This window comes from Ictalurus punctatus, chromosome 27 (assembly GCF_001660625.3).
Source record: "Ictalurus punctatus breed USDA103 chromosome 27, Coco_2.0, whole genome shotgun sequence".
Lineage (NCBI taxonomy): Eukaryota > Metazoa > Chordata > Actinopteri > Siluriformes > Ictaluridae > Ictalurus > Ictalurus punctatus.
In genome coordinates, this window is record NC_030442.2 from 1,788,103 (window position 1) to 1,926,585 (window position 138,483).

At 43.0% G+C, this 138,483-nt stretch overlaps 14 protein-coding genes across 19 annotated transcripts; 3 read left to right on the forward strand and 11 right to left on the reverse strand.

Annotated features, from left to right (window-relative positions):
• The first annotated feature begins 904 nt into the window (after window positions 1-904).
• On the forward strand, window positions 905-17,326 carry rrbp1b (ribosome binding protein 1b). 4 transcript variants are annotated; one of them, XM_053676504.1, is made up of 28 exons: window positions 905-1,031; window positions 6,087-7,796; window positions 8,133-8,281; window positions 8,679-8,801; window positions 9,536-9,688; window positions 9,814-9,932; window positions 10,253-10,406; window positions 10,600-10,738; window positions 10,823-10,977; window positions 11,062-11,099; window positions 11,202-11,274; window positions 11,463-11,579; window positions 11,709-11,825; window positions 11,919-11,953; window positions 12,060-12,147; window positions 12,312-12,413; window positions 12,578-12,670; window positions 12,779-12,868; window positions 12,996-13,088; window positions 13,192-13,263; window positions 13,386-13,478; window positions 13,617-13,700; window positions 13,945-14,010; window positions 15,044-15,127; window positions 15,231-15,311; window positions 15,405-15,560; window positions 16,684-16,705; window positions 16,781-17,326. In XM_053676504.1, coding segments are annotated over exons 2-28 (4,173 nt in total). In that variant the 5' UTR covers window positions 905-1,031; window positions 6,087-6,121; the 3' UTR covers window positions 16,783-17,326. The 4 variants fall into 4 exon arrangements, with proteins under 4 accessions (XP_053532479.1, XP_053532480.1, XP_053532478.1 ...); XM_053676505.1 differs by lacking the exon at window positions 16,684-16,705 and having other exon boundaries at window positions 15,405-15,615; XM_053676503.1 differs by lacking the exon at window positions 16,684-16,705.
• A 1,205-nt stretch (window positions 17,327-18,531) lies between these two features.
• aars2 (alanyl-tRNA synthetase 2, mitochondrial (putative)) lies at window positions 18,532-26,769 on the forward strand. The gene is made up of 22 exons (XM_017458859.3): window positions 18,532-18,816; window positions 19,637-19,825; window positions 19,967-20,112; window positions 20,434-20,625; window positions 20,746-20,890; window positions 21,101-21,246; window positions 21,420-21,528; window positions 21,613-21,651; window positions 21,802-21,916; window positions 22,001-22,128; window positions 22,233-22,377; window positions 22,472-22,641; window positions 22,844-22,957; window positions 23,123-23,263; window positions 23,405-23,542; window positions 23,659-23,762; window positions 24,131-24,239; window positions 24,727-24,852; window positions 25,007-25,117; window positions 25,267-25,350; window positions 25,561-25,674; window positions 25,920-26,769. The coding sequence occupies exons 1-22, from the start codon at window positions 18,574-18,576 to the stop codon at window positions 26,088-26,090; spliced, it is 2,979 nt and encodes a 992-aa protein (XP_017314348.1). The 5' UTR covers window positions 18,532-18,573; the 3' UTR covers window positions 26,091-26,769.
• Window positions 26,770-27,747: 978 nt separating this feature from the next.
• Window positions 27,748-36,373, forward strand: LOC128629260 (B-cell receptor CD22). Of its 2 annotated transcripts, XM_053676508.1 has the most exons (10): window positions 27,748-28,824; window positions 28,945-29,280; window positions 30,985-31,332; window positions 31,419-31,637; window positions 31,742-32,011; window positions 34,214-34,304; window positions 34,400-34,454; window positions 34,533-34,750; window positions 34,874-34,994; window positions 35,393-36,373. In XM_053676508.1, the coding sequence occupies exons 1-9, from the start codon at window positions 28,779-28,781 to the stop codon at window positions 34,950-34,952; spliced, it is 1,662 nt and encodes a 553-aa protein (XP_053532483.1). In that variant the 5' UTR covers window positions 27,748-28,778; the 3' UTR covers window positions 34,953-34,994; window positions 35,393-36,373. The 2 variants fall into 2 exon arrangements, with proteins under 2 accessions (XP_053532483.1, XP_053532482.1); XM_053676507.1 differs by lacking the exon at window positions 35,393-36,373 and having other exon boundaries at window positions 34,874-35,348.
• A 1,110-nt stretch (window positions 36,374-37,483) lies between these two features.
• LOC108261827 (sialoadhesin-like) lies at window positions 37,484-47,597 on the reverse strand. The gene is made up of 10 exons (XM_053676447.1): window positions 47,346-47,597; window positions 43,169-43,522; window positions 42,874-43,089; window positions 42,278-42,610; window positions 41,937-42,185; window positions 40,011-40,346; window positions 39,291-39,918; window positions 39,145-39,199; window positions 38,849-39,066; window positions 37,484-38,725 (listed from the first exon to the last, which is right to left on the reverse strand). The coding sequence occupies exons 1-7, from the start codon at window positions 47,431-47,433 to the stop codon at window positions 39,569-39,571; spliced, it is 1,926 nt and encodes a 641-aa protein (XP_053532422.1). The 5' UTR covers window positions 47,434-47,597; the 3' UTR covers window positions 37,484-38,725; window positions 38,849-39,066; window positions 39,145-39,199; window positions 39,291-39,568.
• A 3,579-nt stretch (window positions 47,598-51,176) lies between these two features.
• LOC128629261 (uncharacterized) lies at window positions 51,177-55,620 on the reverse strand. The gene is made up of 7 exons (XM_053676509.1): window positions 55,291-55,620; window positions 54,950-55,198; window positions 54,369-54,486; window positions 54,205-54,241; window positions 54,014-54,091; window positions 53,818-53,895; window positions 51,177-52,752 (listed from the first exon to the last, which is right to left on the reverse strand). The coding sequence occupies exons 1-7, from the start codon at window positions 55,394-55,396 to the stop codon at window positions 52,702-52,704; spliced, it is 717 nt and encodes a 238-aa protein (XP_053532484.1). The 5' UTR covers window positions 55,397-55,620; the 3' UTR covers window positions 51,177-52,701.
• Window positions 55,621-57,126: 1,506 nt separating this feature from the next.
• Window positions 57,127-59,419, reverse strand: LOC108262194 (sialoadhesin-like). Its single transcript, XM_053676448.1, has 4 exons — window positions 58,705-59,419; window positions 58,410-58,625; window positions 57,557-57,892; window positions 57,127-57,464 (listed from the first exon to the last, which is right to left on the reverse strand). Exons 1-4 carry the CDS (start codon window positions 59,102-59,104, stop codon window positions 57,127-57,129), a joined length of 1,290 nt encoding a protein of 429 aa, XP_053532423.1. The 5' UTR covers window positions 59,105-59,419.
• Window positions 59,420-76,559: 17,140 nt separating this feature from the next.
• Window positions 76,560-77,341, reverse strand: LOC128629245 (sialoadhesin-like). Its single transcript, XM_053676449.1, has 2 exons — window positions 77,002-77,341; window positions 76,560-76,909 (listed from the first exon to the last, which is right to left on the reverse strand). The coding sequence occupies exons 1-2, from the start codon at window positions 77,102-77,104 to the stop codon at window positions 76,560-76,562; spliced, it is 453 nt and encodes a 150-aa protein (XP_053532424.1). The 5' UTR covers window positions 77,105-77,341.
• Window positions 77,342-78,832: 1,491 nt separating this feature from the next.
• On the reverse strand, window positions 78,833-79,605 carry LOC128629246 (sialoadhesin-like). The gene is made up of 2 exons (XM_053676450.1): window positions 79,263-79,605; window positions 78,833-79,170 (listed from the first exon to the last, which is right to left on the reverse strand). The coding sequence occupies exons 1-2, from the start codon at window positions 79,366-79,368 to the stop codon at window positions 78,833-78,835; spliced, it is 444 nt and encodes a 147-aa protein (XP_053532425.1). The 5' UTR covers window positions 79,369-79,605.
• A 1,492-nt stretch (window positions 79,606-81,097) lies between these two features.
• Window positions 81,098-86,987, reverse strand: LOC128629247 (sialoadhesin). The gene is made up of 5 exons (XM_053676451.1): window positions 86,846-86,987; window positions 82,673-83,026; window positions 82,381-82,593; window positions 81,528-81,863; window positions 81,098-81,435 (listed from the first exon to the last, which is right to left on the reverse strand). Exons 1-5 carry the CDS (start codon window positions 86,931-86,933, stop codon window positions 81,098-81,100), a joined length of 1,329 nt encoding a protein of 442 aa, XP_053532426.1. The 5' UTR covers window positions 86,934-86,987.
• Window positions 86,988-91,686: 4,699 nt separating this feature from the next.
• Window positions 91,687-93,831, reverse strand: LOC108259173 (uncharacterized). The gene is made up of 5 exons (XM_053676510.1): window positions 93,748-93,831; window positions 93,603-93,657; window positions 93,382-93,459; window positions 93,196-93,273; window positions 91,687-92,186 (listed from the first exon to the last, which is right to left on the reverse strand). Exons 1-5 carry the CDS (start codon window positions 93,804-93,806, stop codon window positions 92,136-92,138), a joined length of 321 nt encoding a protein of 106 aa, XP_053532485.1. The 5' UTR covers window positions 93,807-93,831; the 3' UTR covers window positions 91,687-92,135.
• Window positions 93,832-95,914: 2,083 nt separating this feature from the next.
• LOC128629262 (sialoadhesin) lies at window positions 95,915-97,083 on the reverse strand. Its single transcript, XM_053676511.1, has 2 exons — window positions 96,725-97,083; window positions 95,915-96,632 (listed from the first exon to the last, which is right to left on the reverse strand). The coding sequence occupies exons 1-2, from the start codon at window positions 96,828-96,830 to the stop codon at window positions 96,295-96,297; spliced, it is 444 nt and encodes a 147-aa protein (XP_053532486.1). The 5' UTR covers window positions 96,831-97,083; the 3' UTR covers window positions 95,915-96,294.
• A 246-nt stretch (window positions 97,084-97,329) lies between these two features.
• Window positions 97,330-102,082, reverse strand: LOC128629263 (uncharacterized). The gene is made up of 3 exons (XM_053676513.1): window positions 102,003-102,082; window positions 97,870-98,223; window positions 97,330-97,790 (listed from the first exon to the last, which is right to left on the reverse strand). Exons 1-3 carry the CDS (start codon window positions 102,055-102,057, stop codon window positions 97,549-97,551), a joined length of 651 nt encoding a protein of 216 aa, XP_053532488.1. The 5' UTR covers window positions 102,058-102,082; the 3' UTR covers window positions 97,330-97,548.
• Window positions 102,083-105,741: 3,659 nt separating this feature from the next.
• On the reverse strand, window positions 105,742-117,671 carry LOC128629264 (sialoadhesin). The gene is made up of 10 exons (XM_053676514.1): window positions 117,595-117,671; window positions 110,736-111,089; window positions 110,444-110,656; window positions 109,591-109,926; window positions 109,232-109,498; window positions 108,886-108,970; window positions 108,741-108,795; window positions 108,520-108,597; window positions 108,340-108,417; window positions 105,742-107,296 (listed from the first exon to the last, which is right to left on the reverse strand). The coding sequence occupies exons 1-10, from the start codon at window positions 117,647-117,649 to the stop codon at window positions 107,246-107,248; spliced, it is 1,572 nt and encodes a 523-aa protein (XP_053532489.1). The 5' UTR covers window positions 117,650-117,671; the 3' UTR covers window positions 105,742-107,245.
• Window positions 117,672-125,686: 8,015 nt separating this feature from the next.
• LOC128628725 (sialoadhesin-like) lies at window positions 125,687-136,081 on the reverse strand. Of its 2 annotated transcripts, none has more exons than XM_053676515.1 (10): window positions 135,962-136,081; window positions 135,715-135,785; window positions 128,812-129,165; window positions 128,517-128,732; window positions 127,909-128,241; window positions 127,550-127,816; window positions 127,182-127,272; window positions 127,036-127,090; window positions 126,740-126,957; window positions 125,687-126,616 (listed from the first exon to the last, which is right to left on the reverse strand). In XM_053676515.1, the coding sequence occupies exons 2-10, from the start codon at window positions 135,767-135,769 to the stop codon at window positions 126,538-126,540; spliced, it is 1,668 nt and encodes a 555-aa protein (XP_053532490.1). In that variant the 5' UTR covers window positions 135,770-135,785; window positions 135,962-136,081; the 3' UTR covers window positions 125,687-126,537. The 2 variants fall into 2 exon arrangements, with proteins under 2 accessions (XP_053532490.1, XP_053532491.1); XM_053676516.1 differs by having other exon boundaries at window positions 127,568-127,816; window positions 135,962-136,080.
• Window positions 136,082-138,483: the final 2,402 nt, after the last annotated feature.

Genomic DNA, 138,483 nt, shown 5'->3' on the forward strand with positions numbered 1-138,483 from the left:
CGTGCTTGTCTGACATTCAGGAAGCAAACAAACCTTGCGGCACGGATGTATGGACGTACGTTGGTGTGGGTGGCCTCAAGAAAGGGTGGGACACTGCGTCCATAAAGCATTGAAATGACAGCAAGCTGCCCTCGTGACCTATGTGAACTTTGAACCCCAAAGTTTTGACGACAAACAGCAGGTTAGCTATCAGAATCCAACCTAGCTCAAGGTGCAAACGAGAGGTGTAATAATCCCATGAGGAAAACTGCTTCAGCTAGAAATACCTTTGCATGTTCTCCATCATGCCCCCCCCCCACCCCCCCCCCCCCCCACCGGAAGGATGGGAATCCATCATAGTTAGTCCCTACATAGATAGGAATATCTACCTTGTGCAGACATTTAGCTGGTGCACGTGCTTTGTATTATGTTTAGCTTTTATTAAACATATTCTATTTACTGAGGTTAAGATTTAGGTATTAATTAGCTGCTTTAGTAATTATGTCAGTGGAAAGTGTGTGTAGGTTGGGGGGGGGGGGGGTTTCTAGAGGAAGGCGGGGATGAAGGGGACATCGACCCTGACCCCTAAAAGTGATGACGAGTCCTTAGTGCTCGCGCTCCTTTCCCAGGCTGCCCCTCGAAAATGAATCACGCGCAGATCAAACTCAGAAACTTCCAGAGGAAAAAAACTATTAAGAGTCATAAAATTAAATCCAAACTCTTTTTTTCTTTTTCTTTTTCACATTTTCGCGTTAACACTTTCCCCAGACATTCCATCACCATTCATTGAGCTGCTGTAAGGACAACCCCCTCTTTTTTTCCCCCTCTCTCTCTCTCTCTTTCTCCCCCTTTTTCGCCTCAACGCTCTTGCGGACTTGCCCGAACGTGATTCGTCGATCGCACCTTGATTGACGCCGTTTTCAGCCAATCAGCTCTCGAGAAGCCTCTCCGTTGTCCAGCCCACACCTCGGGCGCGTTGCCAACTCACAGAAAGTGCCACGACTCCAGACTCAGCGGCTGTTCCGAGTCAGTGAAAAAACGTCGGACGTCGGGTAAGCTTCACGTCCCCCTTTTTTTTCATTTAAATCCTGTTTTTATTACGTAAAAAAAGTAGCCTGTTTAAAGTTATGAGCGGTGAAAAGTCAAGCTTAACTTGTGTTTTGTTGGAAATGTATCGACACTCTGTACCGCTCTTTTGGGAATCTGTCTCCTGACTCTTTTTCTTCTTCTTCTTCTTCTTCTTCTTCTCTCGCTAACTTTACCTCAACTTTCCCTACTTCTTCTCAGGTTTACTGAATTAAATAACTCGTGTATGGGAAAGTTTGTCACTTTTTGGTACTTTCTGGACTGTTGTAATGTTTTACTCTGTACTCTGAAAGCGTGGAAAAACAGCAAAGTTGCTCCAAATGCTTAGATTTCTTCTTCTTTAAGTTACTTTTGTTTTGTTTGTTTGTTTGTTTGTTTGTTTGTTTGGGGGTAATGAATTGCAGTTAAAATGCTTATCCCAGGCCTTTAGGTTTCCACGGGTTGTTTCAGAAGTTCCTCACATCCATTTGTACACGTTTCACTATCTAGAAGTGGAAACTGTGCCCCCTTTCATCAGCAGGTAATTAGGCTGCAGATCTGGAAAGGAGTCAAAAGGCAAAGGATGTTAGTTGATACACAACTAACAGTTATGTTTGTTTATTTATTTTGATTTTATTTCATTTTAAAGTGCACCTATTACGGTTTTGAAACGTGCTTAATTTTGTTTTAAAGGTCTCAGACGATAGATTTAGATGCATCCGAGGTCAAAAAACACTTTAACATGCTCATCATTTTAAATTGCAGCATTACCTTTTTTTTCTTTTTCTTCTCCTCCCCTCAGTTTCACAAATGATTAGTTCTATAGGATTCATTCTAAACTCCTCCTTTCAGAGAGCATACTCAGCTCTGATTGGTCAGATGCCCCAGTCTGTTGTGATGGGTCCAATGCTGTCTGCGAGCAGCCGATGAAGACCAGAGGCGGGGCTTTTGTTACAAACCTACGTGGATTAGTACAGGAAGTGCGACGGTTCAGCTGTTCAGAAACGTTTCCTTCTTTTGCGAGTCCGTAACTCTGTTGTCGTGATTTAAAAAAAAAAAAAAAAAACTTTGCAGACTTTTTACATTCACAAACAGCTACGTATATAATGATATGAAAGGTAATATTTTAAAAACCGTAATTGGTGCACTTTAATATATATATTTTTTTTGATTATTGTTTTTTTCAGTCTTTCACAGGTAAGGTTTTTTTAAAATAGCAATATTTCACCAATCTCTAACACAACACACGATGATGATGATCATGATGATCCATCCATTTGTACGTCTATCCATCCATCCCTCATTGCCAGCACAGTAGTGACCTTTCCACTTCAGTAACCAGGGATGACACACTTATAGTACATCTTTTTCTCAGCATGCTCTCATCATCATCATCATCATCATCATCGTTATTATAGATTCTGTCTAGTTCTCGCTAAGTGACCGGGCGTTCGAAGTGAAATAGGATTCAATACCTAAAAAAAAAAAAAAACTAATTTGATTTAAAGAAAGTCCAGGAAGCTCAAGAAGCTCTTGATAAATGAAGTCCTGTTATATAGTCCTTGTAATTTCTCTTACTGTAGAAGAGGCCGGGGGGGGTAGTTGAGGAGCGATGTTGTGCTACACAGTGGTTTAACTGCCAGAGCTCAAGCAGTAGGACGTTTGCGATTGGAGATTAGAGAGCTTTAGTGTCGTTCTATACTGTCCGTAAACAAGAAATATTGTTGTCCGTGGCCTTGGTGAAAAAGTTGAAACGCTGGAGAGGTGCGTACACGTTTATGTAGAACAGTATACGCCACACATCGTGAAAAGAGAGGCACAATCGACGTTGCGTGGCAGGCGTGTCGTCGGACGAGTCGATGATGTTCAATTTAAAATGGCTGTTGTTGATTCCTTGTTTAGAACCGGGGCGGGACGGTGCGCCACAACCCGACTTGGTGTTTTATTCCTCGTGTACCACCACAATGTGGCATTTACATTAAAAAAAAAAAAAAAAACACACAAAAACATTTACAGAACACCGCATCATTACCTCTTATCCGTTTCACGTTGCAGAACGACTGCGGGACAAGTTCACTCCAGTTCTCACTTACGTTATAGCAGCTATAAACAGTTCCTTCACCAGCCTCACTCCTACTCACTCTCTCTCTCTCTCTCTCTCTCTCTCTCTCTCTCTCTCTCTCTCTCTCTCTCTCTCTCTCTCTCTCTCTCTCTCTCTCTCTCTCCCCTCTGTCCTGACAGTGTAAGGATTTTCAGTAGCTCCTATTCTAATGGCTCACGTTGCCATTTCTGAATAAATTCTTATTGTCATTTAATATGAACGCTGATCAGACCGGAGGGATTGTGTTATTTATCTATTCATTTATTTATTTTCCCCGTTTCTTTCCGTTTGTTGTATAAAACTGAAATAAAACACTTATCAATGCACCGTCTGTAACACCGCTCCGACCTGCACTGAGGCAGTAAGTAAACGAATACGGGTCTTGAGACCGTGAAGTACGACTGGCCGAGATCTCTCCTCACTCCTAAGAGGACATCGATACCGTCCCGCTTTTTCGAATGAAATCACGTCAACAGTTCGATGCGGTCGGTGCTGCGTTTCAACAGGTCGGTACTAATCTGACGTTCTGGCTTTCTGCCTACGGGCGAATGGAATTGCGCGTGCTTCTGTGAGTCGGACAGGAACGTGGCCCAAGCGGCAGGTGCACGGATGAAAAGGCAAGTTTCACGCCCTTGACTTGTGGAGAATGAAATCCTTCTTAGTTTCCTGATAAGGTAAGTTTGTCACGCCTCTGCCTTTCGCCTGATTAGATGGCCAAACTGTTTATCGAGAGTTTAGTTCATGCTCTTGCAGCGTAGTGATCCCTGAAGCTCGAACACTGCATTTGCTCGATAAAGGATCAGTGTTCAAAACGTTAAAGATGCGCGCACACGCTGTTCGACGTCCCGCGTTTTTACTCGCCACTTCAGGGGCGCTATTATATTTGTATTTCTATCTTGAGTGATAAGACTGTAGCTTTTGATTTCAGATTTCATGCTTGATTGGTGGCCCAATGTGTGCCCAGAGAACATCCCCCACACCGTTACACCACCACCAGCTTGAAGTGTTAAGACTCGAGAGGTCGGGGCCGTTGAGGCCAAATCGTGACCCTTCCATCAGCAGAACTTCCTGTGCTCACCGCAGCCTCAGATTCTATATACTGTATATTGGGTGAACCTCGCAGTGCAGCCAGTTGGACATAACTCGACTATTTTAGGGGGCTGAAATGAGACAGTTGTCATCGACTTCTGCCTCGCCAGACGCTGTTTAGATTGTGCAGGGAGACATGAGCCAATGTTCTCCACACTGTGCCAGCAACTAATCCGTGCACTTACCGTCTCTGAAAATAGGAGCGCGTACACAAATCGCCTCGGATTGAACCGCTTTTCCTCGCGAACCCGTCGGACTCGAGGAAACAAGGTTTCGTTCCAGAATCGAAGATCTTTCCAGTTGAGATTTGCCACGCATTCCAGTAAACCTGAAGCCCGAAACAGACGAATAAGAGTAATTCGCCTTTGATGCGTCTGCTATTGGAACGCAGCCATGCACCAGTGTGTCCAGGTTAACCTAATCCCAAAACAACCTTTTTAAAGCCGTTTTTATTGACTTAAGTTCCGTAACCACCCTGTCAGAAGCGTTCAACAAAACAGCCTGTTGGAAGCGTTTTGAGGCCAAATCCCAACATGGCAGAAATGAATGGGTGATAAAGAAAGCAAGTTGTAATCACACACTCGGGCCTTTAGGCTGTATTCCTAGTCGAGGAAAGATAAACTTTTCAAAATCAACCCCCAGTCCTCCTAATTTGGCATTCGTCAATGAATGGCAGCAGATTTTGTTGGAGGTAGATTTGTGTGTGTGAGATAATGATGGTGATCATGCTAATGCTCTTGGATTAAAGCCTGTTGAAGGTCTGCAATATTATCTCTGTTGTTAGATCTTTGCTTTTCTTTCAGGGAGTTCTCACTCAAGTGTCCACTCAGCATTTTGAAGGCATTTCTGTGTGTGTGTGTGTGTGTGTGTGTGTGTGAGTGTGAGAGAGAGAGAGAGAGAGAGAGAGAGAGAGAGAATATGTTTACGCAGTCCCTGTGGGTTCCCACTCATGCCTGAAGATGTAGGAATTCCAGCTTGTGCAAGCTTACCATCTTCATCGAATCGTTAATAAAGGGTTGTGTGTGTGTGTGTGTGTGTGTGTGTGTGTGTGTGTGTGTGTGTGTGTGTGTGTGGGGGGGGGGGGTGTCAGTATTGTTATAGCTACTGCTACTCCACACCATTTGCACAGGCGCCGGAGAGCCGTTTGGTGTGGAGCGGCACGCTCTTTGGACAGTGTTGCGTAACCTTTTCTCCAGCGGTCGAGACTTGGGAAGTTGCCGTGTTTAGATGAAAAGGCCTTTGAGACCGATAGGGTGTAAAGGAATGAGGCTAGACTGTCTAGATCTCCAGAACTCTTTACCTGAGTAGATAGCGGCGTAGGATTCCTGACCTTATAAGGACACGGTAAGTAAAGATAAGTAAGTAAGATGTTCACACGGCTGTGATAAATACAGGTGGGCAGAATGAAGTTCTCGCTCGCACTACACCTGGAAAAAGCAAAAGAGTTTCCACGTAGAAGCTGTTTTTATTTATTTGTTTGTTTGTTTGTTTGTGCATGGTGTGAATAGTGGGTTGTGACTGAACAAACAAAAATGCATAATAGACAGCACAACATTTTAAACAGGATGGCACGAAGGCTTCGTCCTGTCCATTTAAAAACATATAAATAATTTATTTTAAATGTCCAGACAAACAATGTTATGGAAAATACCTCCGTCCACACGAAAACATAAAAAGGATTTGTCTGTCATAAAGGTATTTGCTGTTTTATGTAGTCTTCCTTCATCACTTTGTTAGTAAAGCGTATACGCAAGTGTGTTTTGTTTTTTTTTTTTCTCAAAAAGCCATCTCTAATGTTCTTCGCCTCTAAAACTCAGACAGACTTCATAGACGGTGTTCCTCTATGTTTCAGAAACGGGATCTTCGGTGGAACAGGACTGAGCAAAGATGGATGTGTACGACCCTCAGACCCTCGGCATCATGGTGTTTGGCGGCTTCATGGTGGTTTCTGCTATCGGAATCGCCCTGGTCTCCACTCTTTCCATGAAGGAGACTTCTTATGAGGAAGCCCTGGCTAAGCAGCGCCGTGAACTGGCCATGGCTCAGCCCCAACGTGTGGACAAGAAGAAGAAGGCAGCGGAGAAGAAAAGCAAAGCCAAAAAGAAGGAGGAGAAGCCGAACGGGAAGCTTCCCGAACAGGAGGCACAGAACGACTCGGGCCATGAACCGGCTTCAGAAACTAGCGAACCAGAACCTGAATCTGAGCCTGAGGTCGCTGCTGCACCTGCGACTGTACCTGTACCTGTTGCTCCAGTGATCCCAGAGCCCAAAGCTGAGGTTGAGGTGGCAGTGACGAAGCCTGCTGTAGCAGCAGCCCCACCTGCACTTTCCCCAAAGGATAAGAAGAAGAGGAAGGTTGCGAAGGTGGAGCCAGCCCCTGCTAAACCTGTCGAAGTTGCCTCAGAGACCGTCACCAAAGCGCCGGCCCCTAAGAATGCCAAGGACTCCGCCTCTAAGGACTCAGCTGCCAAGAGTACAAAGGAACCTGTTGCTAAGGGTGCCAAAGAACATGGTGCTAAGGAAGCAACTCCTAAGGGGACCAAGGAACCTGTTGCTAAAGAAGCGGCTCCTAAAGGGACCAAGGAACCTGTTGCTAAAGAAGCGGCTCCTAAGGGGACCAAGGAACCTGTTGCTAAAGAAGCGGCTCCTAAGGGGACCAAGGAACCTGTTGCTAAAGAAGCGGCTCCTAAGGGGACCAAGGAACCTGTTGCTAAGCAAGTGGCTCCTAAGGTCACCAAGGAACCTGTTGCTAAAGAAGCGGCTCCTAAGGTCACCAAGGAACCTGTTGCTAAGGAAGCAGCTCCTAAGGGGACCAAGGAACCTGTTGCTAAAGAAGCGGCTCCTAAGGGGACCAAGGAACCTGTTGCTAAAGAAGCGGCTCCTAAGGGGACCAAGGAACCTGTTGCTAAAGAAGCGGCTCCTAAGGGGACCAAGGAACCTGTTGCTAAGCAAGCGGCTCCTAAGGGGACCAAGGAACCTGTTGCTAAGCAAGCGGCTCCTAAGGTCACCAAGGAACCTGTTGCTAAAGAAGCGGCTCCTAAGGTCACCAAGGAACCTGTTGCTAAGGAAGCAGCTCCTAAGGGAACCAAAGAACCTGTTGCTAAAGAAGCCGCTCCCAAGGGGACCAAAGAACCAGCTGCAAAGGTGGCAAAGGAAGCCATCACTAAAGAACAAGCCACAAAGGTTGCTAAGGAACCAAGTTCCAAGGGTACTCAAGAACCTGTCACCAAACAGCAAGTTGGAAAAGTTTCTAAAGAACCTGCTGCTAAGGAATCGGCCACTAAAGCCGCCAAGGAGCCTGTTCCTAAAGAATCAGCTGCTAAGGCAGTCAAGGAACCTGTCGGTAAGGAATCGGCTCCAAAGACTTCCAAAGAATCAGGAGCCAAGTCTGCAAAAGAATCAAATGTTAAAATGGCTAAGGAACCAGCTCCCAAGGGCGCCAAGCAGCCAGCTGTTGCTGTTGTGGCCGAGGTTGCCCCGGTGACGATTATTCCAGCAAAAGCTGAGCCACCCAAACCTGAAGCCTCTTCCAAGAAGAAGTCAAAAAAGAAGGCGGAGGCAGGTAGGTGCTGCAGATTAGAACTCGGAGCATACACGAATGAGATTAACAATGGATGAAGACCTGTAGGTACCGGTTTTGTTTGCGTAACACACCTATACTTTTGTTATTCAGTTGTAGCCTCAGCGATCGAGGTATGCTTTTTAAATTAGTCCTCCAGAGGCCACACACTATTTATTTATTTATTTATTTATTTACTTATTTATTTATTTATTTATTTATTTATTTAAGAAAAAAATTCCCAGGAACTTGGGCTGACTGCCAGAAGAATAAATGATTTTGGTTTTACTTGGAAAGGAACAACCATGTTCTCTCCATGTCTGTTCCATTTACCTGCAGCTGCTGCTGTGGATGTTGCAGATGTGCCCCTGCTGTTGCCGTTTAATACTCTGGTCTCCACCCTGAGCAGCTCCAGTTTCAGCGACTCGGAGACGCAGAAGCTTTTGGAGATCGTCAGCGACAAGGCGGGAGCCGACACATGGCAGCTGGTACAACCCCATTTCCTCTTCTGCACCCGTGTGTGTGTGTGTGTGTGTGTGTGTGTGTGTGTGTGTGTGTGTGTGTGTGTGTGTGTTTCCTCATTCCTCCGTCAGTGCCCCCTTACCCCCTGTTCCCTGCACTATCTACGTTTAGCTGGGATTTCACCTAAGATACATGTAGGCTGAGATTCTCCAAATTATATGCAGATTTAGGTAGTACGCTACAAAGCAACAAATCCAAACTATTGGCTTGAACGATTCCTCAGACCAATCCCGTGAAAGAAATACTGGACAGGTCACGCCCACAAGTGGGATTATTTTGCAGTGTAGCAGTTTACCTACAGTTCAGTTTCCTTTTGTCCCCTTCTACTTGTTTATCTTTGTTGCTCTCTCTCTCTGTCTCCAGGCATCTCAGAAAGGTGACCCCTTGGCAGCTCTGAAGAAGCAGCTGGAGGAGAAAGACAAGCTCCTGTCTGCTGAGCAGGAGAACGCCGCTGCGTCCAAGACGCGCATACGCGAGCTCACTAAGGTTTCAGTTCTTCCCTGTCTAAATCCCGATCAGTAATCTGCATTAAAAGCATATGCATGTCGAGTGAAAATCTTCTTCGGTGGGATGGGGGCAGGGATGCGAGTACTCGTACGTGCCAATACGGAGCATTTTAATTTGGTAGGACGAGCACCGAGTCCGTAGTTGAGATTGTAAATTCGTGTAAATCATGATTGACGCACGTAACACGATAACTGACTCGGTGTAAACCCCGCCTCGAGTCATGAATCAGGGCTTTAAATAAACTTAAAAAAGCAAACATTTTGTGACAGTCCTAAAAGCATTTGTAATCACCCGGAAGCAATAACTCTGCTTTGTTATGAGACGCTGTGAAGGAATCAGTCACACCCTGAGAGCACAGCCCTTCAGGCTCTTGTCAATCATGTGCGTATAATATAATAGAAGGTACACTGGCAGGAATGTAAATATAATAATAGCACACTGACGCACAATTCTCATTCTCTCTGCGCTTAACTGCATTGTTAGATGATGAGTTCTGTGTGTGTTCAGTTTTTCAGATGGAAATGGTCTACTTTTGCTGCAGCTGATGCTTGCTATATACAATGTGTGTGTATGTGTGTGTGTATATATGTATGTATGTATGTATATGTATGTGTGTGTGTGTGTGTGTGTGTGTGTGTGTGTGTGTGTGTGTGTGTGTACCGTTTCACGTTTGCGCTGGGATTCGATCGGTTTGTCCGTCCTGTGCCCCGCAGGAGTTAAACAGCGAGAAGAGCAAGATGGCTTCGGTGGAAACTCGGCTGAGCTCGGAGCTGAGCGCTCGCGAGCAGGAGATCGGCGCGCTGCACGCCCGCATGAAGGCTTCCTACGACGAACACACGCAGCAGACCCAGAAGCTCAACAGCAAGGTCAGGGTTTGTCCTATACAGCTTCTGTGGTTCTTTTAATGCGCGTAAGCCGTGAAACCGGAGCGGCGCGGCGTTGCGTTTATCCTCACCGTTTCGTTAACGATAGCGTTGCGTGCCTGTTCTAGATCCAGAGCCTGCAGGATCAGCTGGAGAACGGTCCCGCCGCCCAGCTGGCCCGCCTGCAGCAAGAAAACACCATCCTGAGAGATGCTCTGAACCAAGCCTCCAGCCTCACAGAGAGCATGTACATATACACTCACACACACGCACACACTCACTGTCTTTATGTATATGAAATGTACACTTAGCTCACTAATTTAAGAGCTATATTCGATAATTGTTTACGGAAGCGTATGAAGTCTTGGCGAATAATTGCAGCAGGATAAAGAATGAAAAACGGTAGACTTTGGGCAACTTGCCAGCTTTAGAAGTCTAGTGGTTTCTACGTTCTGGTCAGTTTAAACTGCGCTCGATCTTTGAGCTCTACTCAACATGAACTTCTCTTTAGAGTGTATGATAAGTGCTGTGTCTTGTAACTGTCCTCATTCTCTTAAACACACACAGGCAAAACGCTGAGCTGGTAAAGCTGCGCCAGGATGTTGTGCGTCTGGGCCGAGAGCTGAGCGAGCGCACAGACGCCCAACACGCCGAGGATGAGCGTCGGAAAGCGCTGGAATCCAAAATGGCCGCCACCGAGGAGCAGCTGGCGCAGGTCAAGGTACGTGAACGACCTCTGCCCTTTCAAGGAAGCTTGTCTTCTGTAATCTCCTTATGATTGTTAGTATTAGGGGGGTGGGGGGAGTGTTTACTCCAAGACCCCTGATTTGGGAACCTGTACTTGCCTAAGCTGCCTAATGGACGGGCTCCGCTGCGACCCGAATAAAAACGGGAACGTTTGCGTGCGTTCGCAGGCGGGGCGCGCGGAGGCCGAGCAGGCTCTGCAGCAGACGTTGGAGAAGGTCAAGACGGAGTTGCGTCAAGCGCAGAACGACGGCGCTACCCTGCAGGCTCAGCTGCAGCAAGCGCAACAGGAAGGCAGCCTGCTCAGCGGTCAGTGAATCTCCACTCTCTATTCGAGACATTTTTACCAGTGCATAATTTGTAATTCATGAATTATATTGCGTGCGTGTTCAGAGCTGCAGGAGCGTGTGCGTGGTACAGAGGCGGAGCTCAAGGACAGGTGTGCAGAGCTGGAGGCTGTGAAAGCTCAGCTCGTTCAGGTAGAGCAGGACGCACAGGAACAAGTCCTTGTGGAAGTACAGGCCCCACTGCAGTCTGCTGCACCGCAGGTATTTCACTCGGAGGGATTCATTAAAGCCGTAGATTTGCCGTAGGAAAAAGATTAAAGGTTACATAAACATGTTTGTGTGCAGGCGGAGAATTCTGAGGAACTGCAGCAGCTGAAGAACAGGTAAGTTTTAGTAGTATTGTACTGGTTCCCCCCCCCCCCCCCCCCCCCCCATAATAATTTTTTTTATTATATATTTTTTAATATTCTCTCTTTCTTTCTCAGTATAAAGGAGAAGGAGGATTTGGTCACGTCTCTAAAAGAACAACTTGAGAAGATGAAAACAAGTGCAGAGGAGGTATTGGACTAGTATAAGATGCGCGATTTCAGCGTCTTTGACGCTCACTTGGATTTACCAGAAAATACGTGTCACTGAGTGTTATGTTCTTATCAAGACGTCGTTGTTTTGTTTCTCTCGTTACTGCTGGGTCTGGGATTGGGATCTACTACGTGTATCATACGTGTGTGTGTGTGTGTTTGTTTCAGAAGGAGAGCTCGGTGCATCAGCTACAGGACAGTCTCGCACAGCGAGAGAGCAATGTCTCGGCGCTGGAGGAGGAGCTGAAGCAGATGAGGGAACAGACGGAGCAGCAGAAATCTACGGTAAGCTTTCCATCCTTGTTAGACACGCCCTTGTTGTTGTTGTTGTTATTATTTTTTTTTTTAATGATTTGAACAAGTAGGTTTTTTTTTTTTTTTTTTTTAATGAGTTCATTATTAACCCGAATTCAGACCGAGAGCTTGGTGCTGCAGCTGCAGGACAGCCTCGCGGCACGAGAGAACAACGTCTCGGCTCTGGAGGAGGAGCTGAAGCAGTTGAGAGAGGAGATGAAGCAGCAGGAGGAGGCGGTAAGAACGCTCGCTCCGTAACGTTTACGCTTGAGATCTCAAAAGCGCTCGAAAGTCTCCTCCGGCTCACACTGTCCTTGTCTTCGTTCGCAGGCCGAGATCGCAGAGGCCGAGCAGCCGTTTGAGAAGTGAGACTCTAGGACGCACATCCTGTTTGCGCAACCGCAGTAAAGAGAATTTATTTTATTTTATTTTAATTGCAGGGGGAATTAAAAAAAAAATCATGTTTTTCAGCTTGGAGAAAGACGCTCGCCTGATTACTCTGGAGGAGGAGCTCCAGCAGCTGAGGGGGCAGGTGGAGCAGACGAAGGCCGAGAGCAAGGTTAGCGTATGTGTGAGAGAGAACGTAAGAATCGAAGTTATCACATTATGCAAGGGGGGGGAAAAAAAACCATTCCTTTACATAATCATAGTGCATTTGGATTTGTTTGTTTTTTTTTCTTCTTCTTCTTCTTTTATTAACGTAATATTCGTGCGAACGTGTAGGAGCTTCAGGAGAAGAACGAACGGCAGCTCGACGTTCTCCGGTCGGAGACCAAGAACGCTCTCCAAACACTCTTTCCTCACATCGCCGTTGAAACCGAACAGGTAAAGGGACTGTCCCGTCCCAAATCGCTGTCGTCGTCATGGCAGCAGTGTAATCAGAAAAGGGTTGGGACGTCAGGAATTCTCAAGCGCAACATTAAAAGTTGAGGTACTAAATATCGTGTGTGTGTGTGTGTGTGTGTGTGTGTGTGTGTGTGTGTGTGTAGAGTAACTGGTTGGAGGCGTTCACACTCGAAGCACAGGAGACGCTCAGACACAGCCTACAGGAAGAGTCTGAAGAAAAAGACGCAGCACTGACAGTAAATAAACACACACACACAGCTCCTCCTGTACAATAGTACAGTTCCTGGCCTTGTTCACATTGTGTGTGTGTGTGTGTGTGTGTGTGTGTGTGTGTTGTCATACAGGACGCTCTACAGAAGTTAAAGGAAGCAGAGGAGAGTCAGAGTGCACTACATGTCCAATGTGAGCAGTACAGAGCCACCCTCAGTGAAACGGTACGACACACACACACACGCACACTTGCCTAATCATTTCCTGTCTGTGTAACGCCTAGTTACTCACTGGCTCTGGTAATGACACAGTGTATCCATTTTGTGTGTGTGTGTGCGCGCGTGTGTGTAGGAGGGCATACTGCAGGATTTGCAGAACAGTGTGCAGGACGGAGAGGCCACATGGAAGTCCAGGATCTCTGCGGTCGAGGAAGAGCGGCAGGCGGTAAACACACACATGCACCACGCACACAAACATTTTGGGGGGGGTATTTGTTTGAGGTCAAGACCATTCTTGTTGTTTAAATTCGTGTGTGTGTGTTTCCCAGGCCCTGGTTCAGTTGAAGGAGCTGGAGGAGACCGTGGAGGCACTGAGGTCCGAGAACCAAAGCACAGAACAGGTGGAGCTCAGTCATTTCCACAACACACATGTTTGTTGGTTTAGAGGTGAGGTAAAGAATCCAAGCAAAGAGACAAGAAACGAGTCAGCCTCCCTCTGTGTTTTTTTTCTTTTTCTTCGTAGCTAAAAGGGCAGGTGATGCTGCTCGAAGCACAGCTGGAGAAACAGCTGGAGTCAGTCAGCTTCAGCCAGAGCTGTGCTGAGGAGGTGGAGAAGGTGATGCTCGACATTCGCACTCACTCCACCCCGAAGTGTCGCAGATTAAAGAATCACCGTTTATGATTTGTTTGTGTTTAACGGGTATCCTTTTTTTTTTTTTTTTTTTTTTTTTTTTTTTTTTTTGCTCTCTTCCAGCTAAAGACATTGTTAACAGCCACTCGGAGTCAGCTAGAGGCGGCCCAATCAGACGCTCAGAAACAGCGCACCGAGCTCTCAGCGGTAAGGCTCGCACATACATTTATTATTATTATTATTATTATTATTATTTATTTGTATTCATTTTTTTTACTTACTTAATTTATTTTTTACATGAAACTATCGACCTGCTGTAAGAAAAAACTGACACACTCATCTCGCTATAGCAACCAAGCTCCCAAATACATGAGAAGAGAGCTGTGTGGGTGGGTGTGGTCAGGGACGGAGGGCGGGGCTTTGTGTTTGAGTGATTTGCTGTGCATTACAGGTCAGACAGCAACTGCAGGCAGTGACCGAGCACACGCAGAGCAACGAGGACACGCAGCCCAGCCAGGTCAGGCTGGGGGAATGTACTGTTGCAGCTCAGCTCTGTCTGTCTGTGTGTGTGTGTGTGTGTGTGTGTGTGTGTGTGTGTGTGTGTGTGTGTGTGTGTGTGTGTGTGTGTTGTGACTGAGAGAACATAGACCGTGGCTTTTGCTAATGCCTAGTTACCTTTTTTAACCGTGAGTCTGTTTCCGTGGCGTATCTTCCAGAGGTCGACCGATTCAGCGGATTTTACCCGCCGATAACCGATTAATCAACCGATTCGTTTTTAAAAATCGATACTGAATGAAAAACACAACGCTCAAAGTCAAACATTGCAGAACTTTATTACAAAAATAAACATGACTGACTGTAGCATGAAAATGTACTTATTTATTTAATGAAATGAATATATACATTCAAACTGAACCGAAAAATAACACTCCAAGTAACAAGTGAAAAAAGAGACATCCAAAATTAATTAAAACAAAATTTTTTAAAGTAATTTTTATTTCACCTCTAGAGGCCGCTGTCGTTACTCAGAACGCCTCTAGAGGCGAAATTAAAAACTACCGCTGACAATTTTTTTTTTTTTTTTTCTTCAACCAACCCTGTTGGAGTGGATTTTGGCCAATAACCGATAGCAAAACCGATCAATCGGTCGACCTCTAGTATCGTCTGTCTTTGGTCAGGGTTGTGCTAAACGGGGCTTATGCTGGAAGAGAGTACGCATGTGCCGATTATCAGCTACACCGTCACCTTCAGCACGCGATATCCTTACGAACAGTCGATCCACAAACTCTTTTATACCGTAGCTTTTACATTTTGGTCAGAAGGAGTTTTAAAACTAAATTCTATAACAGCTCAGATTGGAGTTCCAGCTGCAAGGCACATCACATCGGCACATGTCTAACCCGAGCGCATGCTGCGTTGGATTTTGAAAGCTGCTGCACGGTGTGTTCGCTAACCTCTTCGCCGAGATTCCTGCGACTGCTGCATCGCTCCTTCCCCCTTTGACCGTTACGTAAAGTTCTTTTCCTCTGACCTTTGACCTCTCGCGGCAGGCTCGGGCACAGCTGGAGCAGGCAGAAGTCCGACTGCAGACAGAGGCCAGCGTGCGCAAGCAGGCGGAGCACAACTACGGCCAGGTAACAGTCGATTATCAGTCAGCAAACGGTACTTGTATATTGTATTACAGGCACAATATTTTCTACTAAAGTGTGTGTGTGTATACGTGTGTTTATCTTGTAGGCGCAGAAGTGTGTGATCGACCTGGAGGCTCAGGTGGAGGAGCTGAAGACTACAGGAGAAGGAGCCACCACTGAGCTCAAGGTTTTTCCCTCACACATTTTAAGCACCACATCATCATCATCTTCCCCCAGCAGCAGACTGACCCTGCATGCGTGTGTGTGTTTGTTTAAATAGGAGAGGTTGGAGAAGGAGGTGAAGCTGACGCAGGAGCTCGCAGAGACCTCGGCGACACTCGAGCAGAAACTGAGCGCCGCTCAGGAGGACCTGACCAAAGAGAAAGAGGTGGTGAAAAGCCTGCAGGAGCAGCTACAGGAAAAAGTGCAGCAGCAGGTGCTGTTCTCTTCCCAGTGACCTCTGAGTCTGTTTAGGCTGCCAGTTCATTTTGGTAACTAATCAGCTGTCAATCACACACGTCTGATTTCACATCTCGATTCGCCTTTGCTCTGCTGGTGCTACGGCTACTTTTTTATATTTATTTATTTATTTATTTATTTATTTACTTACTTACTTACTTACTTACTTACCTATCTATCTATCTATCTATCTATCTATCTATTTATTTATTTATTTTATTTATTTTTTCAAATTAATTTTCAACAGTTTAGTGTCTTCAGCTAAACTGAGCTCAGGAATGGAGCGGGTGCATTTCATATCCAGGATGTTAGTTTTTCCATTTGTAGTCGGTTCATTCGTTATCATTTCCACGGACCTCCTTTAACACACATTTATTTATGATTAGGCTCGTTATCCACGCATGTACACAATGATCATTGATGATTGGAGCCACTGAGCGTCCTACCGACGGCTGGTCCGAGTCGAGGATTTTGACACCATTTACGCTAAATACAGTCAAAGATATATCTTTTAGTGTTGGATGTTGAGTTTGCTCTTTTTAATTTCGTTCTTTTAAAAAAAGAATGAACGTCGTACTTCGAGTACAAATCCGACGAAATCCTCTGAATCGGTTTCACCTTCAAAACTCGGGCCACGCCTCCTACCGACGTGCGTCCGAGACGCCGCCTCGCCCCGAAGCCGAGCATGCGATAATCCTTGATGGATGTCGTACAGCTTGAGGGATCAGACTGACGAACGACCAAACAAAAAAAAAAGGTGCAGCCCCTGTTCGCAAGTTGTGATAGAACAGGATCATCATACTCAACGTCACACACACACGCACACACGATTTTCCAGTTTGTCCCACTTTGTGAAGTTGATCAGCCTGTCCGCAGCTTCAGCTGCTCCACTCTGTGTACACCTCCAGAAACCCCACCCAAGTTGCACCACCCGAGTCTTTTGACTTTTAACCCTTAACCCAGTCACACTGCCATCCCTTATTATTTTTTTTTAAACCAGCATATAGAGCGCGCACACAAAAGATGGGCGTTCACATGCAGGGACTTCGAGTTCAAACAGATTAACACATTGTACTTTTTTTTTTTTCTCTCGCCCACAGGCGTCTAGACCACCATTGTTGTGTAAGGATGTTCACATGTAATATGATGTACATAAGGTGTAAAAATGAATAATTTCATGTTTCCGTGTGTCTCCAGGAAGGAGAAGAGCTGAAGGAAGGAACCTCTGTGTGACGTCTCGGCAGGAAGGAGGAGAAGCCGAACCACCCCAAAAAACAAAACCCACAAAAAGCCTTAATTTTTTTTTCTTTGTTCTTGTCTCTGTAATCGTTTGTATACTGTATTAAGAGGAGCACAAAGGGAGGATGGGAGTGACACCGGGGTCCAAACACAAGTTTAATGACTGATTTATATTTTTAGTGGAATTCTTCTTTACATGTGGTCTATTATTATTATTATTATTATTATTATTATTATTATTATTATTTTTATTAGAGTTTTTTTTTTCCGACAACGTCCAAGACTCTTCACATTCCTCCGACTGTCAGTGTTACGAAGAAAGGGCAAAGTGCATGTGCGTCAGACGCACGCTCCTGTGCAATCACTTACAAAAGACTGTCCTTCACGTGGAAGTGAAGAGAAGGAACATTTCACCTTACAGCGATGCAATACAGCCCCTTACACTACTTGTAGTCGGCTGCTGACCAAATGTGATTTAAAATTAAATAAACATTTAAGAGATTATTTGGTTATAATGCTTTTTTTCCCTCCTTTGTGTTTATCGAGATGAGACTTTCTTTTTTCTTGTTTGCCCAAGTCGGATTATTCCATAAAGGTTTTCAGATGATCTACAAACACTTATATTTCTGAGAGAGGTGGGGGGTGATGGGTAATGTTGCTTTGACTATAAGTGCACCTTTCCCCAAGCGCTGTTGAATTCTTGATTCTGATTGGTCAGAAGGTGCTGATTTTAACTTTCTACAACAGCAGCTCTGACTGTAGGTCAGACTCTAGACCACATCACAGGTTTATATTAATGCGCTTAGTCTATTCACTGCAGTTGATCTGGCAAAGTTTACTGTAAGGAAATGTTTATGTAACAACCAAGGATGGAGTCTCCAGTGTCTGCGCTTGTGTAAAAAGCATTTAAAAAAAAATTAAAAAAAAAAAAAAAAAAAAGGGTTTCTTTTTAAATATAAGGATTTTTTATTCACTCCCCCTCTCCTTACCTTCCACTTGTTTATCATGGACTGTGCAGTTCCCATTAAAATGTGGGATGTTGTTTACATGCTCCTGATTTTACTTCGATAAATCTCCAGATTGTATTTATAAACAAAATGATATATTGCTAAGGTCTCCAAGTTTGTTTATTATATCCGTATTGAGGGGTATAGGTTATTTAGTTCCACATACCGACCACTCTTATGGAGGCCTTAGAGTGCATACGCTTGAATTTTATTAAATTTTTTCTTCCTCTATTAAATCTAATTTTATTTTATGTTGCTTTTATTTTATATTTGCTGTGATTGTCCGTCATGTATATTTCCTAGCCACGCTAATTAATTAAACTTTTGATGATTTACTGCTTTTTAATTTGAGTAAATTGTGTACAATATTTATATATTTAATTAGCATGTTAAGAAAGGTAACAATAGTAATGCGTTATATTAATAATTATAAGTATATATTTGTTTTTACATTTTTGTCATGTCATTTGAACGTAATGTGCCTTTATTCAAACTTTTATCTTAAAACATCTAACCGGAAATCCGTGCTTTTACGTTGCGGACGCTTCGCACACATTCAATACCCACCAACGCCCCACCTTTTTTTAAATACCGCTTACTGTTCTAGGATTGGCTGATTTTGTGGACGTGGAAACCCCGCCAATCAGCGAGCTCGCAGTATCAAATAGTAGCCAATCGTAGCGCACAGGCGGGATTTATTCGAATACGGATCCGACTGGACACCGCGCCATATCAACAAGCAAGATGGCGGCGCGCATTGGCGTTTTGCGGGTAAACTTCGCCAGTTTGAAGATTTCGTGGGCGAGTGTGAGAAGATGTTCGGCGCTGTCGCAGTCTCCGGTTCGCGAGGAATTCACGGCCAAACGCGTGCGACGGAATTTTGTGGATTTTTTCACGCAGGACCATGGACACAGGTTTGTTCCGTCGTCACCGGTCCGGCCCAGAGGAGACCCGAGTCTGCTGTTCGTTAACGCGGGGATGAATCAGGTCAGTCAGTGTGCATGTATAAAATCTACAACTTTAATGTACAGTGTTGAGGTATGCGAGCCAACAACAATAAACAACAACAACCTCACAACCACCTCCTGGAGTTCATCTGTTACGGCAGAGAGGCTGAAGCACTGATACTTTATTAATAATACATCTGATTTACAGGAATACACTCATATCCAAGAAAATATTGGCACCCTGGTGATAATTATTACTAACACATCCCATGAGTGAGCTTTAGCTCTATGCCCAAACCCCCCCCCCCCCCCCAAAAAAAAATAAAAAAAAATAATAAAAAAAAATAAATAAAATAGTATTGGCACCCTCCTCCTAATGTCTAACAAATGTAGAGACTAACCCAGGTGTGTGTGGGGTTCCTTGAGGCCCCTTTTTAACTTTGTTTGTCACAGTGTGGGCCTCTTGGAGAAACTTCATGCATAAAATTAAATCACAGAGACTGAGGTGTTTATTGTGAAACAGCAAATCGGTGTCCTTCAGTCGTTTCTGTGTTGATGTTTGTCTTGTTGTAATATCCATTTATGGCAACGCTGTAACCTCCTGGCAGAAGAGAACAGAGCTTGATGCTGGGTTTGGGGAGGGGTTTGGGTTTGGCGACCTCATACTTCTTCCTGGAGGAAACAGGAAACGTGTATATTCCAAGGCAAACGAATCCCAAATTATTTACATGCGCCAGTGATTGCAGGGGAAAAAGATGGTAAATAATACATAGACAAAACATTAACTCGTGGAGATGATGTCCGAGTCTGATCCCATGTCTGTGATTGTGTTGTGATTTATTTTTATTTCCCCCCTGCAGTTTAAGCCCGTGTTGCTGGGCTGTGCTGACCCGCGCAGCGAGATGGCCTCGTACCGCCGTGTAGCGAACAGTCAGAAGTGCGTCCGCGCTGGCGGAAAACACAACGACCTGGAGGACGTGGGCAGAGACGTGTACCATCACACCTTCTTCGAGATGCTGGGCAACTGGTCGTTCGGAGACTACTTCAAGGTGCTTCGACTTTCCTATCGAACGTTTTCCGGTCGCTTTCCGACGAACGGTCAGAGCCGCCGCTCCGGAAAACGGTCGCGATCAGATCCTGTAGCGCAGTCTTCGAGTGTTTGTAGAAGCACTGTGTTCTGTTGTGTTTAGGTCGAAGCGTGCACGATGGCCTGGCGCTTGTTAACAGGAGTGTACGGGATCCCGGCCGAGCGTCTCTACGTGTCCTATTTCTCCGGCGACGCGGCGAGCGCCCTGCCTGCGGACAAAGAGACGCGAGAGATCTGGCTTAGCCTCGGGTACGTCCGCCGATGAAGACCAGTGCGTCGTGTTTTCTTTTGGGGTCAAAACGGTGGTTTGTGATTGACAGCAGATGATGATGGTGGTACAAGGGTATAAAAATATACCACGATGAAGACGTGTGAAGAGGTAAGTCTGCAGAATTGCATTGAAAGGCTGTTGAGTCCTGGCTTGAACAACAGGAAAGTCTTTATGATTACAGCAGTAGCTCTAAAGTCCACTGAAGCAAGGGTGACGTGGAGAAACTTGTGTTTTAGCAAGTGCAATGATCATTTTTTTGCCTCATAACATTCGCCAGGTTTTTTTTTTCCTCCTCCCAGCGTGCACCCGGATCGCGTTCTTCCGTTCGGAATGAAGGACAATTTCTGGGAGATGGGCGAGACGGGGCCATGTGGCCCGTGCACCGAGATCCACTACGACCACGTAGGCGATCGGAACGCCGCCGCGCTCGTCAACATGGACAGTCCGGACGTTGTGGAGATCTGGAATTTGGTGTTCATGCAGTACAACAGGCAAACGCATACCATATACTACTAATCTAACTGCGCAAGAAAGGGAGGGGGCGGGGGGCAAGTAGTAGCAGGTTGCGTTGATGCGTTGTTGGTAACGTCATTAACTTTGTGTGTTTGTAGGGAGGGTGACGGAAGCCTGCGTCCTCTCCCACAGTGCAGCGTGGACACTGGAATGGGATTGGAGAGACTCGTCACTGTGCTACAAGGGAAACGCTCCAACTACGACACAGACCTGTTCACACCGCTACTGTCTGCCATCCATGAGGTCTCTCTCTCTCTCTCTCACACACACACACACACACATATAGTCACACACCTGTCATGTTCCCTGGTCAGGCCCATGTACATTTAGAAACGAAACAGGAAAACAGCTTTTTATGATCTTTTTGAAAAGAGGAATAAAAGTGTTTATCTGCAGCCGGAGTGTCGCTCCGTCTCGCATGTCAGAACTGACGGTTTGTACCCGTGTGTGCAGTGCAGCAAAGCCGCCGCCTACTCGGGAAGGACGGGCGGGGACGACAAAGGGCGAGTGGACATGGCGTACCGCGTGGTCGCCGATCACATTCGCACGCTGTGCGTGTGCATCGCAGACGGGGTGTATCCCGGGATGAGCGGCGCAGAGTAAGAACACACACACACACGCACCGTTCTGAACACCACACCAGATAGAATTATTCAAACACGAGTATACACATCATAGGGGTTGAACTGAAAATAGAAAGAACAATACGCGATCTCTCGTATTTCTCATGCTCATTTTCTCAGCGTCTCCGTGTTGCGTTGCATGTTTGCAGGCTGGTTTTACGACGCATTCTGCGCCGAGCAGTGCGTTTCTCCACGGAAGTCTTGCAGGCTCCAGAGGGTGCGCTGGCGAGCCTGGTGCCCACTGTGGCCCACATCCTGGTGAGTCCCGATCATTCAACATAGAAAACGAATCGACCGGTCGGATTTGAGAATTCAACAGCACCGTCTCCTCTGACTTCGCAGGGTGACGCGTATCCCGAGCTGCACGCGGAAACTGACAGGGTGAGCGTGCGAGAGAATATCCAGAGATGTGTATAAAGCTTCGCGCTGCTCCTCGGTGTAACTGGTTTGCGTAGAGAACAAGAACGTGAACGTGCGCTGTACCGAACGCACGTCTAAATGGTTCTCCTCTTTCCACCTGTCTGTCGTTAGATCATGGAAATCGTTAACGTCAACGAGGCGCAGTTTCTGTCCTCCCTGAAGCAGGGCCGGAGAGTGATCGACAGGACGCTGAATAAGATGGACGGAAGCGCTGTCGAGTTTCCAGGTCTCACACGTTTAGATTCCAGGTAACACACCAAAGCCTTGATCGTGTCTTGAAACCTAAATCTCGCCTCGTTTTGTTCCCCAGCTTCTGTGGCCTGGTCTCTGCACAGGAACCTGGGTTTCCCGCTCGACCTCGTCGACCTCATGCTGGAGGAGCGCGGCATGACCGTGGACAAACGTGGAGTGGAGCGGCTCGCAGCCGAACGTGAAAAGGTTCGTGATTTCAGGACGGTTTAAAGTTACAGCTTTACCTCTGACCGTTACAAAGCGCTGACACTGGTGACTCCTTCTTAAAAAATAGTCTTGATGTGCTGTAGTTACAGAGTCAGTCTGAAGGGGGTGCTGGAGAACGAGGACTCCATTCGGACTTGCAGGGCCTCGCAGAGCTGCAGAGCAGAGGGATTCCTCACACGGACGACTCTCCGAAATACAGCTACGTCCTGCAGCACGACGGCACTTACGGTACTTACAGAGAGTTCGTTTTAGATTTCCGATGTCCCCGTTCCCTTTTTTTTTTCCAGACTTTTGCATAATTTGCGTTTAATCCGTATCTCAGCGTTCGATCCGTGTAGAGCCTCGGTGTTGGCGCTGTATACTGATCAGGGTTTGGTGTCCGAGGTCACCGAGGGTCAGCGGTGTTCGGTGCTGTTCGACCGAACCTGCTTCTACGCCGAGCAGGGCGGCCAGTCACATGACACGGGCTACTTCACCAAGGACGGCCTTCAGGTATCGCTCACGACTGCGTTTACGTTTGTTAGCGACTTACCAGTGTAGCGGAAACCTATCCAATTGTATAACAAAATATACAGAGGTCCCGAAATTACGATTTTCGCCCTCTTGCTATGCCGATACAGGACACACCTCAGACCTATGTACAACCTACACTGTATAAATTAAACTGTGTGTGCGTGTGTGTGTTTCTTTTCAGGACGTGCTGTTCCCTGTGGAGTGTGTACGCGTGGCTGGAGGCTATGTGGTGCATGAGGTCACCGCAGCTGACACTCTGAGAACCGGAGACCAGTTAGAGCTTCATGTGGATGAGGTACTGCGCATATGTTCACACATACACAGAAACATGCTCACACACATCCGCTGAACGTCTGAGGTAAAATATCGAAAAAGCATCATGATTAATTCGAAACGATAAAGCGATCAGATTTCTGTGTGTGTGTGTGTGTGTGTGTGTGTGTTTGCTGCTGGTGTGTAGGCCCAGCGTCTATCCTGCATGGTGAAGCACACGGCCACTCACGTGCTCAACTTTGCCCTGCGAGAGTTTCTGGGTTCCGAGGTCGTCCAGAGAGGCTCGCACGTCACTACAGACCGACTGCGCTTCGACTTCAGCTCCAAGGTGCCACCACCGGTTCTGCTACAGCGTTAGACTCGCAGTTTGCATCTTTTTACACTCCCTGCTTTTTACATTGCCTTGCACGAGTCCCCCCCCAAAACGGTATATTTTTTAGCTCCAGTAAAACCCTGTGTGTGTGCGCAGGCCTCTCTGAGTGTATCACAGCTGCAGGACGTGGAGCAGATGATCCAGACCATCATCCGACAGAACGACGTGGTCCACACACAGGAAGTGCCTTTAGCTCGAGCCAATCAGATCGCAGGACTGAGAACTGTAGACGAGGTCCTTTTCTGAGTTCTGGGTTCTATTTATTTATTTATTTTACAATAAAAGGGTTTGCGAAAAGTTTTTGAACCCCTGATACAGACCGCATGAGATATACTTGTCTGTGTGTTCAGGTGTATCCTGACCCGGTCCGCGTCGTGTCCGTGGGCGTCCCGGTATCCGAGCTGCTCAGTGGCGATACGCACAAACGCACCTCTGTCGAGCTCTGCTGTGGCACGTAAGACTATCGGCGATGCTCTACAAACTCAATTGCATCGTTATTCGCGAATACAGGCCTAAAAATAGCATTTTATTGTCTTAAAGTAGTAGAGAGAGTAATGTAATGAACACACAGGAGTGAAAGTGAAGCTAACGGTGTAGCTTCATCATTTAGCTTAATTTTTTTTTTTTTTTCTTTCAATGAAACCGAAAGCTTCTTGAGCTGCTAAAGTTGTCGATGTAACTTTTTAAATAACATTTACGAAACGAGTAAAATGGAATACTGGGGTGTTTTTTTTTTAGGGTTTTTGTGTTGATGGACTCACTTCTGTGGCATAGTATGTAAATTAAATACTGAATTTTTTTTTTTTGGTGTTTATTTATCAGGCATCTGCTGCGGACCGGAGGAATCCAGGACCTCGTGATCGTGTCTGAGCGACAGATGGTGAAGGGAATCAGTCGCATCATAGCTGTGACTGGAGACGGCGCCAAAAACGTAAGAGACTAAATGAAATCCGTTATTTTTTAAAAAACAGACCGGATTTGGCACAACCATGAGGAGGCTGAGGCCTCATTAGGCAGCGAGAAGCAACGTTCGACATCCTACTACCACCACCATGCTTCATCAAGCGTCACCGTGTGGATGCTGTTCTCAGGGTGTCGCGTTTCAGTACAAGGTTGTACAACTGCAGAATGTGGAAGGGGGGTGAATACTTACGCAAGGCACTATACAGCACTGGATCAATTATAGACAGAGAGGTGGTCATTTTTTTAGCTAAGTTTTAGTCTTGGTATTTTGATTAAAAACAATCTAAAATTTGTAAACAGGCAAAGCCTTGAAATACTCTCGGTGCATTATGGGTAGCAGTGAAATGCCCCACCATGCATACACTCAAAAATAAACACATGAAACTAATAATTCTTGTTCTGTGTCGGGGGAAATCAATTATTTGCTTTTGTTTTATTTTTTTATACCTATTAAGGCTCGGGAGGCGGGGCAAGCACTGCTGGAGGAGGTGGACTCTCTGACCACTCGCATCACAGCTGGCCACGCCCCCTCACTGCCAGCTGCGCTGAGGCTCTCTAAAGAGGTCGGCCTCCTGACGGATGTACGTATGCACGCCACACCCTTTTTTCTGTATGATGCTCCTGCTGTTTTTCCATCCATTCCTTCTGATGTTTAGATTCTTCGTGTGTGTGTGTGTGTGTGTGTGTGTGTGTGTGTGTGTGTGTGTGTGTGTGTGTGTGTGTGTGTGTGTTCAGGCTGCAGAGAGCACTCCTATCCCACAGTGGCAGAGAAAAGAGATCCAGACTCGGTTAAAGGCTTTACAGAGGAGCACCAACACCACCATCCGCAAGTTGGAGCTCAAAGAGGTCCCCCCCCCCCCTCTCTCTCACACATTCACTGCCTGTCTCTCCACCACTCTCTCTGTCTCTCTGTCTCTTTCACTGACTTACAGACATATGCACTAAGAATGAAATATCGTGTGTGTGTGTGTGTGTGTGTGTGTGTTACTCCACAGGCTGTTGCTAAAGCACAGGAATTATTGAACAGACACTCTGGTAAAGCCGTCCTGGTGGACACGCTGGACACCGACTCCATATCTGTAAGAACTTCTTATATTCAATATTTCACATATAAATTCATACACTTTATATAAATTCAGATATTTCACAGCACGACCTGTGTGTGTGTGTGTGTGTGTGTGTGTATAATATATATAAACATTAGGCATGCTAGATGGCTGGCTTCAACGTAGCACACAGGCGCGATGTGTAAGATCGTGAATGAACCATGTTCTGAACAAATTGCGCAGGTGGTGATGAAGACTGTAAACCAGCTGAGCGAGCGCACGCCGCACACCCTGGTCATGCTCCTGTCTCACCTTCAGCCATCAGGGAGAGTGCTCTGCGCGTGTCAGGTGCCTAAGGTAAAACTCTCTCTCTCTCTCACACACACACACACACACACACACACACACACACACACACACACACACACACACACACACACACACACACACACACAGAGTTGGCATATAATTTAAAAAAAAAAAATTGGTTAAATGCTACCCTGCTACAGTAAATAGTATGTCAAATAGGTCTCGTACAATGTTACAATCAGATTTTGTGTGTGTGTGTGTGTGTGTGTGTGTGTGTGTGTGTGTGTGTGCAGGGTGAGACTGCTATCTCAGCAAGTGAATGGGCTCTGGCTGTTTGCAGCCGCCTCGGCGGGAACGCAGGCGGCTCGGCGACTGTCGCCAAGGGGGTCGGCATAGCAACGGACTCTACCAGCCTCCTGGACACGCTGCGCTGGGCGGAAGAGTTTGCACACGGCAAACGTTAACACGTTTTTACACTTTGTAAATCGCATACTGTATTTGGAGTGAGTTACTTACAGAATGAAAGACTTGTGGGGGGGCGTGCTGTTTATAGTGGACGGGAAAATAAAACGGATCGGTGGGGTGTTATGATGTGAAGCAGAGTTACTGTTAACGCCCCGAAGTGGGTTATTTCCTTACACTCGAACAGCACATCCTGAAGTCTTTTATTCCTCTTATACCACAGCAGTGTGATAGAAACTGCTATTTATTTTATTTATAAAAGAATGACACTTAAAAAAAAAAAAATCAGTTTATAGTTACGTTTAATGTTGCGCAGCACCCATGAAACAAGCTAGTGCCTGTTATCGCTGATGTTCTAGCAGGTCGTTCTCTCACCTGCAAAAAATCTTAGTGTTACAAAGCGCTGACACTGGAGACTCCTTCCATAAATGCTTAAGTAGACGTAATGCGGCACGTCCGTTTGTCTCTATAGAAATGGTGACGTGTTCGAATGAGCGTGTTGATATATAAACCTGTAATTCAACAGTGCTGTGGTATAAGCTGTATTGACATAGATCATAGAAAGCATGTACTGATTGACCTTATGCCTTTGTTATAAAAGGCCTGCACTCTCTTTTCTCAGGGGGTTTTACCGGGTATAGCATATCTTATGGGTATCTATTAAATTATTTTCCTAATCTCCTGGAGTGTTTTTATTTTATTTATTTATTTATTTATTTATTTTAATTCCATTTTTAACAATATGTAAATATACAGTGATGCTTGAATCCTTTAAAATAGGACAAAGGAGATTTCTGAGGACCTCCAGAAAAAGAGTTGTCGATGCTAATCAGGCTGGAAAAGATTACAGAACCATCTCTAAAGAGTTTGGATTCCACCAGTCCACCGTCAGACAGATTGTGTAGAAATGGAAGAAATTCAAGACCATTGTTATTCTCCTGGAATGATCGACCAACAAAGATCACGCGGAGAATAAGATTCACAAACTGGGTTCACAAACTTTTAAGCACCACTGTACGTGAGTAGCCAATCATTGGACATGTGCAGTATGTCTCGTATCATGTAAAGGGGTGAAGTGTGTGGTAAGAAGTGTCTCAGCCCTTCTGTAGCGTGCGCACATTGAAGTAAGTTCAGAGAAAGATCAGTTAAGGTGACGAGATGGATTTTACAGCACAAAAGGAGATGGAAGACGATGTAGAGTAAGAGACGATACGTCTTCCTGTGTAAAGACATGAAAAGGAAGAGAGTATGATAAAAGGTCAAGCTAACACTTTGCTGTGCTTAGTGATTCGGTTCGAAAAATGTATCCTGATCTCTGATCCGTCAGTCGCCGTCCAGTCTTTATTTATTTATTTTTTAAATCTAGCGTGTGAAGAAATATTGAGCCAACTATTCTGTTCTCTTTGTCTGCATTTCCGTGTGCTTTCTGGAAGCTTCCTACTATACAGTCCGCGCTGGTTAAAGCATTACATCGATCGAATGGGCTCAGTTTAGCATCCAGTGAATTAATCAAAGCAGAAAAAAACCTCTAGAACACTCCAATTCCTGCTACACAGTGTAGCACTATAGCTCTGTGTGTGTGTGTGTGTGTGTGTGTGTGTGTGTGAGAGAGAGAGAGAGAGAGAGAGAGAGAGAGAGAGAGAGAATATGAATAAACCACTGCACTTGGAACTTGAGGACGAGAACCCCTGACCTGGGCCGGATTATCCAATAGGCTTTATGGGCATGGGTCCAGGGGCCCAAGTGAGGGGAAGAAATGTATTATTATTATTTTTATTATTATGTATTTATTTATTTATTTTGCCAAAATTGGAGGGCAATGTCTGATGCTTACAAAAGAATAAAAATGACACGCTACTTAACGTCTACAGTGGCACAGACTGTTCCGGCATGGACAGACATTGTGCCCAGACGTTGTGCCTCACCACAAGGCATGTTTGCTAACATTAACTGGCTATATTTAGCTTGTCTTATTTGCTAATCATCTAACAGTTTTAAATGGGTAATAAGGGAAAACGTGACTAATTTAATTTGACCAGTTAAAAACGTTTACTTCTTACCTTTTGTTGACTTTTTACTTAAAGTTTGTCACACCAGCATTAACCCTAAAATCCTAAAACCGTGTGTGTGGTGAGAAGTGTGAAAGTGCGTCTAAAGAAAAGACACTTGCAGACTACCGAAAGCGTACAGAGCTGTGAGGTCAAATTCAATCCCTCATGTCTGTGACTAAAGCCTCTGGTTAAATCACCCTTCAGAATGTCATTATCAGACAGTCTGGACAAACTGAAACCCGACTGGACAGAGCTCACCGCCTTCTGAAGGAACAGAGACAGACACACAGTCATAACGGATGAAACTAAAGAGAAGCAAAACCTCAAATCAGGACACGGTACAGCTTTAACTCGGTTTAGAAAAAGTCAGACTTGAACGTATGTTCTGACGTAAAGAAAAGGAAGAGACTAAGATGAGACGATGTGTCGTGATAACACAATGCTGGGGTAAGTGCTCTACTCATCTTCTGTGTCGTAAAGAAGCTCATAACTGCTTACAAGTCCAGTGCGAGTCAAGGAGGAACAGGCTGAGTAAGACAGTTAGTATTCTTCCCCAAGGATACTGTTGGCCTAAACTCTTCACGTGGTGGATCTACAAGTGTCGGCTGTCTGAAGGCGGATGTCGCCGTGTTGCACAGAATGTGGAGAGATATTACAGTAGCAGCGATGCTCGTGTTACTGACAGGTAAACTTTTCAGATATTTCAGCTCTTTCTAGCGGTTTTCTGTGCTGCTGTGTCACTACTGCAACAGTTCAGAAAAGCTCTCAATGTATGTGTGTGTGTGTGTGTGTGTGTGTGTTCCAGGAGTTCAGGCTCAGCGCAGTGTAACTCTCTCCTCTCAGAGTCTCTGTGCTGTTACTGGATCTACAGTAAAAATCCCCTGTATGTTAAGAAAACCTTATCACTCCAGTGTCAGACAGAGAGAGTGGTATCGAGTCCAGAGCTCTGAAGGAGAACCACAAGACTTGAGGAAAGATCCACAATACTCAAGACGAGTGTCTGTAAGAACAGTGACGTCTTCCTGTGAGCTGACAGTGAGGAATGTGAGAGCGAGTGACTCTGGAGTTTATAACTTCAGATTTAAAACACAGAGCAGTGACTGGATATCAGCTCCATCTGTTGTTCATCTGACTGTTACAGGTAACACACTCACACACACATTTTATTCTATAATATACACAATATGGCCAAATGTACGTGGACACCTGATCATTACACCTACAGTCCCCTCTGAAAGTACTGGAACAATTCTTTTGTTTTTGCGATACACTGAAGACATTTACATGTACATGAAGACTGAGACCAAAAGATGGATATGGTGGATGATAGATCAGAATTTGTTGATATTTACATCTGGTTGCATTAAACAACTTGGAACATGGCACCTTTTTGTTTGAACCCACTCACGTTTCAAGTGATCAGAAATATTGGAACATGTGCCTGACAGGTGCTTCTTGTTGCTCAGGTGAGCCCTGTTAGATTGATTGTTTCAACACTTCACAATACTGAATGTCTAATGTTGGTGTGAGCCCTGGGTTTCACCTGTGAAGACTACATTTGTTATAAAGGATAAACCAACATGAAGGCCAGAGCCATTGCACAAGCATTGGGCATAGCCGATACAACAATTTGGAATGTCCTGAAAAAGAAAGAATCCACTGGTGTACTAACAACCAGACATGGAACAGGTCGGCCGTGGAAAACAACAGCAGCTGATGATAGAAATATTGTGAAAGCTGTGAAGAAAAACTAGATTGGAATTCACAAAGAAATTCAGAGATGAGACACAAAAGTGTGTGAGTGTTTGAGCGATTGTACACCCCGATAGGTTGGCACCTTGCCCAAGGTGTCCCCTGCCTCATGCCCTGAGTCTCCTGGGATAGACTCGAGGCCCTGCCGCAATCCTGTGTATTATAAGCGGTACAGAAAATGGATGGAAAATTCAAAAGTCAAAAACTGGAAGGAAAAAAAAAAAAGCAGCTTACATAAATATTCAATGCCCCAGAAGGAACGAAGATAAAGTGTAGAAATGAAGACTAAGGAGCATTCTAAAGAGGTTAAATAATTCCATAGTTTAGAAATAGCTAGAAAGAAACCATTGCTCCAGAAGAGCCATATGAAAGCATGAGTGTGCCCAGTGATGATGTGATTTTTTTTCTGAAGACTGAGATCTGGTATTCGGGCAAGTGACGTGCCTTGTGTGGTGCAATCCTAGTACAGGCCATTCCTCAATGAACACCATCCTACATCCATTCACTACAGTGAAATATGGTGGTGGCATCATCATGCTCTGGGGACGCTTTTGATCCTCAGAACCTGGGCTTCTTGTCAGAACTGAAGGGAAAATGGGCGGAGCAATTACAAGAGATCTTGCTTCAGTCTACTTTATAAACAGACAAACAAAAAAAGAAACCATTCAGCAGGACAAGTTTCAAACACAAGGTGAAATCTGAAGAATTTGGAGCAAATCTTCCAGGAAGAATGAGCGATGATTACTTTAACAAGTCACTGTGGCATTGCTTTTGACACGGTGACTTAATCTGGATTAATATATTAAAATGTTATGAATCAAAAGTCAACGTTTACTGTCTGTACATTTATAAACAATAACACATAATTGTTGATCTTATCACATGGCATTAAATGTCAGCATGCACGAAAGAACAATTTTCCAACAATTATCAATTGTTTATTTTAAAAATTGATGGATTTTATTAATTGCCTTTTATTATGATATATTTTACTGGTTTACAGACAAGCTCACATTTCACATTAATTTTAGAAGAAAGCAGTGCAGATCATTAGAGTTATTCCTTCCTGTGTGCACCTCTCTGTGTGTTTCAGGTGTACTGGGTAAAAAGTGTTGGGGTGTGACTTACACTCGTAAACATGTGTGTGCTCTGAAAGACGCATCGGTTGATCTCTCTTGTGCTTATAAACACCCTGGAGGACACACAGTGATAAAATCAGTCTGGTTCATTAAAGATCAGGCTGGTGTTGAACCTGTGGATGTGAGAGAGGATGAGGAGTATCAGGGCCGAGTGCAGTACACACAGATCTCCCAGAATAACTGTAGTCTGAGAATCACTAACCTGAGAGAGAGAGACGCTCAGACATACAGATTCAGATTCTACACTGATGATCCTACAGGCAAATACACCGGCCAACCTGGAGTCTCTCTGTCTGTCACAGGTAAAGCAACTTAACTATACATTTACTTGATTACTTTTTCTTAGAAGAAAAAGATGAAATTAATAAACTGATTTTATTATTTTCAGATCTGAAGGTTACAGTATCAGACTGGAGTGAGCAGTACATGAATCTGAGCTGCATCACCACCTGCACTCTGTCTAACAACCCCACTTACATCTGGTACAAGAACGGACAGCGTGTGTCTGAGTGTAAATCTGCCTCCTGCTCTGTAGCTGCAGTCGGTGGTGCGGTCAGTTACAGCTGTGCTGTTGAAGGCCATGACAGTCTCCTCTCTCCTCCAGTGTGTGAGTGTGGATTTTACTCTCCTCAGTCATAGTACATCTATATCTGTATCAAATGCTGATCCTGAACACACACCAGCTGATTCAGGTGTTTTATTTCTAATCAGATTCCCCTAAAAACACCAGAGCAGTGGTTCTTTCCTCTGGAGACACAGTGGAGGGGGGTTCAGTGACTCTGAGCTGTAGCAGTGATGCAAACCCTCCTGTTCTCACCTACTCCTGGTTTAAACAGAGAGCAGCTGCAGACACACTGCTGACAACAGGCCAGAATTACAGCATCAGCAACATCAGCTCCCAGCACAGCGGACTGTACTACTGCACTGCTCACAACCGGCTGGGACAGGACAACTCTACACCCACACTCCTGGATGTGAAGGGTAACTCTACACCCACACACCTGGATGTGTTATGTAACTACACCAATACACCTGGATGTGAAGGGTAAATACAGTGTCAGACAGAATTATAGGTACCTTTTAATATATCATAAATGAATGATTAATGAATGTCAATAAGTTGGTAAATGTGTAAGTATTAGTTAAGAAACTGTATTATAATTTGTTACTACAAAAATGATTTAATGTTAAGCTACTCATGTTATTATTGTAAGAACATTAACTAACTTTAGACATTATTATTATCAGTAATGGATATTATCAGAAGATTCATTTAGGCTCATATTTCCTCCAAATCCACGACACACACAATGCAAGATGGAGGAAGGATAGGGTTCTCACTGCCTTCTCGTGGCTTGGCAGCATGCATACGAGAGAGAGCATCAGCGTTTGTGTTCTTAGTGCCAGGTTGATAGAAGAGGGTAACATGGAACTTGGCATAGAAGAGGGACCAGCATGCTTGAAGGGGATACAGGCGTAAAACAGTTTCGAGGTATTCCAGATTCTTATGGTCTGGGAAAATGACAAACAGGTGATTGGCTCTCTCCAGTCAGTGGCGCCACTCCTCTGATGCTGGTTTTACTGCAAGTAGCTCTCAGTTCCCAATGTCATAATTCTGTTCTGCCGGGGATAGTCTTCTCGAGAAAGGCTATTGAGTGCAGCTTGGGTTTTTCTTCGAACTGTTGAGAGAGCAGTACAACGACCCATGTTTCAGATACCTCCACCTCAACAACAAAGGGTTTCAAAGGATCGGGGTGCATGAGGACGAGTGTGGTGGTAAAGCTGCCGCAGGGCTTTCTCCACTGCTGGGTTCCAGGCCAGGCGCTTTACTACCTTTTTTGAGCTGTGACGTCACTGAGTGTGCAATTCCCAGAATCCCAGAATAAAGAACTTGTAAAAATGAGTGACCCATTGCAGGTCCTTCACCATCCTGGGTGTTGGCCAGTCTGTTACAGCTGTCACTTTGGTTTGGTCCATGGTGACTCCGCCTGGGCTGATGATGTAACCCAGGAATGAAATGGTATTTCAGTGAAACTCACATTTCTCCCCCTTAACATAGAGCTGGTGTCCTAGAAAATGTTTGAAGACCTGCCATACATGGTGCACATGAGTGCCCAGAGGGGGGGAGTAGATCAGGATGTTGTGCTATAACATATCTTCCCAACATGTCTCTCAGAACGTCATTAATGAAACATCGGGAAACAGAGGGGGCGCTAGAGAGCCCTTATGGCATTACCAGGTATTCGTACTTCCACTCATCCCCTCCGGGATACGCATCAAGTTGTAGGCACTGCGGAAATCCAGATTGTCGAAAATGTGGGCAGATCTGACCTGTTCTAGAGCCACCGGGACTAGTGGCAGGGGATATCTGTACTTCACAGTTACTTGGTTTAGCCCTCTGTAGTCAATGCAGGGTCTGAGTCTGCCTCCTATCTTTTACACAAAAAAGAAACCAGCCAGTATGGTTATGTTGAAGGCTGGATATACCCCTGTTGTAGTGCCTCTAGGATGTACTCCTCCATCCTGCATTGTTCTGCTAGAGAAAAGGTGTAAATTATGCTGTGGAGTGGAGTGGTCCCAGAAAGCAGCTCTATGGCACAATAGTAGGGATGATGATGATGAAGTAAACCACTGGCAGGTCATGTTACTCTGAGGGAATAACTATGGATGCATGATGTTCTGGACTTTCCACTGCGATTGAGGCCACATAGAGCATGTGGATGCAGTGACTGTGATAGTGGCTTGACCAGTTGGTAATTTCCTTGTCCCTCCACAATATATGTGTTCTGTGCAGTTGCATCCATTAGAAGCCCAGGATGCTGGGGTGCTTCAAAGGTTTTACACCATACTGTGCTAGTTGGGGAAAGTGGTGGGCAGTGTAAAGAAATCCTCGGGTGGCAGTGTTTTCTTTTCTTTTTTTTTTTTGTTTAAGTTCAGGAAACTTGTTTGGGAATACAATGTCATCACTACAACTGGTTCAAAAGATTTCAGAGAGAAAATAGTATTCAACTTCTTACATTTTCGGCCCCTTAGCGTTTTCAATGTTTATGGTAGGTGTTAATTGTAGCAGTGTGCAAATGTGATAAAATTGGCTTGTATCCAATCAAAATAGCAACACTGCCATTAACTGGTTTCGCTGGTACAACCATAGAGCTTCATATTGCTTGTAATTTATTTCTGAAGGTTTAGAGAAGAACATCGTGTTGAAGTTCATCATGGTGGGACTGGTTGCCTTCCTGACAGTAACACTCATCCCAGGAGCTCTGTGGATGTGGTATGTTAATAGTGAACATACTGAATATGTTTGAAGAAAAAAAAAAGTATAAATAAATACTCATTTGAAATTCGTATGTGCTTGTTGTTTCTCAGGAAGAAGAAGTCGAGCTCAGCTAATGGCCACAGCAGAACTGGTGAGAGTGGACAGGTGAGTGTGGATGAAAGGAGGGACTGTTTGATCATGTGACACATTCATATATGAACTTTATTCTGTTCTCACTTTCAGTGTCACTCTCCAGCTGTTTATGAAAATGTCTCAGCCTCAGACTGCAGTGGAAGAGTCGCCTCAGATGATCAGAATAATGTTCACTATGCCAGTGTTGTCTTTAAAAACTCCCACACACAGGAAGTGTCTCCGTCACCCAGACATCCTCCAGACATCACAGAGGACAGGGATGTTCAGTACGCTGCTGTGAACGTTAGCAGGAGCACTGCTGCCATCCAGTGAGCAGATCATTATCATTACACCAACACTCACTGTGCTTCATTAAGATCATTAAGTGACTGATTAGAAATGTAAGACATTACACTATTCTAGTCTTTAGATCACCTCTTTTTGTTCCACAGGCTTGTAGCAGACGAAGCAGCTGATGATCCGTCTCAGCTCTACAGCAAGATCCAGAAACTCCCCACTTCAGCAGTGTAGCCCATCATTAGTCCTGTGGCCTGGGATCTAAAAGCTAAAGAGGTAGCACTTCAGGTTCCTGGAAAAAAGCTGAGAGAGATGTGATAGTTCTGTCCTGTATCTCTGTTTTAACCCTCAACACTGCTTCCAAATCTAACAGGAGAAGAGGGACGGCTTTAACATTTTATTAGCATACTGGTACCAGTATTATTGATTAGATGGTGTATTGTAGTGCTGTATGCTGTTTTATCTTAAAAGTATGGAAGCAGTTCAGGATTTTAGGAAATAGAAATTTAGATTAACAATTCAGTTTATTTCTTACCTACATTTTACTTTTTTTTGGCTCCTTTAGAATATTTATGAACACGTGGTTGGTTTATTTTTGTGTTGGATTAAATGCTATTTAATGTATTTTTGTGACTTGTATGTATGTGTTCATCATATGTTCTTTTGTTTTCCAGATTTAGGTTTAGATGTAGGTCCTTAAGAAACCTTAAGAAGAACCAGACTCAAAGACGAACCCCTCCTCGTCTGGGTGACACCCGATAATGAGATCACAAATCGTTACAGTATACAGCTGTAGAAGAGTAAATCCAAGAGTCTTGGGATAAGTACAGGACAATCTTTATGATTACAGCAGCAGTTCTCATGTACAAGTCAACAGTATCTGATTATTAAATTATCCACTGAAGCAAGTGTGTGACTTTTGGTTGTTGACTGTGTTTGTGAAGTGCAAATATTAGAGGTATCCGAATTGTAATATTTGTAATATTAATAACGACAACACCTCAAACAATCTTTTGTAAGAAGTAACTGATGCATATTAGTTTGGTGTGTTATTATTGATTGATGTGAGTGTGAGTGTGTGCGCCTGCGTGTGTGTACATGCCAGATTAATACCTTTTCTTGTGTTTGTGTCGACTCACGTAAACTGCAATGAATAAAGTGTGCTGCAAAGCCCTAAACATGACACAGACTTATTATTCTATATTTCTATACAGAATAATAGATATATCTGCTTATTTCTAGAGTTCTATGCCGAAGTACACGAAGTCTCCAGGTAAACGTTCTGAAGCTGTAGGAGGTGAGACAGTCGATAAACTCTGGTTGAGAAAAATGATAAATAAAGAGTAGCTCCAAAGTTTCAACCCATAAATCCCACATGGACTTGTGAGACACTGCTAGAGAAAATCAGCGGCTTTCTACCCCTAGCCAGCTCTCGTATTTCATATGGTTTCTACCCCTAGCCATTTCAGGTATGTCATATGTTTTTTGCCCCTAGCCAGTTCAGGTATTTCATGTTTTCTACCCCTAGCCACTTCAGGTATTTTATATGTTTCTACCTCTAGCCACTTCAGGTATGTCATATGTTTTCTATCCCTAGCCAGTTCACGTATTTCATGTTTTCTACCCCTAGCCACTTCAGGTATGTCATATGTTTTTTGCCCCTAGCCAGTTCAGGTATGTCATATGTTTCTACCCCTAGCCACTTCAGGTATGTCATATGTTTTTTGCCCCTAGCCATTTCAGGTATGTCATATGTTTTTTGCCCCTAGCCAGTTCAGGTATGTCATATGTTTTTTGCCCCTAGCCAGTTCAGGTATGTCATATGTTTCTACCCCTAGCCACTTCAGGTATGTCATATGTTTTCTACCCCTAGCCAGTTCTCGTATTTCTTGTGTTTTCTACCCCCAGCCAATTCTCATATTTCATATGTTTTCTACCCCTAGCCAGTTCTCGTATTTCATGTTTTCTGCCCCTAGCCAGTTCAGGTATTTCATATGTTCCAGCTCAAGCACACCTGGTGCAACTAATGAAGCCCTTGTTTAGTTGCATCAGGTGTGCTTGAGACAACACCTGTTTTGTATGTTTGTGCTGTTGTGAGGGATTATGTTCAGGGGTTGAATAATTTTGACACTGGAGAAATCATTATAAGTTGCGTTTTCAGTTGATTTTGTTGAAACCACCTGAAGCATTCGTTCAACTGATTTTGTTTGATTTGTTCGTTGCAAACGTTCGCTGAAAGTTTGTAAATTTTGACATTAAACCTGATTTAAAATGGGGGCTGAATAATTTTGATATATTTTATATATCTATAATTTAATTGCAACTATAAGTGAACAGAGTATTTCTGCCATTTTACAAAATGTTTCAAAAAGTATGACAATGTGATTTAAATAAAGATGAAATGAATAATAATAAGTTGAGGCTGTTTGTTCTATAATGTTGATAGTATTTTAGTGTTTCAGTGTAGAAATGTTTCTCCACAGTTGCAGCAAAGGACAAATCTCCTATAGGAAGACCCCTCTCAGGTGAATGTGTGTGTGTGTGTGTGTGTGTGTGTGTGTGTGTGTGTGTGTGTGTATACGCGCTATATGTACCTGTGTCTTGATTGCTGCGTTCTGGTTGCTTTGAACCACTGAGATACTCACACTCTCTGTGAGTCTCAGAATGAAAAGTAGCTGTGGGCCACGCTGCTGTGATGTCATAATGAGACCATGTTGTATATTTTGACTATATATTAGAGCTTTTTGTTCCTGAAGTTGCTACAAGTTAAGGAACAGAACAGATTTTTATTAAAGTTGTCATTAGATTCGATCTGACATTATTTACAGATCTATCAGTTGGGGTTGGATTGAGGGTTGGATTAAATACATTCAATTCAAGTGACCAGTTAATGAGGATAAAAGCAACAGGAACTTAAGAATAAATATAACGGCCTCATTTTTCTTTTGTTTGCTTGTGATTTTAAAAGGTAAATAAATAAATAAATAAAATCTGACCCTTGATTATACTTCACAGACCCCTGAGAATCCCCGGACCCCACTTTGAGGGCCACTGTTTTAGACAAACATGTTGAACTGATCACTCTGTGAAGCTTCCAGTCTGGAGTCAACTTTTAAAAAGATATTTTTTTTATTCTTTTTGATAATAAAATCTTCCTTACATAGACATTCTGTACCATTTAAAAGCGTCTCTTTTGCCTCTCTAGAAAGCAGGAACTCCATGTAATTTGAAAAAGCATGATGAGGTAAGTTTCACTGGTTTGCCAACATGAAGCTAGATATGTGTAACTAAGTTAGCGGGTTTTCTTTGCTAATACCAGTTTACACTAGCATCAATTCCACTAGCTAGCATAGTTTATTATTCAGCAAGTCAAATTGTAGCTAAGGATAAAAACTGGTTATTTACAGAACATTTTATTTCTGAATAAATCATCAGCAAACTACGCAGCATTAGTCATGTAAATGACCAACAAAAAACTGAATGATGAAAAAACTAAACATGTTCATAGGTAAAAAAAATGAAACAGCTGGTTTTTAATTGGGGTTAATCAGAATAATTTCATTGATGGCAGCTTTATGATAATTACTATTGAACATGAGATGTGATTAGTTCAGTGTGAACACAGACAAAACCTGCCATTTTAACCCTAGACTTTTTATATCCACTGTACACACACATATATGTTTAAGGTCAAAGAGTATACAATATTATAAGAGCTCTACAATACACGATGAAGCAATAATACTGCTAGCTCTACTCTAATAAAACGTTGAAGCCGTCCCTCTTCTCCTGTTAGATTTGGAAGCAGTGTTGAGGGTTAAAACAGAGATACAGGACAGAACTATCACATCTCTCTCAGCTTTTTTCCAGGAACCTGAAGTGCTAACTCTTTAGCTTTTAGATCCCAGGCCACAGGACTAATGATGGGCTACACTGCTGAAGTGGGGAGTTTCTGGATCTTGCTGTAGAGCTGAGACGGATCATCAGCTGCTTCGTCTGCTACAAGCCTGTGGAACAAAAAGAGGTGATCTAAAGACTAGAATAGTGTAATGTCTTACATTTCTAATCAGTCACTTAATGAACTTAATGAAGCACAGTGAGTGTTGGTGTAATGATAATGATCTGCTCACTGGATGGCAGCAGTGCTCCTGCTAACGTTCACAGCAGCGTACTGAACATCCTCATACTCTGTGGTGTCTGGACGACGTCTGGGTGACGGAGACACTTCCTGTGTGTGGGAGTTTTTAAAGACAACACTGGCATAGTGAACGTCATCCTGATCATCTGAGGCGACTCTTCCACTGCGGTCTGAGGCTGAAACATTTTCATAAACAGCAGGAGAGTGACGCTGAAAGGGAGAACAGAATAAAGTTCATATATGAACATGTCACATGATCAAACAGTCCGTCCTTTCATCCACACTCACCTGTCCACTCTCACCAGTGCTGCTGTGGCCATTAGCTGAGCTCGACTTCCTCTTCCTGAGAAACATCAAGCACATGTTCATGCTAGTTGCAAATGATTATTTATGTGTAAATTATGTTTAAAACATGTTCAGTACATTTTACATACCACATCCACAAAGCTCCTGAGAGGAGTGTTACTGCCAGGAAGACAGCCAGGCCCACCATGATGACCTTTAACACTGTGTAATTCACTGACCCTTCAGAAATAAATCATGAGCATGATGAGGCTCTATTTTGTGTGCCAGTGCTAAGCATAATTTGCCAGTTAATGACGCTGTTTTGCTATTTGGATTGAATGCAGGCCAGTTTGATCACATTTCTGCACCGCTGTTATTAACATATTGTGCTAATGTGAGTAGAGCAGCACAAAAAGGCATGTGGTGTTCAAAATCCAATCCAAGCATAAAGCTGAGCAGTTGAGGACTGACAGCTGCTCTCAGGCAGTGCTGAGACTGAACCCGACCTACCTGAGTTTTGTGGCTCACATGTCACAGTTAGTTCAGGAGAGCGGAGATCCTCACGTCCTCTCACAGCACAGGAGTAGTTTCCTGCATCTTCACTGGAGTTCAGGTAGAGCTTGATGTGTTTGGTGAGTTTGTCAGTAACAGGCTGTCCGTTCTTGTACCACATGTAAGTGGGGTTGTTAGACAGAGTGCAGGAGGTGATGCAGCTCAGCGTTACTGTAGTCTGTCCTTCTGATGCCACTGCAGAGCAACTCGCTCTTACCTGCAGATCTGAATGTGCAAAAAATAAAGGAAAGTGATTTAACAGATTTACATCGATACAGAGAGACCAGAACTAGAGACAGTTCAGTATAGGACATTACCTGTAACAATCAGAATCACTCCAGGTTCAGCAGAGAATCTGTTTCCATAATTAGTAAAGAATTTAAGTTGATATTCTCCAGAGTCTTTCTTTGTCAGGTTTTTCATTTTCAAAGTGCTGCTTTTGTCTTGTTTCACATATTCAACTCGATTAGTAAACTGTGTTTCCTGCTTCAGGTTCTTGGAGTCTTTACCACTCTGAATATAATGCCAGAATACTTTTCTAACACTCAGATCACTGTGATGTGAGTAATTTCCAGCAAACTCCACTGAAGACCCTTCCACAGCACAGACTCTTTTGTCTCTGTAGGTCACACTCCAACAGCTCCTGCCAACACCTGAAATGGTAACAGGTCATTGGAAGGTTTTATTTGAAGTTGATTTAAAACTATTTTGGTAACATCAGTGTTCCAGTCCTGAAGACAGACTCTTTCAGAATCCACAACAGCACTAGACTTTAGCGCTTACTTATGAATCTGTCACTGGATTTGGTGATTTTTTTTGTAAATTCTTTGCGACTCATAATAAAGAAAAACAGTGAATTTCTGAGAGTTGAGAGAGCAGGTTCACTCGACTCACCACCAGTGTATAAAACCTGAGTACTGTATGTAGTGACGGACAGAAATTATAGTATTTTATAAATACATAGTTTGTGTTGTCATGAACAAAGACTTCTTTAAGAAATAAAAATGTTATAATTTATTATTTTCTATTCTGATAAAACTATTCTATTCTTCAGGAAATCTTCCTTCTTCATGTAAGATGATCTTGTAAATAATCTTGACGATTCAGTTTATAGGGAAATTGTTCTATGACATCATTTGGTGACTTCTAGTGAGTTTTTGAGCTTGTATTAAAGAACTTCCCAACACTGAAATCAAGAGACCCTCCATTACACGATGAGGCTTAATGAATACTCACACAGTGGAAGAGAGAGAACCGAGCAGGAGTAACTGCCTTCTACTGCATTTCTTAAAGGGAAAGTTTCCACCTCGTCTCTGTATTTCTCTAAGAATTGCCCAGACCACCTTAAGAGGGCTCTCTCCCCTAAATTCTAGGACACTTCTTCACTAGTGATTACTAATGAAGGGCTAGGTTAGTGAACGGCTTAAGTTAGTGAAGGGCTTAGGTTACGGCCATTCTGGGTCTCACAAAAATGCTGATGTGGTCTGTGTATGGTCAAACGTAAATAAAATAATAATAATAAAATAATTAAATACCTAATTACTCCCATGTAGATGTCTATAGGATAGTACTGAGTTACAGGAACGCTTCCCCACTGACCTTGTGGATGTGGACTCGTGTACGTCAGTGTTTCATTCCTCTGATACTAAAACACTCGGCCAGTAATTACTTACAGCACCTATAAATAGTCATTCCAGTCGTTCCCTCACCTGCCTCATGTGTTATATCTCACTTGACGTTAATAAAATTAAGTCAGCTTGTCATGTGACCAGGAATCTACAAAGCGCAAATGTCTCTGTCCTGAAGACGAAAACTTCACCATATCAACAATTACACACTCTGAATAATCTGTTTCCGTGGAGCCCCTGTGACTGAGCTGTTACTATAGAAATGATCATGAAATCAGAACGAGTTCATTAATATAATCCTGGGATTTGTTTTGCAGCTGGAACTGCTGTTACAGAATATTAATCAACACCTGAACAATCTGAATGGAGAATTCAACAGCAGCGTGGTGTAAAAGATTACACTGTGCATTGTGTCTCACAAACACCTCTGGATTTTCACATTTACTTATTTGGCTGATACTTTAATCCACAGTGACATACAAGTGAAGAAAAATCCAATCCAAGCATAAAGCTGAGCAGTTGAGGACTAAAAGCTGCTCTCTGTCAGTGCTGAGGATTGAACCTGAGCTATCACAACCCTATACATTAATATAATGACTGAGTTTTGTGGCTCACATGTCACAGTTAGTTCAGGAGAGCGGAGATCCTCACGTCCTCTCACAGCACAGGAGTAGTTTCCTGCATCTTCACTGGAGTTCAGGTAGAGCTTGTTGTGTTTGGTGAGTTTGTCAGTAACAGGCTGTCCGTTCCTGTACCACATGTAAGTGGGGTTGTTAGACAGAGTGCAGGAGGTGATGCAGCCCAGCGTTACTGTAGTCTGTCCTTCTGATGCCACTGCAGAGCGACTCGCTCTTACCTGCAGATCTGAATGTGCAAAAAATAAAGGAAAGTGATTTAACAGATTTACATCGATACAGAGAGACCAGAACTAGAGACAGTTCAGTGTAGGACATTACCTGTAACACTCAGAATCACTCCAGGTCTACCAGAGAATCCTTCACCATCGATAAGGAATCTAAGGCAATATTCTCCAGAGTCTTTCTTTGTCAGGTTTTTCATTTTGAAAGTGCTGCTTTTGTCTTGGTTCACATATTCAACTCGATTAGTAAACTGTGTTTCCTGCTTCAGGTCCTGGAAGACTTTACCAGGCTGAAAATAATGCCAGAATACTTCTCTAACACTCAGATCACTGGGATGTGAGTAATTTCCAGCAAACTCCACTGAAGACCCTTCCAAAGCACAGACACTTTTGTCTCTGTAGGTCACACTATAACAGCTCCGGCCAACACCTGAAATGGTAACAGGTTATTGGAAGTTGATTTTAAAACTATTTTGGTAACATCAGTGTTTCAGTCCTGAAGAGAGACTAGATTTGACTGATTATTTTAGATCACTTATAATAAAGAAAAACAGAGAATTTCTGAGAGTTGAGAGAGCAGCTTCACTCGACGCACCACCAGTCTATAAAACCTGAATGTGTAGTGATAGATAGAAATGATAATCTGAAATCAAGAGACCCTCCATTACATCATGAAGCCAAATGAATACTCACACACTGGAAGAGAGAGAATAGTACCATAGCCTTCAACAGAGCAGGAGTAACTGCCTTCTTCAGCTTTACTTAAAGGGAATGTTTTCATGTTGTCTCTGTATTTCTCCAAGATTTTTCCATTCTTGTGCCAGTTATACAAGTGAACAGTAAAGGTCAGAGTACAGGAAGTGCGGCAGGTGAGAGTTTGTTGTGTGGAGTTGTGGGTCACCTGCAGGTCTAAATGAAGATAAAGGTGAATGTTTGAACACAGACGTGTATAACAGCACAGGTTATTACAGACTAGCTGCTCTGTTACCTGTAACTGTTAGAGTAACTCCAGCTGAGCTCAGATATTTCTCTCCTTTATCCGTAATGAACACGAGGCGATATTCCCCTGAGTCTCTCTCTCTCAGGTCTGTTATTGTAAGAGTCGAGCCTAAGTTTGTCATCTCTGTGTAGCTCACACGTCCTGCGTAGTCTGAGTCTAAAGCTAAATCCTCTGGATGTTCCTTCTTCCTCCATTTAGCTTTGTCCTTTAGGCTGAACCAGAAGCCAGTGATGATGATGATATTTGAGTAAGAGCACGTCAGGTTCACAGATGACTCCCTCAGAGCACAGATCTTCTCAGGATGGCACGACACCTTCACGTGCTGGATACCTGATACTGAAACTGAATTGTTAACATCAGATATTAAAAGACAATAAAACAGCTTCATATTTGTAATGATCACAGTTTCCTTTAAGAAATAGAGAAGCTTCTTATTGTGATCAGACTTTTAATCAGACTTTTACCACAAGCACAGCTGGATCCTTGAATCTGGTTCATTTTCTCTAACAGCAGCTCTGACAGTAGCTCCAGCTGTAAGCTAAATCAGGTTTATATTAATGCACTCCTTCTAATATGTGATTGTTTCTTTAATAAAAACTCTCACAGGCGCTCCACATTAACACACTATAAAATGAGTGAAACTGTTGATCAGGACATTTATTGATCATTTTTGGAAGAAGTCATCAGTGTGCACACTTTGTAATAGTCAGAGGTAAAGCTGGAACTTTGAAGATGATGTTTTCAGACACAGCATTGTAGTTTCTCAGTAATATAACAAGCGGAGGTTTTGTCTTATTACGTTATTAACTAAAGAGAAAGAAAAGAAATACACACGTGAGGGAGTGACACACAGGAATAAAACACTGGCATGTGCTGTTATAGGAAAATAAACAACTTTATAACAAATAATCATGCTTTTGGGGGAGAAAGGGGAAGAGGCTACACACACACACACACACACACACACACACACACACACACACACACACACACACACACACACACACACACACACACACACATATACAGAGATCAGGATCAAACCCCACACCACCACCAGAGGGCTCCCTCTCCTGAATTCTAGGACACTTCTTCACTTGTCATTGCCATTTCCTCTTCACAGATTATATAAAACACTTTCATACTCATTGTCATTACTGAGATCTCCTGTTGTCTAAGGTCTGAGCTGTTATTTTGTGGATGCCTTGCCATGTTTCTGACTCCTGCCTAGTTCTGACTGTTCTCTGGATTTGTCCAGCCTGCTTTCTGATCATTGTGGAGTTCAGTCTGTTACACTGTCTCTGTGATGCTGTTGTTTAGGATTAAATGAAGAATTTTAACACTACACATTACAACACCTATTTCTCAATATTGCTAAAAGTCCTGATTAAGTATTTAAATGTCAAGTACAGTTAAAACACCTGGACAAAAAAAAAAACAGTGATCAATGCTATTGATGTTCATGCACATAAAAGTGTTAATAAAGTCTTTGTGTTTATGAGCTAACAGTGAATTATAAATAAAAGCAATATTGAACAACATAAGCTATTCATACTATAGTCTACTCAGAATCCTTCATTCTTATTATTAGTGTGCGTCAGCAGTGTCCTGCGGCCAGCGTAAAACACATGTCCAGTTCTTCCCAAGGCCGATGACACGGACCTCCAAGTTTTGTGAAGGACAGTGTTCCACTTGTTGTTGAGGAGGTGACTCCTCCTTCAGGCTTCTCAGTGTATGTCACTTCACCTCGTGGCTTTAGCAAAGATGTTGTCTTGGCAGCACTTCTTGGCTTCTCTGAGGACGTCGCTCCACCTCCTGGCTTCTCTGAGGTTGTGCATCTCCTGACACGAGCAAGGAGATGTTTGCTCTTTGCTCCAACTTAGTACAGGAAGTTGCTCTTCCCAGGCAATGCCTGCCTCATGGTGGACTTTCGACGAGGTCCTGTACATCTTGTTTTACATTTGTCACTCCTCAGCCATGCATTAAGGATGGTTCTGTCATGATTCCCCTCAGCGCACAGTGCATTTCCCAGTGTGGCTCGTTCTGCTTGATTCTTTAGTAAAGAATGTCTTCAATTTGTGTACACCTGTTCTTATTTCCACCCTTGATCAGTTCATCTATTTATACCCTCATGTTCCTTTGTCTCGATGTCTGTCTCAAGACATAAATCTTAACATCCATCCATACATCAATTTTCTGTACCGTTTATCCTACACAGGGTAGCAGGGAGCCTGGTGCCCGAATACCCAGAGGAAACCACCAAAGCATGGAGAGAGTGTGCAAACTCTGAACCCCCAACCTGGAGGTGCCTTCAAATCCTATCACTGCCGACCTGCCACTACTGGGCCCTTAAGCAAGGTCGTTAACCCTTAACTACTCAGTTGTATAAATGAAATATATGTGTCGCTCTGGATAAAAGCGTCTCCCAAAGGCCATATATGTAAAATGTATAAATGTGCAGTACCCTCCACTAATATTGGCACCCTTGGTAAATATGAGAAAAGAAGGCTGTTTAAAATTGTCTTTATTGTTTAACCTTTTGATAAATTCAAAGATTTCACAAAAATACTCTGCTCTCATGGATATCAAACAATTGTAAACACTGTCACGAACCGGACTTGGACCAGAAGCAGAAGCGGTTGCGTAGTAAAGGGTAGTTTCAAAGACGTAGTCGTTAAACAAGCAAGGGTCAGGCGATCGGACAAACAAAGCACAAGTGGACAGGCAGAAAGCACAGTCGTAAACGGGAAAAGAGGTCAAGATAACAAAGATAGCAAACGAATGTGAAAGGCTTGGAAATGCAGAGAACAAGTCTACTGAACGTATACTTCACAATGAACATTTGGCGAATGACTCTCTAAATACTAGTGGAGAGAGTGTGTGTGTGATTAGTGACAGGTGTGGGAGATTAGAACTCCGGGGATGGTGAGCACATGCGTGCATGCTCTTTAATGTCTTGGGACATTTTGTTAGGATACATGGCATCATGGACTCTATCAAATATCAACAGACAGTAAATGAAAACCTGACTGCTTCCACCAGAAAGCTTCAAATTGGCTGTGGTTGGATCTTCCAGCAGGACAATGATCCAAAACATACAACAAAATCAACACAGAAATCTTTTACTGACCACAAAATCAAGGTCCTGCCATGACCATCCCAGTCCCCTGACCTGAACCCCATAGAAAACCTGTGGGGTGAACTGCAGAGGAGAGTCCACCAGCATGGACCTCGAAATGTGAAGGATCTGGAGAGATTCTGTATGGAGGAACGGTCTCAGATCCCTCACCATGTATTCTCCAACCTCATCAGGCGTTATAGGAGAAGACTCAGAGCTGTTATCTTGGGAAAGGGAGCTAGCACAAAGTATTGACTAAAAGGGTGGCAATAATTGTTGCACAACTATATTTAACTATTTTTTTTTATATATATATAAACCTGTGTTTTGTTTGCAAGTGTTTGATATCCATGACAGCAGATAATTTTTGTGAATTTTTTAAACAAAAGATCAAAAGTTTAAGAAAATAAAGACAAAAACAGCATTCTTTGCTTATATATACCAAGGGTGCCAATATTAGTGGAGAGCGCTTTATATCTGGTCTCAGATCAGTGGTAAAGAATCAGTTTGCTCTAAAACTAAGTTGGATCAGCTCATACACTCAGAGTAACACTTTTGTGTGGATTTACATTACTGCATGTTCCACTGTTTCAATCAGTTTTGTTAAATTCACTGAACAACTTTAATAAAACTCGAGAGAACAAGAGCCTTTAAACTGTTCTGCTCTAAGAGCAGCTTCCCCAGTTCACATCCTGGCCTGAAACATTACAAAATAAACTGCAAAACTGTTCTCAGATCAGCCGACACATTCATCACTACTGTAGCATTAGCGTTTAATGTTGCCACCAGCATGAAGCTGTTAAACAAGCGACAATATCTCGAAAATAAAGCAAGCTGGATCTAGCACACAGAAGTAAATACTCATTTAGCACAGTTTATGGCCTTTTGATAACCTGGAATCTGTTACAACATTAGGAGATTTTCATGTCCATTCATTTTGTATCTGGAGTTGTTTAGTTTAGGCCTGTTAGGAAAAGCCCACAGCTAACATATTCCATGTAGCAGAGACAGGTTCATCTTAATACTCAACAAATACAGCAACCCTACCTGTAATATTCAACAACAGGATCAGCAGCAGCAGCTTTCTGGATCCAACGTCCATAGTTCCACTTAGAGCCCTGAAAAACACAATCATTTAACTGTTTAACTGGGAGATCACTATAAACACAATCGATATCAATATGCATAGGTGTGCTCGTTGTATATTAATATATATGTTCTGTTAAAATTCGTATTTACGGTAATATACAAATTTACTAATGTGAACATAATCATAAAGAGAGTTTTTTCTTACGTCCTCTCGGGTCTCCTCTTAATAATGTTCTAACTTGGTGGAAATGTGCCGTGGTGTGATCACGGGGCGTGTGTGTGTGTGTGTGTGTGTGTGTGTGTGTGTGTGTGTGTGTGTGTGTGTGTGTGTGTGTGTGTGATGGGGGGTGGGTGGGTTAGTAGCTGAAGATGAAAAAGAAGTTTGTTTCCTTCCTTTTTGTCTGAGCGTGACCTTCACTTAAACAGTCTCGTTATACACACACTATCAATTTTAGTATTGAATTAAAAAACACAGCAGTCACACACTCCTGTACACTATACATGATAATAATTGACATTTTTTTCATCTGCATTGGGCAGCTCATCAACAAAAGAGCTGAAATACACACTGAGTGGAGCTTTACATTCTCCACCAGGCCTTTTCCCCTTTAAATTCATCTCCACATAACATTTCTCATACTTTTATTAATTTAGCTGAGACTTTAATTCACTTTCATTATTTAGTTTAAGAACACAACACTGTCTCTCGGGCTGTACTGGGGATTCTGTACACAAGAAAACGAGTAAAATATCAGATATATTATAGAATATAATAACATCCTGCACCTTCTTTATCTGTGTGAGTTTATTTATTCTCTTAATTCTGTAAACCCAGATGTGTGAAGTATGAACTGTTTCAGAGTTGAGTTCTGTTTCTATGGTTATTTTCACACATTCTTGACTGGAGTGCTATTTGTGACTGAGGACAGCAGCAGCAGTGGTTACGCTGTGGTTACGCTCTTGCTGGTCAGTGCATGAGTCATACAGTATAGCGTGTTTAATACATCTTGTTTGTGTGTTTGTGTGTCAGTGTGCATGTTTGTGTGCGTGTGTGCATGTTTGTGTGTGCGTGTGTGTATGTGTGTGTGTGTGTGCGTGTGTGTGTGTGTGTGTCTATTTGTGTGTTTGTGTGTCCTCTCAGCGAGTTTAATATAGCAGAAAATCAGGAAGTGCCCCGAAAGTGTCAGAGGTTGCTGTAGAGTTCAGGAGTGTGCTGCCTCTGCTGGTGATGAGGGGAAACGCCTCACTTACAGTGTGACAGTAGTGTCAGTGCAGGTCAAGGGCCACTCTCATGCTGTGTATAAGAATTCACTTTAAACTTCACTCTGTCTCTGTCCATCATAGGTAATAACACATAATTAAACATTAATTTAAGTCCATTTTAATTAAATAGATAAAAAATAATAATAACAAACCTTGTTTAATACTTGCATATATGAAGGTTACAGTATCAGACTGGAGTAAAAGCTGAGCTGTATCACCTCCTGCACTCTGTCTAACAACCCCACTTACATCTGGTTCAGGAACAGAGTGTTATTAAAACACTTTCACTCAGTCTTTAAGAAACCTTGCTCCAAGTGCTTACTAGTGACGTTATGAAGCCTTTTGAACTCCCATTAGTTCTTCCAGTTGTGACCAAATTTGTTTCATAACTTTGATTCCTGTTTCTGCCGTGTTTAACATCACCTGACCTGTACATTATTTATTTATTTATTTGTTTATTTTTTTTACAAACATGGATACACAGGTCTGTCTAAGGGCACAGCGACTCGGTGTGCGAGGTACAAGATAACGTGCAAGGATGACAGGTTCTGGCTTTTCAACTAGGGGAATAAAACCCACAGATTGTCACACTGTCCTCGAACCACTAGGAGCTATCACACTGCAGAGCACAAAATCCACTGAACCACACCCCCTCTGTCTCTATGCTGTTGTCTGATTTAGTGTAATATCCCCTCTCTTTTCCCTGGACTGCACTAAGTTGAATATAATGGCATCCAGCCCTCCCCTGTGCTTTAATCCTGCAAAGTGAACTATATGTTCTTCAAGTGCTGGACCCCAAGCCTGATGAGAGAGTCAAGTAATGTTAAACCCTTTGTCTGGTATGTGAGCATTATTTTTTTAATCCCTCTTAAAAAATTTTGAGGCATGCATTCCTTCAGTGGTTACGAGTGAATTTTAGGATGAATTATGAATTGCTGGTGCTAGGTGTAATGAAATGGGAGGTTTTTGACATTCCAGCAGAGACCTACCGACAGTGCTTCCGTCAGACCGGGACCGGGACAAACTTCCACTTATCATCGGTTGAAGGGACTGTATGCTCTTTGGATAAGGCCACAACAGTGCACCAAGGAGGAAATCGGTGAGCTGATTACCCGAGTTCTCTAGTGTCACGGTACCCCTGACCAACCTCACCACAAAGTTGGTACGAAACCCAGTGCCCTGGACAGAGGAAGCTGAGTGGGCATTTCAACAGCTGAAGGACAGCTTATGTAACAGTCCAGTGCTTCAAAGTCCTGATTTCTCCCAGAGATTAATAGTTCAAGTGGATGTTTCTGCCAATGGACTGGGAGCTGTACCGGTCCAAACATAACTCTAGTTGTGTTTCGAGAACCCTCTCTCTCTTTTCTAGAGGAGGTGGGCCCTTTTATTCCCTCCCGCCGGCTGCTAGACGGCCCCGCTGATAATTAGCCGCCAGCTGTGTGTGTGTCCGTGGCCCCGCCTCATGGCTACGCACTCTCCGGCTGTCTAAAACATTGGTGGTGCTAAAGCAGAGCTGTCATTTCAGCACCCTAGCACAGTCGCGGGAGGAGAGTTCTTTCTCTTTTGTGCGCCGGCTGTCGGCCTGTCGTCACAGTACCCCCGCTCAGTTCCGAGCCCACTGCCGATGTGTGTTGGCCCACAGAGCGTCGTGTCATTAGAGGCTATCTGCAGTCCTACGTCGGGCTCCTGCCCGGTGTTAAACCTGGAAAGAGAAGTCCTGCAGCGTAAGGAACCATCGTGTTACCCTGGCATTGGTGTCCTTGGCCTTGGCCATCCACTGCAGTGGTGCGTGGTCCGTCACCAGAGTGAAGGGTCGACCTGCCAGGTAGTAGCGCAGCTCCCCGATGGCCCGCTTTAGTGCCAGGGCCTCTCTCTCCATGGCAGCATATTTCCTCTCCGCCAAGGACAGCTTCCTGCTGATATAGAAGACTGGGTGTTCTTCTCCATTGAAAGCCTGCGAGAGAATTTAGTCAGCCACGCGCTCTCCGGCTGTCCAAAACATTGGTGGTGCTGAAACGGAGCTGTCTCTCAGCACCACAGCGGCAGTCACGGGAGGAGCAATCTTTGCTTCTTGTTCTCTTGTTCTGGCAGAGGCGGAGAGAGTGAACCCGTCCCACAGAGCTGAGTTTCTCGAAGAGCATGGACGTCACATCAGGGTGAAGATCGCCAACATGTGTTCCACATTCTTCAATTTATTAACCCGGCCAGCACAGTGGCAGAGCCTTGTTGTGAAGGTAAACAGCTAGGTGCAGTCCTAAGTCACTTAGTAAATTAAAATAAATAACTAAAAATCCCTCATACTCCAGATTTATTGGAATTCAAAAAGAATAGAGACTTAAAATATTAGTGTGTGGATATTTTTGTAGGATTTTAATCAAGTATGAACCAAAAACATTTTCAGTCCACTAGACCCTTGCTACAAAATCACACAGAGATTAATCTTAAACAACAACAACAATAATAATAATAATAAAATGAAGGGCTCATCCTCATGCATAATGAAGTGTGAGTATCCTCCGAGGCTTACTCCTAAGCGATGGCCTCCTCACTGGATTTAGCCCTGGCACTATGTGGTTCCCTGTTTGACCCCTAGAGTCAGTGGACATCAGTTCCAGAACAGCGCTTCTCTTTGCAGCAAAATCAAAACCATCAACCATCAGCAAAGCATTGTGGGTGATCCCCATGCCAAGTCTGTGCCATATAATGTAAGTAATGTAAAATTGTGCCCTAATGTGGCCTGTGTAAGGTTTGGAACATGAACTACGGTTCACTGGTGTTTGAGCAGCTGTCCTTCTGTCCTCTTCTGTCAGATTCAGAGCCCAGAAGACTGCATTTGTGCTGCCCTGTGAACGCTTTACGCATGTACAGCACTGTGCAAAAGACCGACACCACGCTTTAGTTTCAATCAAATGGCCATTCAGTGTTTATTGTTCATTATTTGGTGGCAAACAACAATGATTGTACGTAACGTACAGTACGTTAATCCTATTTTCACTCAAACAGTCACGCAGTACTTATTTATCCAGGTCAATATTAAACTTCATTTTAGAAATAAAATATGAACAGATGTTTTACTGGTTTTACTGTTGAAGACCTTCGTGATTGATTAACAGATGACCCTGATCTACCTGCTCTATACATCATGTAAAACGTTTTCTACTGCGTGTTTAAGTTGTGTAAAAGTTTACTATGGTTTTGAATCGGTGTGCAGCGTTCAGCCATGTAAAAGCTCATAAGGACAATGTTAATTTTGTAATTTTGTACATAAAAACATTTGAAACATTGGACAGTAACGGATCAGACATAGCAGAATTCATCTCGATGGAAGCTTTTGTTCCTTACATCATTATTAATGATCATCATCATTATCCAGCTTTTCACTGCAGTTTACAACACATGAAAATGACAAATACTGGATCAGATGACAGAAAAGAAAGTTGTAGAAATGTTTCGCTAAATGAATAAAAAAGAAAGTTACAAGAAATTTAAGGATCAGATCAGAATTGACTGATTCATTAATATTTAAGTGATTAAATCCGATGTTAGCATGAACAGAGATTAACAGAGGTCAGTCAAGAGTGAAGGGAAAAGCTCTGTATTATAAAATATATAAGAGCGGGTTGTTCACTAATCGTAGGGTTGGAGGTTCGATTCCTGGCCCACATGACTCCCCATGACGAAGTGTCCTTGGGCGAGACACTGAACCCCAAGTTGCACCGGATGGCTGGCTAGCGCCTTGCGTGGCAGCTCTGGTGTGTGTGTGTGTGTGTGTGAATGAGAAACAGTGGAGAACTGCTAAGATTATAAAAAGCGCTATATAAGTGCGGAGCATATCTATAATGTACAGAAAGACACCTGAGAATCTAAAGGAGCTGCTTGAATAACATAAACGAATGACACTTACTTAAGACAGACTTTAGTTTGCTGTGACGTCTTAATGCCGTTTAACTCTAATCCTCAACTCTAATCCTAAAACTCTCACCCTGAGCACCTTCCTGTGCTGTTCATGATGCTGAATATAAAGTCACTAACCAAACTCAACTGTCCGTTCTCATTCTGCAGTTCTGGAGTACTTCTCCTCACTGAGTCGAGGAGCCACACCCTGAAAAAAATCATCAACACACACACATCATCACATTATACACTATGACATCACAATTTACTCACAAAAAATAACAAACTAATGTCACGCTCAATCGACTTCAAACCATATAACTGTCATGGATTATTACACTTTTATATACGGATTATGTATATAAATATATAATATATAAATTTGAATTATTTATCAGAAGCCCTTATCCAGAGCGATTTACAGAAGTGCTTTGTAATCTCTCTCAAAAACTTCTCCTCGTTCTCGATCACTAGGTCAGAGAGTAAGATTCCAGATCAGCTAAAACCCTGTATTTTAATTACACACTAATTTAAAGAAGATTTCGTGGAAACCAGTTGATTCATATTTGTGAACATATTAATTATTTAAAGAAAAAAAGAATTAAAGAAAGCAAGCCAACACAAATCCATAACTGAAGACAAATCAGACCAGACCCTGAGTTAAGATGAAAGTAATGTTGCTGTATAGAAGGAGGACGCTGCTCTGTGTGTGTAGAGATATAAACCCTTAGCTGTTTTATTGTCATTTCGCACTTCCAGATCTCTGTGTGCTTTACCTTTTATGGAGGTTTGTGGGCGTTACTATATGTAAATGAGCTGTGTCGGGAAAGTGCTTTGCGTGCTACAGGTGGTTCACCTTCGTCAAAATACACACGAGTGCAAAAAATAGCTTTATTTATTTGTGAATATGAAATAAATGTTTACTTGGATTTGACTTATGTAAATATTTACACACAACATTCGTCAGAGGTTCATAATGAGGCACGATGTAAAGTCTCGCCTCATTCACTGTATGTCAGTTCTGAGGCTTTGACCTATTGTTGGTCTCGTCATGTACAGGATTTTGACTTCCTCCGGTTTGGATTGGCGCTGATTGTGTGTGATGTTTCTCGCCTGGCGTTTCTGATTTTTGGATTGTTGACTTTGTGTGTGGACGTCATTAATCTTCTGCATATGGAACATCAAACTTCTCCTAAATCCTGGATGCCTCTCTCTCTCTCTCTCTCTCTCTCTCTCTCACACACACACACACACACACACACTACAGACTTACCCTCAGCGTATCATAATCAGAGGACATGGTTGCAGGGTTCAGAGTTGTGTAAGTGTCACTGGCAGAGTCCTGAACGTTCTAGGAGGGAAATAAGTGTTTAGACAACTAAACACACACACACACACACACACACACACACACACACACACACACACACACATACACACACACACTCAAACAAAGACTATATACGTACTTGCAGAGTGTCATAATCCGGGGACGTATTCATGCGGTTCAGTGCTGTGTATGTGTCATCTCCAGGCTTTGGAACACTCTGAGAGAAATGAAGAGAAAACGTCTTCAGTATTTATTCAATAACACATTTATAGGAACTTTATGTGGAACTTGATGAAGATAAAGACGTAAAGTGAAAAGTTCCCTCAGTACCTGAATGTCTGTGTCTCTCTCTGCTCCTCTCTTCCTCCTATTCACACAAACGACATAAAAACATGGCTGTTCAATCCGTTCCTGCTTCACTCAGCTAATTATAAACACTGGATTAAGTTTACGGTACAGATTCACTGTAATGATGAAAGAATTCAGTCGCTCACTTCATGCACAGAACGGCAGTAAGAAGAGAGAGAAGCAGAGCAGGAACGAGTGCAGCAGTTCCCCATAGAGCATACAGCTTCCACACCTCCACTGAGCTCTCCTCATCACCTGAGAAATCTTTTAGCACATGTACAGAGCAACTGTTACTGTCAGAGAGGATACTGTTACTTTTTGACCAATAAATGATTTTTTCTAAACGCAGAAATGAAATGCTACTGAGCACGTAAAAAACCTTCATTCCAGTATAATGACTTTTTACTAACCTGTGTAGTCTTTATACAGCACTTCAATAAAATACCAGTAAAGTGTTACTCATTTAAATAAGGAATAAAACACTCGAGGGCGTGTGTCGTTAATCAACGGTGGGGTGGTGTGATGTGGCCGATTCAAAGAGTCTGTTACCATCTTGAAGTTGATTACTTTTCTATAACAACACATTTATTTATTTGGCTGATACTTTAATCCAAAGTGACATAAAATCCAACCCAAGTATAAAACCTGCTCTCTGTCAGTGCTGAGGATTGAACCTGAGCTATCACAACCCTATACATTAATATAATGACTGAGTTTTGTGGCTCACATGTTACAGTTAGTTCAGGAGAGCGGAGATCCTCACGTCCTCTCACAGCACAGGAGTAGTTTCCTGCATCTTCACTGGAGTTCAGGTAGAGCTTGTTGCGTTTGGTGAGTTTGTCAGTAACAGGCTGTCCGTTCCTGTACCACATGTAAGTGTGGTTGTTAGACAGAGTGCAGGAGGTGATGCAGCTCAGCTTTACTGTAGTCTGTCCTTCTGATGCCACTGCAGAGCGACTCGCTCTTGCCTGCAGATCTGAATGTGCAAAAAATAAAGGAAAGTGATTTAACAGATTTACATCGATACAGAGAGACCAGAACTAGAGACAGTTCAGTGTAGGACATTACCTGTAACACTCAGAATCACTCCACGTCTACCAGTGAATCCTTTACCATCATTAGTAAGGAATCTAAGTTGATATCTTCCAGAGTCTTTCTTTGACAGGTTTTTCATTTTCAAAGTGCTGCTTTTGTCTTGTTTCACATATTCAACTCGATTAGTAAACTGTGTTTCCTGCTTCAGGTCCTGGAAGACTTTACCACGCTGAAAATAAAACCAGAATACTTCTCTAACACTCAGATCACTGTGATGTGAGTAATTTCCAGCAAACTCCACTGAAGACCCTTCCAAAGCACAGACTCTTCTGTCTCTGTAGGTCACACTATAACAGCTCCTGCCAACACCTGAAATGGTAACAGGTCATTGGAAGGTTTTATTTGAAGTTGATTTAAAACTATTTTCGTAACATCAGTGTTTCAGTCCTGAAGACAGACTCTTTCAGAATCCACAACAGCACTTGACTTTAGCGCTTATTTATGAATCTGTCACTGGATTTGGTGATTTTTTTTTTAACCCTTTGAGACTCATAATAAAGAAAAACAGAGAATTTCTGAGAGTTGAGAGAGCAGGTTCACTCGACTCACCACCAGTGTATAAAACCTGAATACTGTATGTAGTGACGGACAGAAATGATAGAATTTTATAAATACATAGTTTGTGTTGTCATGAACAAAGACTTCTTTAAGAAATAAAAATGTTATAATTTATTATTTTCTATTCCGATAAAACTATTCTATTCTTCAGGAAATCTTCCTTCTTCATGTAAGATGATCTTGTAAATAATCTTGACGATTCAGTTTATAGGGAAATTGTTCTATGACATCATTTGGTGTCTTCTAGTGAGTTTTTGAGCTTGTATTAAATAACTTCCCAACACTGAAATCAAGAGACCCTCCATTACACGATGAGGCTTAATGAATACTCACACAGTGGAAGAGAGAGAACCGAGCAGGAGTAACTGCCTTCTACTGCATTTCTTAAAGGGAAAGTTTCCACCTCGTCTCTGTATTTCTCTAAGAATTGCCCAGACCACCTTAAGAGGGCTCTCTCCCCTAAATTCTAGGACACTTCTTCACTAGTGATTACTAATGAAGGGCTAGGTTAGTAAAGGGCTTAAGTTAGTGAAGGGCTTAGGTTACGGCCATTCTGGGTCTCACAAAAATGCTGATGTGGTCTGTATATGGACAAACGTAAATAAAATAATAATAATTAAATAATTAAATACCTAATTACTCCCATTTAGCTGTCTATAGGATAGTACTGAGTTACAGGAACGCTTCCCCACTGACCTTGTGGATGTGGACTCGTGTACGTCAGTGTTTCATTCCTCTGATACTAAAACACTCGGCCAGTAATTACTTACAGCACCTATAAATAGTCATTCCAGTCGTTCCCTCACCTGCCTCATGTTTTATATCTCACTTGACGTTAATAAAATTAAGTCAGCTTGTCATGTGACCAGGAATCTACAAAGCGCAAATGTCTCTGTCCTGAAGACGAAAACTTCACCATATCAACAATTACACACTCTGAATAATCTGTTTCCGTGGAGCCCCTGTGACTGAGCTGTTACTATAGAAATGATCATGAAATCAGAACGAGTTCATTAATATAATCCTGGGACTTGTTTTGCAGCTGGAACTGCTGTTACAGAATATTAATCAACACCTGAACAATCTGAATGGAGAATTCAACAGCAGCGTGGTGTAAAAGATTACACTGTGCATTGTGTCTCACAAACACCTCTGGATTTTCACATTTACTTATTTGGCTGATACTTTAATCCACAGTGACTTACAAGTGAAGAAAAATCCAATCCAAGCATAAAGCTGAGCAGTTGAGGACTAAAAGCTGCTCTCTGTCAGTGCTGAGGATTGAACCTGAGCTATCACAACCCTATACATTAATATAATGACTGAGTTTTGTGGCTCACATGTCACAGTTAGTTCAGGAGAGCGGAGATCCTCACGTCCTCTCACAGCACAGGAGTAGTTTCCTGCATCTTCACTGGAGTTCAGGTAGAGCTTGTTGTGTTTGGTGAGTTTGTCAGTAACAGGCTGTCCGTTCTTGTACCACATGTAAGTGGGGTTGTTAGACAGAGTGCAGGAGGTGATGCAGCTCAGCGTTACTGTAGTCTGTCCTTCTGGTGCCACTGCAGAGCGACTCGCTCTTACCTGCAGATCTGAATGTGCAAAAAATAAAGGAAAGTGATTTAGCAGATTTACATCAATACAGAGAGACCAGAACTAGAGACAGTTCAGTGTAGGACATTACCTGTAACACTCAGAATCACTCCAGGTTCAGCAGAGAATCCTTTACCATCATTATTAAGGAATCTAAGGCAATATTCTCCAGAGTCTTTCTTTGTCAGGTTTTTCATTTTCAAAGTGCTGCTTTTGTCTTGTTTCACATATTCAACTCGATTAGTAAACTGTGTTTCCTGCTTCAGGTCTTGGTTGTCATTACCGTGCTGAATATAATGCCAGAATATTTCACTAACACTCAGATCACTGTGATGTGAGTAATTTCCAGCAAACTCCACTGAAGACCCTTCCAAAGCACAGACTCTTTTGTCTCTGTAGGTCACACTATAACAGCTCCGGCCAACACCTGAAATGGTAACAGGTCATTGGAAGGTTTTATTTGAAGTTGATTTAAAACTATTTTGGTAACATCAGTGTTTCAGTCCTGAAGAGAGACTAGATTTGACTGATTATTTTAGATCACTTATAATAAAGAAAAATAGAGAATTTCTGAGAGTTGAGAGAGCAGGTTCACTCGACGCACCACCAGTGTATAAAACCTGAATGTGTAGTGATAGATAGAAATGAGAGAATTCTGTAAATATGTACTGTAGTTAGTTTGTGATGCCATGAAGAAAGACGCAATAAAAGTTATAATCTATTATTTTCTATTCGGATAAAACTATTCTATTCATCAGAAAATCTTCCTTCTTCCTGTAAGATGTTTTGATATTGAAATGATCTTGACGAATCAGTGAATATGTGAATTGTTCTATGACATCATCTGGTGACTTCTAGTGAGTTTTTGAGCTTGCATTAACTTCTTTTCCAACACTGAAATCAAGAGACCCTCCATTACATCATGAAGCCAAATGAATACTCACACACTGGAAGAGAGAGAATAGTACCATAGCCTTCAACAGAGCAGGAGTAACTGCCTTCTTCAGCTTTACTTAAAGGGAAAGTTTCCACGGTGTCTTTGTATTCCTGTAAGTAATTTCCATTCTTGTACCAGAAGTACCGGGGAACAGAAGAGGTCAGAGGACAGGAAGTGCGGCAGGTGAGACTTTGTTGTGTGGAGTCGTGGGTCACCTGCAGGTCTAAATGAAGATAAAGGTGAATGTTTGAACACAGACGTGTATAACAGCACAGGTTATTACAGACTAGCTGCTCTGTTACCTGTAACTGTTAGAGTAACTCCAGCTGAGCTCAGATATTTCTCTCCTTTATCCGTAATGAACACGAGGCGATATTCCCCTGAGTCTCTCTCTCTCAGGTCTGTTATTGTAAGAGTCGAGCGGAAGTTGGTCATCTCTGTGTAGCTCACACGTCCTGCGTAGTCTGAGTCTAAAGCTAAATCCTCTGGATGTTCCTCCTTCCTCCATTTAGCTTTGTCCTTTAGGCTGAACCAGAAGCCAGTGATGATGATGATATTTGAGTAAGAGCACGTCAGGGTCACAGATGACTCCCTCAGAGCACAGATCTTCTCAGGATGGCATGACACCTTCACGTGCTGGATACCTGATACTGAAACGGAATTGTTAACATCAGATATTAAAAGACAATAAAACAGCTTCATATTTGTAATGATCACAGTTTCCTTTAAGAAATAGAGAAGCTTCTTATTGTGATCAGACTTTTAATCAGACTTTTACCACAAGCACAGCTGGATTCTTGAATCTGGTTCATTTTCTCTAACAGCAGCTCTGACAGTAGCTCCAGCTGTAAGCTAAATCAGGTTTATATTAATGCACTCCTTCTAATATGTGATTGTTTCTTTAATAAAAACTCTCACAGGCGCTCCACATTAACACATTATAAAATGAGTGAAACTGTTGATCAGGACATTTATTGATCATTTTTGGAAGAAGTCATCAGTGTGCACACTTTGTAATAGTCAGAGGTAAAGCTAGAATTTTGAAGATGATGTTTTCAGACACAGCATTGTAGTTTCTCAGTAATATAACAAGCGGAGGTTTTGTCTTATTACGTTATTAACTAAAGAGAAAGAAAATAAATAGAGGCTCGTGAGGGAGTGACACACAGGAATAAAACACTGGCATGTGCTGTTATAGGAAAATAAACAACTTTATAACAAATAATCATGCTTTGGGTGGAGAAAAGGAAAGAGGCTACACACACACACACACACACACACACGCACGCACGCACACACACACACACACACACACACACACACACACACACACACACACACACACACACACACACAGACCTCAGGATCAAACCCCACACCACCACCAGAGGGCTCCCTCTCCTGAATTCTAGGACACTTCTTCACTTGTCATTGCCATTTCCTCTTCACAGATTATATAAAACACTTTCATACTCATTGTCATTACTGAGATCTCCTGTTGTCTAAGGTCTGAGCTGTTATTTTGTGGATGCCTTGCCATGTTTCTGACTCCTGCCTAGTTCTGACTGTTCTCTGGATTTGTCCTGCCTGCTTTCTGATCATTGTGGAGTTCAATCTGTTACACTGTCTCTGTGATGCTGTTGTTTAAGATTAAATGAAGAATTTTACCACTACACATTACAACACTGATTTCTCAATATTGCTAAAAGTCCTGATTAAGTATTTAAATGTCAAGTACAGTTAAAACACCTGGACAAAAAAATACAGTGATCAATGCTATTGATGTTCATGCACATAAAAGTGTTAATAAAGTGTTTATAAATAAAAGCAATATTGAACAACATAAGCTATTCATACTACAGTCTACTCAGAATCCTTCATTCTTATTATTAGTGTTTGTCAGCAGTGTCCTGCGGCCAGAGTGAAAAAACATGTCTAGTTCTGCCCAAGGCCGATGACACGGACCTCCAAGTTTTGTGAAGGACAGTGTTCCACTTGTTGTTGAGGAGGTGACTCCTCCTTCAGGCTTCTCAGTGTATGTCACTTCACCTCGTGGCTTTAGCAAAGATGTTGTCTTGGCAGCACTTCTTGGCTTCTCTGAGGACGTCGCTCCACCTCCTGGCTTCTCTGAGGTTGTGCATCTCCTGACACGAGCAAGGAGATGTTTGCTCTTTGCTCCACCTTAGTACAGGAAGTTGCTCTTCCCAGGCAATGCCTTCCTCATGGTGGACTTTCGACGAGGTCCAGTACATCTTGTTTTACATTTGTCACTACTCAGCCATGCATTAAGGAGGGTTCTGTCATGATTCCCCTCAGCGCACAGTGCATTTCCCAGTGTGGCTCGTTCTGCTTGATTCTTTAGTAAAGAATGTCTTTAATTTGTGTACACCTGTTCTTATTTCCACCCTTGATCAGTTCATCTATTTATACCCTCATGTTCCTTTGTCTCGATGTCTGTCTCAAGACATAAATCTTAACATCCATCCATACATCAATTTTCTGTACCGTTTATCCTACACAGGGTAGCAGGGAGCCTGGAGCCCGAATACCCAGAGGAAACCACCAAAGCATGGAGTGAGCGTACAAACTCTGCACACGCAGGGCGGAGGTGTGAATCGAACCCCCAACCTGGAGGTGCCTTCAAATCCTATCACTGCCGACCTGCCACTACTGGGTCCTTAAGCAAGGTCATTAACCCTTAACTACTCAGTTGTATAAATGAAATAAATGTAAGTCACTCTGGATAAAAGAGTCTGCCAAAGGCCATACATGTAAAATGCATAAATGTGCAGTACCCTCCACTAATATTGGCACCCTTGGTAAATATGAGAAAAGAAGGCTGTTTAAAATTGTCTTTATTGTTTAACCTTTTAATAAATTCAAAGATTTCACAAAAATACTCTGCTCCCATGGATATCAAACAATTATAAACACAACATGGGTTTATCAAAAAATATCTTTACTTAAATATAGGTGTGCACCAATTATTGGCACCCCTATGAATTCATATGAGAAAAATATTTGACGTATTTCCATTGATATTTTACATTTCTTTAATACACCTGGGTGACTAGGAACAGGAAATTGTTTAACCATGACTTCCTGTTTCACAGGAGTATAAATGTGAGGTAACACATACAGTAGGCCAAATTCCTTTAGTCATTCATGTCAATGGGTAAGATCAAGGAATATAGCTGTGATGTGTGGCAAAAGGTTGTTGAGCTTCTTAAAATGGGAAGTGTCTATAAGAAAATAGCACAAGCAGTGAAAATGCCCATTTCCACCATCAGGGCAATAATTAAGAAGTTCCAGTCAACTGGAAATGTTATGAATCGACCTGGAATTGGACGTATGTCTATATTGTCTCAACGCGCTGTGAAGAGGACGGTTCGAGTGGATAAAAAATATCCAAGGATCACAACTGGAGAATTGCAGAAGTTAGTTACGTCTTGGGGTCAGAAAGTCTCCAAAACTACAATCTGAAGTCACCGACATCACCACAAGCTGTTTGGAAGGGTTTCAAGAAAAAAGCCTCTACTCTCATCCAAAAACAAACTCGAACATCTTCAGCTTGCCAGACACTACTGGAACTTCAAAAGGGATCGGGTTCTATGGTCAGATGAAACCAAAATAGAGCTTTTTGGTAATAAACACCAGAGGTGGTTTTGGTGCCATATGGAAAAGTACCTCATGCCAAAGTTAAATATGGAGGTGGCTCTTTAATGTCTTGGGGCTGTTTTTCTGCCAGAGGTCCTGGACGTTTTGTTTAGGATACATGGCATCATGGACTCTTTCAAATAAAGTACAGTACATTCAAATATATACAGTAAATGAAAACCTGACTGCTTCTACCAGAAAGCTTCAACCTGGCCGTGGTTGGATTTTCCAGCAGGACAATGATCCAAAACATACAACAAAATCAACACAGAAATCTTTTACTGACCACAAAATTAAGGTCCGGCCATGACCACCCCAGTCCCCTCACCTGAACCCCATAGAAAACCTGTGGGGTGAACTGAATAGGAGAGTCCACTAGCATGGACCTCGAAATGTGAAGGATCTGGAGAGACTCTGTATGGAGGAACGGTCTCAGATCCCTCACCATGTATTCTTCAACCTCATCAGGAATTATAGGAGAAGACTCGGAGCTGTTATCTTGGCAAAGGGAGGTAGCACAAAGTATTGACTAAAACGGTGCCAATAACTGTTGCACCCCTATATTTAACTATTTTTTTTTATATAAACCTGTGTTTTGTTTGCAAGTGTTTGATATCCATGACAGCAGATAATTTTTGTGAATTTTTTTAAACAAAAGATCAAAAGGTTAAGAAAATAAAGACAAAAACAGCATTATTTGCTTATATTTACCAAGGGTGCCAATATTAGTGGAGGGCGCTGTATATCTGGTCTCAGATCAGTGGTAAAGAATCAGTTTGCTCTAAAACTAAGTATCATGATTCCCTTGACATGATACGTGACAGAATATTCCGCCTTGCAATAGATGCAGCACGAGAACGAAGAGAACACAGAATCCGGAAGTCCACGCCAATCATCCCCGCCTTGGATTCTATGCAGTTTTTGCAATGGACTTTCATGGTCCTTCCCGATCGGTATGATGGCTTCTTTGGTTATCTGGACTATTTTATGATTGACTGCCAGAGTTACTTCTCAAGCCTGTTTGACCCGAAGCCAAGGGAGAAACAATGGATTAAGTTCATGATGTCCTGATTTTTTGGCCCCGCTCGCAAGTGGGCACAGCGAGTAGCAGCCATGAGACCCTGGGCACTGGAGGACACTAGGCAGTTCTCGGACCTGTTTCTGAGGGAGTTTGGAGAACCAGGGCAGAGCTACAACTTGGATGAGCTGTTGAAGGGAGTTAATGTGGCGAACAGTGCTGATCTTCCATTCCACATGCAATATGAGCGGATGAGCCACCGAGTTGATGTTAACACGAACAACCAAGCTCTGCGCACACCCAAGCCTGTTAACCAAGTTCTGTTCACGTCCAAGCCTGCTGACCCAGTTGACCAAGTCATGCTCATGTCCAAGTCTGCTAAACAAGTCATGCTCAAGTCCAAACCTGCTGACCAAGTGCAGCTCACGCCCGAGTCTGCTGACACGCACAGGCAAGTTCTGCCCACGCCCAAGTCTGTTGACATACACAGCCAAGTTCCGCCAAAGCCCGAGTCTGCTGACACGCACAGCCAAGTTCTGCTCAAGCCCAAGTCTGCCAACACGCACAGGCAAGTTCTGCTTATGCCCGAGTCTGCCGACACACACAGCCAAGTTCTGATCACGCCCGAGTCTGCAGACACGCACAGCCAAGTTCTGCTCACGCCGAGTCTACCGACACGGCCGCCCAAGTTCTGCCCATGCCCAGGGTTCACCTGGTGACCTCAGAGCCCCAGCTTGAGATCTACGAGGAGATCTCAACTCCAGAGCTGCAGCCTCGCTGCTCAGCTGTGGTCGTCACTTAGCCTTCCTGTTCAGCTGTGGTTGTCATTCAGCCTCCCTGTTCAGCTGAGGTCGTCGCTCAGCCTCCCTGCTCGGCTGAGGTCGTCGCTCAGCCTCCCTGCTCCACCGAGGACTTCGCTCTATTTCCCTCCTCCACCGAGGACGTCACTCCGCTTTCCTGCTCCGACGAGGACGCCGCTCCACTTTCATGCTCCACCGAGGATGTCGCTCAGCCTGTCTGCCCGGCTGTGGTCGTCGCTCTGCCTACCTGTTCAGCTGGGGACGTCGCTTCGCTTTCATGCTACGACGAGGACATCAACCTGCTTCCCTGCTCTGCTGAGTACAGCACTCTGTTCCCCAGTTCAGCCGAGGACGTCGCTCTGCTTTCCTGCTCCGCCGAGAACGTCGCTCAGCCTGTCTGCCCTGCTGTGAATGTCGCTCTGCTTCCCTGCTCCACCGAGGATGTCACCCTGCTTCCCTGCTCTGCTGAGTACAGTGCTTTGTTTCCCTGCTCCGCCAAGAACACTGTGCGGTGGCCTGGATCTGCTTGGGACATTCTGCCCAGGGGGTCGGGGCCGCTAAAGAAGTTGGATGTCTCGGGGCACTCCAGGAGGGGTGCCTTTGGGGGGGGGTTCTGTCATGATTCCCCCTTGAAGCAGCGTGCTCTAAGCGCGAATGCGCGAGCACCTGCTTTTCCAATGTTGACAGCAGTGACATTTCAACATGTGCTTTTGTTATTGTTTATGGCATGTCTCCTCCCCGTCCTGTCATTGGTTGTCATGTCACGTGTGTCCGGATTACGCTCAGCTGTTAGCAGTTGCGAGGGTAATCATGTCATCATATATACTGCATGTCTCACAACACTCAATGCGGATTATTAGACTAGAATAGAGTAGATGTGTTTAATGCGATAGTCATAGTCATAGTCTGTTAGATTAGTTTGTATATTAGAAATAGTCATAGTCACGTTCCTTGTTAGAGTTAGTTCACGCTGGGTTATCCGCTCCCAGTCCCTCGTCATAGTTCATGCTTCATGTTTTGTTTATCGACCCTGTTTTTCGTGACCACAACCTTGGTTCATGCTTAACCCTGTGTATGCCTGTTTGCCGATTGCCTGACCTTTGCATGTTACTGGATTACGTTTTGGATTACTGTTTGGATTTGTCTGCCTGTTTCTCTCTTAAATAAAAACTGTCATACTACGATTGCATCCTACCTTATCTCCGTTACGTCACGATACGTGACACTAAGTTGGATCAGCTCATACACTCAGAGTAACACTTTTGTGTGGATTTACATTACTGCATGTTCCACTGTTTCAATCAGTTTTGTTAAATTCACTGAACAACTTTAATAAAACTCTAGAGAACAAGAGCCTTTAAACTGTTCTGCTCTAAGAGCAGCTTCCCCAGTTCACATCCTGGCCTGAAACATTACAAAATAAACTGCAAAACTGTTCTCAGATCAGCCGACACATTCATCACTACTGTAGCATTAGCGTTTAATGTTGCCACCAGCATGAAGCTGTTAAACAAGCGACAATATCTCGAAAATAAAGCAAGCTGGATTTAGCACACAGAAGGAAATAGTCATTTAGCACAGTTTATGGCCTTTTGATAACCTGGAATCTGTTACAACATTAGGAGTTTTTCATGTCCATTCATTTTGTATGTGGAGTTGTTTAGTTTAGGCCTGTTAGGAAACGCCCACAGCTAACATATTCCATGTAGCAGAGACAGGTTCATCTTAATACTCAACAAATACAGCAACCCTACCTGTAATATTCAACAACAGGATCAGCAGCAGCAGCTTTCTGGATCCAACGTCCATAGTTCCACTTAGAGCCCTGAAAAACACAATCATTTAACTGTTTAACTGGGAGATCACTATAAACACAATCGATATCAATATGCATAGGTGTGCTCGTTGTATATTAATATATATGTTCTGTTAAAATTCGTATTTACGGTAATATACAAATTTACTAATGTGAACATAATCATAAAGAGAGTTTTTTCTTACGTCCTCTCGGGTCTCCTCTTAGTAATGTTCTAACTTAGTGGAAATGTGCAGTGGTGTGATCACGGGGCGCGCGTGTGTGTGTGTGTGTGTGAGATGGGGGGTGGGTGGGTAAGTAGCTGAAGATGAAAAAGAAGTTTGTTTCCTTCCTTTTTTTTCTGAGCGTGACCTTCACTTAAACAGTCTCGTTATACACACACTATCAATTTTAGTATTGAATTAAAAAACACAGCAGTCACACACTCCTGTACACTATACATGATAATAATTGACATTTTTTTCATCTGCATTGGGCAGCTCATCAACAAAAGAGCTGAAATACACACTGAGTGGAGCTTTACATTCTCCACCAGGCCTTTCCCCCTTTAAATTCATCTCCACATAACATTTCTCATACTTTTATTAATTTAGCTGAGACTTTAATTCACTTTCATTATTTAGTTTAAGAACACAACACTGTCTCTCTGGCTGTACTGGGGTTTCTGTACACAAGAAGATGAGTAAAATAGCACATATATTATAGAATATAATAACATCCTGCACCTTCTTTATCTGTGTGAGTTTATTTATTCTCTTAATTCTGTAAACCCAGATGTGTGAAGTATGAACTGTTTCAGAGTTGAGTTCTGTTTCTATGGTTATTTTCCCACGTTCTTGGCTGGAGTGCTATTTATGACTGAGGACAGCAGCAGCAGTGGTTACGCTGTGGTTACGCTCTTGCTGGTCAGTGCATGAGTCATATAGTATAGCGTGTTGAATACACCTTGTGTGTGTGCGTGTTTGTATGTGTGCATGTGTGTGCATGTGTGTGTGTGTGTATTTGTGTGTCTGTGTGTCCTCTCAGACAGTTTAATATAACAGAAAATCAGGAAGTGGCCCGAAAGTGTCAGAGATTGCAGTAGAATTCAGGAGCGTGCTGCCTCTGCTGGTGATGAGGGGAAACGCCTCACTTACAGTATGACAGTAGTGTCAGTGCAGGTCAAGGGTCACTCTCATGCTGTGTATAAGAATTCACTTTAAACTTCACTCTGTCTCTGTCCATCATAGGTAATAACACACAATTAAACATTAATTTAAGTCCATTTTAATTAAATAGATAAATAATAACAAACCTAGTTTAATACTTGCAGATATGAAGGTTACAGTATCACACTGAAAAATGAAAGTGAAAGCTGAGCTGTATCACCTCCTGCACTCTGTCTAACAACCCCACTTACATCTGGTTCAAGAACAGACAGCGTGTGTTATTAAAACACTTTCACTCAGTATTTAAGAAACCTTTCTCCAAGTGCTTACTAGTGATGTTACTGTTGCGACACGTTGGCGGAGACAAACGTGGACTGGCTATTGAGATAAGGTGGGACGGAAAACAGACGGAACACGGAACGAGATCAGAGTCAGGATAATACAGGTAATCAGGTTATACGGGGCGTAGGCAAAAGTGTAGTCTAGGGACAAGCGGATATCGACAACCAGGTAAACGTATTTAACAATAAGGCTTGGTAAACAAACAGAGACGAGGCTGCTGAGTGGTTACTTCGCAAGTGGCTGACGTTAATGAGGCCCTTTTATAACTTTAGATGTAGTGCAGGTGTTCATAATCAGAACTCCGGCGAACTCGAGTGCGGGCATGGCTGGGAAGTGTAGTCCTCTTCCGCCATATCCGTGGGCAGCACTACACGTTGTGAACTGCAGCCGCGAGTTCGCCGTGGCATAACAGAGCCCCCCCAAAGGGCTCACTCCGGGAACTGAATCCGTCCGAAGCCTATCTCCCCTCCGGTGACCCGGTTTGTCTGGATGAGCCGCATGGAAGTCTCTAGAATGTCTTGGGCTGGGACCCAGCACTGCTCCTCTGGTCCATACCCCTCCCAGTCTACCAGATACTGAAGTCTTCCTCTGCTACATCTGGAGTTTAGAACGTCGCGGACGCGGTAGGCTGGGCGGCCTCCAATCTCTTGTTCTGGTGGGGAGTCTTCCAGCACCGCTGTGGCCAAGGGCCCCGATATCACAGGTTTGAGGAGCGAGACGTGGAAAGACGGGGCGATGCGAGTGTGTTTCGGTAGGTCCAGACGATACGTGAGCTCATTAATCTGCCTCAGAACTCGGAAGGGCCCAATATATTTAGGTTGAAGTTTCGTGCCCGAGAGGGGTGACTTTAAATCTCTTCTGGAGAGCCACACCCAGTTCCTGGGTTGATAATTGGGGTGAACCCTCCAGCGCCAGTCGGCCTTTTGTTTGGCGGTGTGGGACTCCTGCACTAGCTGTTCATGGGCACGTTCCTAGACTTGTTCGCTCCGGCGGAACCACTCATCTACTGCTGGTGAGTCTGTGTGAGACACGTTCCAGGGGAACAATGGTGGCTGGTAGCCCAAGACACACTGGAACGGGGTGAGCTGGGTGGCGGAATGCCGTAGCGAGTTCTGAGCGTATTCCGCCCACGGTAGGAAGTGGCTCCAGTCCCCTGGGTTAGTGGAACAAAAGGTCCAAATGAACCGTATGACCTCTTGGTTGGCCCGTTCTGCCTGTCCATTGGCCTGGGGGTGGTACCCGGAAGTGAGGTTAACGATGACCCCCATCTTCTTCATGAAACTGGCCCAAAACACAAGATGTGAACTGTGGACTCCTGTCAATCACAATCTCCTCGGGGATGCCGAAGTAACGAAAGACATGTTGGAAAAGGACACACTGTGGTGAAGGCAGATGGGATGGCCGGTATAGCAATTAGGCGCAGGGCCTTCGAAAACCGGTCTACGACCACCAGAATCACAGTGTTTCCCTGCGACTTCGGCAAGTCAGTTATGAAATCTAGGGCCAGATGGGACCACGGATGTTCAGGTATGGGTAGAGGCACCAAACTCCCGGCAGGTAGCGCACGTGGTCCCTTGGACTGATTGCAAGAGGAACATGAGGCTACGGTGCGCTGAACCTCTCTGGGCATGTTGGGCCACCAGTACTTCTCGGCCAGCAGTTGGTACATGCGGCCGGACCCTGTGTGGCCCGTGGCCAAAGTCGTGTGGTCCCAGATGATGAGTTCATAAAAAATAGTCATAAAGGCCAAGCAGGCAAAGAAGAGCGGTTCTGAGGGCCGTGGAGGGACATATCTGGGGACAGGAGGTTGTTAGGGCAGGTAGCCCCCAGTGCTACTGTAGGGCCTCCCCTAGCCAAGGTGGTCCCCAAGTTTTCAGTGTTCTCTGGTAAGCGAGCTGTCACAGGGCAACGAAAATCTGATGCTTTTCCTCCAATATAATGTGGAACAGTTAACATCACTAAAAGACCATCGGGCAGCGTGGAAACTACTGCCAAATGTGTCTCCATGGGTTCTGTCTACCGTAGAAAAGGGTTACCGGGTCCAGTTTATAGCTCGACGCCCCCGGTTCAGAGTTGTGCTCACCACAGTAGTCAGCACAGACCAGAGCCTGACGTTAGCGCAGGAAGTAAGTTCCCATTTGGACAAAGGGGCCATAGAACATGTACCCCATTCCCTAAGTTATTTCCTGATCCACAAAAAAGATGGGAGTATGCGGCCAATTTTAGATCTGCGTCATCTGAACCGTACTCATCGGACATACAGGTTCAAGATGCTGATGCCCAAACTTATCGTGCCACAGATTCAGTTCGAGGACTGGTTTGTGACGATAGATCTGAAAGATGCATATTTCCACATAGGAATATCGCCCAGCCACAGGAAGTTCTTGAGGTTTGCATTTGGAGACAACACATACCAATTTTAGGTTTATCCCCTCACACCTTCACAAAGTGCATGGATGCTGCTCTGGCTCCCTTGCAACTTCAGGGCATCCGTGTACTAAACTACCTGGACGACTAGTTAATTCTCGCACGATCCAGGGAACAGGCAGTTCAACATTAAGATATTGTTCTCACCCACATGAGGAGCTTGGGGCTCAGGTTGAACCTCAAGAAAAGTATGCTTTCTCCAGTGCAGAGGACAACTTTTCTAGGGGTTATATGGGATTCTACTATGATGAGGGCCTTTCTAAGCCCAACACGTGTACGATCGAGCCTATCAACTTTGAGCAAGATAAAGCTAGGTCTGGGCATCCCCTCCAGTGTCTACGAGAGTCTGTTGGGCCTTATGGCAGCAGCCAACGTCCTACCATTGGGCGTATTGCACATGAGACTGTTTCAGTGGAGTCTGAAAAGTCGGGGGTTTCATCCAAGGATGAAACCTCTGAGAGTAATCAGTGTCATGCAGTGATGCCTACGTGCTCTGAGTATTTGGAGGTCTCCGCAGTTTCTAGCCTCGGGTCACACTCTACCGCAAGACGGTAATGACAGATGCGTCCCTCATGGGCTGGGGTGCTGTCTTAAATGGCTGTCCAGCTCACGGTCTTTGGGGTGGCCCTCATCTGGAGTGGCATATAAATCGCCTAGAGATGTGGGCTGTATTCCTAGCACTGAAATTCTTTCTTCCTCAGTTGAGAGGTCACCATGTGCTAGTTGTGTCCGACAACACAGTGGTGGTCTCATATATCAACCACCAGGGAGGGTTACGTTCACACCCCTTGTTCAGGCAGGCGCAACTAATCCTTCTCTGGGCAGAGGTAAAGTTCTTGTCAGTGAGTGCAATCTACATTCCGGGCAGGCGGAATGTAGGGGCAGACATCCTGTCGAGGCAGGGGCTGAGGCCCGGGGGTTGGAGGATCCATCCACAAGTGGTGGAGTCCATATGATGGAGGATTGGACAAGCAGAAGTGGATGTGTTCGCCTCCGAGGAGACAACACACTGCCCGCTGTGGTTCGCCCTCACTCCTCCTGCACCACTGGGGCTGGACGCCATGGACGTCACGTCTATATGCTTTTCCCCCGATCGCTGTGCTCCCACAAGTTCTAGCAAACGTTCGCCAAGACCGTCTACGTCTACTGTTAGTAGCACCTTATTGGCCAGCTCGAATATGGTTCTTGGAGATCATTTCCCTGCTCGACGGTACTCCTTGGGAGATTTCCATCCTCTGGGATTTACTGTCTCAAGCCGGAGGGCTGATTTATCACCCTCAGCCAGAACTATGGAAACTGTGGGTTTGGCCCCTGAGGGGCACCAGCTCATAGATTCGGGTCTCACAACTGAGGTTGTAGAGACCATGTTAAACGCTAGAGCACCAACCACAAGGATATTGTATGCGCTCAAGTGGCGGCTTTTTGTCTTGTAGTGTGAGGAACATCAGTTAGACCCAGTGAACTGCGTAATAGCTACAGTCCTGGAGTTCTTACAAGAACGTTTCTCAGCAGGGTTGGCTCCTTCTACAATCAGGGGTACGTGGCCGCTGTTTCGGCCAGCCATGCCCCGGTTGATGGAGCCTCTGTGGGGCAACATCCTCTAACTTTGAGGTTCATGCGTGCTGTCAGATGGCTGAGGCCCATCTGCAGGCCGCACATACCTTCCTGGGACCTTTCCGTGGTCTTGGAAGGTCTGTCAGGGGCCCCATTTGAGTCCTTAGAGTCAGCCTCTGAGAAGCTTCTGACTCTAAAGGTAGCTCTTCTACTGGGCCTGACATCTCTCAAGCGAGTGGGAGGTCTACAAGCTCTCTCAGTTGCCCCTTCCTGCCTTGACTTTTCCCCTGGATTAGCCAAGGCCTTCCTGTATCCTAGGCCGGATTATATTCCTAAAGTGCCTACATCGGCTTCCCACCATGTGGTGTTGCAGGCTTTCTGCCCTCCTCCATTCCTCACACCAGAACGAGAGAGGATGCACCTGCTGTGTCCAGTAAGGGCTCTCTGTACTTACGTACACTGCTCCAGCCAGTGGCGTAAGTCAGAGCAGCTGCTGGTCTGCTTTGGCGGCGATAGTAAAGGTGATGCTGTGACAAAGCAGCGCATCTCTAATTGGATAGTGGAAGCAATCTCTATGGCTTACAAGCCACGCGGTCTCTCCACATGGTCTACGCCACACACATCCATTCGTTATTACTGCCTGGATATTCATTCCACCCCGGGCTCTAGTGTCTTGCAGTGACCCTCAGGCTTGGGTCTTTTTCGAACAGGCCGTACCTTCGGTATAACGGAGTGGGTATTCCTGTTGCCATACTGTTATGCTAAATGCAACGTCGAAGTTCCCTTTGAAAGGGAACGCCGGGGTTATGCATGTAACCCTGTTCCCTGAGAAGGGGAACGAGACGTTGCATAGCTCTGTCACACCAGGGCAGGCCTGTGAATTGCGTCTTCGTTTCAGATAATAGAGGCTGGCGGCGTGGTACACAGGTGCCATATATATATATATATATATATATCATGCGACGTGCTTAATTGCCACGTCACCTGATCATGACATGCTTATAAGTAGAGGCATGATTTTAAACAAGCTTCAGATACCGGTCATGCACGCAAGTTCCCTTCTCAGTCTCGTTCCCTTCTCAGGGAACAGGGTTACATGCGTAACCCCGACGTTTTCTACCCCTAGCCATTTCAGGTATTTCATATGTTTTCTAACCCTAGCCAGTTCAGGTATTTCATATGTTTTCTACCCCTAGCCAGATCAGGTATTTCATGTTTTCTACCCCAGTCAGATCAGGTATTTCATATGTTTTCTACCCCTAGCCAGATTAGGTATTTCATGTTTTCTACTCCAGCCAGTTCAGGTATTTCATGTTTTCTACCCCTAGCCAGTTCAGGTATTTCATATCTTTTCTACCCCTAGCCAGTTCTCGTATTTCATATGTTTTCTGCCCATAGCCAGTTCTCGTATTTCATGTTTACTACCTCTAGCCAGTTCAGGTATTTCATATGTTTTCTACCTCTAGCCAGTTCAGGTATTTCATATGTTTTCTACCTCTAGCCATTTCAGGTATGTCATATGTTTTCTACCCCTAGCCAGTTCTCGTATTTCGTATGTTTTCTGTCCCTAGCTAGTTCTCATATTTCATGTTTTCTGCCCCTAGCCAGTTCAGGTATTTCATGTTTTCTACCCCTAGACAGTTCAGGTATTTCATGTTTTTATCCCCTAGACAGTTCAGGTATTTCATGTTTTCTGCCCCTAGCCAGTTCAGGTATGTCATATGTTTTCTACCCCTAGCCAGTTCTCGTATTTCATATGTTTTCTGTCCCTAGCCAGTTCAGGTATTTCATGTGTTCCAGCTCAAGCACTCCTGGTGCAACTAATGAAGCCTTTGTTTAGTTGCATCAGGTGTGCTTGAGAAAACACCTGTTTTGCATGTTTGTGCTGTTGTGAGGGATTATGTTCAGGTGTTGAATAATTTTGACACTGGAGAAATCATTATAAGTTGCGTTTTCAGTTGATTTTGGGGAAACCACCTGAAGCATTCGTTCAACTGATTTTGTTTGATTTGTTCGTTGCAAACGTTCGCTGAAAGTCTGTAAATTTTGACATTAAACCTGATATAAAATGGGGGCTGAATAATTTTGATTGCAACTATAAGTGAACAGAGTATTTCTGCCATTTTACAAAATGTTTCAAAAAGTATGACAATGTGATTTAAATAATGATGAAATGAATAATAATAAGTTGAGGCTGTTTGTTCTATAATGTTGATAGTATTTTAGTGTTTCAGTGTAGAAATGTTTCTCCGCAGTCACAGCAAAGGACAAATCTCCTATAGGAAGACCCCTGTCAGGTGAATGTGTGTGTGTGTGTGTGTGTGTGTGTGTGTATACGCGCTATATGTACCTGTATCTTGATTGCTGCTTTCTGGTTGCTTTGAACCACCGAGATACTCACACTCTCTGTGAGTCTCAGAATGAAAAGTAGCTGCGAGCCACGCTGCTGTGATGTCATAATGAGACCATGTTGTATATTTTGACTATATATTAGAGCTTTTTGTTCCTGAAGTTGCTACAAGTTAAGGAACAGAACAGATTTTTATTAAAGTTGTCATTAGATTCGATCTGACATTATTTACAGATCTATCAGTTGGAGTTGGATTAAGGGTTGGATTAAATACATTCAATTCAAGTGACCAGTTAATGAGGATAAAAGCAACAGGAACTTAAGAATAAATATAACGGCCTCATTTTTCTTTTGGTTGCTTGTGATTTTAAAAGGTAAATAAATAAATAAATAAAATCTGACCCTTGATTATACTTCACAGACCCCTGAGAATCCCCGGACCCCACTTTGAGGGCCACTGTTTTAGACAAAAATGTTGAACTGATCACTCTGTGAAGCTTCCAGTCTGGAGTCAACTTTTAAAAAGATAATTTTTTTATTCTTTTTGGTAATAAAATCTTCCTTACATAGACATTCTGTACCATTTAAAAGCGTCTCTTTTGCCTCTCTAGAAAGCAGGAACTCCATGTAATTTGAAAAAGCACGATGAGGCAAGTTTCACTGGTTTGCCAACATGAAGCTAGATATGTGTAACTAAGTTAGCGCGTTTTCTTTGCTAATACCAGTTTACACTAGCATCAATTCCACTAGCTAGCATAGTTTATTATTCAGCAAGTCAAATTGTAGCTAAGGATAAAAACTAGTTATTTACAGAACATTTTATTTCTGAATAATTCATCAGCAAACTACGCAGCATTAGTCATGTAAATGACCAACAAAAAACTGAATGATGAAAAAACTAAACATGTTCATAGGTAAAAAAAAATTAAGCACTGCTAATTGTTTAACATTAAAAATAATGTACAAATAAACCAAACACATTAATTACGATTACAATGGATAAAAAAAAAAGAAAAAAAAAGAAAATGTATATGCAAAAAAAACAAAAAAACAAACCAACATGTATATAATGGATATATAAAGTCAACACACCCCGGTTAAATTGGCAGGTTTTTGTGATGAGAAAATATGAAATGAAGATAAATGATGTCAGAACTTTTTCCACCCTCAATGTTAAATTACAATGTAAAAAAAAAAAAAAGTAAAAACAATCAGAAATATTTTGTTGGGTAAGTCTTTTTGGGTAAGACTCTATCAGCATGGCACGTCTTGACTTCCCACTCTTTCTAGCAAAAACGTTCTAGATCCATCACATTGTAAGGGCTTCTCCTGGGCTCTTTTCAGGTCACCCCACAGATTGGTCTGGGTTCTGACGAGGTCATTTAAAAACATTGATGATCTTTTGGTTAAGCCATTCTTTTGTTGATTTGGATGTATGTTTTGGGTCATTGTCGTGCTGAAAAGTGAGATTTCTTTTCATCTTCAGCTTACTAGCAGACACCTGAAGATTTATACTAAAATTGGCCGGTATTTGTAGCATTAATGATTCCCTCCACCTTCATAAATCCTACTGTTCTGACTGAAGAAAAGTAGCCCTAGAGCATGATGCTCCCACCACCGTGCTTCACCGTGCTTCCTTGGTATATCTAATGTTTTGTAAACAGTTTTGTAAACAGCAGTCGGAAACCATGAAGATGTGAAGAAAATCCTACAGAAACGGCTGGTCTTTAATTGGGGTTAATCAGAATAATTTCATTGATGGCAGCTTTATGATAATTACTATTGAACATGAGATGTGATTAGTTCAGTGTGAACACAGACAAAACCTGCCATTTTAACCCTAGACTTTTTATATCCACTGTACACACATATATATGTTTAAGGTCAAAGAGTATACAATATTATAAGAGCTCTATAATACAAGATCAAAGCAATAATACTGCTAGCTCTACTCTAATAAAATGTTAAAGCCGTCCCTCTTCTCCTGTTAGATTTGGAAGCAGTGTTGAGGGTTAAAACAGAGAAACAGAACAGAACTATCACATCTCTCTCAGCTTTTTTCCAGGAACCTGAAGTGCTACCTCTTTAGCTTTTAGATCCCAGGCCACAGGACTAATGATGGGCTACACTGCTGAAGTGGGGAGTTTCTGGATCTTGCTGTAGAGCTGAGACGGATCATCAGCCGCTTCGTCTGCTACAAGCCTGTGGAACAAGAAGAGGTGATCTAAAGACTAGAATAGTGTAATGTCTTACATTTCTAATCAGTCACTTAATGAACTTAATGAAGCACAGTGAGTGTTGGTGTAATGATAATGATCTGCTCACTGGATGGCAGCAGTGCTCCTGCTAATGTTCACAGCAGCATACTGAACATCCTCTTCCTCTGTGGTGTCTGGAGGAAGTCTGGGTGACGGAGACACTTCCTGTGTGTGGGAGTTTTTAAAGACAACACTGGCATAGTGAACGTCATCCTGATCATCTGAGGCGACTCTTCCACTGCGGTCTGAGGCTGAGACATTTTCATAAACAGCAGGAGAGTGACGCTGAAAGGGAGAACAGAATAAAGTTCATATATGAACATGTCACATGATCAAACAGTCCCTCCTTTCATCCACACTCACCTGTCCACTCTCACCAGTGCTGCTGTGGCCATTAGCTGAGCTCGACTTCCTCTTCCTGAGAAACAACAAGCACATGTTCATGTTAGTTGCAAATGACTATTTATATGTAAATTATGTTTAAAACATATTCAGTACATTTTACATACCACATCCACAGAGCTCCTGAGAGGAGTGTTACTGCCAGGAAGACAGCCAGGCCCACCATGATGACCTTTAACACTGTGTAATTCACTGACCCTTCAGAAATAAATCATGAGCATGATGAGGCTCTATTTTGTGTGCCAGTGCTAAGCATATTTTGCCAGTTAATGACGCTGTTTTGCTATTTGGATTGAATGCAGGCCAGTTTGATCACATTTCTGCACCGCTGTTATTAACATATTGTGCTAATGTGAGTAGAGCAGCACAAAAAGGCGTGTGGTGTTCAAAATCCAATCCAAGCATAAAGCTGAGCAGTTGAAGACTGATAGCTGCTCTCAGGCAGTGCTGAGACTGAACCCGACCTACCTGAGTTTTGTGGCTCACATGTCACAGTTAGTTCAGGAGAGCGGAGATCCTCACGTCCTGTCACAGCACAGGAGTAGTTTCCTGCATCTTCACTGGAGATCAGGTAGAGCTTGTTGTGTTTGGTGAGTTTGTCAGTAACAGGCTGTCTGTTCTTGTACCACATGTAAGTGGGGTTGTTAGACAGAGTGCAGGAGGTGATGCAGCTCAGCGTTACTGTAGTCTGTCCTTCTGATGCCACTGCAGAGCGACTCGCTCTTACCTGCAGATCTGAATGTGCAAAAAATAAAGGAAAGTGATTTAACAGATTTACATCGATACAGAGAGACCAGAACTAGAGACAGTTCAGTGTAGGACATTACCTGTAACATTCAGAACCACTCCAGGTTCAGCAGAGAATCCTTTACCATTAGTAAGGAATCTAAGTTGATATTCTCCAGAGTCTTTCTTTGTCAGGTTTTTCATTTTCAAAGTGCTGCTTTTGTCTTGTTTCACATATTCAACTCGATTAGTAAACTGTGTTTCCTGCTTCAGGTTCTTGGAGTCTTTACCACTCTGAATATAATGCCAGAATACTTCTCTAACACTCAGATCACTGGGATGTGAGTAATTTCCAGCAAACTCCACTGAAGACCCTTCCACAGCACAGACTCTTTTGTCTCTGTAGGTCACACTATAACAGCTCCTGCCAACACCTGAAATGGTAACAGGTCATTGGAAGGTTTTATTTGAAGTTGATTTAAAACTATTTTAGTAACATCAGTGTTTCAGTCCTGAAGAGAGACTCTTTCAGAATCCACAACAGCACTAGACTTTAGCGCTTACTTATGAATCTGTCACTGGATTTGGTGATTTTTTTTGTAAACTCTTTGCGACTCATAATAAAGAAAAACTGAATTTCTGAGAGTTGAGAGAGCAGGTTCACTCGACTCACCACCAGTGTATAAAACCTGAGTACTGTATGTAGTGATGGACAGAAATGATAGTATTTTATAAATACATAGTTTGTGTTGTCATGAACAAAGACTTCTTTAAGAAATAAAAATGTTATAATTTATTATTTTCTATTCTGATAAAACTATTCTATTCTTCAGAAATCTTCCTTCTTCATGTAAGATGATCTTGTAAATAATCTTGACGATTCAGTTCATAGGGAAATTGTTCTATGACATCATTTGGTGACTTCTAGTGAGTTTTTGAGCTTGTATTAAAGAACTTCCCAACACTGAAATCAAGAGACCCTCCATTACACGATGAGGCTTAATGAATACTCACACAGTGGAAGAGAGAGAACCGAGCAGGAGTAACTGCCTTCTACTGCATTTCTTAAAGGGAAAGTTTCCACCTCGTCTCTGTATTTCTCTAAGAATTGCCCAGACCACCTTAAGAGGGCTCTCTCCCCTAAATTCTAGGACACTTCTTCACTAGTGATTACTAATGAAGGGCTAGGTTAGTGAAGGAGTTAAGTTAGTGAAGGGCTTAGGTTACGGCCATTCTGGGTCTCACAAAAATGCTGATGTGGTCTTTGTATGGTCAAACGTAAATAAAATAGTAATAATAAAATAATTAAATACCTAATTACTCACATTTAGCTGTCTATAGGATAGTACTGAGTTACAGGAACGCTTCCCCACTGACCTTGTGGATGTGGACTCGTGTACGTCAGTGTTTCATTCCTCTGATACTAAAACACTCGGCCAGTAATTACTTACAGAACCTATAAATAGTCATTCCAGTCGTTCCCTCACCTGCCTCATGTTTTAAATCTCACTTGATGTTAATAAAATTAAGTCAGCTTGTCATGTGACCAGGAATCTACAAAGCGCAAATGTCTCTGTCCTGAAAACGAAAACTTCATCATATCAACAATTACACACTCTGAATAATCTGTTTCCGTGGAGCCCCTGTGACTGAGCTGTTACTATAGAAATGATCATGAAATCAGAACGAGTTCATTAATATAATCCTGGGACTTGTTTTGCAGCTGGAACTGCTGTTACAGAATATTAATGAACACCTGAACAATCTGAATGGAGAATTCAACAGCAGCGTGGTGTAAAAGATTACACTGTGCATTGTGTCTCACAAACACCTCTGGATTTTCACATTTGCTTATTTGGCTGATACTTTAATCCACAGTGACTTACAAGTGAATAAAAATCCAATCCAAGCATAAAGCTGAGCAGTTGAGGACTAAAAGCTGCTCTCTGTCAGTGCTGAGGATTGAACCTGAGCTATCACAACCCTATACATTAATATAATGACTGAGTTTTGTGGCTCACATGTCACAGTTAGTTCAGGAGAGCGGAGATCCTCATGTCCTGTCACAGCACAGGAGTAGTTTCCTGCATCTTCACTGGAGATCAGGTAGAGCTTGTTGTGTTTGGTGAGTTTGTCAGTAACAGGCTGTCCGTTCTTGTACCACATGTAAGTGGGGTTGTTAGACAGAGTGCAGGAGGTGATGCAGCTCAGCGTTACTGTAGTCTGTCCTTCTGATGCCACTGCAGAGCGACTCGCTCTTACCTGCAGATCTGAATGTGCAAAAAATAAAGGAAAGTGATTTAACAGATTTACATCGATACAGAGAGACCAGAACTAGAGACAGTTCAGTGTAGGACATTACCTGTAACATTCAGAATCACTCTAGGTTCAGCAGAGAATCTATTACCATCATTAGTAAGGAATCTAAGTTGATATCTTCCAGAGTCTTTCTTTGTCAGGTTTTTCATTTTCAAAGTGCTGCTTTTGTCTTGTTTCACATATTCAACTCGATTAGTAAACTGTGTTTCCTGCTTCAGGTCCTGGAAGACTTTACCACGCTGAATATACTGCCAGAATACTTCTCTAACACTCAGATCACTGGGATGTGAGTAATTTCCAGCAAACTCCACTGAAGACCCTTCCACAGCACAGACTCTTTTGTCTCTGTAGGTCACACTATAACAGCTCCTGCCAACACCTGAAATGGTAACAGGTCATTGGAAGGTTTTATTTGAAGTTGATTTAAAACTATTTTGGTAACATCAGTGTTTCAGTCCTGAAGACAGACTCTTTCAGAATCCACAACAGCACTAGACTTTAGCGCTTATTTATGAATCTGTCACTAGATTTGGTGATTTTTTTTGTAAACTCTTTGCGACTCATAATAAAGAAAAACTGAATTTCTGAGCGTTGAGAGAGCAGGTTCACTCGACTCACCACCAGTGTATAAAACCTGAATACTGTATGTAGTGATGGACTGAAATTATAGTATTTTATAAATACATAGTTTGTGTTGTCATGAACAAAGACTTCTTTAAGAAATAAAAATGTTATAATTTATTATTTTCTATTCCGATAAAACTATTCTATTCTTCAGGAAATCTTCCTTCTTCATGTAAAATGATCTTGTAAATAATCTTGACAATTCAGTTTATAGGGAAATTGTTCTATGACATCATTTGGTGTCTTCTAGTGAGTTTTTGAGCTTGTATTAAAGAACTTCCCAACACTGAAATCAAGAGACCCTCCATTACACGATGAGGCTTAATGAATACTCACACAGTGGAAGAGAGAGAACCGAGCAGGAGTAACTGCCTTCTACTGCATTTCTTAAAGGGAAAGTTTCCACCTCGTCTCTGTATTTCTCTAAGAATTGCCCAGACCACCTTAAGAGGGCTCTCTCCCCTAAATTCTAGGACACTTCTTCACTAGTGATTACTAATGAAGGGCTAGGTTAGTGAAGGGGTTAAGTTAGTGAAGGGCTTAGGTTACGGCCATTCTGGGTCTCACAAAAATGCTGATGTGGTCTGTGTATGGTCAAACGTAAATAAAATAATAATAATAAAATAATTAAATACCTAATTGTTCACATTTAGCTGTCTATAGGATAGTACTGAGTTACAGGAACGCTTCCCCACTGACCTTGTGGATGTGGACTCGTGTACGTCAGTGTTTCATTCCTCTGATACTAAAACACTCGGCCAGTAATTACTTACAGCACCTATAAATAGTCATTCCAGTCGTTCCCTCACCTGCCTCATGTTTTATATCTCACTTGACGTTAATAAAATTAAGTCAGCTTGTCATGTGACCAGGAATCTACAAAGCGCAAATGTCTCTGTACTGAAGACGAAAACTTCACCATATCAACAATTACACACTCTGAATAATCTGTTTCCGTGGAGCCCCTGTGACTGAGCTGTTACTATAGAAATGATCATGAAATCAGAACGAGTTCATTAATATAATCCTGGGATTTGTTTTGCAGCTGGAACTGCTGTTACAGAATATTAATCAACACCTGAACAATCTGAATGGAGAATTCAACAGCAGCGTGGTGTAAAAGATTACACTGTGCATTGTGTCTCACAAACACCTCTGGATTTTCACATTTGCTTATTTGGCTGATACTTTAATCCACAGTGACTTACAAGTGAAGAAAAATCCAATCCAAGCATGAAGCTGAGCAGTTGAGGACTAAAAGCTGCTCTCTGTCAGTGCTGAGGATTGAACCTGAGCTATCACAACCCTATACATTAATATAATGACTGAGTTTTGTGGCTCACATGTCACAGTTAGTTCAGGAGAGCGGAGATCCCCACGTCCTCTCACAGCACAGGAGTAGTTTCCTGCATCTTCACTGGAGTTCAGGTAGAGCTTGTTGCGTTTGGTGAGTTTGTCAGTAACAGGCTGTCCGTTCTTGTACCACATGTAAGTGTGGTTGTTAGACAGAGTGCAGGAGGTGATGCAGCTCAGCGTTACTGTAGTCTGTCCTTCTGATGCCACTGCAGAGCGACTCGCTCTTACCTGCAGATCTGAATGTGCAAAAAATAAAGGAAAGTGATTTAACAGATTTACATCGATACAGAGAGACCAGAACTAGAGACAGTTCAGTGTAGGACATTACCTGTAACACTCAGAATCACTCCAGGTCTACCAGAGAATCCTTCACCATCCTTATTAAGGAATCTAAGGCAATATTCTCCAGAGTCTTTCTTTGTCAGGTTTTTCATTTTCAAAGTGCTGCTTTTGTCTTGTTTCACATATTCAACTCGATTAGTAAACTGTGTTTCCTGCTTCAGGTTCTTGGAGTCTTTACCACGCTGAAAATAATGCCAGAATACTTCACTAACACTCAGATCACTGGGATGTGAGTAACTTCCAGCAAACTCCACTGAAGACCCTTCCACAGCACAGACTCTTTTGTCTCTGTAGGTCACACTATAACAGCTCCTGCCAACACCTGAAATGGTAACAGGTCATTGGAATGTTTTATTTGAAGTTGATTTAAAACTATTTTGGTAACATCAGTGTTTCAGTCCTGAAGAGAGACTAGATTTGACTGATTATTTTAGATCACTTATAATAAAGAAAAACAGAGAATTTCTGAGAGTTGAGAGAGCAGCTTCACTCGACGCACCACCAGTGTATAAAACCTGAATGTGTAGTGATAGATAGAAATGATAGAATTTTGTAAATATGTACTGTAGTTAGTTTGTGATGCCATGAAGAAAGATTCAATAAAAGTTATAATCTATTATTTTCTATTCAGATAAAACTATTCTATTCATCAGAAAATCTTCCTTCTTCCTGTAAGATGTTTTGATATTGAAATGATCTTGACGAATCAGTGAATATGTGAATTTTTCTATGACATCATCTGGTGACTTCTAGTGAGTTTTTGAGCTTGCATTAACTTCTTTCCCAACACTGAAATCAAGAGACCCTCCATTACATGATGAAGCCAAATGAATACTCACACACTGGAAGAGAGAGAATAGTACCATAGCCTTCAACAGAGCAGGAGTAACTGCCTTCTTCACCATTAGTTAAAGAGAATGTTTCCATGTTGACTCTGTATTTCTCAAAGATTTTTCCATTCTTGTGCCAGTTATACTGAACAGTAGAGGTCAGAAGACAGGAAGTGCGGCAGGTGAGAGTTTGTTTTGTGGAGTCGTGGGTCACCTGCAGGTCTAAATGAAGATAAAGGTGAATGTTTGAACACAGACGTGTATAACAGCACAGGTTATTACAGACTAGCTGCTCTGTTACCTGTAACTGTTAGAGTAACTCCAGCTGAGCTCAGATATTTCTCTCCTTTATCCGTAATGAACACGAGGCGATATTCCCCTGAGTCTCTCTCTCTCAGGTCTGTTATTGTAAGAGTCGAGCGGAAGTTTGTCATCTCTGTGTAGCTCACACGTCCTGCGTAGTCTGAGTCTAAAGCTAAATCCTCTGGATGTTCCTCCTTCCTCCATTTAGCTTTGTCCTTTAGGCTGAACCAGAAGCCAGTGATGATGATGATATTTGAGTAAGAGCACGTCAGGGTCACAGATGACTCCCTCAGAGCACAGATCTTCTCAGGATGGCACGACACCTTCACGTCCTGGATACCTGATACTGAAACTGAATTGTTAACATCAGATATTAAAAGACAATAAAACAGCTTCATGTTTGTAATGATCACAGTTTCCTTTAAGAAATAGAGAAGCTTCTTATTGTGATCAGACTTTTAATCAGACTTTTACCAAAAGCACAGCTGGATCCTTGAATCTGGTTCATTTTCTCTAACAGCAGCTCTGACAGTAGCTCCAGCTGTAAGCTAAATCAGGTTTATGTTAATGCACTCCTTCTAATATGTGATTGTTTCTTTAATAAAAACTCTCACAGGCGCTCCACATTAACACATTATAAAATGAGTGAAACTGTTGATCAGGACATTTATTGATCATTTTTGGAAGAAGTCATCAGTGTGCACACTTTGTAATAGTCAGAGGTAAAGCTGGAACTTTGAGGATGATGTTTTCAGACACAGCATTGTAGTTTCTCAGTAATATAATAAGCGGAGGTTTTGTCTTATTACGTTATTAACTAAAGAGAAAGAAAAGAAATAGAGGCTCGTGAGGGAGTGACACACAGGAATAAAACACTGGCATGTGCTGTTATAGGAAAATAAACAACTTTATAACAAATAATCATGCTTTTGGGGGAGAAAAGGAAAGAGGCTACACACACACACACACACACACACACACACACACACACACACACACACACACACACACACACACACACATATATATACAGAGATCAGGATCAAAACCCACACCACCACCAGAGGGCTCCCTCTCCTGAATTCTAGGACACTTCTTCACTTGTCATTGCCATTTCCTCTTCACAGATTATATAAAACACTTTCATATTCATTGTCATTACTGAGATCTCCTGTTGTCTAAGGTCTGAGCTGTTATTTTCTGGATGCCTTGCCATGTTTCTGACTCCTGCCTAGTTCTGACTGTTCTCTGGATTTGTCCTGCCTGCTTTCTGATCATTGTGGAGTTCAGTCTGTTACACTGTCTCTGTGATGCTGTTGTTTAAGATTAAATGAAGAATTTTACCACTACACATTACAACACTGATTTCTCAATATTGCTAAAAGTCCTGATTAAGTATTTAAATGTCAAGTACAGTTAAAACACCTGGACAAAAAAATACAGTGATCAATGCTATTGATGTTCATGCACATAAAAGTGTTAATAAAGGCTTTGTGTTTATGAGCTAACAGTGAATTATAAATAAAAGCAATATTGAACAACATAAGCTATTCATACTATAGTCTCCTCCGAATCCTTCATTCTTATTATTAGTGTGCGTCAGCAGTGTCCTGCGGCCAATGTAAAAAAACATGTCCATTTCTGCCCAAGGCCGATGACACGGACCTCCAAGTTTTGTGAAGGACAGTGTTCCACTTGTTGTTGAGGAGGTGACTCCTCCTTCAGGCTTCTCAGTGTATGTCACTTCACCTCGTGGCTTTAGCAAAGATGTTGTCTGGGCGGCACTTCTTGGCTTCTCTGAGGACGTCGCTCCACCTCCTGGCTTCTCTGAGGTTGTGCATCTCCTGACACGAGCAAGGAGATGTTTGCTCTTTGCTCCACCTTAGTACAGGAAGTTGCTCTTCCCAGGCAATGCCTGCCTCATGGTGGACTTTCGACGAGGTCCTGTACATCTTGTTTTACATTTGTCACTCCTCAGCCATGCATTAAGGAGGGTTCTGTCATGATTCCCCTCAGTGCACAGTGCATTTCCCAGTGTGGCTCGTTCTGCTTGATTCTTTAGTAAAGAATGTCTTCAATTTGTGTACACCTGTTCTTATTTCCGCCCTTGATCAGTTCATCTATTTATATCCTCATGTTCCTTTGACTCGATGTCTGTCTCAAGACATAAATCTTAACATCCATCCATACATCAATTTTCTGTACCGTTTATCCTACACAGGGTAGCAGGGAGCCTGGAGCCCGAATACCCAGAGAAAACTACCAAAGCACGGACAGAGCGTGCAAACTCTGAACCCCCAACCTGGAGGTGCCTTCAAATCCTATCACTGCCGACCTGCCACTACTGGGCCCTTAAGCAAGGTCGTTAACCCTTAACTACTCAGTTGTATAAATGAAATAAATGTAAGTCGCTCTGGATAAAAGTGTCTGCCAAAGGCCATACATGTAAAATGCATAAATGTGCAGTACCCTCCACTAATATTGGCACCCTTGGTAAATATGAGAAAAGAAGGCTGTTTAAAATTGTCTTTATTGTTTAACCTTTTGATAAATTCAAAGATTTCACAAAAATACTCTGCTCTCATGGATATCAAACAATTGTAAACACTGTCACGAACCGGACTTGGCCCAGAAGCAGAAGCGGTTGCGTAGTAAAGGGTAGTTTCAAAGACGTAGTCGTTAAACAAGCAAGGGTCAGGCGATTGGACAAACAAAGCACAAGGGGACAGGCAGAAAGCGTTGTCGTAAACGGGAATAGAGGTCGAGATAACAAAGATAGCAAACGAATGTGAAAGGCTTGGAAATGCAGAGAACAAGTCTACTGAACGTATACTTCACAATGAACATTTGGTGAATGACTCTCTAAATACTAGTGGAGAGAGTGTGTGTGTGATTAGTGACAGGTGTGGGAGATTAGAAGTCCGGGGATGGTGAGCACATGCGTGCATGCTCTTTAATGTCTTGGGACATTTTGTTAGGATACATGGCATCATGGACTCTATCAAATATCAACAGACAGTAAATGAAAACCTGACTGCTTCCACCAGAAAGCTTCAAATTGGCTGTGGTTGGATCTTCCAGCAGGACAATGATCCAAAACATACAACAAAATCAACACAGAAATCTTTTACTGACCACAAAATCAAGGTCCTGCCCTGACCATCCCAGTCCCCTGACCTGAACCCCATAGAAAACCTGTGGGGTGAACTGAAGAGGAGAGTCCACCAGCATGGACCTCGAAATGTGAAGGATCTGGAGAGATTCTGTATGGAGGAACGGTCTCAGATCCCTCGCCATGTATTCTCCAACCTCATCAGGCGTTATAGGAGAAGACTCAGAGCTGTCATCTTGGGAAAGGGAGCTAGCACAAAGTATTGACTAAAAGGGTGGCAATAATTCTTGCACAACTATATTTAACTATTTTTTTTTTTTATATATATAAACCTGTGTTTTGTTTGCAAGTGTTTGATATCCATGACAGCAGATAATTTTTGTGAATTTTTTAAACAAAAGATCAAAAGTTAAAAAAAATAAAGACAAAAACAGCATTCTTTGCTTATATATACCAAGGGTGCCAATATTAGTGATGAGCGCTTTATATCTGGTCTCAGATCAGTGGTAAAGAATCAGTTTGCTCTAAAACTAAGTTGGATCAGCTCATACACTCAGAGTAACACTTGTGTGTGGATTTACATCACTGCATGTTCCACTGTTTCAATCAGTTTAGTTAAATTCACTGAACAACTTTAATAAAACTCTAGAGAACAAGAGCCTTTAAACTGTTCTGCTCTAAGAGCAGCTTCCCCAGTTCACATCCTGGCCTGAAACATTACAAAATAAACTGCAAAACTGTTCTCAGATCAGCCAACACATTCATCACTACTGTAGCATTAGCGTTTAATGTTGCCACCAGCATGAAGCTGTTAAACAAGCGACAATATCTCGAAAATAAAGCAAGCTGGATCTAGCACACAGAAGTAAATACTCATTTAGCACAGTTTATGGCCTTTTGATAACCTGGAATCTGTTACAACATTAGGAGTTTTTCATGTCCATTCATTTTGTATCTGGAGTTGTTTAGTTTAGGCCTGTTAGGAAAAGCCCACAGCTAACATATTCCATGTAGCAGAGACGGGTTCATCTTAATACTCAACAAATACAGCAACCCTACCTGTAATATTCAACAACAGGATCAGCAGCAGCAGCTTTCTGGATCCAACGTCCATAGTTCCACTTAGAGCCCTGAAAAACACAATCATTTAACTGTTTAACTGGGAGATCACTATAAACACAATCGATATCAATATGCATAGGTGTGCTCGTTGTATATTAATATATATGTTCTGTTAAAATTCGTATTTACGGTAATATACAAATTTACTAATGTGAACATAATCATAAAGAGAGTTTTTTCTTACGTCCTCTCGGGTCTCCTCTTAATAATGTTCTAACTTGGTGGAAATGTGCCGTGGTGTGATCACGGGGCGTGTGTGTGTGTGTGTGTGTGTGTGTGTGTGTGTGTGTGTGTGTGTGTGTGTGTGTGTGTGATGGGGGGTGGGTGGGTTAGTAGCTGAAGATGAAAAAGAAGTTTGTTTCCTTCCTTTTTGTCTGAGCGTGACCTTCACTTAAACAGTCTCGTTATACACACACTATCAATTTTAGTATTGAATTAAAAAACACAGCAGTCACACACTCCTGTACACTATACATGATAATAATTGACATTTTTTTCATCTGCATTGGGCAGCTCATCAACAAAAGAGCTGAAATACACACTGAGTGGAGCTTTACATTCTCCTCCAGGCCTTTTCCCCTTTAAATTCATCTCCACATAACATTTCTCATACTTTTATTAATTTAGCTGAGACTTTAATTCACTTTCATTATTTAGTTTAAGAACACAACACTGTCTCTCTGGCTGTACTGGGGTTTCTGTACACAAGAAGACGAGTAAAATATCAGATATATTATAGAATGTAATAACATCCTGCACCTTCTTTATCTGTGTGAGTTTATTTATTCTCTTAATTCTGTAAACCCAGATGTGTGAAGTATGAACTGTTTCAGAGTTGAGTTCTGTTTCTATGGTTATTTTCACACATTCTTGACTGGAGTGCTATTTGTGACTGAGGACAGCAGCAGCAGTGGTTACGCTGTGGTTACGCTCTTGCTGGTCAGTGCATGAGTCATACAGTATAGCGTGTTTAATACATCTTGTTTGTGTGTTTGTGTGTCAGTGTGCATGTTTGTGTGCGTGTGTGCATGTTTGTGTGTGCGTGTGTGTATGTGTGTGTGTGTGTGCGTGTGTGTGTGTGTGTGTCTATTTGTGTGTTTGTGTGTCCTCTCAGCGAGTTTAATATAGCAGAAAATCAGGAAGTGCCCCGAAAGTGTCAGAGGTTGCTGTAGAGTTCAGGAGTGTGCTGCCTCTGCTGGTGATGAGGGGAAACGCCTCACTTACAGTGTGACAGTAGTGTCAGTGCAGGTCAAGGGCCACTCTCATGCTGTGTATAAGAATTCACTTTAAACTTCACTCTGTCTCTGTCCATCATAGGTAATAACACATAATTAAACATTAATTTAAGTCCATTTTAATTAAATAGATAAAAAATAATAATAACAAACCTTGTTTAATACTTGCATATATGAAGGTTACAGTATCAGACTGGAGTAAAAGCTGAGCTGTATCACCTCCTGCACTCTGTCTAACGACCCCACTTACATCTGGTTCAGGAACAGAGTGTTATTAAAACACTTTCACTCAGTCTTTAAGAAACCTTGCTCCAAGTGCTTACTAGTGACGTTATGAAGCCTTTTGAACTCCCATTAGTTCTTCCAGTTGTGACCAAATTTGTTTCATAACTTTGATTCCTGTTTCTGCCGTGTTTAACATCACCTGACCTGTACATTATTTATTTATTTATTTGTTTATTTTTTTTACAAACATGGATACACAGGTCTGTCTAAGGGCACAGCGACTCGGTGTGCGAGGTACAAGATAACGTGCAAGGATGACAGGTTCTGGCTTTTCAACTAGGGGAATAAAACCCACAGATTGTCACACTGTCCTCGAACCACTAGGAGCTATCACACTGCAGAGCACAAAATCCACTGAACCACACCCCCTCTGTCTCTATGCTGTTGTCTGATTTAGTGTAATATCCCCTCTCTTTTCCCTGGACTGCACTAAGTTGAATATAATGGCATCCAGCCCTCCCCTGTGCTTTAATCCTGCAAAGTGAACTATATGTTCTTCAAGTGCTGGACCCCAAGCCTGATGAGAGAGTCAAGTAATGTTAAACCCTTTGTCTGGTATGTGAGCATTATTTTTTTAATCCCTCTTAAAAAATTTTGAGGCATGCATTCCTTCAGTGGTTACGAGTGAATTTTAGGATGAATTATGAATTGCTGGTGCTAGGTGTAATGAAATGGGAGGTTTTTGACATTCCAGCAGAGACCTACCGACAGTGCTTCCGTCAGACCGGGACCGGGACAAACTTCCACTTATCATCGGTTGAAGGGACTGTATGCTCTTTGGATAAGGCCACAACAGTGCACCAAGGAGGAAATCGGTGAGCTGATTACCCGAGTTCTCTAGTGTCACGGTACCCCTGACCAACCTCACCACAAAGTTGGTACGAAACCCAGTGCCCTGGACAGAGGAAGCTGAGTGGGCATTTCAACAGCTGAAGGACAGCTTATGTAACAGTCCAGTGCTTCAAAGTCCTGATTTCTCCCAGAGATTAATAGTTCAAGTGGATGTTTCTGCCAATGGACTGGGAGCTGTACCGGTCCAAACATAACTCTAGTTGTGTTTCGAGAACCCTCTCTCTCTTTTCTAGAGGAGGTGGGCCCTTTTATTCACTCCCGCCGGCTGCTAGACGGCCCCGCTGATAATTAGCCGCCAGCTGTGTGTGTGTCCGTGGCCCCGCCTCATGGCTACGCACTCTCCGGCTGTCTAAAACATTGGTGGTGCTAAAGCAGAGCTGTCATTTCAGCACCCTAGCACAGTCGCGGGAGGAGAGTTCTTTCTCTTTTGTGCGCCGGCTGTCGGCCTGTCGTCACAGTACCCCCGCTCAGTTCCGAGCCCACTGCCGATGTGTGTTGGCCCACAGAGCGTCGTGTCATTAGAGGCTATCTGCAGTCCTACGTCGGGCTCCTGCCCGGTGTTAAACCTGGAAAGAGAAGTCCTGCAGCGTAAGGAACCATCGTGTTACCCTGGCATTGGTGTCCTTGGCCTTGGCCATCCACTGCAGTGGTGCGTGGTCCGTCACCAGAGTGAAGGGTCGACCTGCCAGGTAGTAGCGCAGCTCCCCGATGGCCCGCGTTAGTGCCAGGGCCTCTCTCTCCATGGCAGCATATTTCCTCTCCGCCAAGGACAGCTTCCTGCTGATATAGAAGACTGGGTGTTCTTCTCCATTGAAAGCCTGCGAGAGAATTTAGTCAGCCACGCGCTCTCCGGCTGTCCAAAACATTGGTGGTGCTGAAACGGAGCTGTCTCTCAGCACCACAGCGGCAGTCACGGGAGGAGCAATCTTTGCTTCTTGTTCTCTTGTTCTGGCAGAGGCGGAGAGAGTGAACCCGTCCCACAGAGCTGAGTTTCTCGAAGAGCATGGACGTCACATCAGGGTGAAGATCGCCAACATGTGTTCCACATTCTTCAATTTATTAACCCGGCCAGCACAGTGGCAGAGCCTTGTTGTGAAGGTAAACAGCTAGGTGCAGTCCTAAGTCACTTAGTAAATTAAAATAAATAACTAAAAATCCCTCATACTCCAGATTTATTGGAATTCAAAAAGAATAGAGACTTAAAATATTAGTGTGTGGATATTTTTGTAGGATTTTAATCAAGTATGAACCAAAAACATTTTCAGTCCACTAGACCCTTGCTACAAAATCACACAGAGATTAATCTTAAACAACAACAACAATAATAATAATAATAAAATGAAGGGCTCATCCTCATGCATAATGAAGTGTGTGTATCCTCCGAGGCTTACTCCTAAGCAATGGCCTCCTCACTGGATTTAGCCCTGGCACTATGTGGTTCCCTGTTTGACCCCTAGAGTCAGTGGACATCAGTTCCAGAACAGCGCTTCTCTTTGCAGCAAAATCAAAACCATCAACCATCAGCAAAGCATTGTGGGTGATCCCCATGCCAAGTCTGTGCCATATAATGTAAGTAATGTAAAATTGTGCCCTAATGTGGCCTGTGTAAGGTTTGGAACATGAACTACGGTTCACTGGTGTTTGAGCAGCTGTCCTTCTGTCCTCTTCTGTTAGATTCAGAGCCCAGAAGACTGAATTCGTGCTGCCCTGTGAACGCTTTACGCATGTACAGCACTGTGCAAAAGACCGACACCACGCTTTAGTTTCAATCAAATGGCCATTCAGTGTTTATTGTTCATTATTTGGTGGTAAACAACAATGATTGTACATAACGTACAGCACGTTAATCCTATTTTCACTCAAACAGTCACGCAGTACTTATTTATCCAGGTCAATATTAAACTTCATTTTAGAAATAAAATATGAACAGATGTTTTACTGGTTTTACTGTTGAAGACCTTCGTGATTGATTAACAGATGACCCTGATCTACCTGCTCTATACATCATGTAAAACGTTTTCTACTGCGTGTTTAAGTTGTGTAAAAGTTTATTATGGTTTTGAATCGGTGTGCAGCGTTCAGCCATGTAAAAGCTCATAACGACAATGTTAATTTTGTAATTTTGTACATAAAAACATTTGAAACATTGGACTGTAACGGATCAGACATAGCAGAATTCATCTCGATGGAAGCTGGTGTTCCTTACATCATTATTAATGATCATCATCATTATCCAGCTTTTCACTGCAGTTTACAACACATGAAAATGACAAACACTGGATCAGATGACAGAAAAGAAAGTTGTAGAAATGTTTCGCTAAATGAATAAAAAAGAAAGTTACAAGAAATTTAAGGATCAGATCAGAATTGACTGATTCATCAATATTTAGGTGATTAAATCCGATGTTAGCATGAACAGAGATTAACAGAGGTCAGTCAAGAGTTGGAGGTTCGATTCCTGGCCCACATGACTCCACATGACGAAGTGTCCTTGGGCGAGACACTGAACCCCAAGTTGCACCGGATGGCTGGCTAGCGCCTTGCGTGGCAGCTCTGGTGTGTGTGTGTGAATGGGTGAATGACAAACAGTGGAGAACTGCTAAGATTATAAAACGCGCTATATAAGTGCGGAGCATATCTATAATGTACAGAAAGACACCTGAGAATCTAAAGGAGCTGCTTGAAAAACATAAACAAATGACACTTACTTAAGACAGACTTTAGTTTGCTGTGACGTCTTAATGCCGTTTAACTCTAATCCTCAACTCTAATCCTAAAACTCTCACCCTGAGCACCTTCCTGTGCTGTTCATGATGCTGAATGTAAAGTCACTAACCAAACTCAACTGTCCGTTCTCATTCTGCAGTTCTGGAGTACTTCTCCTCACTGAGTCGAGGAGCCACACCCTGAAAAAAATCATCAACACACACACATCATCACATTATACACTATAACATCACAATTTACTCACAAAAAATAACAAACTAATGTCACGCACAATCGACTTCAAACCATATAACTGTCATGGATTATTACACTTTTATATACGGATTATGTATATAAATATATAATATATAAATTAGAATTATTTATCAGAAGCCCTTATCCAGAGCGATTAGGTCAGAGAGTAAGATTTCCAGATCAGCTAAAACCCTGTGTTTTAATTACACACTAATTTAAAGAACATTTCGTGGAAACCAGTTGATTCATATTTATGAACATATTAATTATTTAAAGAAAAAAAGAATTAAAGAAAGCAAGCCAACACAAATCCATAACTGAAGACAAATCAGACCAGACCCTGAGTTAAGATGAAAGTAACGTTGCTGTATAGAAGGAGGACGCTGCTCTGTGTGTGTAGAGATATAAACCCTTAGCTGTTTTATTGTCATTTTGCACTTCCAGATCTCTGTGTGCTTTACCTTTTATGGAGGTTTGTGGGCGTTACTATATGTAAATGAGCTGTGTCGGGAAAGTGCTTTGCGTGCTACAGGTGGTTCACCTTCGTCAAAATACACACGAGTGCAAAAAATAGCTTTATTTATTTGTGAATATGAAATAAATGTTTACTTGGATTTGACTTATGTAAATATTTACACGCAACATTCGTCAGAGATTCATAATGAGGCACGATGTAAAGTCTCGCCTCATTCACTGTATGTCAGTTCTGAGGCTTTGACCTATTGTTGGTCTCGTCATGTACAGGATTTTGACTTCCTCCGGTTTGGATTTGCGCTGATTGTGTGTGATGTTTCTCGCCTGGCGTTTCTGATTTTTGGATTGTTGACTTTGTGTGTGGACGTCATTAATCTTCTGCATATGGAACATCAAACTTCTCCTAAATCCTGGATGCCTCTCTCGCTCTCTCTCTCTCTCTCTCTCTCACACACACACACACACACACTACAGACTTACCCTCAGCGTGTCATAATCAGAGGACATGGTTGCAGGGTTCAGAGTTGTGTAAGTGTCACTGGCAGAGTCATGAACATTCTAGGGGGGAAATAAGTTTTTAGACAACTAAACACACACACACACACACACACACACACACACACACACACACACACACACACACACACACAAAGACTATATACGTACTTGCAGAGTGTCATAATCCGGGGACATATTCATGGGGTTCAGTGCTGTGTATGTGTCATCTCCAGGCTTTGGAACACTCTGAGAAAAATGAAGATCAGATACACTGGGATGTGAGTAACTTCCTTCCAAAAGACCCTTCCAAAGCACAGACACGTTTGTCTCTGTAGGTCACACTCCAACAGCAGCTTCCAACACCTGAAATGATAACAGGAAACACTCACCTGTCCACTCTTGCCAGTGCTGCTGTGGCCATTAGCTGAGCTCGACTTCCTCTTCCTGAGAAACATCAAGTACATGTTCATGCTAGTTCAAATGATTATTTATGTGTAAATTATATTAAAAACATATTCAGTACATTTTACATACCACATCCACAGAGCTCCTGAGAGGAGTGTTACTGCCAGGAAGACAGCCAGGCCCACCATGATGACCTTTAACACTGTGGAATTCTCTGAGAAATAAATCATGAGCATGATGAGGCTCTATTTTATGCTAAGCATAATTTGCCAGTTAATGACGCTGTTTTGCTATTTGGATTGAATGCAGGCCAGTTTGATCACATTTCTGTACCGTTGTTATTAACATATTGTGCTAATGTGAGTAGAGCAGCACAAAAAGGCATGTGGTGTTCAAAATCCAATCCAAGCATAAAGCTGAGCAGTTGAGGACTGATAGCTGCTCTCAGGCAGTGCTGAGACTGAACCCGACCTACCTGAGTTTTGTGGCTCACATGTTACAGTTAGTTCAGGAGAACGGAGATCCTCACGTCCTCTCACAGCACAGGAGTAGTTTCCTGCATCTTCACTGGAGTTCAGGTAGAGCTTGTTGTGTTTGGTGAGTTTGTCAGTAACAGGCTGTCCGTTCTTGTACCACATGTAAGTGTGGTTGTTAGACAGAGTGCAGGAGGTGATGCAGCTCAGCGTTACTGTAGTCTGTCCTTCTGATGTCACTGCAGAGTGACTCGCTCTTACCTGCAGATCTGAATGTGCAAAAAATAAAGGAAAGTGATTTAACAGATTTACATCGATACAGAGAGACCAGAACTAGAGACAGTTCAGTGTAGGACATTACCTGTAACACTCAGAACCACTCCAGGTTCAGCAGAGAATCTGTTACCATAATTAGTAAAGAATTTAAGTTGATATTCTCCAGAGTCTTTCTTTGTCAGGTTTTTCATTTTCAAAGTGCTGCTTTTGTCTTGTTTCACATATTCAACTCGATTAGTAAACTGTGTTTCCTGCTTCAGGTTCTTGGAGTCTTTACCGTGCTGAATATAATGCCAGAATACTTTTCTAACACTCAGATCACTGTGATGTGAGTAATTTCCAGCAAACTCCACTGAAGACCCTTCCACAGCACAGACGCTTTTGTCTCTGTAGGTCACACTCCAACAGCTCCTGCCAACACCTGAAATGGTAACAGGTCATTGGAAGGTTTTATTTGAAGTTGATTTAAAACTATTTTGGTAACATCAGTGTTTCAGTCCTGAAGACAGACTCTTTCAGAATCCCCAACAGCACTAGACTTTAGCGCTTACTTATGAATCTGTCACTGGATTTGGTGATTTTTTTTGTAAATTCTTTGCGACTCATAATAAAGAAAAACAGTGAATTTCTGAGAGTTGAGAGAGCAGGTTCACTCGACTCACCACCAGTGTATAAAACCTGAGTACTGTATGTAGTGACGGACGGAAATGATAGTATTTTATAAATACATAGTTTGTGTTGTCATGAACAAAGACTTATTTAAGAAATAAAAATGTTATAATTTATTATTTTCTATTCTGATAAAACTATTCTATTCTTCAGGAAATCTTCCTTCTTCATGTAAGATGATCTTGTAAATAATCTTGACGATTCAGTTTATAGGGAAATTGTTCTATGACATCATTTGGTGACTTCTAGTGAGTTTTTGAGCTTGTATTAAAGAACTTCCCAACACTGAAATCAAGAGACCCTCCATTACACGATGAGGCTTAATGAATACTCACACAGTGGAAGAGAGAGAACCGAGCAGGAGTAACTGCCTTCTACTGCATTTCTTAAAGGGAAAGTTTCCACCTCGTCCCTGTATTTCTCTAAGAATCGCCCAGACCACCTTAAGAGGGCTCTCTCCCCTAAATTCTAGGACACTTCTTCACTAGTGATTACTAATGAAGGGCTAGGTTAGTGAAGGGCTTAAGTTAGTGAAGGGCTTAGGTTACGGCCATTCTGGGTCTCACAAAAATGCTGATGTGGTCTGTGTATGGTCAAACGTAAATAAAATAATAATAATAAAATAATTAAATACCTAATTACTCCCATTTAGCTGTCTATAGGATAGTACTGAGTTACAGGAACGCTTCCCCACTGACCTTGTGGATGTGGACTCGTGTACGTCAGTGTTTCATTCCTCTGATACTAAAACACTCGGCCAGTAATTACTTACAGCACCTATAAATAGTCATTCCAGTCGTTCCCTCACCTGCCTCATGTGTTATATCTCACTTGACGTTAACTTAATAAAATTAAGTCAGCTTGTCATGTGACCAGGAATCTACAAAGCGCAAATGTCTCTGTCCAGAAGACGAAAACTTCACCATATCAACAATTACACACTCTGAATAATCTGTTTCCGTGGAGCCCCTGTGACTGAGCTGTTACTATAGAAATGATCATGAAATCAGAACGAGTTCATTAATATAATCCTGGGATTTGTTTTGCAGCTGGAACTGCTGTTACAGAATATTAATCAACACCTGAACAATCTGAATGGAGAATTCAACAGCAGCGTGGTGTAAAAGATTACACTGTGCATTGTGTCTCACAAACACCTCTGGATTTTCACATTTACTTATTTGGCTGATACTTTAATCCACAGTGACTTACAAGTGAAGAAAAATCCAATCCAAGCATAAAGCTGAGCAGTTGAGGACTAAAAGCTGCTCTCTGTCAGTGCTGAGGATTGAACCTGAGCTATCACAACCCTATACATTAATATAATGACTGAGTTTTGTGGCTCACATGTCACAGTTAGTTCAGGACAGCGGAGATCCTCACGTCCTGTCACAGCACAGGAGTAGTTTCCTGCATCTTCACTGGAGATCAGGTAGAGCTTGTTGTGTTTGGTGAGTTTGTCAGTAACAGGCTGTCCGTTCCTGTACCACATGTAAGTGGGGTTGTTAGACAGAGTGCAGGAGGTGATGCAGCTCAGCGTTACTGTAGTCTGTCCTTCTGATGCCACTGCAGAGCGACTCGCTCTTACCTGCAGATCTGAATGTGCAAAAAATAAAGGAAAGTGATTTAACAGATTTACATCGATACAGAGAGACCAGAACTAGAGACAGTTCAGTGTAGGACATTACCTGTAACACTCAGAATCACTCCAGGTTTACCAGAGAATCCTTCACCATCATTAGTAAGGAATCTAAGTTGATATCTTCCAGAGTCTTTCTTTGTCAGGTTTTTCATTCTCAAAGTGCTGCTTTTGTCTTGTTTCACATATTCAACTCGATTAGTAAACTGTGTTTCCTGCTTCAGGTTCTTGGAGTCTTTACCACTCTGAAAATAATGCCAGAATACTTCTCTAACACTCAGATCACTGGGATGTGAGTAACTTCCAGCAAACTCCACTGAAGACCCTTCCAAAGCACAGACGCTTTTGTCTCTGTAGGTCACACTATAACAGCTCCTGCCAACACCTGAAATGGTAACAGGTCATTGGAAGGTTTTATTTGAAGTTGATTTAAAACTATTTTGGTAACATCAGTGTTTCAGTCCTGAAGAGAGACTAGATTTGACTGATTATTTTAGATCACTTATAATAAAGAAAAACAGAGAATTTCCGAGAGTTGAGAGAGCAGGTTCACTCGACGCACCACCAGTGTATAAAACCTGAATGTGTAGTGATAGATAGAAATGATAGAATTCTGTAAATATGTACTGTAGTTAGTTTGTGATGCCATGAAGAAAGAATCAATAAAAGTTATAATCTATTATTTTCTATTCAGGTAAAACTACTCTATTCATCAGAAAATCTTCCTTCTTCCTGTAAGATGTTTTGATATTGAAATGATCTTGACGAATCAGTGAATATGTGAATTGTTCTATGACATCATCTGGTGACTTCTAGTGAGTTTTTGAGCTTGCATTAACTTCTTTCCCAACACTGAAATCAAGAGACCCTCCATTACATCATGAAGCCAAATGAATACTCACACAGTGGAAGAGAGAGAATAGTACTATAGCCTTCAACAGAGCAGGAGTAACTGCCTTCTTCAGCTTTAGTTAAAGAGAATGTTTTCATGTTGATTCTGTAATTCTCAAAGATTTTTCCATTCTTGTGCCAGTTATACTGAACAGGAGAGGTCAGAAGACAGGAAGTGCGGCAGGTGAGAGTTTGTTGTAGGGAGTCGTGGGTCACCTGCAGGTCTAAATGAAGATAAAGGTGAATGTTTGAACACAGACGTGTATAACAGCACAGGTTATTACAGACTAGCTGCTCTGTTACCTGTAACTGTTAGAGTAACTCCAGCTGAGCTCAGATATTTCTCTCCTTTATCCGTAATGAACACGAGGCGATATTCCCCTGAGTCTCTCTCTCTCAGGTCTGTTATTGTAAGAGTTGAGCGGAAGTTTGTCATCTCTGTGTAGCTCACACGTCCTGCGTAGTCTGAGTCTAAAGATAAATCCTCTGGATGTTCCTCCTTCCTCCATTTAGCTTTGTCCTTTAGGCTGAACCAGAAGCCAGTGATGATGATGATATTTGAGTAAGAGCACGTCAGGGTCACAGATGACTCCCTCAGAGCACAGATCTTCTCAGGATGGCATGACACCTTCACGTCCTGGATACCTGATACTGAAACTGAATTGTTAACATCAGATATTAAAAGACAATAAAACAGCTTCATATTTGTAATGATCACAGCTTCCTTTAAGAAATAGAGAAGCTTCTTATTGTGATCAGACTTTTAATCAGACTTTTACCACAAGCACAGCTGGATCCTTGAATCTGGTTCATTTTCTCTAACAGCAGCTCTGACAGTAGCTCCAGCTGTAAGCTAAATCAGGTTTATATTAATGCACTCCTTCTAATATGTGATTGTTTCTTTAATAAAAACTCTCACAGGCGCTCCACATTAACACATTATAAAATGAGCGAAACTGTTGATCAGGACATTTATTGATCATTTTTGGAAGAAGTCATCAGTGTGCACACTTTGTAATAGTCAGAGGTAAAGCTGGAACTTTGAGGATGATGTTTTCAGACACAGCATTGTAGTTTCTCAGTAATATAACAAGCGGAGGTTTTGTCTTATTACGTTATTAACTAAAGAGAAAGAAAAGAAATAGAGGCTCGTGAGGGAGTGACACACAGGAATAAAACACTGGCATGAGCTGTTATAGGAAAATAAACAACTTTATAACAAATAATCATGCTTTTGGGGGAGAAAAGGAAAGAGGCTACACACACACACACACACACACACACACACACACACACACACACATATATACAGAGATCAGGATCAAAACCCACACCACTCCCTCTCCTGAATTCTAGGACACTTCTTCACTTGTCATTGCCATTTCCTCTTCACAGATTATATAAAACACTTTCATACTCATTGTCATTACTGAGATCTCCTGTTGTCTAAGGTCTGAGCTGTTATTTTGTGGATGCCTTGCCATGTTTCTGACTCCTGCGTAGTTCTGACTGTTCTCTGTATTTGTCCTGCCTGCTTTCTGATCATTGTGGAGTTCAGCCTGTTACACTGTCTCTGTGATGCTGTTGTTTAAGATTAAATGAAGAATTTTAACTCTACACATTACAACACTGATTTCTCAATATTGCTAAAAGTCCTGATTAAGTATTTAAATGTCAAGTACAGTTAAAACACCTGGACAAAAAAAAAAAAAACAGTGATCAATGCTATTGATGTTCATGCACATAAAAGTGTTAATAAAGTCTTTGTGTTTATGAGCTAACAGTGAATTATAAATAAAAGCAATATTGAACAACATAAGCTATTCATACTATAGTCTACTCAGAATCCTTCATTCTTATTATTAGTGTGCGTCCGCAGTGTCCTGCGGCCAGCGTACAACACATGTCCAGTTCTGCCCAAGGCCGATGACACGGACCTCCAAGTTTTGTGAAGGACAGTGTTCCACTTGTTGTTGAGGAGGTGACTCCTCCTTCAGGCTTCTCAGTGTATGTCACTTCACCTCGTGGCTTTAGCAAAGATGTTGTCTTGGCGGCACTTCTTGGCTTCTCTGAGGACGTCGCTCCACCTCCTGGCTTCTCTGAGGTTGTGCATCTCCTGACACGAGCAAGGAGATGTTTGCTCTTTGCTCCACCTTAGTACAGGAAGTTGCTCTTCCCAGGCAATGCCTGCCTCATGGTGGACTTTCGACGAGGTCCTGTACATCTTGTTTTACATTTGTCACTCCTCAGCCATGCATTAAGGAGGGTTCTGTCATGATTCCCCTCAGCGCACAGTGCATTTCCCAGTGTGGCTCGTTCTGCTTGATTCTTTAGTAAAGAATGTCTTTAATTTGTGTACACCTGTTCTTATTTCCACCCTTGATTAGTTCATCTATTTATACCCTCATGTTCCTTTGTCTCGATGTCTGTCTCAAGACATAAATCTTAACATCCATCCATACATCAATTTTCTGTACTGTTTATCCTACACAGGGTAGCAGGGAGCCTGGAGCCGAATAGCCAGAGGAAACCACCAAAGCACGGAGAGAGCGTGCAGACTCTGAACCCCCAACCTGGAGGTGCCTTCAAATCCTATCACTGCCGACCTGCCACTACTGGGCCCTTAAGCAAGGTCGTTAACCCTTAACTACTCAGTTGTATAAATGAAATATATGTGTCGCTCTGGATAAAAGCGTCTCCCAAAGGCCATACATGTAAAATGTATAAATGTGCAGTACCCTCCACTAATATTGGCACCCTTGGTAAATATGAGAAAAGAAGGCTGTTTAAAATTGTCTTCATTGTTTAACCTTTTGATAAATTCAAAGATTTCACAAAAAATACTCTGCTCTCATGGATATCAAACAATTGTAAACACTGTCACGAACCGGAGTTGGCCCAGAAGCAGAAGCGGGTGCGTAGTAAAGGGTAGTTCCAAAGACGTAGTCGTAAAACAAGCAAGGGTCAGGCGATTGGACAAACAAAGCACAAGGGGACAGGCAGAAAGCGTTGTCGTAAACGGGAAAAGAGGTCGAGATAACAAAGATAGCAAACGAATGTGAAAGGCTTGGAAATGCAGAGAACAAGTCTACTGAACGTATCCTTCACAATGAACATTTGGCGAATGACTCTCTAAATACTAGTGGAGAGAGTGTGTGTGTGATTAGTGACAGGTGTGGGAGACTAGAACTCCGGGGATGGGGAGCACATGCGTGCATGCTCTTTAATGTCTTGGGACATTTTGTTTAGGATACATGGCATCATGGACTCTATCAAATATCATCAGACAGTAAATGAAAACCTGACTGCTTCCACCAGAAAGCTTCAACTTGGCCGTGGTTGGATCTTCCAGCAGGACAATGATCCAAAACATACAACAAAATCAACACAGAAATCTTTTACTGACCACAAAATTAAGGTCCTGCCGTGACCATCCCAGTCTCCTGACCTGAACCCCATAGAAAACCTGTGGGGTGAACTGAAGAGGAGAGTCCACCAGCATGGACCTCGAAATGTGAAGGATATGGAGAGATTCTGTATGGAGGAACAGTCTCAGATCCCTCACCATGTATTCTCCAACCTCATCAGGCGTTATAGGAGAAGACTCAGAGCTGTTATCTTGGGAAAGGGAGCTAGCACAAAGTATCGTCTAAAAGGGTGGCAATAATTGTTGCACAACTATATTTAACTATTTTTTTAAATATAAACCTGTGTTTTTGTTTGCAAGTGTTTGATATCCATGACAGCAGATAATTTTTGTGAATTTTTTAAACAAAAGATCAAAAGGTTAAGAAAATAAAGAAAAAAACAGCATTCTTTGCTTATATTTACCAAGGGTGCCAATATTAGTGGAGAGCGCTTTATATCTGGTCTCAGATCAGTGGTAAAGAATCAGTTTGCTCTAAAACTAAGTTGGATCAGCTCATACACTCAGAGTAACACTTGTGTGTGGATTTACATTACTGCATGTTCCACTGTTTCAATCAGTTTTGTTAAATTCACTGAACAACTTTAATAAAACTCGAGAGAACAAGAGCCTTTAAACTGTTCTGCTCTAAGAGCAGCTTCCCCAGTTCACATCCTGGCCTGAAACATTACAAAATAAACTGCAAAACTGTTCTCAGATCAGCCGACACATTCATCACTACTGTAGCATTAGCGTTTAATGTTGCCACCAGCATGAAGCTGTTAAACAAGCGACAATATCTCGAAAATAAAGCAAGCTGGATCTAGCACACAGAAGTAAATACTCATTTAGCACAGTTTATGGCCTTTTGATAACCTGGAATCTGTTACAACATTAGGAGTTTTTCATGTCCATTCATTTTGTATGTGGAGTGGTTTAGTTTAGGCCTGTTAGGAAAAGCCCACAGCTAACATATTCCATGTAGCAGAGACAGGTTCATCTTAATACTCAACAAATACAGCAACCCTACCTGTAATATTCAACAACAGGATCAGCAGCAGCAGCTTTCTGGATCCAACGTCCATAGTTCCACTTAGAGCCCTGAAAAACACAATCCTTTAACTGTTTAACTGGGAGATCACTATAAACACAATCGATATCAATATGCATAGGTGTGCTCGTTGTATATTAATATATATGTTCTGTTAAAATTCGTATTTACGGTAATATACAAATTTACTAATGTGAACATAATCATAAAGAGAGTTTTTTCTTACGTCCTCTCGGGTCTCCTCTTAATAATGTTCTAACTTGGTGGAAATGTGCCGTGGTGTGATCGCGGGGCGTGTGTGTGTGTGTGTGTGTGTGTGTGTGTGTGTGTGTGTGTGTGTGTGTGTGATGGGGGGTGGGTGGGTTAGTAGCTGAAGATGAAAAAGAAGTTTGTTTCCTTCCTTTTTGTCTGAGCGTGACCTTCACTTAAACAGTCTCGTTATACACACACTATCAATTTTAGTATTGAATTAAAAAACACAGCAGTCACACACTCCTGTACACTATACATGATAATAATTGACATTTTTTTCATCTGCATTGGGCAGCTCATCAACAAAAGAGCTGAAATACACACTGAGTGGAGCTTTACATTCTCCACCAGGCCTTTCCCCCTTTAAATTCATCTCCACATAACATTTCTCATACTTTTATTAATTTAGCTGAGACTTTAATTCACTTTCATTATTTAGTTTAAGAACACAACACTGTCTCTCTGGCTGTACTGGGGATTCTGTACACAAGAAAACGAGTAAAATATCAGATATATTATAGAATATAATAACATCCTGCACCTTCTTTATCTGTGTGAGTTTATTTATTCTCTTAATTCTGTAAACCCAGATGTGTGAAGTATGAACTGTTTCAGAGTTGAGTTCTGTTTCTATGGTTATTTTCACACATTCTTGACTGGAGTGCTATTTGTGACTGAGGACAGCAGCAGCAGTGGTTACGCTGTGGTTACGCTCTTGCTGGTCAGTGCATGAGTCATACAGTATAGCGTGTTTAATACATCTTGTTTGTGTGTTTGTGTGTCAGTGTGCATGTTTGTGTGCGTGTGTGCATGTTTGTGTGTGCGTGTGTGTATGTGTGTGTGTGTGTGTGCGTGTGTGTGTGTGTGTGTGTGTCTATTTGTGTGTTTGTGTGTCCTCTCAGCGAGTTTAATATAGCAGAAAATCAGGAAGTGCCCCGAAAGTGTCAGAGGTTGCTGTAGAGTTCAGGAGCGTGCTGCCTCTGCTGGTGATGAGGGGAAACGCCTCACTTACAGTGTGACAGTAGTGTCAGTGCAGGTCAAGGGCCACTCTCATGCTGTGTATAAGAATTCACTTTAAACTTCACTCTGTCTCTGTCCATCATAGGTAATAACACATAATTAAACATTAATTTAAGTCCATTTTAATTAAATAGATAAAAAATAATAATAACAAACCTTGTTTAATACTTGCATATATGAAGGTTACAGTATCAGAGCTGAGCTGTATCACCTCCTGCACTCTGTCTAACAACCCCACTTACATCTGGTTCAGGAACAGAGTGTTATTAAAACACTTTCACTCAGTCTTTAAGAAACCTTGCTCCAAGTGCTTACTAGTGACGTTATGAAGCCTTTTGAACTCCCATTAGTTCTTCCAGTTGTGACCAAATTTGTTTCATAACTTTGATTCCTGTTTCTGCCGTGTTTAACATCACCTGACCTGTACATTATTTATTTATTTATTTGTTTATTTTTTTTACAAACATGGATACACAGGTCTGTCTAAGGGCACAGCGACTCGGTGTGCGAGGTACAAGATAACGTGCAAGGATGACAGGTTCTGGCTTTTCAACTAGGGGAATAAAACCCACAGATTGTCACACTGTCCTCGAACCACTAGGAGCTATCACACTGCAGAGCACAAAATCCACTGAACCACACCCCCTCTGTCTCTATGCTGTTGTCTGATTTAGTGTAATATCCCCTCTCTTTTCCCTGGACTGCACTAAGTTGAATATAATGGCATCCAGCCCTCCCCTGTGCTTTAATCCTGCAAAGTGAACTATATGTTCTTCAAGTGCTGGACCCCAAGCCTGATGAGAGAGTCAAGTAATGTTAAACCCTTTGTCTGGTATGTGAGCATTATTTTTTTAATCCCTCTTAAAAAATTTTGAGGCATGCATTCCTTCAGTGGTTACGAGTGAATTTTAGGATGAATTATGAATTGCTGGTGCTAGGTGTAATGAAATGGGAGGTTTTTGACATTCCAGCAGAGACCTACCGACAGTGCTTCCGTCAGACCGGGACCGGGACAAACTTCCACTTATCATCGGTTGAAGGGACTGTATGCTCTTTGGATAAGGCCACAACAGTGCACCAAGGAGGAAATCGGTGAGCTGATTACCCGAGTTCTCTAGTGTCGTGGTACCCCTGACCAACCTCACCACAAAGTTGGTACGAAACCCAGTGCCCTGGACAGAGGAAGCTGAGTGGGCATTTCAACAGCTGAAGGACAGCTTATGTAACAGTCCAGTGCTTCAAAGTCCTGATTTCTCCCAGAGATTAATAGTTCAAGTGGATGTTTCTGCCAATGGACTGGGAGCTGTACCGGTCCAAACATAACTCTAGTTGTGTTTCGAGAACCCTCTCTCTCTTTTCTAGAGGAGGTGGGCCCTTTTATTCACTCCCGCCGGCTGCTAGACGGCCCCGCTGATAATTAGCCGCCAGCTGTGTGTGTGTCCGTGGCCCCGCCTCATGGCTACGCACTCTCCGGCTGTCTAAAACATTGGTGGTGCTAAAGCAGAGCTGTCATTTCAGCACCCTAGCACAGTCGCGGGAGGAGAGTTCTTTCTCTTTTGTGCGCCGGCTGTCGGCCTGTCGTCACAGTACCCCCGCTCAGTTCCGAGCCCACTGCCGATGTGTGTTGGCCCACAGAGCGTCGTGTCATTAGAGGCTATCTGCAGTCCTACGTCGGGCTCCTGCCCGGTGTTAAACCTGGAAAGAGAAGTCCTGCAGCGTAAGGAACCATCGTGTTACCCTGGCATTGGTGTCCTTGGCCTTGGCCATCCACTGCAGTGGTGCGTGGTCCGTCACCAGAGTGAAGGGTCGACCTGCCAGGTAGTAGCGCAGCTCCCCGATGGCCCGCTTTAGTGCCAGGGCCTCTCTCTCCATGGCAGCATATTTCCTCTCCGCCAAGGACAGCTTCCTGCTGATATAGAAGACTGGGTGTTCTTCTCCATTGAAAGCCTGCGAGAGAATTTAGTCAGCCACGCGCTCTCCGGCTGTCCAAAACATTGGTGGTGCTGAAACGGAGCTGTCTCTCAGCACCACAGCGGCAGTCACGGGAGGAGCAATCTTTGCTTCTTGTTCTCTTGTTCTGGCAGAGGCGGAGAGAGTGAACCCGTCCCACAGAGCTGAGTTTCTCCAAGAGCATGGACGTCACATCAGGGTGAAGATCGCCAACATGTGTTCCACATTCTTCAATTTATTAACCCGGCCAGCACAGTGGCAGAGCCTTGTTGTGAAGGTAAACAGCTAGGTGCAGTCCTAAGTCACTTAGTAAATTAAAATAAATAACTAAAAATCCCTCATACTCCAGATTTATTGGAATTCAAAAAGAATAGAGACTTAAAATATTAGTGTGTGGATATTTTTGTAGGATTTTAATCAAAATGCTACAAAATCACACAGAGATTAATCTTAAACAACAACAACAATAATAATAATAATAAAATGAAGGGCTCATCCTCATGCATAATGAAGTGTGTGTATCATCCGAGGCTTACTCCTAAGCGATGGCCTCCTCACTGGATTTAGCCCTGGCACTATGTGGTTCCCTGTTTGACCCCTAGAGTCAGTGGACATCAGTTCCAGAACAGCGCTTCTCTTTGCAGCAAAATCAAAACCATCAACCATCAGCAAAGCATTGTGGGTGATCCCCATGCCAAGTCTGTGCCATATAATGTAAGTAATGTAAAATTGTGCCCTAATGTGGCCTGTGTAAGGTTTGGAACATGAACTACGGTTCACTGGTGTTTGAGCAGCTGTCCTTCTGTCCTCTTCTGTCAGATTCAGAGCCCAGAAGACTGCATTTGTGCTGCCCTGTGAACGCTTTACGCATGTACAGCACTGTGCAAAAGACCGACACCACGCTTTAGTTTCAATCAAATGGCCATTCAGTGTTTATTGTTCATTATTTGGTGGTAAACAACAATGATTGTACATAACGTACAGTACGTTAATCCTATTTTCACTCAAACAGTCATGCAGTACTTATTTATCCAGGTCAATACTAAACTTCATTTTAGAAATAAAATATGAACAGATGTTTTACTGGTTTTACTGTTGAAGACCTTCGTGATTGATTAACAGATGACCCTGATCTACCTGCTCTATACATCATGTAAAACGTTTTCTACTGCGTGTTTAAGTTGTGTAAAAGTTTATTATGGTTTTGAATCGGTGTGCAGCGTTCAGCCATGTAAAAGCTCATAAGGACAATGTTAATTTTGTAATTTTGTACATAAAAACATTTGAAACATTGGACAGTAACGGATCAGACATAGCAGAATTCATCTCGATGGAAGCTTTTGTTCCTTACATCATTATTAATGATCATCATCATTATCCAGCTTTTCACTGCAGTTTACAACACATGAAAATGACAAATACTGGATCAGATGACAGAAAAGAAAGTTGTAGAAATGTTTCGCTAAATGAATAAAAAAGAAAGTTACAAGAAATTTAAGGATCAGATCAGAACTGACTGATTGATTAATATTTAAGTGATTAAATCCGATGTTAGCATGAACAGAGATTAACAGAGGTCAGTCAAGAGTTGGAGGTTCGATTCCTGGCCCACATGACTCCACATGACGAAGTGTCCTTGGGCGAGACACTGAACTCCAAGTTGCACCGGATGGCTGGCTAGCGCCTTGCGTGGCAGCTCTGGTGTGTGTGTGTGAATGGGTGAATGACAAACAGTGGAGAACTGCTAAGATTATAAAAAGCGCTATATAAGTGCGGAACATATCTATAATGTACAGAAAGACACCTGAGAATCTAAAGGAGCTGCTTGAAAAACATAAACAAATGACACTTACTTAAGACAGACTTTAGTTTGCTGTGACGTCTTAATGCCGTTCAACTCTAATCCTCAACTCTAATCCTAAAACTCTCACCATGAGCACCTTCCTGTGCTGTTCATGATGCTGAATGTAAAGTCACTAACCAAACTCAACTGTCCGTTCTCATTCTGCAGTTCTGGAGTACTTCTCCTCACTGAGTCGAGGAGCCACACCCTGAAAAAAATCATCAACACACACACATCATCACATTATACACTATGACATCACAATTTACTCACAAAAAATAACAAACTAATGTCATGCTCAATCGACTTCAAACCATATAACTGTCATGGATTATTACACTTTTATATACGGATTATGTATATAAATATATAATATATAAATTTGAATTATTTATCAGAAGCCCTTATCCAGAGCGATTAGGTCAGAGAGTAAGATTTCCAGATCAGCTAAAACCCTGTGTTTTAATTACACACTAATTTAAAGAACATTTCGTGGAAACCAGTTGATTCATATTTATGAACATATTAATTATTTAAAGAAAAAAAGAATTAAAGAAAGCAAGCCAACACAAATCCATAACTGAAGACAAATCAGACCAGACCCTGAGTTAAGATGAAAGTAATGTTGCTGTATAGAAGGAGGACGCTGCTCTGTGTGTGTAGAGATATAAACCCTTAGCTGTTTTATTGTCATTTTGCACTTGCAGATCTCTGTGTGCTTTACCTTTTATGGAGGTTTGTGGGCGTTACTATATGTAAATGAGCTGTGTCGGGAAAGTGCTTTGCGTGCTACAGGTGGTTCGCCTTCGTCAAAATACACACGAGTGCAAAAAATAGCTTTATTTATTTGTGAATATGAAATAAATGTTTACTTGGATTTGACTTATGTAAATATTTACACGCAACATTCGTCAGAGGTTCATAATGAGGCACGATGTAAAGTCTGGCCTCATTCACTGTATGTCAGTTCTGAGGCTTTGACCTATTGTTGGTCTCGTCATGTACAGGATTTTGACTTCCTCCGGTTTGGATTGGCGCTGATTGTGTGTGATGTTTCTCGCCTGGCGTTTCTGATTTTTGGATTGTTGACTTTGTGTGTGGACGTCATTAATCTTCTGCATATGGAACATCAAACTTCTCCTAAGTCCTGGATGCCTCTCTCCCTCACTCTCTCTCTCTCTCTCACACACACACACACACACACACACACACACACACACACACACACACACACACACACTACAGACTTACCCTCAGCGTATCATAATCAGAGGACATGGTTGCAGGGTTCAGAGTGGTGTAAGTGTCACTGGCAGAGTCATGAACATTCTAGGGGGGAAATAAGTGTTTAGACAACTAAACACACACACACACACACACACACACACACACACACACACACACACACACACACAAAGACTATATACGTACTTGCAGAGTGTCATAGTCTGGGGACGTATTCATGGGGTTCAGTGCTGTGTATGTGTCATCTCCAGGCTTTGGAACACTCTGAGAGAAATGAAGATCAGATACACTGGGATGTGAGTAACTTCCTTCCAAAAAACCCTTCCAAAGCACAGACACGTTTGTCTCTGTAGGTCACACTCCAACAGCAGCTTCCAACACCTGAAATGATAACAGGAAACACTCACCTTTCCACTCTCGCCAGTGCTGCTGTGGCCATTAGCTGAGCTCGACTTCCTCTTCCTGAGAAACATCAAATACATGTTCATGCTAGTTCAAATGATTATTTATGTGTAAATTATGTTAAAAACATATTCAGTACATTTTACATACCACATCCACAGAGCTCCTGAGAGGAGTGTTACTGCCAGGAAGACAGCCAGGCCCACCATGATGACCTTTAACACTGTGGAATTCTCTGAGAAATAAATCATGAGCATGTTGAGGCTCTACTTTATGCTAAGCATAATTTGCCAGTTGATGACGCTGTTTTGCTATTTGGATTGAATGCAGGCCAGTTTGATCACATTTCTGCACCGCTGTTATTAACATATTGTGCTAATGTGAGTAGAGGAGCACAAAAAGGCATGTGGTGTTCAAAATCCAATCCAAGCATAAAGCTGAGCAGTTGAGGACTGATAGCTGCTCTCAGGCAGTGCTGAGACTGAACCCGACCTACCTGAGTTTTGTGGCTCACATGTCACAGTTAGTTCAGGAGAGCGGAGATCCCCACGTCCTCTCACGGCACAGGAGTAGTTTCCTGCATCTTCACTGGAGTTCAGGTAGAGCTTGATGTGTTTGGTGAGTTTGTCAGTAACAGGCTGTCCGTTCTTGTACCATATGTAAGTGGGGTTGTTAGACAGAGTGCAGGAGGTGATGCAGCTCAGCGTTACTGTAGTCTGTCCTTCTGATGTCACTGCAGAGCGACTCGCTCTTACCTGCAGATCTGAATGTGCAAAAAATAAAGGAAAGTGATTTAACAGATTTACATCGATACAGAGAGACCAGAACTAGAGACAGTTCAGTGTAGGACATTACCTGTAACACTCAGAATCACTCCAGGTTTACCAATGAATCCTTCACCATCATTATTAAGGAATCTAAGTTGATATTCTCCAGAGTCTTTCTTTGACAGGTTTTTCATTTTCAAAGTGCTGCTTTTGTCTTGTTTCACATATTCAACTCGATTAGTAAACTGTGTTTCCTGCTTCAGGTTCTTGGAGTCTTTACCACTCTGAATATAATGCCAGAATACTTCTCTAACACTCAGATCACTGGGATGTGAGTAATTTCCAGCAAACTCCACTGAAGACCCTTCCAGAGCACAGACTCTTTTGTCTCTGTAGGTCACACTATAACAGCTCCTGCCAACACCTGAAATGGTAACAGGTCATTGGAAGGTTTTATTTGAAGTTGATTTAAAACTATTTTGGTAACATCAGTGTTTCAGTCCTGAAGAGAGACTAGATTTGACTGATTATTTTAGATCACTTATAATAAAGAAAAACAGAGAATTTCTGAGAGTTGAGAGAGCAGGTTCACTCGACTCACCACCAGTGTATAAAACCTGAATGTGTAGTGATAGATAGAAATGATAGAATTCTGTAAATATGTACTGTAGTTAGTTTGTGATGCCATGAAGAAAGATTCAATAAAAGTTATAATCTATTATTTTCTATTCAGATAAAACTATTCTATTCATCAGAAAATCTTCCTTCTTCCTGTAAGATGTTTTGATATTGAAATGATCTTGACGAATCAGTGAATATGTGAATTTTTCTATGACATCATCTGGTGACTTCTAGTGAGTTTTTGAGCTTGCATTAACTTCTTTCCCAACACTGAAATCAAGAGACCCTCCATTACATGATGAAGCCAAATGAATACTCACACACTGGAAGAGAGAGAATAGTACCATAGCCTTCAACAGAGCAGGAGTAACTGCCTTCTTCAGCTTTACTTAAAGGGAATGTTTCCATGTTGTCTTTGTATATCTCAGAGATTTTTCCATTTTCGTGCCAGTTATACTGAACAGAAGAGGTCAGAGGACAGGAAGTGCGGCAGGTGAGAGTTTGTTGTGTGGAGTCGTGGGTCACCTGCAGGTCTAAATGAAGATAAAGGTGAATGTTTGAGCACAGACGTGTATAACAGCACAGGTTATTACAGACTAGCTGCTCTGTTACCTGTAACTGTTAGAGTAACTCCAGCTGAGCTCAGATATTTCTCTCCTTTATCCGTAATGAACACGAGGCGATATTCCCCTGAGTCTCTCTCTCTCAGGTCTGTTATTGTAAGAGTCGAGCGGAAGTTTGTCATCTCTGTGTAGCTCACACGTCCTGCGTAGTCTGAGTCTAAAGCTAAATCCTCTGGATGTTCCTCCTTCCTCCATTTAGCTTTGTCCTTTAGGCTGAACCAGAAGCCAGTGATGATGGTGATATTTGAGTAAGAGCACGTCAGGGTCACAGATGACTCCCTCAGAGCACAGATCTTCTCAGGATGGCATGACACCTTCACGTCCTTGATACCTGATACTGAAACTGAATTGTTAACATCAGATATTAAAAGACAATAAAACAGCTTCATATTTGTAATGATCACAGTTTCCTTTAAGAAATAGAGAAGCTTCTTATTGTGATCAGACTTTTAATCAGACTTTTACCACAAGCACAGCTGGATCCTTGAATCTGGTTCATTTTCTCTAACAGCAGCTCTGACAGTAGCTCCAGCTGTAAGCTAAATCAGGTTTATATTAATGCACTCCTTCTAATATGTGATTGTTTCTTTAATAAAAACTCTCACAGGCGCTCCACATTAACACATTATAAAATGAGTGAAACTGTTGATCAGGACATTTATTGATCATTTTTGGAAGAAGTCATCAGTGTGCACACTTTGTAATAGTCAGAGGTAAAGCTGGAACTTTGAAGATGATGTTTTCAGACACAGCATTGTAGTTTCTCAGTAATATAACAAGCGGAGGTTTTGTCTTATTACGTTATTAACTAAAGAGAAAGAAAAGAAATAGAGGCTCGTGAGGGAGTGACACACAGGAATAAAACACTGGCATGTGCTGTTATAGGAAAATAAACAACTTTATAACAAATAATCATGCTTTTGGGGGAGAAAGGGGAAGAGGCTACACACACACACACACACACACACACACACACACACACACACACACACACACACACACACACACACACTCATACAGAGCTCAGCATCAAACCCCACACTACCACCAGAGGGCTCCCTCTCCTGAATTCTAGGACACTTCTTCACTTGTCACTGCCATTTCCTCTTCACAGATTATATAAAACACTTTCATACTCATTGTCATTACTGAGATCTCCTGTTGTCTAAGGTCTGAGCTGTTATATTGTGGATGCCTTGCCATGTTTCTGACTCCTGCCTAGTTCTGACTGTTCTCTGGATTTGTCCTGCCTGCTTTCTGATCATTGTGGAGTTCAGTCTGTTACACTGTCTCTGTGATGCTGTTGTTTAAGATTAAATGAAGAATTTTACCACTACACATTACAACACTGATTTCTCAATATTGCTAAAAGTCCTGATTAAGTATTTAAATGTCAAGTACAGTTAAAACACCTGGACAAAAAAATACAGTGATCAATGCTATTGATGTTCATGCACATAAAAGTGTTAATAAAGTCTTTGTGTTTATGAGCTAACAGTGAATTATAAATAAAAGCAATATTGAACAACATAAGCTATTCATACTATAGTCTACTCAGAATCCTTCATTCTAATTATTAGTGTTTGTCAGCAGTGTCCTGCAGCCAGCGTAAAAAACATGTCCGGTTCTGCCCAAGGCCGATGACCCGGACCTCCAAGTTTTGTGAAGGACAGTGTTCCACTTGTTGTTGAGGAGGTGACTCCTCCTTCAGGCTTCTCAGTGTATGTCACTTCACCTCTTGGCTTTAGCAAAGATGTTGTCTTGGCAGCACTTCTTGGCTTGTCTGAGGACGTCGCTCCACCTCCTGGCTTCTCTGAGGTTGTGCATCTCCTGACACGAGCAAGGAGATGTTTGCTCTTTGCTCCACCTTAGTACAGGAAGTTGCTCTTCCCAGGCAATGCCTGCCTCATGGTGGACTTTCAACGAGGTCCTGTACATCTTGTTTTACATTTGTCACTCCTCAGCCATGCATTAAGGAGGGTTCTGTCATGATTCCCCTCAGCGCACAGTGCATTTCCCAGTGTGGCTCATTCTGCTTGATTCTTTAGTAAAGAATGTCTTTAATTTGTGTACACCTGTTCTTATTTCCGCCCTTGATCAGTTCATCTATTTATACCCTCATGTTCCTTTGTCTCGATGTCTGTCTCAAGACATAAATCTTAACATCCATCCATACATCAATTTTCTGTACTGTTTATCCTACACAGGGTAGCAGGGAGCCTGGAGCCCGAATACCCAGAGAAAACTACCAAAGCACGGAGAGAGCGTGCAGACTCTGCACACGCAGGGCGGAGGTGTGAATCGAACCCCCAACCTGGAGGTGCCTTCAAATCCTATCACTGCCGACCTGCCACTACTGGGCCCTTAAGCAAGGTCGTTAACCCTTAACTACTCAGTTGTATAAATGAAATAAATGTAAGTCGCTCTGGATAAAAGTGTCTGCCAAAGGCCATACATGTAAAATGCATAAATGTGCAGTACCCTCCACTAATATTGGCACCCTTGGTAAATATGAGAAAAGAAGGCTGTTTAAAATTGTCTTTATTGTTTAACCTTTTGATAAATTCAAAGATTTCACAAAAATACTCTGCTCCCATGGATATAAAACAATTATAAACACAACATGGGTTTATCAAAAAATATCTGTACTTAAATATAGGTGTGCACCAATTATTGGCACCCCTATGAATTCATATGAGAAACATATTTGACATGTATTTCCATTGATATTTCACATTTCTTTAATACACCTGGGTGACTAGGAACAGGAAATTGTTTAACCATGACTTCCTGTTTCACAGGAGTATAAATGTGAGGTAACACATACAGTAGGCCAAATTCCTTTAGTCATTCATAACAATGGGTTAGATCAAGGAATATTGCTGTGATGTGTGGCAAAAGGTTGTTGAGCTTCTTATAATGGGAAGTGTCTATAAGAAAATAGCACAAGCAGTGAAAACGCCCATTTCCACCATCAGGGCAATAATTAAGAAGTTCCAGTCAACTGGAAATGTTATGAATCAACCTGGAATTGGACGTATGTCTATATTGTCTCAACGCGCTGTGAAGAGGACGGTTCGAGTGGATAAAAAATATCCAAGGATCACAGCTGGAGAATTGCAGAAGTTAGTTGCGTCTTGGGGTCAGAAAGTCTCCAAAACTACAATCCGAAGTCACCTACATCACCACAAGCTGTTTGGAAGGGTTTGAAGAAAAAAGCCTCTACTCCTCATCCAAAAACAAACTCGAACATCTTCAGCTTGCCAGACACTACTGGAACTTCAAATGGGATCGGGTTCTATGGTCAGATGAAACCAAAATAGAACTTTTTGGTAATAAACACCAGAGGTGGTTTTGGTGCCATATGGAAAAGTACCTCATGCCCAAGTTAAATATGGAGGTGGCTCTTTAATGTCTTGGGGCTGTTTTTCTGCCAGAGGACCTGGACATTTTGTTTAGGATACATGGCATCATGGACTCTTTCAAATATAGTACAGTACATTCAAATATATACAGTAAATGAAAACCTGACTGCTTCTACCAGAAAGCTTCAACTTGGCCGTAGTTGGATCTTCCAGCAGGACAATGATCCAAAACATACAACAAAATCAATACAGAAATCTTTTACTGACCACAAAATCAAGGTCCTGCCATGACCATCCCAGTCCCCTCACCTGAACCCCATAGAAAACCTGTGGGGTGAACTGAAGAGGAGAGTCCACCAGCATGGACCTCGAAATGTGAAGGATCTGGAGAGACTCTGTATGGAGGAACGGTCTCAGACCCCTCACCATGTATTCTCCAACCTCATCAGGATTTATAGGAGAAGACTCGGAGCTGTTATCTTGGCAAAGGGAGGCAGCACAAAGTATTGACTAAAACTGTGCCAATAATTGTTGCACCCCTATATTTAACTATTTTTTTTATATAAACCTGTGTTTTTGTTTGCAAGTGTTTGATATCCATGACAGCAGATAATTTTTGTGAATTTTTTAAACAAAAGATCAAAAGGTTAAGAAAATAAAGACAGAAACAGCATTATTTGCTTATATTTACCAAGGGTGCCAATATTAGTGGAGGGCTCTGTATATCTGGTCTCAGATCAGTGGTAAAGAATCAGTTTGCTCTAAAACTAAGTATCATGACTCCCGTGACATGATACGTGACAGAATATTCCGCCTTGCAATAGATGCAGCACGAGAACGAAGAGAACACAGAATCCGGAAGTACACGCCAATCATCCCCGCCTTGGATTCTATGCAGTTTTTGCAATGGACTTTCATGGTCCTTCCCGATCGGTATGATGGCTTCTTTGGTTATCCGGACTATTTTATGATTGACTGCCAGAGTTACTTCTCAAGCCTGTTTGACCCGAAGCCAAGGGAGATACAATGGATTAAGTTCATGATGTCCTGATTTTTTGGCCCCGCTCGCAAGTGGGCACAGCGAGTAGCAGCCATGAGACTCCGGGCACCGGAGGACACTAGGCAGTTCTCGGACCTGTTTCTGAGGGAGTTTGGAGAACCAGGGCAGAGCTACAACTTGGATGAGCTGTTGAAGGGAGTTAATGTGGCGAACAGTGCTGATCTTCCATTCCACATGCAATATGAGCGGATGAGCCACCGAGTTGATGTTAACATGAACAACCAAGCTCTGCGCACACCCAAGCCTGTTAACCAAGTTCTGTTCACGTCCATGCCTGCTGACCCAGTTGACCAAGTCATGCTCATGTCCAAGTCTGCTAACCAAGTCATGCTCAAGTCCAAACCTGCTGACCAAGTGCAGCTCACGCCCGAGTCTGCTGACACGCACAGCCAAGTTCTGCTCACGCCCAAGTCTGTTGATACACACAGCCAAGTTCTGCCAAAGCCCCAGTCTGCTAACACGCACAGCCAAGTTCTGCTCACGCCCGAGTCTGCCGACACGCACAGGCAAGTTCTGCTTATGCCCGAGTCTGCCGAAACACACAGCCAAGTTCTGCTCACGCCGAGTCTACTGACACGGCCGCCCAAGTTCTGCCCATGCCCAGGGTTCACCTGGTGACCTCAGAGCCCCAGCCTGAGATCTACGAGGAGATCTCAACTCCAGAGCTGCAGCCTCCTTGCTCAGCTGTGGTTGTCACTCAGCCTTCCTGTTCAGCTGTGGTTGTCATTCAGCCTCCCTGTTCAGCTGAGGTCGTCGTTCAGCCTCCCTGCTCCACTGAGGACATCGCTCTATTTCCCTGCTCCACCGAGGACGTCACTCCGCTTTCCTGCTCCGACGAGGACGCCGCTCCACTTTCATGCTCCGCCGAGGATGTCGCTCAGCCTGTCTGCCCGGCTGTGGTCGTCGCTCTGCCTACCTGTTCAGCCGGGGACGTCGCTCCACTTTCATGCTATGACGAGGACATCACCCTGCTTCCCTGCTCTGCTGAGTACAGCGCTCTGTTCCCCTGTTCAGCCGAGGACGTCGCTCTGCTTTCCTGCTCCGCCGAGAACGTCGCTCAGCCTGTCTGCCCTGCTGTGAATGTTGCTCTGCTTCCCTGCTCCACCGAGGATGTCACCCTGCTTCCCTGCTCTGCTGAGTACAGTGCTTTGTTTCCCTGCTCCGCCAAGAACACTGTGCGGTGGCCTGGATCTGCTTGGGACATTCTGCCCAGGTAGTCGGGGCCACCAAAGAAGTTGGATGTCTCGGGGCACTCCAGGAGGGGTGCCTTTGGGGGGGGTTCTGTCATGATTCCCCCTTGAAGCAGCGTGCTCTAAGCGCGAATGCGCGACCACCTGCTTTTCCAACGTTGACAGCAGTGACATTTCAACATGTGCTTTTGTTATTGTTTATGGCATGTCTCCTCCCCATCCTGTCATTGGTTGTCATGTCACGTGTGTCCGGATTACCCTCAGCTGTTAGCAGTTGCGAGGGTAATCATGTCATCATATATACTGCATGCCTCACAACACTCAATGCGGATTATTAGACTAGAATAGAGTAGATGTGTTTAATGCGATAGTCATAGTCATAGTCTGTTAGATTAGTTTGTATATTAGAAATAGTCATAGTCACGTTCCTTGTTAGAGTTAGTTCACGCTGGGTTATCCGCTCCCAGTCCCTCGTCATAGTTCATGCTTCTTGTTTTGTTTATCGACCCTGTTTTTCGTGACCACGACCTTGGTTCATGCTTAACCCTGTGTATGCCTGTTTGCCGATTGCCTGACCTTTGCATGTTACTGGATTACGTTTTGGATTACTGTTTGGATTTGTCTGCCTGTTTCTCTCTTAAATAAAAACTGTCATACTGTGATTGCATCCTACCTTATCTCCGTTACGTCACGATACGTGACACTAAGTTGGATCAGCTCATACACTCAGAGTAACACTTGTGTGTGGATTTACATTACTGCATGTTCCACTGTTTCAATCAGTTTTGTTAAATTCACTGAACAACTTTAATAAAACTCTAGAGAACAAGAGCCTTTAAACTGTTCTGCTCTAAGAGCAGCTTCCCCAGTTCACATCCTGGCCTGAAACATTACAAAAATAAACTGCAAAACTGTTCTCAGATCAGCCGACACATTCATCACTACTGTAGCATTAGCGTTTAATGTTGCCACCAGCATGAAGCTGTTAAACAAGCGACAATATCTCGAAAATAAAGCAAGCTGGATCTAGCACACAGAAGTAAATACTCATTTAGCACAGTTTATGGCCTTTTGATAACCTGGAATCTGTTACAACATTAGGAGTTTTTCATGTCCATTCATTTTGTATCTGGAGTGGTTTAGTTTAGGCCTGTTAGGAAAAGCCCACAGCTAACATATTCCATGTAGCAGAGACAGGTTCATCTTAATACTCAACAAATACAGCAACCCTACCTGTAATATTCAACAACAGGATCAGCAGCAGCAGCTTTCTGGATCCAACGTCCATAGTTCCACTTAGAGCCCTGAAAAACACAATCATTTAACTGTTTAACTGGGAGATCACTATAAACACAATCGATATCAATATGCATAGGTGTGCTCGTTGTATATTAATTTATATGTTCTGTTAAAATTCGTATTTACGGTAATATACAAATTTACTAATGTGAACATAATCATAAAGAGAGTTTTTTCTTACGTCCTCTAGGGTCTCCTCTTAATAATGTTCTAACTTAGTGGAAATGTGCAGTGGTGTGATGACGGGGGGTGTGTCTGTGTGTGTGTGTGTGTGTGTGTTTGTGTGTGAGATGGGGGGTGGGTGTGTAAGTAGCTGAAGATGAAAAAGAAGTTTGTTTCCTTCCTTTTTTTCTGAGCGTGACCTCACTTAAACAGTCCCGTTATACACACACTATCAATTTTAGTATTGAATTAAAAAACACAGCAGTCACACACTCCTGTACACTATACATGATGATAATTGACATTTTTTTAATCTGCATTGGGCAGCTCATCAACAAAAGAGCTGAAATACACACTGAGTGGAGCTTTACATTCTCCACCAGGCCTTTCCCCCTTTAAATTCATCTCCACATAACATTTCTCATACTTTTATTAATTTAGCTGAGACTTTAATTCACTTTCATTATTTAGTTTAAGAACACAACACTGTCTCTCTGGCTGTACTGGGGTTTCAGTACACAAGAAGACGAGTAAAATATCACATATATTATAGAATATAATAACATCCTGCACCTTCTTTATCTGTGTGAGTTTATTTATTCTCTTAATTCTGTAAACCCAGATGTGTGAAGTATGAACTGTTTCAGTGTTGAGTTCTGTTTCTATGGTTATTTTCCCACGTTCTTGGCTGGAGTGCTATTTATGACTGAGGACAGCAGCAGCAGTGGTTACGCTGTGGTTACGCTCTTGCTGGTCAGTGCATGAGTCATATAGTATAGCGTGTTGAATACACCTTGTGTGTGTGCGTGTTTGCGTGTGTGCATGTGTGTGCATGTGTGTGTGTGTATTTGTGTGTTTGTGTGTCCTCTCAGACAGTTTAATATAACAGAAATCAGGAAGAGGCCCGAAAGTGTCAGAGATTGCTGTAGAATTCAGGAGCGTGCTGCCTCTGCTGATGATGAGGGGAAACGCCTCACTTACAGTATGACAGTAGTGTCAGTGCAGGTCAAGGGTCACTCTCATGCTGTGTATAAGAATTCACTTTAAACTTCACTCTGTCTCTGTCCATCATAGGTAATAACACACAATTAAACATTAATTTAAGTCCATTTTAATTAAATAGATAAATAATAACAAACCTAGTTTAATACTTGCAGATATGAAGGTTACAGTATCAGACTGGAGTAAAAGCTGAGCTGTAACACCTCCTGCACTCTGTCTAACAACCCCACTTACATCTGGTTCAAGAACGGACAGCGTGTGTTATTAAAACACTTTCACTCAGTCTTTAAGAAACCTTTGTCCAAGTGCTTACTAGTGATGTTACTGTTGCGACACGTTGGCGGAGACAAACGCGGACTGGCTATTGAGATAAGGTGGGACGGAAAACAGACGGAACACGGAACGAGATCAGAGTCAGGATAATTCAGGTAATCAGGTTATACGGGGCGTAGGCAAAAGCGTAGTCTAGGGACAAGCGGATATCGACAACCAGGTAAACGTATTTAACAATAAGGCTTGGTAAACAAACAGAGACGAGGCTGCTGAGTGGTTACTTCGCAAGTGGCTGACATTAATGAGGCCCTTTTATAACTTTAGATGTAGTGCAGGTGTTCATAATCAGAACTCCGGCGAACTCGAGTGCGGGCATGGCTGGGAAGTGTAGTCCTCTTCCGCCATATCCGTGGGCAGCACTACACGTTGTGAACTGCAGCCGCGAGTTCGCCGTGGCGTAACAGAGCCCCCCCCAAAGAGCTCACTCCGGGAACTGAATCCATCCGAGGCCTATCTCCCCTCCGGTGACCCGGTTTGTCTGGATGAGCCGCATGGAAGTCTCTAGAATGTCTTGGGCTGGGACCCAGCACTGCTCCTCTGGTCCATACCCCTCCCAGTCTACCAGATACTGAAGTCTTCCTCTGCTACATCTGGAGTTTAGAACGTCGCGGACGCAGTAGGCTGGGCGGCCTCCAATCTCTTGTTCTGGTCGGGAGTCTTCCAGCACCGCTGTGGCCAAGGGCCCCGATATCACAGGTTTGAGGAGCGAGACGTGGAAAGACGGGGCGATGCGAGTGTGTTTCGGCAGGTCCAGACGATACTTGAGCTCATTAATCTGCCTCAGAACTCAGAAGGGCCCGATATATTTAGGTTGAAGTTTCGTGCCCGAGAGGGGTGACTTTAAATCTCTTGTGGAGAGCCACACCCAGTTTCTGGGTTGATAATTGGGGTGAACCCTCCGGCGCCAGTCGGCCTTTTGTTTGGCGGTGTGGGACGCCTGCACTAGCTGTTCATGGGCACGTTCCTAGACTTGTTCGCTCCGGCGGAACCACTCATCTACTGCTGGTGAGTCTGTGTGAGACACGTTCCAGGGGAACAATGGTGGCTGGTAGCCCAAGACTCACTGGAACGGGGTGAGCTGGGTGGCAGAATGCCGTAGCGAGTTCTGATCGTATTCCGCCCACGGTAGGAAGTGGCTCCAGTCCCCTGGGTTAGTGGAACAAAAGGTCCAAATGAACCGTATGACCTCTTGGTTGGCCCGTTCTGCCTGTCCATTGGCCTGGGGGTGGTACCCGGAAGTGAGGTTAACGATGAGGTTAACTTCATCTTCTTCATGAAACTGGCCCAAAACACAAGATGTGAACTGTGGACTCCTGTCAATCACAATCTCCTCGGGGATGCCGAAGTAACGAAAGACATGTTGGAAAAGGAGTTCCACTGTGGTGAAGGCAGATGGGATGGCCGGTATAGCAATTAGGCGCAGGGCCTTCGAAAACCGGTCTACGACCACCAGAATCACAGTGTTTCCCTGCGACTTCGGCAAGTCAGTTATGAAATCTAGGGCCAGATGGGACCATGGATGTTCAGGTATGGGTAGAGGCACCAAACTCCCGGCAGGTAGCGTACGTGGTCCCTTGGACTGATTGCAAGAGGAACATGACGCTACGGTGCGCTGAACCTCTCTGGGCATGTTGGGCCACCAGTACTTCTTGGCCAGCAGTTGGTACATTCGGCGGGACCCTGGGTGGCCCGTGGCCAAAGTCGTGTGGTCCCAGATGATGAGTTCATAAAAAATAGTCATAAAGGCCAAGCAGGCAAAGAAGAGCGGTTCTGAGGGCCATGGAGGGACATATCAGGGGACAGGAGGTTGTTAGGGCAGGTAGCCCCCAGTGCTACTGTAGGGCCTCCCCTAGCCAAGGCGGTCCCCAAGTTTTCAGTGTTCTCTGGTAAGCGAGCTGTCACAGGGCAACGAAAATCTGATGCTTTTCCTCCAATATAATGTGGAACAGTTAACATCACTAAAAGACCATCGGGCAGCGTGGAAACTACTGCCAAATGTGTCTCCATGGGTTCTGTCTACCATAGAAAAGGGTTACCGGGTCCAGTTTATAGCTCGACCCCCCCGGTTCAGAGTTGTGCTCACCACAGTAGTCAGCACAGACCAGAGCCTGACGTTAGCGCAGGAAGTAAGTTCCCATTTGGACAAAGGGGCCATAGAACATGTACCCCATTCCCTAAGTTATTTCCTGGTCCGCAAAAAAGATGGGAGTATGCGGCCAATTTTAGATCTGCGTCATCTGAACCGTACTCATCGGACATACAGGTTCAAGATGCTGATGGCCAAACTTATCGTGCCACAGATTCAGTTCGAGGACTGGTTTGTGACAATAGATCTGAAAGATGCATATTTCCACATAGGAATATCGCCCAGCCACAGGAAGTTCCTGAGGTTTGCATTTGGAGACAACACATACCAATTTTAGGTTTATCCCCTCACACCTTCACAAAGTGCATGGATGCTGCTCTGGCTCCCTTGCAACTTCAGGGCATCCGTGTACTAAACTACCTGGACGACTAGTTAATTCTCGCACGATCCAGGGAACAGGCAGTTCAACATTAAGATATTGTTCTCACCCACATGAGGAGCTTGGGGCTCAGGTTGAACCTCAAGAAAAGTATGCTTTCTCCAGTGCAGAGGACAACTTTTCTAGGGGTTATATGGGATTCTACTATGATGAGGGCCTTTCTATCCCCAACACATGTACGATCGAGCCTATCAACTTTGAGCAAGATAAAGCTAGGTCTGGGCATCCCCTCCAGTGTCTACGAGAGTCTGTTGGGCCTTATTGCAGCAGCCAACGTCCTACCATTGGGCGTATTGCACATGAGATTGTTTCAGTGGAGTCTGAAAAGTCGGGGGTTTCATCCAAGGATGAAACCTCTGAGAGTAATCAGTGTCATGCAGTGATGCATACGTGCTCTGAGTATTTGGAGGTCTCCACAGTTTCTAGCCTCGGGTCACACTCTACCGCAAGACGGTAATGACAGATGCGTCCCTCATGGGCTGGGGTGCAGTCTTAAATGGCTGTCCAGCTCACGGTCTTTGGAGTGGCCCTCATCTGGAGTGGCATATAAATCGCCTAGAGATGTGGGCTGTATTCCTAGCACTGAAATTCTTTCTTCCTCAGTTGAGAGGTCACCATGTGCTAGTTGTGTCAGACAACACAGTGGTGGTCTCATATATCAACCACCAGGGAGGGTTACGTTCACACCCCTTGTTCAGGCAGGCGCAACTAATCCTTCTCTGGGCAGAGGTAAAGTTCTTGTCAGTGAGTGCAATCTACATTCCGGGCAGGCGGAATGTAGGGGCAGCCATCCTGTCGAGTCAGGGGCTGAGGCCCGGGGGTTGGAGGCTCCATCCACAAGTGGTGGAGTCCATATGGTGGAGGATTGGACAAGCAGAAGTGGATGTGTTCGCCTCCGAGGGGACAACAGGCTGTGGTTCGCCCTCACTCCTCCTGCACCACTGGGGCTGGACGCCATGGTGCACACGTGGCCAAGGTCACGTCTATATGCTCTTCCCCCGATCGCTGTGCTCCTACAAGTTCTAGCAAAAATACGCCAAGACCGTCTACGTCTACTGTTAGTAGCACCTTATTGGCCAGCTCGAATATGGTTCTCGGAGATAATTTCCCTGCTCGACGGTACTCCTTGGGAGATTTCCATCCTCTGGGATTTACTGTCTCAAGCCGGAGGGCTGATTTATCACCCTCAGCCAGAACTATGGAATCTGTGGGTTTGGCCCCTGAGGGGCACCAGCTCATAGATTCAGGTCTCACAACTGAGGTTGTAGAGACCATGTTAAACACTAGAGCACCAACCACAAGGATATTGTATGCGCTCAAGTGGCGGCTTTTTGTCTTGTAGTGTGAGGAACATCAGCTAGTGAACTGCGCAATAGCTACAGTCCTGGAGTTCCTACAAGAACATTTCTCAGCAGGGTTGGCTCCTTCTACAATCAGGGGTACGTGGCCGCTGTTTTGGCCAGCCATGCCCCGGTTGATGGAGCCTCTGTGGGGCAACATCCTCTAACTTTGAGGTTCATGCATGGTGTCAGATGGCTGAGGCCCATCTGCAGGCCGCACAAACCTTCCTGGGACCTTTCCGTGGTCTTGGAAGGTCTGTCAGGGGCTCCATTTGAGTCCTTAGAGTCAGGCTCTGAGAACCTTCTGACTCTAAAGGTAGCTCTTGTTCTGGGCCTGACATCTATCAAGCGAGTGGAGGTCTACAAGCTCTCTCAGTTGCCCCTTCCTGCCTTGACTTTTCCCCTGGATTAGCCAAGGCCTTCCTGTATCCTAGGCCGGATTATATTCCTAAAGTGCCTACATTGGCTGTCCACCCTGTGGTGTTGCAGGCTTTCTGCCCTCCTCCGTTCCTCACACCAGAACGAGAGAGGATGCACCTGCTGTGTCCAGTAAGGGCTCTCTGTACTTATGTCCACTGCTCCAGCCAGTGGCGTAAGTCAGAGCAGCTGCTTGGCTTTTTGCATAGCTCTGTCACACCAGTTCAGGCCTGTGAATTGCGTCTTCATTTCAGATAATAGAGGCTGGCGGCATGGTTCACAGGTGCCATATATATATCATGCGACGTGCTTAATTGCCACGTCACCTGATCATGGCATGCCTATAAGTAGAGGCATGATTTTAAACAAGCTTCAGATACCGGTCACGTGTGCAAGTTCCCTTCTCAGTCTCGTTCCCTTCTCAGGGAACAGTGTAACCCCGACGTTTTCTGCCCCCTAGCCAGTTGAGGTATTTCATTTTTTCTACCTCTAGCAATTTCAGGTATGTCATATGTTTTCTACCCCTAGCCAGTTTTCGTATTTCATATGTTTTCTACCCCTAGCCAGTTCTTTTATTTCATGTTTTCTGCCCCTAGCCAGTTCAGGTATTTCATGTGTTCCAGCTCAAGCACACCTGGTGCAACTAATGAAGCCCTTGTTTAGTTGCATCAGGTGTGCTTGAGACAACACCTGTTTTGTATGTTTGTGCTGTTGTGAGGGATTATGTTCAGGGGTTGAATAATTTTGACTCTGGCGAAATCATTATAAGTTGCGTTTTCAGTTGATTTTGGGGAAACCACCTGAAGCATTCGTTCAACTGATTTTGTTTGATTTGTTCGTTGCAAACGTTCGGTGAGAGTCTGTAAATTTTGACATTAAACCTGATTTAAAATGTTTAAAATGGGGGCTGAATAATTTTGATTGCAACTATAAGTGAACAGAGTATTTCTGCCATTTTACAAAATGTTTCAAAAAGTATGACAATGTGATTTAAATAATGATGAAATGAATAATAATAAGTTGAGGCTGTTTGTTCTATAATGTTGATAGTATTTTAGTGTTTCAGTGTAGAAATGTTCCTCCGCAGTCACAGCAAAGGACAAATCTTCTATAGGAAGACCCCTGTCAGCGGAATGTGTGTGTGTGTGTGTGTGTGTGTGTGTGTGTGTGTGTGTGTGTGTACGCGCTATATGTACCTGTTTCTTGATTGCTGCGTTCTGGTTGCTTTGAACCACTGAGATACTCACACTCTCTGTGAGTCTCAGAATGAAAAGTAACTGCGAGCCACGCTGCTGTGATGTCATAATGAGACCATGTTGTATATTTTGACTATATATTAGAGCTTTTTGTTCCTGAAGTTGCTACAAGTTAAGGAACAGAACAGATTATTATACTTCACAGACCCCTGAGAATCCCCGGACCCCACTTTGAGGGCCACTGTTTTAGACAAACATGTTCAACTGATCACTCTGTGAAGCTTCCAGTCTGGAGTCAACTTTTAAAAAGATAATTTTTTTATTCTTTTTGGTAATAAAATCTTCCTTACATAGACATTCTGTACCATTTAAAAGCGTCTCTTTTGCCTCTCTAGAAAGCAAGAACTCCATGTAATTTGAAAAAGCATGATGAGGCAAGTTTCACTGGTTTGCCAACATGAAGCTAGATATGTGTAACTAAGTTAGCGCGTTTTCTTTGCTAATACCAGTTTAGACTAGCATCAATTCCACTAGCTAGCATAGTTTATTATTCAGCAAGTCAAATTGTAGCTAAGGATAAAAACTGATTATTTACAGAACATTTTATTTCTGAATAATTCATCAGCAAACTACGCAGCATTAGTCATGTAAATGACCAACAAATAACTGAATGATGAAAAAACTAAACATGTTCATAGGTAAAAAAAAATTAAGCACTGCTAATTGTTTAACATTAAAAATAATGTACAAATAAACCAAACACATTAATTACGATTACAATGGATAAAAAAAAGAAAAAAAAGAGAAAATGTATATGCAAACAAACAAACAAAAAAAACCCAACATGTATATAATGGATATATAAAGTTAACACACCCCTGTTAAATTGGCAGGTTTTTGTGATGAGAAAATATGAAATGAAGATAAATGATGTCAGAACTTTTTCCACCCTCAATGTTAAATTACAATGTAAAAAAAATAAATAAAGTAAAAACAATCAAATATTTTGTTGGGTGAGTCTTTTTGGGTAAGACTCTATCAGCATGGCATGTCTTTACTTCCCACTCTTTCTAGCAAAAACGTTCTAGATCCATCACATTGTAAGGGCTTCTCCTGGGCTCTTTTCAGGTCACCCCACAGATTGGTCTGGGTTCTGACTAGGTCATTTAAAAACATTGATGATCTTTTGGTTAAGCCATTCTTTAGTTGATTTGGATGTATGTTTTGGGTCATTGTCGTGCTGAAAAGTGAGATTTCTTTTCATCTTCAGCTTACTAGCAGACACCTGAAGATTTATACTAAAATTGGCCGGTATTTGTAGCATTAATGATTCCCTCCACCTTCATAAATCCTACTGTTCTGACTGAAGAAAAGTAGCCCTAAAGCATGATGCTCCCACCACCGTGCTTCCATGGTATATCTAATGTTTTGTAAACAGTTTTGTAAACAGCAGTCGGAAACCATGAAGATGTGAAGAAAATCCTACAGAAACAGCTGGTCTTTAATTGGGGTTAATCAGAATAATTTCATTGATGGCAGCTTTATGATAATTACTATTGAACATAAGATTGGATGTGATTAGTTCAGTCTGAACACAGACAAAACCTACCATTTTAACCCTAGACTTTTTATATCCACTGTACACACATATATATGTTTAAGATCAAAGAGTATACAATATTATAAGAGTACTACAATATACCACTGAAGCATTAATACTGCTAGCTGTACTCTAATAAAATGTTAAAGCCGTCCCTCTTCTCCTGTTAGATTTGGAAGCAGTGTTGAGGGTTAAAACAGAGAATCAGGACAGAACTATCACATCTCTCTCAGCTTTTTTCCAGGAACCTGAAGTGCTACCTCTTTAGCTTTTAGATCCCAGGCCACAGGACTAATGATGGGCTACACTGCTGAAGTGGGGAGTTTCTGGATCTTGCTGTAGAGCTGAGACGGATCATCAGCCGCTTCGTCTGCTACAAGCCTGTGGAACAAAAAGAGGTGATCTAAAGACTAGAATAGTGTAATGTCTTACATTTCTAATCAGTCACTTAATGATCTTAATGAAGCACAGTGAGTGTTGGTGTAATGATAATGATCTGCTCACTGGATGGCAGCAGTGCTCCTGCTAACGTTCACAGCAGCGTACTGAACATCCTCGTCCTCTGTGGTGTCTGGAGGACGTCTGGGTGACGGAGACATTTCCTGTGTGTGGGAGTTTTTAAAGACAACACTGGCATAGTGAACGTCATCCTGATCATCAGAGGCGACTCTTCCACTGCGGTCTGAGGCTGAAACATTTTCATAAACAGCAGGAGAGTGACGCTGAAAGGGAGAACAGAATAAAGTTCATATATGAACATGTCACATGATCAAACAGTCCCTCCTTTCATCCACACTCACCTGTCCACTCTCACCAGTGCTGCTGTGGCCATTAGCTGAGCTCGACTTCCTCTTCCTGAGAAACAACAAGCACATGTTCATGTTAGTTGCAAATGATTATTTATATGTAAATTATGTTAAAAACATATTCAGTACATTTTACATACCACATCCACAGAGCGCCTGAGAGGAGTGTTACTGCCAGGAAGACAGCCAGGCCCACCATGATGACCTTTAACACTGTGTAATTCTCTGACCCTTAAGAAATAAATCATAAATCATGAGCATGATGAGGCTCTATTTTGTGTGCCAGTGCTAAGCATATTTTGCCAGTTAATGACGCTGTTTTGCTATTTGGATTGAATGCAGGCCAGTTTGATCACATTTCTGCACCGTTGTTATTAACATATTGTGCTAATGTGAGTAGAGGAGCACAAAAAGGCATGTGGTGTTCAAAATCCAATCCAAGCATAAAGCTGAGCAGTTGAGGACTGATAGCTTCTCTCAGGCAGTGCTGAGACTGAACCCGACCTACCTGAGTTTTGTGGCTCACATGTCACAGTTAGTTCAGGAGAACGGAGATCCTCACGTCCTCTCACAGCACAGGAGTAGTTTCCTGCATCTTCACTGGAGATCAGGTAGAGCTTGTTGTGTTTGGTGAGTTTGTCAGTAACAGGCTGTCCGTTCTTGTACCACATGTAAGTGGGGTTGTTAGACAGAGTGCAGGAGGTGATGCAGCTCAGCGTTACTGTAGTCTGTCCTTCTGATGCCACTGCAGAGCGACTCACTCTTACCTGCAGATCTGAATGTGCAAAAAATAAAGGAAAGTGATTTAACAGATTTACATCGATACAGAGAGACCAGAACTAGAGACAGTTCAGTGTAGGACATTACCTGTAACACTCAGAACCACTCCAGGTCTACCAGAGAATCCTTCACCATCGATAAGGAATCTAAGGCGATATTCTCCAGAGTCTTTCTTTGTCAGGTTTTTCATTTTCAATGTGCTGCTTTTGTCTTGTTTCACATATTCAACTCGATTAGTAAACTGTGTTTCCTGCTTCAGGTCCTGGAAGACTTTACCACGCTGAAAATAATGCCAGAATACTTCACTAACACTCAGATCACTGGGATGTGAGTAACTTCCAGCAAACTCCACTGAAGACCCTTCCACAGCACAGACTCTTTTGTCTCTGTAGGTCACACTATAACAGCTCCTGCCAACACCTGAAATGGTAACAGGTCATTGGAAGATTTTATTTGAAGTTGATTTAAAACTATTTTGGTAACATCAGTGTTTCAGTCCTGAAGAGAGACTAGATTTGACTGATTATTTTAGATCACTTATAATAAAGAAAAACAGAGAATTTCTGAGAGTTGAGAGAGCAGCTTCACTCGACGCACCACCAGTGTATAAAACCTGAATGTGTAGTGATAGATAGAAATGATCATCTGAAATCAAGAGACCCTCCATTACATCATGAAGCCAAATGAATACTCACACACTGGAAGAGAGAGAATACTACCATAGCCTTCAACAGAGCAGGAGTAACTGCCTTCTTCAGCTTTACTTAAAGGGAAAGTTCTCACGTTGTCTTTGTATTTCTCTAAGTATTGTCCATTCTTGTACCAGAAGTACCGGTGAACAGTAAAGGTCAGAGTACAGGAAGTGCGGCAGGTGAGAGTTTGTTGTAGGGAGTTGTGGGTCACCTGCAGGTCTAAATGAAGATGAAGGTGAATGTTTGAACACAGACGTGTATAACAGCACAGGTTATTACAGACTAGCTGCTCTGTTACCTGTAACTGTTAGAGTAACTCCAGCTGAGCTCAGATATTTCTCTCCTTTATCCGTAATGAACACGAGGCGATATTCCCCTGAGTCTCTCTCTCTCAGGTCTGTTATTGTAAGAGTTGAGCGGAAGTTTGTCATCTCTGTGTAGCTCACACGTCCTGCATAGTCTGAGTCTAAAGCTAAATCCTCTGGATGTTCCTCCTTCCTCCATTTAGCTTTGTCCTTTAGGCTGAACCAGAAGCCAGTGATGATGATGATATTTGAGTAAGAGCACGTCAGGGTCACAGATGACTCCCTCAGAGCACAGATCTTCTCAGGATGGCATGACACCTTCATGTGCTGGATACCTGATACTGAAACTGAATTGTTAACATCAGATATTAAAAGACAATAAAACAGCTTCATATTTGTAATGATCACAGTTTCCTTTAAGAAATAGAGAAGCTTCTTATTGTGATCAGACTTTTAATCAGACTTTTACCACAAGCACAGCTGGATCCTTGAATCTGGTTCATTTTCTCTAACAGCAGCACTGACAGTAGCTCCAGCTGTAAGCTAAATCAGGTTTATGTTAATGCACTCCTTCTAATATGTGATTGTTTCTTTAATAAAAACTCTCACAGGCGCTCCACATTAACACATTATAAAATGAGTGAAACTGTTGATCAGGACATTTATTGATCATTTTTGGAAGAAGTCATCAGTGTGCACACTTTGTAATAGTCAGAGGTAAAGCTGGAACTTTGAAGATGATGTTTTCAGACACAGCATTGTAGTTTCTCAGTAAAATAACAAGCGGAGGTTTTGTCTTATTAAGTTATTAACTAACGAGAAAGAAAAGAAATAGAGGCTCGTGAGGGAGTGACACACAGGAATAAAACACTGGCATGTGCTGTTATAGGAAAATAAACAACTTTATAACAAATAATCATGCTTTTGGGGGAGAAAGGGGAAGAGGCTACACACACACACACACACACACACACACACACACACACACACACACACACACACACACACACACACACACACACATATATACAGAGATCAGGATCAAACCCCACACCACCACCAGAGGGCTCCCTCTCCTGAATTCTATGACACTTCTTCACTTGTCATTGCCATTTCCTCTTCACAGATTATATAAAACACTTTCATACTCATTGTCATTACTGAGATCTCCTGTTGTCTAAGGTCTGAGCTGGTATTTTCTGGATGCCTTGCCATGTTTCTGACTCCTGCCTAGTTCTGACTGTTCTCTGGATTTGTCCTGCCTGCTTTCTGATCATTGTGGAGTTCAGCCTGTTACACTGTCTCTGTGATGCTGTTGTTTAAGATTAAATGAAGAATTTTACCACTACACATTACAACACTGATTTCTCAATATTGCTAAAAGTCCTGATTAAGTATTTAAATGTCAAGTACAGTTAAAACACCTGGACAAAAAAAAAAAAACAGTGATCAATGCTATTGATGTTCATGCACATAAAAGTGTTAATAAAGTCTTTGTGTTTATGAGCTAACAGTGAATTATAAATAAAAGCAATATTGAACAACATAAGCTATTCATACTATAGTCTACTCAGAATCCTTCATTCTAATTATTAGTGTGCGTGAGCAGTGTCCTGCGGCCAGCGTAAAAAACATGTCCGGTTCTGCCCAAGGCCGATGACCCGGACCTCCAAGTTTTGTGAAGGACAGTGTTCCACTTGTTGTTGAGGAGGTGACTCCTCCTTCAGGCTTCTCAGTGTATGTCACTTCACCTCGTGGCTTTAGCAAAGATGTTGTCTTGGCGGCACTTCTTGGCTTCTCTGAGGACGTCGCTCCACCTCCTGGCTTCTCTGAGGTTGTGCATCTCCTGACACGAGCAAGGAGATGTTTGCTCTTTGCTCCACCTTAGTACAGGAAGTTGCTCTTCCCAGGCAATGCCTGCCTCATGGTGGACTTTCGACGAGGTCCAGTACATCTTGTTTTACATTTGTCATTCCTCAGCCATGCATTAAGGAGGGTTCTGTCATGATTCCCCTCAGCGCACAGTGCATTTCCCAGTGTGGCTCGTTCTGCTTGATTCCTTAGTAAAGAATGTCTTTAATTTGTGTACACCTGTTCTTATTTCCACCCTTGATCAGTTCATCTATTTATACCCTCATGTTCCTTTGTCTCGATGTCTGTCTCAAGACATAAATCTTAACATCCATCCATACATCAATTTTCTGTACCGTTTATCCTACACAGGGTAGCAGGGAGCCTGGTGCCCGAATACCCAGAGAAAACTACCAAAGCACGGAGAGAGCGTGCAGACTCTGCACACACAGGGCGGAGGTGTGAATTGAACCCCCAATGTGGAGGTGCCTTCAAATCCTATCACTGCCGACCTGCCACTACTGGGCCCTTAAGCAAGGTCGTTAACCCTTAACTACTCAGTTGTATAAATGAAATAAATGTAAGTCGCTCTGGATAAAAGTGTCTGCCAAAGGCCATACATGTAAAATGCATAAATGTGCAGTACCCTCCACTAATATTGGCACCCTTGGTAAATATGAGAAAAGAAGGCTGTTTAAAATTGTCTTTATTGTTTAACCTTTTGATAAATTCAAACGTTTCACAAAAATACTCTGCTCCCATGGATATAAAACAATTATAAACACAACATGGGTTTATCAAAAAATATCTGTACTTAAATATAGGTGTGCACCAATTATTGGCACCCCTATGAATTCATATGAGAAACATATTTGACATGTATTTCCATAGATATTTCACATTTCTTTAATACACCTGGGTGACTAGGAACAGGAAATTGTTTAACCATGACTTCCTGTTTCACAGGAGTATAAATGTGAGGTAACACATACAGTAGGCCAAATTCCTTTAGTCATTCATAACAATTGGTTAGATCAAGGAATATAGCTGTGATGTGTGGCAAAAGGCTGTTGAGCTTCTTATAATGGGAAGTGTCTATAAGAAAACAGCACAAGCATTGAAAACGCCCATTTCCACCATCAGGGCAATAATTAAGAAGTTCCAGTCAACTGGAAATGTTATGAATCAACCTGGAATTGGACGTATGTCTATATTGTCTCAACGCGCTGTGAAGAGGACGGTTCGAGTGGATAAAAAATATCCAAGGATCACAGCTGGAGAATTGCAGAAGTTAGTTGCGTCTTGGGGTCAGAAAGTCTCCAAAACTACAATCCGAAGTCACCTACATCACCACAAGCTGTTTGGAAGGGTTTGAAGAAAAAAGCCTCTACTCCTCATCCAAAAACAAACTCGAACATCTTCAGCTTGCCAGACACTACTGGAACTTCAAATGGGATCGGGTTCTATGGTCAGATGAAACCAAAATAGAACTTTTTGGTAATAAACACCAGAGGTGGTTTTGGTGCCATATGGAAAAGTACCTCATGCCCAAGTTAAATATGGAGGTGGCTCTTTAATGTCTTGGGGCTGTTTTTCTGCCAGAGGACCTGGACATTTTGTTTAGGATACATGGCATCATGGACTCTTTCAAATATAGTACAGTACATTCAAATATATACAGTAAATGAAAACCTGACTGCTTCTACCAGAAAGCTTCAACTTGGCCGTAGTTGGATCTTCCAGCAGGACAATGATCCAAAACATACAACAAAATCAACACAGAAATCTTTTACTGACCACAAAATCAAGGTCCTGCCATGACCATCCCAGTCCCCTCACCTGAACCCCATAGAAAACCTGTGGGGTGAACTGAAGAGGAGAGTCCACCAGCATGGACCTCGAAATGTGAAGGATCTGGAGAGACTCTGTATGGAGGAATGGTCTCAGATCCCTCACCATGTATTCTCCAACCTCATCAGGATTTATAGGAGAAGACTCGGAGCTGTTATCTTGGCAAAGGGAGGCAGCACAAAGTATTGACTAAAACTGTGCCAATAATTGTTGCACCCCTATATTTAACTATTTTTTTTATATAAACCTGTGTTTTTGTTTGCAAGTGTTTGATATCCATGACAGCAGATAATTTTTGTGAATTTTTTAAACAAAAGATCAAAAGGTTAAGAAAATAAAGACAGAAACAGCATTATTTGCTTATATTTACCAAGGGTGCCAATATTAGTGGAGGGCTCTGTATATCTGGTCTCAGATCAGTGGTAAAGAATCAGTTTGCTCTAAAACTAAGTATCATGACTCCCGTGACATGATACGTGACAGAATATTCCGCCTTGCAATAGATGCAGCACGAGAACGAAGAGAACACAGAATCCGGAAGTCCACGCCAATCATCCCCGCCTTGGATTCTATGCAGTTTTTGCAATGGACTTTCATGGTCCTTCCCGATCGGTATGATGGCTTCTTTGGTTATCCGGACTATTTTATGATTGACTGCCAGAGTTACTTCTCAAGCCTGTTTGACCCGAAGCCAAGGGAGATACAATGGATTAAGTTCATGATGTCCTGATTTTTTGGCCCCGCTCGCAAGTGGGCACAGCGAGTAGCAGCCATGAGACTCCGGGCACTGGAGGACACTAGGCAGTTCTCGGACCTGTTTCTGAGGGAGTTTGGAGAACCAGGGCAGAGCTACAACTTGGATGAGCTGTTGAAGGGAGTTAATGTGGCGAACAGTGCTGATCTTCCATTCCACATGCAATATGAGCGGATGAGCCACCGAGTTGATGTTAACATGAACAACCAAGCTCTGCGCACACCCAAGCCTGTTAACCAAGTTCTGTTCACGTCCATGCCTGCTGACCCAGTTGACCAAGTCATGCTCATGTCCAAGTCTGCTAACCAAGTCATGCTCGTCCAAACCTGCTGACCAAGTGCAGCTCACGCCCGAGTCTGCTGACACGCACAGCCAAGTTCTGCTCACGCCCAAGTCTGTTGATACACACAGCCAAGTTCTGCCAAAGCCCCAGTCTGCTGACACGCACAGCCAAGTTCTGCTCACGCCCGAGTCTGCCGACACGCACAGGCAAGTTCTGCTTATGCCCGAGTCTGCCGAAACACACAGCCAAGTTCTGCTCACGCCCGAGTCTGCAGACACGCACAGACAAGTTCTGCTCACGCCGAGTCTACCGACACGGCCGCCCAAGTTCTGCCCATGCCCAGGGTTCACCTGGTGACCTCAGAGCCCCAGCCTGAGATCTACGAGGAGATCTCAACTCCAGAGCTGCAGCCTCCTTGCTCAGCTGTGGTCGTCACTCAGCCTTCCTGTTCAGCTGTGGTTGTCATTCAGCCTCCCTGTTCAGCTGAGGTCGTCGTTCAGCCTCCCTGCTCCACCGAGGACATCGCTCTATTTCCCTGCTCCACCGAGGACGTCACTTCGCTTTCCTGCTCCGACGAGGACGCCACTCCACTTTCATGCTCCGCCGAGGATGTCGCTCAGCCTGTCTGCCCGGCTGTGGTCGTCGCTCTGCCTACCTGTTCAGCCGGGGACGTCGCTCCACTTTCATGCTACGACGAGGACATCACCCTGCTTCCCTGCTCTGCTGAGTACAGCGCTCTGTTCCCCTGTTCAGCCGAGGACGTCGCTCTGCTTTCCTGCTCCGCCGAGAACGTCGCTCAGCCTGTCTGCCCCGCTGTGAATGTCGCTCTGCTTCCCTGCTCCACCGAGGATGTCACCCTGCTTCCCTGCTCTGCTGAGTACAGTGCTTTGTTTCCCTGCTCCGCCAAGAACACTGTGCGGTGGCCTGGATCTGCTTGGGACATTCTGCCCAGGTAGTCAGGGCCACCAAAGAAGTTGGATGTCTCGGGGCACTCCAGGAGGGGTGCCTTTGGGGGGGGGGTTCTGTCATGATTCCCCGTTGAAGCAGTGTGCTCTAAGCGCGAATGCGCGACCACCTGCTTTTCCAATGTTGACAGCAGTGACATTTCAACATGTGCTTTTGTTATTGTTTATGGCATGTCTCCTCCCCGTCCTGTCATTGGTTGTCATGTCACGTGTGTCCGGATTACCCTCAGCTGTTAGCAGTTGCGAGGGTAATCATGTCATCATATATACTGCATGCCTCACAACACTCAATGCGGATTATTAGACTAGAATAGAGTAGATGTGTTTAATGCGATAGTCATAGTCATAGTCTGTTAGATTAGTTTGTATATTAGAAATAGTCATAGTCACGTTCCTTGTTAGAGTTAGTTCACGCTGGGTTATCCGCTCCCAGTCCCTCGTTCATGCTTCTTGTTTTGTTTATCGACCCTGTTTTTCGTGACCACGACCTTGGTTCATGCTTAACCCTGTGTATGCCTGTTTGCCGATTGCCTGACCTTTGCATGTTACTGGATTACGTTTTGGATTACTGTTTGGATTTGTCTGCCTGTTTCTCTCTTAAATAAAAACTGTCATACTGTGATTGCATCCTACCTTATCTCCGTTACGTCACGATACGTGACACTAAGTTGGATCAGCTCATACACTCAGAGTAACACTTTTGTGTGGATTTACATTACTGCATGTTCCACTGTTTCAATCAGTTTTGTTAAATTCACTGAACAACTTTAATAAAACTCTAGAGAACAAGAGCCTTTAAACTGTTCTGCTCTAAGAGCAGCTTCCCCAGTTCACATCCTGGCCTGAAACATTACAAAATAAACTGCAAAACTGTTCTCAGATCAGCCGACACATTCATCACTACTGTAGCATTAGCGTTTAATGTTGCCACCAGCATGAAGCTGTTAAACAAGCGACAATATCTCGAAAATAAAGCAAGCTGGTTCTACCACACAGAAGTAAATGCTGATTTAGCACAGTTTATGGCCTTTTGATAACCTGGAATCTGTTACAACATTAGGAGTTTTTCATGTCCATTCATTTTGTATCTGGAGTTGTTTAGTTTAGGCCTGTTAGGAAAAGCCCACAGCTAACATATTCCATGTAGCAGAGACAGGTTCGTCTTAATACTCAACAAATACAGCAACCCTACCTGTAATATTCAACAACAGGATCAGCAGCAGCAGCTTTCTGGATCCAACGTCCATAGTTCCACTTAGAGCCCTGAAAAACACAATCCTTTAACTGTTTAACTGGGAGATCACTATAAACACAATCGATATCAATATGCATAGGTGTGCCCGTTGTATATTAATATATATGTTCTGTTAAAATTCGTATTTACGGTAATATACAAATTTACTAATGTGAACATAATCATAAAGAGAGTTTTTTCTTACGTCCTCTCGGGTCTCCTCTTAATAATGTTCTAACTTAGTGGAAATGTGCAGTGGTGTGATGACGGGGTGTGTGTGTGTGTGTGTGTGTGTGTGTGTGTGTGATGGTGGGTGGGTGGGTAAGTAGCTGAAGATGAAAAAGAAGTTTGTTTCCTTCCTTTTTTTTCTGAGTGTGACCTTCACTTAAAGAGTCCCGTTATACACACACTATCAATTTTAGTATTGAATTAAAAAAACACAGCAGTCACACACTCCTGTACACTATACATGATGATAATTGACATTTTTTTCATCTGCATTGGGCAGCTCATCAACAAAAGAGCTGAAATACACACTGAGTGGAGCTTTACATTCTCCTCCAGGCCTTTCTCCCTTTAAATTCATCTCCACATAATATTTCTCATACTTTTATTAATTTAGCTGAGACTTTAATTCACTTTCATTATTTAGTTTAAGAACACAACACTGTCTCTCTGGCTGTACTGGGGTTTCTGTACACAAGAAGACGAGTAAAATAGCACATATATTATAGAATATAATAACATCCTGCACCTTCTTTATCTGTGTGAGTTTATTTATTCTCTTAATTCTGTAAACCCAGATGTGTGAAGTATGAACTGTTTCAGTGTTGAGTTCTGTTTCTATGGTTATTTTCCCACGTTCTTGGCTGGAGTGCTATTTATGACTGAGGACAGCAGCAGCAGTGGTTACGCTGTGGTTACGCTCTTGCTGGTCAGTGCATGAGTCATATAGTATAGCGTGTTGAATACACCTTGTGTGTGTGCGTGTTTGCGTGTGTGCATGTGTGTGCATGTGTGTGTGTGTATTTGTGTGTTTGTGTGTCCTCTCAGACAGTTTAATATAACAGAAATCAGGAAGTGGCCCGAAAGTGTCAGAGATTGCTGTAGAATTCAGGAGTGTGCTGCCTCTGCTGATGATGAGGGGAAACGCCTCACTTACAGTATGACAGTAGTGTCAGTGCAGGTCAAGGGTCACTCTCATGCTGTGTATAAGAATTCACTTTAAACTTCACTCTGTCTCTGTCCATCATAGGTAATAACACACAATTAAACATTAATTTAAGTCCATTTTAATTAAATAGATAAATAATAACAAACCTAGTTTAATACTTGCAGATATGAAGGTTACAGTATCAGACTGGAGTAAAAGCTGAGCTGTAACACCTCCTGCACTCTGTCTAACAACCCCACTTACATCTGGTTCAAGAACGGACAGCGTGTGTTATTAAAACACTTTCACTCAGTCTTTAAGAAACCTTTGTCCAAGTGCTTACTAGTGATGTTACTGTTGCGACACGTTGGCGGAGACAAACGCGGACTGGCTATTGAGATAAGGTGGGACGGAAAACAGACGGAACACGGAACGAGATCAGAGTCAGGATAATACAGGTAATCAGGTTATACGGGGCATAGGCAAAAGCGTAGTCTAGGGACAAGCGGATATCGACAACCAGGTAAACGTATTTAACAATAAGGCTTGGTAAACAAACAGAGACGAGGCTGCTGAGTGGTTACTTCGCAAGTGGCTGACGTTAATGAGGCCCTTTTATAACTTTAGATGTAGTGCAGGTGTTCATAATCAGAACTCCGGCGAACTCGAGTGCGGGCATGGCTGGGAAGTGTAGTCCTCTTCCGCCATATCCGTGGGCAGCACTACACGTTGTGAACTGCAGCCGCGAGTTCGCCGTGGCGTAACAGAGTATTCCTAGCACTGAAATTCTTTCTTCCTCAGTTGAGAGGTCACCATGTGCTAGTTGTGTCAGACAACACAGTGGTGGTCTCATATATCAACCACCAGGGAGGGTTACGTTCACACCCCTTGTTCAGGCAGGCGCAACTAATCCTTCTCTGGGCAGAGGTAAAGTTCTTGTCAGTGAGTGCAATCTACATTCCGGGCAGGCGGAATGTAGGGGCAGACATCCTGTCGAGGCAGGGGCTGAGGCCCGGGGGTTGGAGGATCCATCCTCAAGTGGTGGAGTCCATATGATGGAGGATTGGACAAGCAGAAGTGGATGTGTTCACCTCCGAGGAGACAACACACTGCCCGCTGTGGTTTGCCCTCACTCCTCCTGCACCACTGGGGCTGGACGCCATGGACGTCACGTCTATATGCTTTTCCCCCGATCGCTGTGCTCCCACAAGTTCTAGCAAACGTTCGCCAAGACCATCTACGTCTACTGTTAGTAGCACCTTATTGGCCAGCTCGAATATGGTTCTTGGAGATCATTTCCCTGCTCGACGGTACTCCTTGGGAGATTTCCATCCTCTGGGATTTACTGTCTCAAGCCGGAGGGCTGATTTATCACCCTCAGCCAGAACTATGGAAACTGTGGGTTTGGCCCCTGAGGGGCACCAGCTCATAGATTCGGGTCTCACAACTGAGGTTGTAGAGACCATGTTAAACGCTAGAGCACCAACCACAAGGATATTGTATGCGCTCAAGTGGCGGCTTTTTGTCTTGTAGTGTGAGGAACATCAGTTAGACCCAGTGAACTGCGTAATAGC

Coding starts and splice junctions, on each gene's coding strand:
- rrbp1b (XM_053676503.1), top strand. CDS start 6,122: ATGGATGTGTACGACCCTCAGACCCTCGGCATCATGGTGTTTGGCGGC. Junction 10,739..10,822: donor GGAAGGCAGCCTGCTCAGCG/GTCAGTGAATCT, acceptor GTGCGTGTTCAG/AGCTGCAGGAGCGTGTGCGT. Junction 13,264..13,385: donor AGAACCAAAGCACAGAACAG/GTGGAGCTCAGT, acceptor TTTTCTTCGTAG/CTAAAAGGGCAGGTGATGCT.
- aars2 (XM_017458859.3), top strand. CDS start 18,574: ATGGCGGCGCGCATTGGCGTTTTGCGGGTAAACTTCGCCAGTTTGAAG. Junction 22,378..22,471: donor GCAGCACGACGGCACTTACG/GTACTTACAGAG, acceptor TCCGTATCTCAG/CGTTCGATCCGTGTAGAGCC. Junction 23,264..23,404: donor GCTTCGACTTCAGCTCCAAG/GTGCCACCACCG, acceptor GTGTGTGCGCAG/GCCTCTCTGAGTGTATCACA.
- LOC128629260 (XM_053676508.1), top strand. CDS start 28,779: ATGTGGAGAGATATTACAGTAGCAGCGATGCTCGTGTTACTGACAG. Junction 31,333..31,418: donor AGTCTCTCTGTCTGTCACAG/GTAAAGCAACTT, acceptor TATTATTTTCAG/ATCTGAAGGTTACAGTATCA. Junction 31,638..31,741: donor TCTCCTCTCTCCTCCAGTGT/GTGAGTGTGGAT, acceptor ATTTCTAATCAG/ATTCCCCTAAAAACACCAGA.
- LOC108261827 (XM_053676447.1), bottom strand. CDS start 47,433: ATGATTGTGTTTTTCAGGGCTCTAAGTGGAACTATGGACGTTGGATCC. Junction 42,186..42,277: donor AGTGATTCTGAGTGTTACAG/GTAATGTCCTAC, acceptor TTGCACATTCAG/ATCTGCAGGTAAGAGCGAGT. Junction 40,347..41,936: donor TCCTGAACTAACTGTGACAT/GTGAGCCACAAA, acceptor TTACCATTTCAG/GTGTTGGCAGGAGCTGTTGG.
- LOC128629261 (XM_053676509.1), bottom strand. CDS start 55,396: ATGAAAAACCTGTCAAAGAAAGACTCTGGAAGATATCAACTTAGATTC. Junction 54,092..54,204: donor AGAGAGACACAGACATTCAG/GTACTGAGGGAA, acceptor CATTTCTCTCAG/AGTGTTCCAAAGCCTGGAGA. Junction 53,896..54,013: donor CGGATTATGACACTCTGCAA/GTACGTATATAG, acceptor TTTCCCTCCTAG/AACGTTCAGGACTCTGCCAG.
- LOC108262194 (XM_053676448.1), bottom strand. CDS start 59,104: ATGAAGCTGTTTTATTGTCTTTTAATATCTGATGTTAACAATTCCGTT. Junction 57,893..58,409: donor TATTCTCTCTCTTCCAGTGT/GTGAGTATTCAT, acceptor TTACCATTTCAG/GTGTTGGCCGGAGCTGTTAT. Junction 57,465..57,556: donor AGTGATTCTGAGTGTTACAG/GTAATGTCCTAC, acceptor TTGCACATTCAG/ATCTGCAGGTAAGAGCGAGT.
- LOC128629245 (XM_053676449.1), bottom strand. CDS start 77,104: ATGAAAAACCTGACAAAGAAAGACTCTGGAGAATATCAACTTAGATTC. Junction 76,910..77,001: donor AGTGGTTCTGAATGTTACAG/GTAATGTCCTAC, acceptor TTGCACATTCAG/ATCTGCAGGTAAGAGCGAGT.
- LOC128629246 (XM_053676450.1), bottom strand. CDS start 79,368: ATGAAAAACCTGACAAAGAAAGACTCTGGAAGATATCAACTTAGATTC. Junction 79,171..79,262: donor AGTGATTCTGAATGTTACAG/GTAATGTCCTAC, acceptor TTGCACATTCAG/ATCTGCAGGTAAGAGCGAGT.
- LOC128629247 (XM_053676451.1), bottom strand. CDS start 86,933: ATGATTGTGTTTTTCAGGGCTCTAAGTGGAACTATGGACGTTGGATCC. Junction 82,594..82,672: donor AGTTACTCTAACAGTTACAG/GTAACAGAGCAG, acceptor ATCTTCATTTAG/ACCTGCAGGTGACCCACGAC. Junction 81,436..81,527: donor AGTGATTCTGAGTGTTACAG/GTAATGTCCTAC, acceptor TTGCACATTCAG/ATCTGCAGGTAAGAGCGAGT.
- LOC108259173 (XM_053676510.1), bottom strand. CDS start 93,806: ATGGTGGGCCTGGCTGTCTTCCTGGCAGTAACACTCCTCTCAGGAGCT. Junction 93,658..93,747: donor TCAGGAGCTCTGTGGATGTG/GTATGTAAAATG, acceptor GATGTTTCTCAG/GAAGAGGAAGTCGAGCTCAG. Junction 92,187..93,195: donor CTGATTATGACACGCTGAGG/GTAAGTCTGTAG, acceptor GATTTTTTTCAG/GGTGTGGCTCCTCGACTCAG.
- LOC128629262 (XM_053676511.1), bottom strand. CDS start 96,830: ATGAAAAACCTGACAAAGAAAGACTCTGGAAGATATCAACTTAGATTC. Junction 96,633..96,724: donor AGTGATTCTGAGTGTTACAG/GTAATGTCCTAC, acceptor TTGCACATTCAG/ATCTGCAGGTAAGAGCGAGT.
- LOC128629263 (XM_053676513.1), bottom strand. CDS start 102,057: ATGGACGTTGGATCCAGAAAGCTGCTGCTGCTGATCCTGTTGTTGAAT. Junction 98,224..102,002: donor CCTGTTGTTGAATATTACAG/GTAGGGTTGCTG, acceptor TTAACAATTCAG/TTTCAGTATCAGGTATCCAG. Junction 97,791..97,869: donor AGTTACTCTAACAGTTACAG/GTAACAGAGCAG, acceptor ATCTTCATTTAG/ACCTGCAGGTGACCCACGAC.
- LOC128629264 (XM_053676514.1), bottom strand. CDS start 117,649: ATGGACGTTGGATCCAGAAAGCTGCTGCTGCTGATCCTGTTGTTGAAT. Junction 109,927..110,443: donor TATTCTCTCTCTTCCAGTGT/GTGAGTATTCAT, acceptor TTACCATTTCAG/GTGTTGGCAGGAGCTGTTAT. Junction 108,971..109,231: donor ATGTGAGCCACAAAACTCAG/GTAGGTCGGGTT, acceptor TTTATTTCTCAG/AGAATTCCACAGTGTTAAAG.
- LOC128628725 (XM_053676515.1), bottom strand. CDS start 135,769: ATGGACGTTGGATCCAGAAAGCTGCTGCTGCTGATCCTGTTGTTGAAT. Junction 129,166..135,714: donor CCTGTTGTTGAATATTACAG/GTAGGGTTGCTG, acceptor TTAACAATTCAG/TTTCAGTATCAGGTATCCAG. Junction 126,958..127,035: donor GCACTGGTGAGAGTGGACAG/GTGAGTGTGGAT, acceptor TCTCCCTTTCAG/CGTCACTCTCCTGCTGTTTA.